This window comes from Tenrec ecaudatus, chromosome 7, assembly GCF_050624435.1.
Source record: "Tenrec ecaudatus isolate mTenEca1 chromosome 7, mTenEca1.hap1, whole genome shotgun sequence".
Taxonomy (NCBI): Eukaryota; Metazoa; Chordata; class Mammalia; order Afrosoricida; family Tenrecidae; genus Tenrec; species Tenrec ecaudatus.
This window is the reverse complement of record NC_134536.1, coordinates 17,881,985-18,026,163: the sequence shown is the minus strand read 5'-3', so window position 1 is coordinate 18,026,163 and position 144,179 is coordinate 17,881,985. Positions and strand designations below refer to the sequence as shown.

The following is a 144,179-nucleotide window of genomic DNA, read 5'->3' as shown; positions in this document are numbered from 1 at the left end:
GCCTGCCGCTGGGACCCGGCTTCACATGCGGCCAGGAAGGGCACTGGGCTAAGCACTGCCCACATTCCCGGCCACCCACTAAGTCTTGCCCATCCTGCGGTCAGCAAGGCCACTGGAGAAGTGACTGCCCTTTGGTGCCTGCTGTGGAGGGTCAGTCCCTCCAAACCTTGAACTGCCATGAACGCTGCTTGAGCTGGCCGCCGCCGATGAATGATGTAGAAGCTCCACACTCAGCTCCCCCAGTGACCACCCCCCTACCAAGCCCAGAGTGATGATCCAGGCAGCAGGCAGGCCAGTTTCCTTTTTGGTGAATGAGCAGGAATTGCCTTTTTAGCCCTCGCCTTCTTCACGGGCCCAACCTCTCCTTCCCTGGTCATGGTTATGGGAATAGACGGCAAACCCTCAAAGCCCCTAATAATTTCCCCTTTGCTCTTGAACATAGGGGGCTCCCCTCTTTCCCACTCCTTTTTAGTAATGCCTTCAAACTCCCCATGGGTGGTCGCAGCAGCCTTTAGTGAGGCAGCAAAGGCAACTCCCGGCAGACCTTTAATCTTTGGTGACACTTAGTTAATACAATTTTCATATTCAGTGAAAATATGTGAAGGACATCAAGCTGATAGTTCCCCAGGAACACAGGGAAGCAACAAAGCAGACAAGGTCACTAATCCAGACCTGTCACCCCTGCTAGCCCTCTAGACCAGGCGTCCTCAAACTACGGCCCCTGGGTCACATGCAGCCCGCTGGGTGTTTTTGCTCCATTTGTTTTTTTACTTCAAAATAAGATATGTGCAGTGTGCATAGGAATTTGTTCATAGTTAAAAAAAAAAAAACTATAGTCCAGTCCTCCAATGGGCCTGAGGAACAGTGAACTGGCCCCCTGTTTAAAAAGTTTGAGGATCCCTGCTCTAGACTCTCCCCAATTACCTGATCCATCAAGTCCACATTCCCTGCATATAGGGCCCGTGCTCTTCTCCAGCTCCTACAGCCTGTGCTTTGTGTCTCAAATCACACAAGTGTCATTCGCACCATGTAAGAGGCACTTACATAGCCTGTACAGGCCTCAGGCCTCTAGAAAAGTTAAAAAGATGAATAGAATTATAAAAGGTCATCTGTCTAAATTAACTCTAAAAGTATCCCAGTCATAAAGAGACCTGCTTCCATTAGCCCTAACTTGAATCCACACCACTCCTCGCTCTTCCTCTTTTCCTAAGCCCCTTCAAGTTGATGGATGGCAGGCCTAATTTAACCAACCAGACCTTACCAGTCACACTGCCACCACTGGCAAACTACCTACCCTGTATCTCTCTCTTAAAATTTTTTCTCTGAGAACACACAGACAGATATCTACCTGCCCCTGATCCTGCGCAACCTTACCTACCTGTAATCAACCATAAGACTGGGTCCTCCTGAAAACTCTCCATCCTCAACCTCTGCAACCCAAGTAAAACACACACACACACACACACACACACACACACAGTCATACTGACGACTCCCAGAGCAATCAACGTCCTCGAAGACCCCAATTGGCATCATCTGACTCGGGTAAAATTAACTCCTAAACCACACCATGACTATTACTCCATTCAGATGGTGGGCCCTTCCACCTTATCCTTTACTCAAAGTTCTTCTACTTAACTTCTTTAAAAAAAAATCATTTTATCAGGGACTCATACACCTCCCATCACAATCCACACACACATCAATTGTGTAAAGAACTTTGCACATTCGTTGCCCTCATCATTCTCAAAATATTTGCTTTCCACCCAAGCCCCTGGCATCAGATCCTCATTTTTTCCTTTACTTAACTTCTTACTATTCTGTTACACCCAATCCATCCCTAGTCTCAGACATGTACATGTAGCAATTCACAGTCCAGGAAACAATCCCTGAACAAATCCTGCTAACAGAATAAAAGCCAATCCAAAGCCATCACCACAGCTAGTCTGTTACTTGACAAATCAGGATAAAAGTAGCTTTTCTCCACATAAAGTTAACAAACAGAATACAACTGTCAATCACCACCTCACTCTCACACTCCTGTATTCACTACAACAGCTCACTCTTACACTCACATTCTCACACTCCTGTATTCACTACAACAACAGCTCACCCTCACACTCACACTCCTGTATTCACTACAACAACAGCTCATCCTCACACTCACATTCTCACACTCCTGTATTCACTACAACAACAGCTCACCCTCACACTCACACTCCTGTATTCACTACAACAACAGCTCACCCTCACACTCACACTCCTGTATTCACTACAACAGCTCATCCTCACACTCACATTCTCACACTCCTGTATTCACTACAACAACAGCTCACCCTCACACTCACACTCCTGTATTCACTACAACAACAGCTCACCCTCACACTCACACTCCTGTATTCACTACAACAACAGCTCATCCTCACACTCACATTCTCACATTCCTGTATTCACTACAACAGCTCACTCTTACACTCACATTCTCACACTCCTGTATTCACTACAACAACAGCTCACCCTCACACTCACACTCCTGTATTCACTACAACAACAGCTCACTCTTGCACTCACATTCTCACACTCCTGTATTCACTACAACAACAGCTTACCCTCACACTCACATTCTCACACTCCTGTATTCACTACAACAACAGCTCACCCTCACACTCACATTCTCACACTCCTGTATTCACTACAACAACAGCTCACCCTCATACTCACATTCTCACACTCCTGTATTCACTACAACAGCTCACCCTCACACTCACATTCTCACACTCCTGTATTCACTACAACAGCTCACTCTTACACTCACATTCTCACCCTCCTGTATTCACTACAACAGCTCACCCTCACACTCACATTCTCACACTCCTGTATTCACTACAACAGCTCACTCTTACACTCACATTCTCACACTCCTGTATTCACTACAACAACAGCTCATCCTCACACTCATATTCTCACACTCCTGTATTCACTATTCATACAACATTCATTTACATTCCGTTCACATGCCTGCACACACACACACATGCCCATGTACCCACTCACACTGATTGGTACAAACTCGCTCCCCTATGTTCATGCGTCCACATACCCGTGTCTGCACACTCACCCATTAGGGCACAGCATGCTCCAAACAGAACTTTAACAGACAACTCCAGATGGTCATACACTCCACCTCAAAGTCTCACTTCCTCGCAGCAACAACTTACATCCCTGGCACAGGTAACCCTTCAAAATGGTTGTGCATTAGATCTGTTAACAGCTGACAAAAGGTACATACACTGTATCAATACATTGAAACTAGTTAAATAAAATGTTAACGCGCTCTGCAACATGGCTGAGGAAATCAGAAAACCTCAGTGGGGCACCGCCAGCCCTGCCTCGTAGTTTCAAAGTCATGACCTGGATCATGCCCCTCATAGGACCGCTGATAATAATCTGTCTACTATTACTTCTGGCTTTGCGTGTGTTTAAATTTTTGCAGGAATGAATAAAAGACGTCTCCAGTCTGATCTTCAATCAGCTTCTTCTCCACTCATACAGTCTCCTGCTGACTGGCCCGGGCCTGAACCTTCCAACTCTTAATCACCTCCTTCTTTGCCCTATCTCAGCAGGAAGTAATTAAGACAGAAAATGTCGCCCATTACCACTATTAAGAAGTTTGGAATGTTTGGGCTGGGTCTGGACTAGGCAGCCCCATCTCCTCTCTGGCTCCTCAGGAGGATAGAATTTCAAGGCCCCCATTTCCAGCCTCTCAGGAGGATAAATGACCTATTGAAGTCTGCATCTTCTGCCCCAACATTCCAAAGAGCTTATCTCTCCAGACCAAGGCTGTGCAGCCTCTGTCCCAGCACTCCAGGGAGCAAGTTGGCAAACAGCAAAGGCACTTTCCACAGATCGCATCCTGACTCAAGGTCCTGCAGCTGCAAGCAAAAAGTGTCCCTTCCTGTCGTCAATGTATGCCTCCCTAGCTGGAGCCCTAGATATCTCCCACCACCTGACCGACAAGCTGCAATTTCCCTGACCCAACTTGTTGGGTCTCAGAACTGCCCAGGAGCTCAAGATGCTCCTGTCCCTCTCTGCTCTCCCTTCCCTCCCGGGAGCTCTTTCCCTACCCTTAACCTCACATTCTTTGTTTCAATCCTATTTCTGTTCTGTGTCTCAGTGTTGACCTCTCAGAATGAAATGAATATATATTTTTTATAATTTGCAGTCATTAAAGTTAGGAATGTGTGTAAAGGTGTTGGGGGGAAGTTCAGCCCCCCACAACTAATCTTGGTTTGATAGGTGCAATGGTATGGTTAAGAAATATAAAGATTATAGTAAAGTCCTAGAGAGCATGAGAGATTGAAATAATGGAGTCAGACACACTTCATGGTAGCATGCTCACTTCATCCCTGCTTGGCGGTCCACGTGGAGATAGGGGGAGGGGAAGGAAGACAAGGGGAAAGGGAACAGGGGAGCCAGGAGTGGGGTGAGGAAGGGGAAGCCGACCAGAGGCCAAAAGGGCTCTTTATTGCTAACCCAGGACTATATACCTTTGGGGGAGTGCAAGCCCACTAATTACAGGTTGAGACCCACGTCACAGGAAGGGGCTGCACTATAGGTTATACAGCAACGAGAGGGGGGAAATCTAGGGATATACACACAATCTGAAGAGGAGGGATTGGGGGTCTACATGTGAAAAGAAGGGGGTATCCTAGATTCAGGATGGTAGCCTAATTTTGGATGTCACTGAGCAGGTTTGACCTGTTTTCTGGATCTTCATAGAAACCATTGTCAGTAGGGTGTAATCCCCAGCCATAGGGACCAGCCTAATGATCATAAGCTTTTAGGGAGAAGTAACCCCTTGTTCTTAACAGCAGGGAGTGGCCCTACCTGTGGAGGGCCCAGACAGGCAACTGACTGCCTTCAAGGAGGTAAGGTGACATAAAGGAATTTCAATATTGGGAAACACCCATTGCATTTTTTCTTCTATTGTATCTTACTCTTACATGCCTATGAGTAAAATCTGCCTTATTGTAAACTTAGTGATGATGGAAGAAGATGGTAGTCACATTTCTCAATAAAACTGTATTTAAGTCATTGGGATAAGCCTGCACTAATTTCTTGCAGATGTTTTCCCCCCAAATCACAATTTCTCGGGTGCTTTCGTTCCTTCTCCATCAGTTATATCCACATTGCTTAAGCATTAGAAAAGACTTCATGTAGCTTTGCTATTAAAAATAGTTTACTTTTAACAGTGTCACGGATGTATAACTCACAACACACACACACATTTTTTTCATTAGTCCAGCCACATTCACAAGAGTTGTGCAAACATCTCCAGTATCAACTCCAGGACATTTTCCCTTCCTTGTACTTGTGTTGGCCCTCCATTCCTGACTCCCCCCACCCCCTGCCCCCTGCCACGCACCTTTGAAATGATAAATCCAGTAGTTGTCTCTACAGGCTTACCAATCCTGGGTTTTATACACAGAATAACAAGCAGCCCAACAATAAGGACAGGATGAAACAGAGAAAAACCCTAATCCCAAACAAAGTAGAATATATGAAAAACTGGGACAATGACACATGAGATCAACAAGGAAGTGAAATGATTAGGGGTCACATTTTGACCTAATTATAGCTATTGTACTCTGCTTCAGGATGTGCTCTGGCCGAAAACAAGGTCTTTCCCATTCCTGCTCCGTAGGCCTGAGGTACTTGACCCCAGGCTTAATCCTCACGGGAGATTTTGGATTTGGGGCTTTACTGTCATCCAGAGCCTTCTGCAAACTGGGTATTCAGAATTTAGGCTCTCATACTGTTTTCTCCTCTTAGTTTGGCTTTCAGCATTCACAATTTCTGTGTTACATCAGCTGGTGTGCTTCTTCTGTGTGGACTCAGTTGATGCCCCACTTAGATGACAAGCCTTTAAGATCTCAGACATGATTCTTTCTGGGAGTTGGGTACCATCTGCAGGTCAATAATGCAGAAAGGTGAACAGGATTCAGGGAGATCACAGGCCGGTGGGTGCAGGCCACATGGATCCAAAGTCAGTGGAAACATGGCCGGGCACTGACAGCTCCCATGTTGGCTCCAAGGGCCAGTTGTTCACATGGGGCTGCTCCTAGTGGCAGACACCAAGACCCAGCAAGCAGGCAGGTAAAGGGGCCAAAGGAGAAACCATGTCTGCTTGATCTCTCTCTTATACAAAAGGCCACACCTCCAAGGAGGCATCAACTGGCTACCTCCCGATTGACACGTTGGGTTCCATCCCTACCTCCACACAGGTGCCATCACGCTGACATAAAATCTAACTGTCACATATGGGATGGGTAGAAAACCAGTTAGTCACTCTCTGCTTATTCCTTACATCATCCAGAGCTTGCCTTAAGAAGGTTGAGGTGCCCAGAGAAAGGAGTTCCCTTTCTTGCCATAACCACTGCCCCATCTACACAAGGAAAAGGAAGTCTTCCTGTGAAGTGACACGGGTGAACTCTGAGTCAGCCCCGGACTCTTAGGATGTTGGAGGTGGGAGATTTGTAAGTAGACAGACGGCAGACAGTGTCTATCCTACAAGAGCTCACAGCCCAGTTGAACAAAATGGACAGAGATCCCACTCTATCAGGAAAGTGACAATGACAATGAGCTTCAGAAAAGTGTTGCTGCAGGAGACACGTGGTTCTGACAGAGGCAAGGGAGCCCTGTGAGTCTGCAGCTTCCAGGGCCGGTGCCTGGCGAGTGTCTGCCAGGGTCGGACCCAAGGCAGCTTGACAAGGTAGACCCCAGTGAAGTTGAGGAGTGGAAGGAGGTGAATCGCCGAATTGCAAAGTGATCAGACTCAACACTAACGCTTTCCAGAGATTCTTTGCCCTGGAAAATGTACACCCTGTGTGAGCTGCACACAACTGAAACCAAGAGAGACTCACAGCAAACATGAGCAAGAAACAAGAAACCCGTGGGACCCTAATTAACAGGCAAAGCTGCATTTAGAAGACCCACCATTCTTTAACCAAGCCAAACACCCCCCACTCCCCATCGGGGGATTCCAAAAAGAACAAATGAAGTGAACTCAGTGAGACAACAGACACCATTCCTTCTCAAATCAAGGCAAAGGAAACATGTAAAATTTTAAATATTGACTTTGACAACGTTCTTCAAGGTTTTGAAGATGGAAGAAAATTGGGGAAATAATATGCACAAAATCATTAAGATGACAAAAATGAACAGAGTCCATATTTCATATGAGTATAGTGGGCAGAGTGTCATTGTAGTAACATAGGTCTTTGAAACAAATGCCCGGGGATCATGTCCTATGGAACATGTTAAAGATGTCATAATATTCCACTGTTTTTTTGGGGGGGACCCAACAGAATAACATAACCTACCTTACATTTTTTAAAACTTGGCATTTATGAGCCTTGACTGAGAAACATCTACAGAAACTTCCCTGAGTAGGAATATTGTTAATACCAAAAGCAACTTGAACCATACGTTTCAAGATGGAAATCAGAATAATGGGAGTGATATTTGAAGTGGGTCTTGGACATGAGATGTCCATATGTAGGGTGTTCTGAACATCATGGGGACTCAAAGTAAAGACTTGGAAGGGAATTTATGGTCCAAGGGATCCACCCACATGTCTGGTTGTGGATTGGACTGTTCTACATACTGTTAGGACTACAATACTCACAACGCAAACCAAACCCACCGCCACGGCACCCATTTTGACTTGTAGAGACCGTAACCAGGGTGGCATAAGGGGCTATGCTTTGGGCTGCCAACAGCAAGGTCAGCAGTGCTCTAGGAGAAAAGACGAGGCTTTCTGATCCCATGAAGTTTGACAGATTCAGAAAATCAAAAGGGTAGCTCTCCATCTCATAGAGTCGCTATGAGAAGGAACAGTAGGTAGGTTTTGTTTGTTTTGAGACCATAGGATTCCTAATGGCATAGTGGATTCAATGCTGTGCTGCTAACTGAAAGGTCATTAATTTGAACTCACCAGTTATTCTGTAGAAGGAAGAAGAAGGTTTCTGCTTCCATCCAGATTTATAAGTAGAACCCCGGTACTCGACCACATCAGTACTAGACGTAATCGGATTCCGACTGGAAATGTTGAAAAATTTTGCATTGGAGCTCAAACAAAACATCTGGATCTGACCCGGCCTACCTGATTTTCGTAAACAAAAGCAGTTCGTGTTTTGGTCACTCCGTGTTAGTTAGCGTTGTTTAAATCTTTTGCAGCTGTGTTCCAAGCGTTTTGCTATATTTTTCTTAGTTATTGTGGCTTTTTGTACTTTTTTAGACAAACAAACATGAGTCCTAAGAAAGGGTTTTTATTGAAAAGAATTATCATGGTAAGGAACTGGTTAACCGTGTTATCAATATTGTTGATAATAATTTAGTAAACCCTATTAGAAACTGTTAAGGAACATTAACAGCAGACCACATTATATATGTATTTATTTATATAGAGATTTAGAGAAAGCCAGCCAGGTCCTAGTGAAAAAAGGCAAAGAAGGGAAAAATCTCCTGAAAAGCAGCTACCAATTGATTTTATGAAAGGAGATTCCCTTTCCAAACAATGACTCTCTCTCCATACCTCCTCTCCACACCTGTGTCCACAGATCCAGATCCTCATCCATCTTAAGGTATGGGCCATACTGTAGTTTTAAAAACTTTTTAAATGTTGGTTTCTCATTTAAATTATATTATTGAACTCTGAACTTATTTACTTTGAAATTTCCATGTAATGTTTTGTATAAAAAGGCAAGGCTAGGGTAAAAAATTGGTGGTCAAAATGGATTAATCCATTTCCAGTTATATCTTATGGAGAAAAATTGAGTTGGAACTCGACTGCATCGCATCTTGACGCTCCTTCTAGAACGGATTAGCGTTGAGGTCTGAGGTTCTACGTACAACCTGGGAACCCAAAGAGGCCTAGTGCACCCTGTAGATCCCTATGAGTCAGAATCCACTCCATGACAACATAGCTTCTTTTTTTCTGCTAAATTTGGAGTTGGAAAGTGTACATCTTAATGGAAATAGAAAGACAATACAGCTTTCACAATAGATTTCACATGGCTGCAATTCTTGGCACTCATCCAAGCTTCGCTGATGGGCCCAATAATGTCCTTTAAAGCAAAGGAGCTGGTGGCTGTAGGCATTTTCAGTCTCTCTTGTGCTCACTGTATGGTTTCCAAGTGTCTTGTTTGCTGATTTGAACTACTTTTAAGAAGTTGCGATTTTTTAATTTCAGTGGCCATGGAACTGGTGTGTTAAGCAGAATATATTATGAATATCTTTTAAATGTTGTGTTAAGCTATAGCAATGGCTTATCCAACATTTTTGTTTGGTTTTCACTGTGGTTCAGATAATTTACATGGTCGAGTATGGTGACACAGAAATCTCCTGATATTCTTTTTTACAAAACTTACTGTTCTGGTGGTTAATGTCTGCAATGTGTTAATTTTTGAATATGAGGAATAACCTACCATAACCAATCAAATATGAGCACTCTGTGGTAGACAGTTGCGGTGCTGGAAGCAGCGCTGTTAGGTAGGCTAAACTATCTTCCATTTCACGACACATTGAGAGTCACATTTCAAAGTGTGCTTCAGTCGACATTCTTACAAACGCGCAAGAGCACTGCTTTTCTATGCAGTGTTTAGTGCTGATATATTTGACAATATTTTAAATGGCATGAGCATGTAAGGGTATTTCATTGTTCTGCTAATGTGTATAATCTTCATGGTTACTGAAATTTTGAGTCTTTCAGATGCTGTCGGTCATCTTTTAGGCCATCTTTTCATAGGTCTCTTGACCCTTTGAGGAGTCCTGGTGGCATAGTGGCTCTACATTAGGCTGCTAACTGCAAAGGCTGCAGTTCGAAACCACTAGCCACTCAGAGGAAGAAAGATGGGGTTCTTACTCCAGTAAAGAGTTACAGTCTTGGAAACTCACAGAGACAATTCAGGATTGTCATGAGTCAACATCGACTTGAGGCCAATGCGTTTGGTTTCTTGTAATAATGTTCTGTAGGTTTTTTTTGAACAGCTCTTTAGTTTTGCTAGTTAGATTTATTCCTATATATTTCATCTTTCATGTGGCTATTGTGAATGATATTTTTTTTCTTGATGTCTTTTTTGGAGTTTTCTTCACTAGTAGAAAGGAATCTGATTGAGTTTCCTTCATGTTAGGCTGGTTGACTAAAGACAAAAATCCAGTGACACTCATTATGTGTAAGAGAAAGCTTTATATTGACAAGTAATTATATATCAAGAAAACAGCTCATCCCAGTTCAACTCAACTCCACAAGTCCAACACTAACCCATAAGGCCCTCTTCCAAAAAATAAAAAGAAAAAAGAGACCCTCTTCAGACTCATGCAGCCACAGCAATGATGAAGAGTGCAGGAAGATGACAGGCCGGTGGGTGCAAAGTGGTATGGACCCAATGGCAGTGGCAACATCTCCAGGGCCATGGCAGCAATCAGGGTCTGGCAGCAGGAAGGTGAAGGCACAGAGAGGGGGAGGTTCTCAGGGCCTTCTCTATGAGAAGAGCATGCCCACAAGGAGGCACCTGGGGCTGTGACCTTGTTGACAGGCTGAATACTTCCCCTACACTTTTATCTATCTTCAAGTTGGCATGAAATTATGTAACTACCACAATCTTGTATTCTGTTGCTTTATTAAATCCTTCTATGGTTTTTTTTTTTTTACAGTTTGTGGCGAGCATGGGGTTTCCTCTATGTAAAATCATATGGTCTGAAAATAATGAGTCAGAGGGAATGGGTTTGAGAGCTGGAATGGAGCCTCTGATAGGGGGGAGGGAACCCCGCATACTGTTGGTGACTGGGTAAAGGGACAGAGAGTCAAAGAAGCTCTCACTGTTTTGCTCTGCTCAGGATTCTCTGGAGAAAATGAGTTTGTAAAAAAAGGAGGAAGCAAACATATAGAGATGTGAGAGAAAAAAAATCCTAGAACACTCAGATTCTAGGTCTCATGACTCCTTCTCCTGAGCAAGGATTCTTACCTGTTCAATGATCTCCAGGACTCCCAGAGGAGCCAGTATTGTTAGCTATTTAAGCAGCCATCTTCCATTGTGCCTATTGTTTTTCTTTTCTTATTAAAATGTAGTTTTCTACAGATTTTTGAAATTAGCCCTTTATCTGAGATATTATTGCTAAATACATTATCCAAATCTTTGGGTTCTCATTTTCCTCTTTTGATGAACACAAAGACTATATTTCTAGAAGTTTCCAGTCATCTATTTTGTCTTCTATAGTATATTTTTCATTATGCTTGCTAGTGTATTTATGTATTACAATATTAGGGCCTTTAGGTTTGTCCCTATTTTTCATTGATGATCTTTGTGGTTCTAGGGTTTATATTTAGGTTTTTATTCTATCTTGAGTTCCTTTTTGTATGTGGTGTGGTGTATGGCTTCTGTTTCATTGTTTTTCAAGTGGAGATCCGTTTTTTCCGGCACCATTTATTTAAAAGGCTATGTCTTCCTCCACTTAATGCATTTTAGTCCTTTATAAAAAATCAGATATTTGTAGGCGCTTATGTTAGACAGGGTTCTCTAGAGAAACAAAACCAGGACACTAATAATGTTTATATGTTTATGTAGATATATAACATAAGAAATAAACAGTTAATTAATCTGTAAAGCAGTACAAATGACTCAGCAAAACTCACTTCCATGAGACAGTTAATACACTGGCAGTCCTTCAAGTCTTAAGTGCCGCTGGGTAGTCCTCTGTAGAACAATTCAGGAAATCCGGCCACAGGCAGCAAACAGCAAGGCAGGTCACCAACAGTCAGCCAGATGACAGGGGCAGACAGTCCCCAGCTCAAGTGATGTATATTCCAATAGTGTGGGGAAGCAAGTCTTGAAGGAACCTCAAACTACTGTGACACAGTCCATGGGTTAGGTGTCCCAAAGGTAGTGTAGTTTGAAAATTGAGGCAGAGAGCAAGCAAGGCAGCTGCACACTGGCCCGATCATGAAAGAGCAAGAGATGAGAAAGATGAGGCTCACAGAGCCATTTATCTCTCCGCCCTTCAATTAATCCCACATGTGTTCATTGTCCATGTTGGCAAAATGAACCTATCTATCACAGTACTTGATTGTTTTTTCTGGGTGCTCTGTCCTAATCTATTGGTCTATGTAGCTATTGTAGCAATACCAAGCTGTTTTATTTGTGGTGGCATGATAATAAGTTTTGTAACTGAGGAATAAAGGCATCCTCCTTTTGTTTGGGTTTGTTTTCTTTTTTTAATAGCACTTCTTTATCCTGAAAAATTTCCCTGTACAAATAAAGTTTGTTTGAAGAATTGTGCTAGGACTTGGATCAGAATTGCATTGAATTTATAGAGTGCTTTCAATAAGATTGAAAATATCACTATATGAACTCTTCCTATTCATGAGCATGGGGGCATTCTTCCATTTGTGTGTGTCTCTCTTTTTATAAAAATATTTAGTAGTTTTTGTTGTATACATCTTTCGTTTCTTTGGTTAAATTTATTCCTATGGATTTCATCATTTTGGTAGTTTATTGTAAATGCTATTTTTCCTTGATTATTTATGTTTGAAATGAACTTGTTTGTCACTAAGGACACAAAGTTCATTTCAGTTTTACTTTCTCTCTCTCTCTCTTTTTTTTTTTTTACCACTCAAACAACTATTTAGGTTTGAGGGATATGGATTCTGGAGGGATTTGTTTGTTTTAAAGAAGCACATTGTATATATTTACATGGCCCATCTCAAGAAACAAATAAACAGCAATATCCTTTACACTCTCCATATATGTGGTTTTCCTTATTTCTTCAATCCTTCCTCCCTCCTTCCTCAATATCCTATCCCTACTCTCTCCCTGTGACTGCCCCTGCTCCCTGGCCTCCTTTTAGTCATTAAAATCTTGTCTTTTGGTGTATAAAAGACATTTATTTTTCTCCCCCCATAATAATGGTGTAATGAAATATTTATCATTATGCTGAGCATAATGTTCTCTAGTTTTGTCTATATTTGCAGTGTTTACAAGAGTTGGCATTTTTAATTGATACGTAACATTCCATTATATAACTGTCTCCATTTGTTTATCCATTCCTCTATCATAGGAGTTTTTGTTTGTTTCCATGTTTTTTTCTATTCAGAAATTGCTTCAATAAACATAGGTTTGCATATGTCTATTTGTGCGCTAGTCTTTATTTCTTTTGGGTATATGTCCAGTAGAGAGATTGCTGGCTAATAAGATACGTGTATTTGTTTAAGGGACTGCCGTGCTGATTTCCATAGCGGTTGTAGAATCCTACAGTTCCAGCAGCCGTGCAAAAGCATTCAAATCTCTGTATCCTCTCCAGCATTGAATATTTTCTCTTTTATTGAATTTTGCTAAAAGTGTTGATGTCAGTTGGTATGTGGTATTTCATTGTGTTAATTTGTATTTCTCTTATTGCTTATGAACTCAAACATTTCTCCATATGATTGTTGACCACTTAGATGTTGTCTTTCTTTTAGTTAAATTTTTGTTTTCGGTTTGGATGTTGTCTACTCGTGTCTTGTACTCATTTTTTAATTGGGTTATTTATATTTTCCTGTTAAGATTCTGGAATTTTCTATAGATTTTGGAGAGTAACCCTTTATCTGATGTATTATTACTGAATATATTTTCCCAATCTGGGTTCTCTGTTGACTTAAAAAAAATCATTTTATTTGGAGCTCATACAACACTTATCACAATTCATACATACATCGATTGTGTAAAGTACATTTTCACATTTGCTGTTCTCAACACTCTCAAAACATTTGCTTTTCACTTAAGCCCTTGGCATCAGCTCCTCATCTTTTCCTCTAGCTCTCTGCTCCCCCTCCCTCATGAACCCTTGATTGTGTGGATTATTTTCATGTGTTTGGTAGTGTCTTTATGCCTTGTATTAGAGTCCTTAATATTGTTCTTATTTTTCTTTAATGCTTCATTGCTACCCGCCCCCCCCCCCGCCACTATCATGACCCCAATTCTACCTTACAAATCCAGCTAGATCAGAGCATGTACACAGGTACATACATGTAAGAGCTGGAAACACAGGGAATTCAGGGAAGACAAACCCCTCAGGACCAATAATGAGAGTAAAGATACCAGGAGGGTAAGAGTAAGGCAGGGATACAAAGAGGGAACCGATCACAATGATCTAAATATAACCCTCTCCCAGGGTAATGGACAACAGAAAAGTGGATGAAAGGAAACATCTGGTCAGTGTAGGACATGAAAAAATAAAAATTTATAAAATATCAAGGGTACATGAGGGAGGGAGGGAAAAATGAGGAGCTGATACTAAGGGCTCAAGCAGAAAGAAAATGTTTTGAAAATGATGATGACAACAAATGTACAAACATGCTTGACCCAATGGATGGATGTGATAAGAGATGTATGAGCCCCCAATAAGATGATTAAAAAGAAAAAAAAGATCTGGATCAGGAAAAAAAGTTCTTATTTTTTCATTGATGGTGTTTATATTTGTGTGGTTTATATTTAGGTCTTTGATCCATCTTGAGTTTATTTTTGTACACAGTGTGATGTGTGGGTCCTGTCTCACTCTTTTGCAGATGAAGATCCAGTTTTTTCCAAGCATCATTTGTTGAAATGGCGCTCTCTCTCCCTCTTAATGTGTTTTAGACCTTTACCAAAGATTAGGTTTCTATAGGTCCTTGGCTGTATTTCTGGATTTTCCATTCTAATCCATCATATCTATTGTGTACCAGTACCAGGCTGTTTTGATTTCTAGGGCTATATATAGTAGTCCAGGAGTGAACGGCCCCTAGTTTGTGTTTATTTTATTTTTTAAACGTTTTATTAGGGACTCATACAACTCTTATTACAATCCATATCTACATAAATTGTGTAAACCACATCTGTACATTTATTGCCCTCATCATTTTCAAAGCATTTGCTCTCCACTTAAGTCCTTGGCATCAGGCCCTCTTTTTTTCCCCCTCCCTCCCCGCTCCCCTTCCCTCATGATCCCTTGATAATTTATAAATTATTATTTTGTCATATCTTGCCCTGTCTGACGTCTCCTTTCACCCCCTTTTCTGTTGTCCTATCCCTCTACCCTCCCAGTATCGCCGTTCATACCCCTGGTCCTGAAGGGATCATCCGCCCTGGATTCCCTGTGCCTCCAGCTCCTATCTGTAACAGTGTACATCCTCTGGTCTAGCCAGACTTGCAAGGTAGAATTCAGATCATGATGGGGGAGGGGCGGGGGGTGGGGGGAGGCAATTAAGAACTGGAGGAAAGCTGTATTCTTCATTGGTGTTACATCACACCCTGACTGACTCATCTCCTCCCCTAGACCCCTCTGCAAGGGGTTCTCCAGTGGCTGATATATGGGCTTTGAGTCTCCACTCTGCACTTCCCCTTTCATTCACTATGTTAAGATTTTTTTCTTCTGATGATGCCTTATACTTGTCCTTTTGACACCTCGTGATCGCACAAGCTGGTGTTGTTCTTCCATGTGGGCTTTGTTGCTTCTGAGCTAGATGACTGCTTGTTTACCTTCAAGCCTTTAAAACCCCAGATGCTATACCTTTTGATAGTTGGGCACCATCAGCTTTCTTTGACACATTTGCTTATGCACCTGTTTGTCCTCAGCGATTGTATCATGGAGGTGTGCACCCAATGATATGATTTTTTATTCTTTGATGCCTGATAACTGATCCCTTCGGAACCTCGTGATCACACAGGCTGGTATTTTCTTCCATGTGGGCTTTGTTGCTTCTGAGCTAGATGGTCACTTGTTTATCCTCAAGCCTTTAAGACCCCTGATACTATCTCTTTTAATAGCCGGGCACCATCAGCTTTCTTCACCACATTTGTTTATTCACCCGCTTTGTTTTCAGCGGTTGTGTCGGGAAGGTGAGCATCATAGAATGCCAGTTTAATAGAAGAAATAATTCTTGCATTGAGAGAGTACTTGAGTGGAGGCCTAATGTCCTTCCGTCACCTTAATACTAAACCTATAAATATAGGCACATAGAGCTATTTCCCCATCCTCATATATAAGTATATTTGCATATGTACCTGTCTTTGTCCAGACCTCTGTAAATGTCCTTTCCCTCCCAGCTCTTTCCTCTACTTCCCTTGACTTTCCTCCTGTCCCACTATCATGCTCTGTCCCCACCTGGGTTTCAGCAATACCTCTTCATTACATTACCCTTGATCATGCCCTACCAGGCCTCCCACACCCACCTCACCACCACTTTGGATCACTTGTTGTTCTCTTGTCCCTGGGTTTGTTAACACCTCTTCCTTACTCCCCACCTTCCCCTCTCCCATTCCACCCCCACTCGGAACTGTCGGGCCTGTTGTTTTTTCTTCTGATTGTTCATCCAGCCTATCTTATTTAGACAGACCTGTGGAGATAATAACATGCACAAAAACAAGACAGAGCAAAAACAAGAAAAAATATACAACAAAACAACAACAACAAACCACTGACAAAGAATAAAACAAAACACAACAAGAAAGAAAAGCTTGTAGTTAGTTTAAGGACCGTTTGTTGGCCTTTAGGAGTGTTTTCTAGTCCAGTCTGTTGGGGCACCATGCTCTTGCCCCAAAGTCCACCTTCAGCATTCCCTGGGGACTTTACCGCTCCATTCCCTTGCTGTCCCGCTGCACTCCCCCAGTGCTTTGCCTCGGTGTGGTGGGATCAGGTTGGGCACATTTCCCACACTGTGTCTCCGGTGCTGTCCCCCGCAGGGTCATGGGTCAGTGAGGGACGTCATGTCTCATAGTGGGACTGGCCATGTCGTCTTTTCTGTGGACTGGCTGCTCTAATTGGGGTCATCGTCCTCAAGGCTTGGTGGGCCAGGATGTGCTCCACTCTCTCCTCCTCCCCCTTCATCTGCTCCTGTCTGCTCCGTTCAGATATGTCCCTCTCCCGGAGCTGCAGATTCATGCCGTCCTGACCTCTTCACTGGTTCCCTACTCCACGCGGGAATGTTGCATTCACACCTTGGGACACTGGGTTGAAGTCTGGTCCCTCTTTCCCTGTGGAGATATAGACAATACCCTCTCCTTGGGTGGGTTAGCGCCCCATGCCCCTGCTACCCATTTCTTCCTTATTTTCATCCTTTTTATTTTTCCCCCTTTCCCCACCTCCTCCCCAGTTGTCTACAATGTGCATCCCTGGATCAGATCTGGTCCCTGCCATACTACACTGTCCTCACCCCAAGAATGTTCGCATACAGTAGCTATTTCCCTGTGCCCCTTTTGCATTAAAAAAATCATTTTATTAGGGGCTCATACAACTCTTTTTACAATCCGTACGTGCATCATTTGTGTCCAGCACATTCGTACATATGTTGCGATCATCATTCCTAAAACATCTGCTTTCTACTTGAACCCTTGGCATCAGCTCCTCATCTTCCCCTCCCTCCCCACTTCCCCCTGAACCCTTGATAATTTATAAATAATTATTATTTTATCGTATCTTACACCATCCGATGTCTTCCTCACCCAGTTCTCCGCTCTCCGTCCTCCAGGTAGGAGGTTACATTAGACCTTGTCATCTCCCTCACCCTCCCTCCACCTTCCCAATATGGCCACTCTCACCACTGTTCCCAAGGAGCTCATCTGTCCTGGATTCCCAGCATTTCCAGTTCCCATCCATGCCAGTGTACATCTCCTGGTCCAGCCAGTTATGTAAGATAGAATTGGGATCATGATAGTGGGGGGGAGGAAGCATTCAAGAACTAGAGGAAAATTGTATGCCTCATTGTTGCTACACTACACTCTGATTGGTTTGTCACCTCCCCACAGTCCTTCTGCAAGGGGATGTCCAATTTCCCCCAGATGGGCCCTGGGTTCCCACTCTGCACTCCTTCTCATTCACAATGCAATGATTTTTTTTTTTTTGGTCTTTGATGCCTGAAACCTGATTCCTTCGACGCCTTGTCATCTCACAGGCTGATATGCATTTTCCATGTGGGCTTTGTTGTTTTTCAGTTAGATGGCCCCTTGTTTATCTTCCAGCCTATGGGACCCCAGATTCTCTATATTTTGGCAACCGACCACCACCAGCTTTCTTCACTGCACTTGCCCTTGCACTTGCTTTGTCTTCAGTGTTTGCGTCTGGGTAGGCTGGTGTGCTTCTTCCTTGTGGGTTTTGTTGTTTCTTAGCTAGATGGCCGCCGGATTGTCTTCAAGCCTTTAAGACCCCTGATGCTATATCATTTGACATCTGGGCACCATCAGCTTTGTTTGCAACTTTTGCTTATGCACCCACTTTGTCCTCAGTGAACTAATCAGGACAGGCCGGTGTGCTTCTTCCATGTGGGCTTTGTCTCTCAGCTAGATGGCTGCTTGTTTATCTTCAGGTGCTATATATTTTGGTAGCTGGGCACTATCAGCTTTCTTCACCACATTTGCTGTGCACCCATTGTCTTCAGTGACTTCAGGTGCTATATCTTTTGGTAGCCTGGCACCATCAGCTTTCTTCACCACATTTGCCTGTGCACCCATTTTCATCAGTGATCATGCGAGGCAGGTGAACATCTCAGACTGCTGAATTGTTAGAACAAAGTGTTTTTGTGTTGAGGGAGTACTTAAGCAGGGTCCCACTGTCTATCTGTTTCCTTAATACTAAACTTGTAAATATATGTACATAGATCTATCCCCCCCTCGTTATATATAAATATATTTATATCTTTATATGTCTGTATGTAAATCTCTATGACTACCCTTTACCTCCTAGTTCTTTCCTCTGTTTCTTTGTACTTTCCTCTTGTCCCACTATCATGTTCTGCCTTCATTTGAGTTTTAGGGATTCCTCTCTGTTACATTGCCCTCGATCCAGCTCTGCCAGACCTACCACACCCTCCTTGAGACTGATTTTGGATCACTTGTTATTCCCTTGCCTTGGGCCTGTTAACACCCTCTTCCTTTCCCCCGTCACCCTCACCCCGATATCTTCTAGTTGTTCTCTCTTCTGGCTTGTTTATTCCACCAATCCCTTCCAGGTAGACTTGCTATGTACTATCACAAGATTGAGTACCACGAAGCAACAACAGAAAGTAAAACAATAGCTACGACGACAACAACACACACACATACACGCATAAACGTATGAGTAGTTCAGGGTCTGTTTGTTTTCCTTCACGGGTGCTTTCCAGTCAAGTCTGATGGGGTGCCATGCCCTGGCACCGCCTCTATCCCGTGGACTTCATTGCTCTGCTTCCCCCGCTGCTCTGCTGCATGCCCCCAGAGGCTGGCTTTGGCGTGGTGATCTTGTGGCGGGCACAATTCCCACTGTGTCTCTAGTGTTGCCCCCAATGGTGCTCTGGGTCAATGAGGAATGGCTGTGCTCCAAGGTGGGACCGGCCCTATGGTCATCTCTCTACATTGCTTTTCTGAGCAGGAACATTTTCCTCAGGGCTTGGTGAGCCAGGATGTGCTTCACTCTTTTCTTTTTTTCCCCTTATGCCTCCTTGTTGGCTCCTGTGTGCTCTGACCAGACCAGTCCTCTTCCCCTCTCCCTGAGCTGTAGTGTCAGTGCTGTCCTCTGAAGTGAATTCTTCTTGGGGGGAGGGTGGTGCTGTCCACTTAGTTGGTAATGGGGTGGCCCCTCACACCTCTCTATTGGTTCCGTGCTTCATGTCAGTGTGTTGCATTCTTGTCTTGTTCTGGGTTGAAGTCTTGTCTCTCTTTCCCTGTGGAAACACAATCAACACCCTCCCCCTGTGTGGGTTAGTGCCCTGTTCCCTCTGTTCCCTCGGCTACCCATACCTTATCCCATCTCCCTTTTAATGGGCTACCCTATGTATCCCATATGTATCCTTGAGTTTAGTCTGACCCCTGCCATATTACCTGGGCCTCACCCTAGGGACATATGTATGCATCTTCTTCCCTATGCCCCTTTTAAATTTTTTTTTTGAGCTTACCTCAGTGGACTCATGTAGTACTTGTCCTTCTGTGCTTGGCTTACTTCACTTAGCATAATTTCCTCCAGTTCTTCCCATGTGACGATGTGCTTCATGTGTTCATCATTGCTTTTTAGGGATGAGTAATACTCCATTGCATGTATGTACCAGAGTTTTTTAATCCATTCATTTGTTGATGGGGATTTGGGTTGTTTCCAACTCCTTGTAATTGTGAACTGTGCTGTGATGAACATCTGGCCGTGGTTTGTTTTTTGTCTCTTCTGGGTATATGTCCAGTAGGGGGATTGTTGGATCATAAGGTAGCTCAATTTCCAACTGTTTTAGATATCGCCAAATCGATTTCCATAATGGTTGTACTTACCTACAGGTCCACCAGCAGTGGACAAGAGTTCCTATCTCTCCGCATCCCCTCCAACACTTGTTACTTTCTGATTTCTTGAATTCGGCTTTCTTTGAGGATGTTATGTGGTATCTCATAGTTGTTTTAATTTGCATTTCTCTTATGGCTAAATATCTGGAAATTTTCTCATATATTTATTGGCTATTTGGATTTCTGCCGTTGAGAAAGTCCTGCCCATGTCCTTTGCCCACCTCCTGAGTGGACAATTGGTTTTTTTCCTGTTGTCGTTTAGCAGTGTATTGTAGATTTTAGTAATAAGGCCTTTGTCTGATGTGTCATTGCTAAAGATGCTTTCCCATTCTGTAGTCTCTCTTATTACTCTTGGTGAATTCTTTCGATGTACATAAGTGGTTTATTTTTAGTATGTCCCATTGGTCAATTTGTGCCTCCTCCGTGTTGGTGTCCTTCCTGATTTCTGATAGCCTATGTAATCCCTATGCCAAGGTTCTCAGGTTTGTCCCAATTCCCTCATTGATGGCTCTAATAATTCAGGGGTTTCCCTCAAGGTCTGTGATCCACCTTGAATTTATTCTTGTGCATGGAGTGAGGTAAAGGTCTTGCTTAATTTTTCTGCAGCTGTGCATCTGTTTTTTTTTTTTTTTTCCCAGCACTGTAACTTGAAGAGGGCATCCGCTTCCCATTTGATACTTTTGGGCCTCTTATCAAAGATCAGTTGTCTGTATGCTGATGATTTTATTTCTGGGTTTTCAATCCTTTCCCATTGGTCTGAATATCTATTGTTATACCAGTACCACACTGTTTTGACCACTGTGGCCGTGTAGTAGGTGCTAAAGTCGGGTAAAGCAAGTCCTCTGACTTGGTCCTTCTTCTTGAGGAGTTCTCTGCTAATTCTCGTTTTTTTTTCTCTCTCTGCATATGAAGTTGGTAATCTGTTTTTCCAACTCTTTGAAGAAAGTTGCTGGAATTTGGCTCGGGATAGCATTGAACTTATATAGTGCCTTGGGTAGAATTGACATCTTTACCATATTAAGTCTGCCGATCCACGAGCATGGGATTTCCTTCCATTTGTTGAGGTCATCATTGGTTTCTTTTAATAGTGTTTTGTAGTTTTCCTCATACAGATCTTTTGTCTTTGAGTCAGGTATATCCCTAGATATTTCAATTTGTGTTTGGCTATTGTGAAGGGTACCCCCTCTTTGATCCCCTCTTCTGTGTCCTTGTCTGATGTGTATAGTAGTGCAATAGACTTCTGTTTGTTGATCTTGTAACCTGCTACTCTGCCATATTCCTCTCTTGTTTCCAGTACTGCTCTTGTGGAACTTTTAGGATTTTCCATATATAAAATCATATCATCTGTGAATAGCAATAGTTTCACTTCTTCCTTCCCCAGACAAATACCTTTGATGCCCTTTCTTTGCCTTATGTTGTTAGCTAGAACTTCCAGTACGATGTTAAATAGGAGTGGGGACAGGGGACATCCTTGTCTAGTCCCCCTTTTTCAGAATAATTGATCTCGTCTTTTCTCCATTGACTACAACCTTGGCTGTTGGTTTTTCATATATAGCTTGTATTGTCTTGAGGAACTTTCCTTCCATTCCTATCTTCTTGAGTGTCTTAAACAGGAATTGGTGTTGGATGTTGTCGAATGCTTTTCTGCATATATCTATATTATCATGTTCTTATAGTTTTTCATGTCAATGTGACGAATAATTCTAATGTTCTTTCATATGTTGAACCATCCCTGCATCCCTGGTATGAATCCCACTTGGTCATGGTGAATTATTTGTTTTATCTATTTTTGTATTCTCTTGGTTAGTATTTTGTTAAGGATTTTTGCATCGATATTCATTAGGGAAATTGGTCTGTAGTTCTCAATTCTTGTGGGATCCTTTCCCGGTTTAGGTATTAGAGTTATACTAGCTTCATAGAAGTAATTTGGAAGTTTGCCACCTTTTTCTATGTTCTGGAAGAGTTTGTGTAGGATTGGTGTCAGTACTTCCCTGAATGCTTAATAGAATTCACCAGTGAATCCATCTGGTCCTGGTGCCTTCTTGGTTTGTAATTCTTTGATAGCCTTGTCTATTTCTTCTAATGATATGGGTCTGTTGAGGTTCTTGATGGCCATTGGGGATAATCTAGGGAGGGATTGTTTTTCCAAGAATTCATCCATGTCTTCCAAGTTTTTGAATTCATTGGAGTACAGTCTTTCCTAGTACGGTGTAATTATCCTTTTGATTTCGGTCTGGTCCGTTGTAATATTCCCTCCTTCATCCCTCATCCTTGCTATTAAGATGTGTTCCTTCCTTTTTTTGTTCAAATTCGCGATAGGTTTGTCGATTCAGTTTATTTGTTCGAAGAACCAACTTTTAGCAGCATTGATTTTTTTCCCCATAGTTTTCTTATTTTTTCTTTGCTGAATCGCAGATCTAATTTTTATTATTTCTTTTCTTTTTCTGTTAGTTGGATTTCCTTGCTGACTCTGCTCTAGTTGCTGTAAATTTTGTGCCAGTGTATCAGTCATAAGCCTCTCCTCCTTTGTGTGTGCATGTAATGCTGCCAGACTTCCTCTGATGACTGCCTTTGCTGTGTCCCTTAAGTTTTGATATGTCGTGTTTTCATTCTCGTTGGTTTTTAGAAATTTCCAAATTTCATCTCTGATCTGAGCCAGTACGCTGTCCTTTTGCAATAGAGAGTTATTCATTCTCCAATGGTTTGCCCTTGATTTCTTTATGTTTCTTTTGTTTATTTCCAATCTTATGGCACAGTGGTCAGAGAGCGAGGTCTGTATGATATCAATGTGCTTGAATTTATGTAGATTCGACTTAGGCCCTAGCATATGGTCTATTTTCATAAATGTACCATGTGGACTTGAATAGAATGAGAATTCTTTTTTGTTTGGGTGGAGAGCTCTGTAGATATCTCTCAAGTCAATTTGTCTAATTGTAGTGTTTAGATCGTTAGTCTCCTTGTTGAGTTTCTTTCCAAGTGATCTTTCTCAGAGAGCGGTGTCTTGAAGTCACCTACTATAATTGTTGAGGCTGTGATTTCTTTTTTCATCCTTTGCAGTGTTTGACATATTCTGTCGAATGCTTGTTTGGCGAGTAAATGTTTAGAATGCTTATTGGTTCTTTACGCAATGCTCCCTTGAGCATTATATAGTGTCAATTCTTAACCTTTTTTATGGTTTGCATTTTGAGGTCAATTTTATTTGAGACTAGGATTGCAACCCCTACTTTTTAAAATTAGAGTTTTCCTGATATTGTCTCCATCCCTTGATTCTCATCTTGTTTTTATCTGTAATGTTGAGATGTGTCTCCTGTAGGCAGCAGATCGAGGACTTGTGTTTTCCAAGCCAGTCTATTAGCCTCTGTCTCTTAAGGCTGGAGTTCAAACCATTAATATTCAAGGTTATTACATCTATCTGTGGACCCTGTGATATCATTTTATCTCTCTTGTGTTGGGTGTTTTCCTATCTCCCTTTCTTTTCTGTGGGTCGTGCATATGTGTGTTTGTGGTTCATTCTTGCCTTCTTTCCATCATTGAGTCAGAACTATCTTGGGGACTCTTTTCCCATTGATGGTCTCTGGGTGGAGTTGTTCTGTGTGGCGGTCTCTTATATGTGCTTGGTGAGTGTTGTTCTTCTGCCCATACTGGGTCAGTGAGGACCTTTTGTAGTGCTGAGTTCCTTTTAGCATATTCTTTAAGGCTTTCCTTGTCTGGGAAGACTCTCACTTCTCCCTCAATTTTGATAGATAATTTGACTGGATAGAGTATTCTTGGGTTTGCATTATTTTCCTGCAATTTTTGGAATATGCTACTCCACTGTCTCTTCTTCATAGTGTCTGACAGGTCTGAGCATATTCTTATCTGCTTACCTTTATATGTGGTTGCCCGTTTTCCCCTAACTGCTCTCATAATTTTCTCCTTTTCCTCAAAGTTGGATAGTTTAACAACTATGTGTCTTGGTGACTTCTTATGGGAATTCCGTCTAGCTGGCATTCTTTGGCCTCGTGGATAGTTGCCTGGTTTCAGTCATTAAGTTAGGGAAGTTTTCCTCCAAGCATTCCATCACTATTTTGGATGCTGGTTTCTTTGATGTACATTTCTCCGGCAGGCCAATAATTCTAATGTTGTTCCTTCTCATAGCTTCAGACATAGGTCTGAGGTTTTCTTCAGCTTCTCTGATGGACTTGTTAGACTTTTTTCATGTTTATTAATTTCTTCATGTGAATCCTCTAGGTCACTGGTGCGGTTCTCTGCCTCCTCCATTCTCTGAGCGATGTCAGTGAGTTTGCTATTAGTTTTTGTTATCTCGCCCTTTAACTCCTGTATTTCCCTTTGGTGCAGGGCCTTTATTTCCTCTATCATTTCATCCTTTTTCTGTAATGCTTCCTTCATGTCCTTCGTGTATGTATGGATCCAAGCAGCATTCTGAAGATTTCTTTCTGTGGGAGGTCAACCTCTGCCTTTTCTATGACTGCTGTTAGGTCCAGGTGTTCCTCTGGCATTGGATTTTGTTGATCTTTTCTTGTTGAATTTGTGGAAGCAGCTTGCTGTTTTTTGGTTGATTTGTTGGAAATTGGTGCCATTTTCCTGGGTGTCTCAGAGCCCTGGGCTCTTTCTTTGGGAAGTTGGTGTTGGTTTCACCTGGTTACCTTTTAGACCACTGTCTCATGGGGTTGTGTTTCACCTTTGTCCTGCTGGGGATTCCCTCTCATCTTGGCCTATGGTTTGTGCTGCAGTCACCTTTAGGTCCCCTTAGGGACTGATTGCAGCTGTGCACACTGCGGTCTGATAGAAAGTATTGTCCCCAGTGCAGGGGAGCATATTTAGGGGATGGTTTGGGGGTTTGGTGCTCTATTTCTGGCTAGGGGCACTTCCCTCAGGTAGGCAGGTGGGAGGGGGGCCACAACTGGTGTGCAGACACACTGCTTGGAGCCCAAAGGGTGGGACAGTCAGCAGAGAGAAGGGAGGGTGCAGTGAGCAAGCCCCAGTGGCTTGGGTTCCTCTGCTACAGCTGTAAATACCTCTGCCAGACTCGGGTCCTCTGCCCAGCAGGCCTGAAGCCGTGTGACAGGATGGGAATCTGCGTGTGTGTGTCTCCCTGCGCAAGTGTGTGCGCGTGTGTGAGGCGAGGGGTGGGGGTGGAGGAGGCCCAGGGAGGAGACTGGTGGCAGATCTGCAAGGAGCACAGGGACGGGGAGTGCACCTCTGGGCTGAGACCGCTGAATGCTGCAGCTCTGATTGGCGGTTTGCGCGGAGCACAGAGGATGGACCGCAGCCTCTCCTTCCACCTGGCTGTGGCAACTGGCACGTGACTCCCAGGAGAATGGGGGAGGGTCTGGCCCGCTGGACTGTGAGGGGTTCCAGGTGGGTCCCGGAAATGCAGGGGGTGGGGGTTATGCTGACTGGAACACACACACGGAACCCAGACACCCTGAGGCGAGGTGGGGTTACTGACTGGTGGTTTTGCGCAGAGCGCTGAGGTGGTCACAGCCTCTGCAGTGCACCTGGCTGCCCTGTGGTGCCGGTCCAACAGAGCGGGGTCCCCGAGAGCCATACCAGTGACCACGGGTGTCCGCACAGAACCCTGGCGATCAGGTGGGGGTCTGCCTCTGGGTCTGAGAGATGCTCTGAGTGGTCTTGGGAATCGAACAGGCAGATGTTATACCCCTACTCCCCCCACAACTCTCCCCATTCACTGATCTCCTCGTAGCTCTGGGCGTGAGCTACCGATCAGGCGACCATCTTCTTGGAGTCTCTCTGCATTTTTTAAATGCTTACCTCAGTGGGCTCATGTTGTACTTGTCCTTTTGTGCCTGATTTACTTAGCTTAGCATGATTTCCTCCAGTTCTTCCCATGCCGCTATGTGCCTCATACGTTCATCACTGCTTTTTAGTGATGCGTAGTACTCCATTGTATGTATATACCACAGTTTTTTAATCCAATCGTCAGTTGATGGAAATTTGGGTTGCTTCCAGCTCCTTGCAATTGTGAACTTTACCCCAATGAACATTGCAGCACAGATGTCTGGCCTTGGTTTGTTTCTTGCCTCTTCTGGGTATATGCCCAGTAGGGGGATAGCTGGGTCATATGGTAAGTCGATTTCCATCTGTTTTAGATATCGCCAGATCAATTTCCATAGTGGTCATACATACTTAGAAGTCCACCAGCAGTGGATGAGAGTTCCTGTCTCCCCACAGTCCCTCCAATACTTGTTGCTTTCTGATTTTTTGAATTGAACTACCTTTGAGGGTGTTAGGTGGTATCTCATTGTTGTTTTAATTTGCATTTCTCTTATGGCTAAAGATCAGGAACATTTTCTCATATGTTTGTTGGCCATTCAGATTTCTGCCCCTGTGAAACTTCTGTTCAAGTCCTTTGCCCACCTCTCAAGTGGGCAATTAGTCTTTTTCTTTTTGGAACCTAGCAGAGTATTGTAGATTTTAGTAATAAGGCCTTTGTCTGATGTGTCATTGCTATAGATGTTTTCCCAGTCCAGGGACTTAATATATAAAATTATATCATCTGCGATATGATATGATTTGCTATGGGTCTGTTGAGATTCTTGATGTCCACCGAGGATAGTCTAGGGAGGTATTGTTTTTCCAATAATTTGTCCATGTCTTCCAAATTGTGGAATTCATTGGCGTACAATCCATCATAGTACTGTGTAACTATCCTTTTGATTTCATTAGGGTCTGTTGTAATGACCCCTCTTTCATTCCTTATTCTTGCTATTGAAATTTGTTCCCTCCTTTCTTTGGTTAGATTTGCCAGTGGTCTATCAATCCTGTTTATCTTTTCAAAGAACCAACTTTTAGCAGTATTAATTTTTCCCATAGTTTTCTTATTTTCCCTATCCTGAATCTCCGCCCTGATTTTTCTAATTTCTTTTAATTTGCTATTAGTAAGATTTTCCTGCTGACTCTGCTCTAGTCGTTGTAAATTTTGTGCCAGCACATCACTCACGAGTCTCTCTTCCTTTCTCAGGTGTGCATGTATTGCTATGAACCTTCCTGTCATGACTGCCTTTGTTGTGTCCCATAGGTTTTGGTACATCATGTGCTCATTTTTGTTGGTTTCTAGAAATTTCCCAATTTCATCTCTGATCTGCACCAGTATGCACTCCTTTTGCAGTACAGAGTTATTCATCCTCCAATTGTTTGCTCTTGTTTTCTTTGTCTTCCTTTTGTTGATTTCCAGCTTTATGGCACAGTGGTCAGAGGGAGAGGTCTGTATTTCAATGTGCTTAAATTTATGTAGACTTGCCTTATGCCCCAGCGTGTTGTCTATCTTTGAATATGTGCCATGTAGACTTGCAAAGAATGAATTTCTTTTGTATTTGGATGAAAAGCTCTGTAAATATCTATCAGGTCAAATTATTTAATTGTGGTGTTTAGCTCTCTAGCCTCCTTGTTAAGTTTCTTTCCCTGTGATCCATGTGTGATTTCTTTTTTAATCTTTTGTAGTGTTTTGTTGATGTTTTCAGCAGTTCTCTCATTCGGGGAATATATGTTTACAATGCTTAGTGGCTCTTCGCCTACCATTCCCTGGAGCATTATATAGTGTCCCTCCTTATCTCTTTTTTATGATTTGCACTTTGAGATCAATTTTATCTGAAATTAGGATTGCAACCCCTGCTTTTTTTTGTATTGCTGTTTGCTTGATAGGACCTTCTCCAGTCTTTGATTCTCAGCCTATTTTTGTCTGTAGCCTTGATATGTGTTTCCTGTAGGCAGCATATTGATGGGTTGTGTTTTCTAAGCCAGTCTGCTAGTCTCAGTCTTTCAATGCCTGAGTTCAGGCCATTGATATTCAGGGTTATTATCTCCATGTGCGGACTCTGTGATGCCATTTTATACTTTTTGTGTTGGGAGTTTTCCTACTTTAGGACTGGGTTTCTTCTAACATATTCTTTGAGTTTATCCTTGTCTTGGAAGACTCTTCTTTATCTATCTTGATAGATAATTTGGCTGGGTAGAGTATTCTTGGGTTTACGTTGTTTTCCTCCAATTTTTGGAATAAGTTATTTCACTCTCTTCTCTTCTTCATAGTTTCTGCTGATAGGTCTGAGTATATTCTTATTTGGGAACCTTTATATGTGATTGCTTGTTTTTCCCTAGCTACTCTCATGATTTTCTCCTTTTCCTCAAAGTTGGATAGTTTAACTATTATGTGCCTTGGAGACTTCTTATAGGGATTCAGTCTAGTTGGTGTTCTTTCAGCCTCCTGAATGGTTGCCTGGTTTTCACTCATTAAGCTGGGGAAGTTTTCCTCCAAGAATTCTCTCACTGTTGTTGGAGATGACTTCTTTCTTGTGTCTACCTCCGGTAAGCCAATAATTCTAATGTTGTTCTACTTCATAGCATCAGACATAGCTCTTAAATTTTCTTCAGCTTCTCTGGTGATCTTATTAGATTTTTGTTCACGTTTGTTAAAGTCTGCTTGGTTGTACTCCAAGTCCTTGATGCGGTTCTCTGATTCCTCCAGTTGATTCTCAAGGTCTGTGTTTCTGCTACTGGTTTTTGTTATCTCTTCCCTAAGCTCCTGTATTTCCCTTTATCTCCTCTATCATCTCATCCTTTTTCTATATTGTTTCCCTCATATCCTGTATGACTCCAAGCAACATTCTGAAAATTTATTTCTGTGGAAACTCAATGTCTGCTTCTTCTATGTATGTTGTTATGTTCAGGCCATCCTCTGCCATTACCTTTTTTCCCTCCTGTTTTTTCGTTGAGGTTGTTGGGGCTGATGGGTGCTTGAGTTGCGTTGTTTTAGAGGAGCCATGTGCCATTTTCCAGGTTGTCGAAGAGCACTGCCCCTCTCTGGGAGACTTATAGGGATGCTTTTTAGAACTGCCCACAGCTAATTTTACTATGGGATTGACTTATCACTTTATCCTCCTGCGGCTATCAGGGGAGGGCCTATCAGGGGAGGGCCGCAGAAGGCTGGTGGTTTGCCTGCTTTGGTGTTGCGGAGGTTGGGCAGAGGTTCCTGCAACAGCTTGGAATGTCGATGAGTGTTGCCTGAGCTGCCTTCTACTCCCAGGTACACAGGCAGGAATTCCCCGGTGAGAATTTGGGCTAGCTACACAGGATGGAGCTCACTTAGCTGGGTGTGGTACAGGTATAAATGACCTAGGCCAAAGCAGTGTTCTGGAGGTCAGCAGTAGAGTATGAGAGAACTGGAAAGAGACAAAGAGGAGGGAAAAAAAATAAGACTAGTTAGACTGTGCATGAATATAGGGAAGAGATGGAAACAAAAACAACTGTGTAGCTGAGTCCCACTGCCTATCAGTGGAGCTGCAAGGGTTTAGTCCCTGCACCGATGCAGCGTGGCAAGCCTCAGGTGAACAGAGAGAAAGCAGCTGAGCAGCCCTCAAAGACCGTGGTGGGGGGGGGGAACAGAGAGCAAAGATGTAAACAAAAGCAACAATGTAGTTGAACCCCATCCCATCCCTTGGAGCTGCAAGGGCTTGGGTATAGTTCCCACCCAGACGTGTTGGTGGCAAGCTGTTCGCTGTGCAGTGAAAAAGCCCCAGAGCAGCCTTCCAGGGCTGTGGGGGAACAGAGAGCAGAAATGTAAACAGAAGCAACAATGTAGCTGAACCTCATCCCTGTTGGTGGAGCTGCAAGGGTCCTGTCCCTGCCCTTGGGCAGGCGGGGGCAAACTGTGTTGAGACCAAGCCCCCTACAGGCTGGAAATGGCCCCGGCACTGGTAGATACAGTGACGGGACTAAGGTCAAGCCCCAGGTGGCTTCCACTGAGGTAAGTCCAAAGCCCCCAGCCCCTCAAAACCCCATGGGTCTGTGCCTACTTATCTTTATGATACTCCTCCTGCATTCCAGCAGTGTTGAATTTCTAAGCAACTCTCCTGGGCTGGATTCTGCGGAGTCCCACTGGTATGTGTCACTCCGTTGCCATCTTCCCGGAAGTCTCTATGTTTATATTTTTAATAGTGTTTTCTTTATCTTGGTCTCTTTCTTCTCCATATCAAATTGGTGATGTATTACGGTGTTTATTTTATTTTTTTCTCCCTTATTGATATGCGCAGTTTTGATATGTTGTAGTTTCATTCTCATTTTTTTTTCACGGAATCTTTTGATTCTTTATTTCTTCAATTTCCCAGTGAAGTGTTGTTCAATTTCCATGTATTTGATTTTTTTGAAGTTGATTGGTCTATGGTGATTTATAATTTTATAGCATTGTGATAAAAGATGGTTCATATTACTTCAATGCTTTTGAATTTATTTATGCTTGCTCTGTGACCCAAAGAATGATGTGTTCTAGAACAGGTATTATGAGCAGTGGAGAAGAAAATTAAGTGAAATTTTATTGGATGGGATGTTTATATATATTTTTCTTCTATATACATATGAGATTAAGTTGATGATAGTTTTATTTGGATGCCTTTTATATACTTTTGATGTCTTATAGCTCTGGGTAAGACTTTCAAAACTAAATTAAATAATAGTGGTGATAAAGGGCAACCCTGTCTAGTTCCTACTCTGAGGGGGAAAGTGTTCAATTTCTGTCCATTAATTGAGCTGCTAACCATTGGTTTTACATATATGACCTTTATTATGTATTATTTCCTTTTATTTCTATTTTATTAAGTGATTTTGATCAAGGATAGATGTTGAATTTTATTAAATGACTTTTCTGCATCTATTGATATAATAGAAACATTTTGCATACCTGGTATGAATCCCATTTGATTGTGATGTGTGTGTGTGTGTGTGTGTGTGTGTATAGTTGAATTCTATTGACTAGAACGTTGTTGAAAATGTTGACATCTGTATTCATAAGGGATAGAGGTGTATAATTTTCAATTCTGGCAATATCTTTGCCTGGCTAGGTATTAGGGTTATACTTGAGCCATAAAATTAGTTTAGTCCTATATTATCCTATTCTTTTATCTGAGGTAGTTAATGCAGTATTGGTGTTAACTCTTCTCCTAATGTTTGGTAGAATTCCCTGGTAAAGCTATCTGGCGCCAGACTTTTTGATGTTGGGAATTTTTAAATGATCAGATCTATTTGTTCTTGTGCTATAAGCTTATTGAAAAATTTTTATATCAGTCTATGTTCATTTAGTTAGGTAATGTTTTTCTAGAAACTTACCTATTTCTTCTAGGTTTTCAAGTTTCTTGGGATACAATTTTTTATAACATATAATGGTTGATTTTCTTATTTAAAAAATACAGATTTACTTATTTCTGCTGTAATATTTACTAATTCGTTTCTTCTGGTGTCTGAGGGTTTATTTTACTAGTCTTGTTCTAATTATTGTATGTGATGTATTTGGTGCTTGTTTAAAATCTTTCTTCCTTTTTGATGTATGTATTGCTATAAATTATCCTCTGCATACTGCTTTCCCAGATATTTTGCTTTGTTGTATTTTTCCCTCATTTGTTTCAAGAATTTAAAAATTGTGCTTTTTATATCAAGTATCCACTTGTTTTTAATTCAAGTGTTTAATTTCCATGTACCTGATTTTTAAAAATTGTTCTATGGTTGGTTTCTAATTTTATGGTTCTGTAATCTGAAAAAATTGTATTATCTCAACATTTTGAAATGTATTAATGCTTGCTTTCACGCCTAACATATGATCCGTGCTGTAGTAGGTTCCATGTGTATTAGGAAAAAAATCGATATTGTGCTGCTGTTGGGTGAACTGGTCTACATGTCTAAGAGACCAAAGTGAGTAATTGTGTTGTTAATTCTACAATATGTTTGTTGAATTTCTTTCTATTTAATTTGCATTTGATTTGTTTCTAATTGATTTGTTGTGTTAAAGTCTCCTAGTAGTATTGTTATGGTCTATTTGGTTTTCAAGTTCCACAGAAATTTATTAATTTAATTTTGGGGCTCATTTTGTGGGTGCATAGATGTTTATTATGGTTATGTCTTCTTGTTCAATTCGAGCTTACAACATGATATAATGGCCTTCTTTGTCTGACAATGGCTTTGATGTGTATGTTGTCATAAGTTATTACTGATATTCATAATTTCTATTGATTATCATTAGTTTGATTTCTCTCCTTCCCATCTTTTGATTATTAGTCTCTTTTTGTCTTTACATCTGAGATGTGTTTCTTGTAAACAACACAATAGCTCATGTTTCCTTATCCAATCTTTTAGTTTCTGTCTCTTAATTGGCAAATTTAATCAACTTACATTCAATGTTGTTACTAATATGTATAGTTTTATTGCTGTTATTATTTTTATGGTGTTGTTGGTTTCATTAATCACCATAGTTTACTATGTTGCTTTCCTTTTGTCTATTAATTTTCTTGTTAGTTTTTTTCTTTGCTTTTATCCTACTGTAAAGGTTTTTCTCTTTTTTATTTTTTGGAAGTTAAAAATTTTTATTTGATCTTTGTTTCTTTTTTATTGATTTCTTTCTAAGTGTAAGACAATTTGCTATTTTAAACTTGATATTGTCTTCATTTGACTATTTATCATCTACTCTGTTGCCTTTATTTTACTGTCGTTGTTGTCTTCATTGTGGAATGTTATCTGTGGTTCCTAATTTTGATTTGTATGGTTTTGCTTAACTTTGTGTATTAATATCTTGTATGATCAGTCTTGATTATTGTCTGTTTTTTATTCTTTGTCCAAAGAACTCCTTTTGGTGTTTTCTATAAGGCTGGTCTTGTTTTTACAAAGTTCTTTAGTTTTTCCTTGTCTGAAAATGATTTTATTTTCCCCTTGTATTTGAGGATAATTTTGTAGATATAGGATGCTTGGTTGGCAGTTTTTTTTCTTTAAATATTTTGAAAATCTCAAACCATTGCCTTTGTATATGTATGGGTTTGCAAGGCAAATCTAAGCCTATTCTTATTGGTTTGCCTTTGTAGATGATTTGTGTGTGTGTGTGTGTGTGTGTGTGTGTGTGTGTGTTACTCTCAGGATTCATTCCTTTTCTTTAATTTTAGAACATTTGACTATTGAGGCTATTTTCTTTTGGGAACAATCTGTTTGAGGTTCTCTGTACTCTTAGATACTGATTTTCTCTTCTGTTATAAAACAGGAAAACTATCTTTTATTACTTCTTCAACTATTTTCTCTGTAGTTAAATTTTCTTCTTTCTGGTCTGGGATGTCCATCACACATAAATTGTTTCCTTTTATAGGCTCCCATAGAATTTTTAGGTTTTCTTCAGATATTTTGGTCTGCCCCTACTCCCCTCACCCCCAGATTTTTTTTTTAGTTTGATCTTATATTTTGGCATCAAGATATTTATCTTTGAGATCGCTGATTTGTATTTTCATTGCCTCAATCCTTCTGATTTTTTCTTTGGAAATGTTATCCAATATTTGTGTTTTGAACTTCTGTTTATAGTTCTTGAATTGTTCCTTCTCTCTCGATTCTGCCCACAGTACCTATCATTCTAAAAAACCTGGCTTTGCATCATAAGTAGGATAGAACAGATCAGGGGCACAAAGAAGACCCATAGATCTGGTGTGATGGCTGTGACATTGGCTCCTGCTCTTTCTGGGTTCATGGGTGGGGTGAGGCTGAAATGAAATCAGAAAAGTGAAAGTGCTTTTCTAGATCTCCAAATCTCAGGGACTCCTTCCTCATCTCTTGATAATCTAGCTAATCTAGCATCACATTCTCTACTATGTGGCAGTTGATATGAGAGCTCATGGTTGGGCATGGAATGGATCTATCTTCAAGTTACTCATAAATTAAATGTGAGAAGAAAAGCTAATGTCAAGTCATTCTTGCTGTAGTAGAAGGGGAAGTGATAAAAAAGGATAATAAGAAAGTCTTTAAAGGATAGTGATTGAGGGAGATAAGGGAAAAAAGTGATCCTATAAGAGGGAATAAGGAGAAAATTTCTGAAAACACGATGACACCTACGTTGTCTTGGGCGTCAGAATTTCAACATGAATGAACCATGGGTGTGTGTAGTGGGGTGAAGTCTGCAGGAAAGAAGAGAAAAAGGAGAATGGGTCATAAATACCTAAGCCCATTTTTCTCTAGAGAAGAAATCACTGTACAATGTATCTCTTCCCAAATTCTCTCTCTGTCTCTCTCTCAGCATTTTTAGTGCCCTCTCCTTTTAGTTACCTGTTGGTGTGTGCATTTTCTCCCAGTGCCCTGAAAACTACTTAAGCCATCTTTTGCAGTGTCCCTGTGAGGTTCTCCTGAAGAACCTGGTCACATCCCTATTATTCTCCCAGTATTCCTTCATCAGTCTGGCTCCAGGATGAACTTCTGTCCATTTCATAAGATTTGAGTCTAAGAGGAGGAACATCTGTCTGCTAAAGCTGAACTGCCAAGATGCTCTGGTGTACCTGCTTACTTCATGCTGGCAACACATCTGGGGCTGCGGGAAGAGAGGAGCTGCCCCCATGGAGAGAGATCATCCTCTTCCAGACCAATTTTCTGTGTCTACATGGAAGCTTCTATCTTCTCTGGTCTCCTCTTACCTCTGGCCTAACCCGTCCTTCAAGCCTGGCCCTTGCTGAGAGGTTTCTTGGGTGGGATCCATTTACAGTTTTTAAATTCATAACACCACAGCACCCAATTTCTCTACCTTTCCCTTTCTCCTGCCCTTCCCAGTTGGGGAACCATCTCCAAGGACAAGGTCTTCATGAACTAACCCTCTGTTGTGTACTTCTCCAGTTTAATGTCAGGCAGTAGCTGTCTCAGTTCATCCCCGATGTTGCTCAGTGTGTGAGTCTGTTCCTCCCATTCCTTTGTGGTATTAATCTGCATCCCTATGGGACCCATGGCTATGACTTTGTTGCTTCCACATTCATAATGAAGAAAAGTCCTTCCATCTACCTGGCCTTGAACCTCACACCATGACTGTCCATGTGGGGTCTTAATCATGATGGTGAAGTTGTAGGACAGAGAGTGAGCCACTGTGAGATAAAATCTCAGATGAGAGTTGGCACGGAGAGAAGAGGACCATTGGAAATTCTCTATCTAGTTTCTGTGTGACTAAAGGACCTTCCACAAAGCTGGGCTGGCAGAGAAAGGAGGATCCCCTTCCTACCACTGCTCCAGTACCATCAACCCCTGCCTTATTTCTTGGCCTAGTTTTTCCCATGTCTCTATGAGCAAAGTTCTTAAGTTCTATGAGCAAAGACACAGGATGATAGGACCTGGACCGTTACTGTGTTGTGATGGGACATTTCTGACCAAATCTCCTGCACTACTTCTTCTGAGGGTTGGAGAGTTGTTTGGGGGAGGGGGTGTGTGTCCATAGGGTGTCGCAGAGCAGGTTCCCTAAACTTCTTGAGAAGCCCATTTCTCCCTCCTCTCCAATTGCCCTTCCTGCTCTACATTATACTTTTCCTTCATTGTTTCCTGTTCCCCCCAATAATTTAATTGGGGGTTTGTATAGCTCTTATCACAATCCATCTACCCATCCATTGTGTCAAGCACATTTGTATATTTGTTGCCATCATCATTTTCAAAATATTTTCTTTCTACTTGAGCTCTTGGTATTAGCTCCTCATTTGACCTGTTTTACCAGTCCTTTTGCTTAACCCAGGATGCTAGAAACAGCCCTCCTCAGAAAGTGAGGTGGTGGGTTCTTTGAATGCTGGAGATATGAGGAGCCCCCATCTTCTTCAGAACTCATCATGCAGAATATTCAGGAACAGAGGGACAGCTGCATCAGGAGGGCAGGAAGGAATGCAGTTCTGGGATCCAATGCCATTTGGTCTACTGCAAAGAGTGAACTCCAGTTCAACTTCAATGGTGCAATCTTGAGGCCTCCTTCTCTGCCTTCTGTAGCCTGAAGCCTGCAAAGTCTTGGCCTTTAAAAAGTTGAGCCCCAGCTTGATGCCTTGACCCACCTTGTGCAGCAGCTGACACCAGCCCACCGATGGAAGATTGACTTCTCTGCATTGCAGCCCAAACCCCTTAAATTCCTTTCAGAGATGATATTCAAGCCTTGGATGCACTGCCTAGATTCACTACAAGAGGTGAGACCACAACCACAGAACTTTCATTGAATTTCTAAGTAACCACTTTCTTGCCTCCTTTGCCTACATCCTTGACATCTCAGGAGCCCTGGTGTGTTCGTGGTTATGCACTGGGTTGCTAATCTAAAGGTCAGCAGTTTGAAACCAACAGCCTACTCCAAAGGAGAAAGATGAGACTTTCTGTTCCCATGAAGAGCTACAGTCTTGGAAACCCACAGGGGCAGTTTTATCTCATCCTACAGGATCACTATAAGTCTAAATCAACTTGATGGCAGGGAGTTTTGATTTGATTTGGAATTTTTAGGGAGTCCTCTTGCCATAATCAATTATGTATCATTGGGGTCCTAACCTTAAGGTGAGTAGTTCAAACCGATGAGCTATTTGGAAGGGGAAGAATAGGGCTTCTAGGGGGGAGGGGGGGGCGGAGATAAGGCATTCTGCTTCCATAAATGTAAAATGACAATTCTGCTCTAGTATTCCACTTGTGGTATTTGTGTTAAAGCATCATGAAACAGGACTGTTAAAAAAAGAACCAAAAAAACTTGTACATGACTAAGCATCCAGAATTTCACTCAGACACTTGGTCTTGTTTCTGAAAGCATGATAACAAGAATACACCCATTCAATGCTTATCTGGAAGAGATTATATCTTCATCTGGAGTCTGGTGTGAGTCCAGTGGTAAGAAGATTGCATCAGGGGTAATTGGCACTTCCCAGGCACTCACAGTGATAATCCTCCTCCTCCTCACCAGCAAACCTTCTGCCTCCTATCCTGTTCATGTGTCACCTACCCTGCTAACCCAGCTTCATGCGCAGGGACTACCAAGTCCTTTCTGAATTTCTCCTCTCAGAGGTTAAGCCTGATTCCTGTCCCCAAGCCCTGTGCATGGCGTATTTTTGGTAGCAAACATCATATTGACCTGGTGGCTTGGAAGCTGTGATACACAATAACCACATCCTTACAAAGTCTGAGGTCAGCATGCAATCAGGGTTTGCAGATGGGGATGTCTGGGAGTAGTCTAGCAGGAACTGGATGGAGGTGGGGCTCCTTCCTGGACTCAGGTTGTGCTTCACATGTGCTCCCTGAGCCTTTTGGTTATTTTTTGGTCACATAATTATTGAACAAAAACCATATTTATTATTTGAAAATTTTAAAGATGAGGATTTTTTAAAATGAAAAGAGATGCAGTTTGTTTTCAAAGACCACATGGCGTACATAGAACATACTCCAGAATAGATCATATGCTAGGTCACAAAGCAAGCATCAATACATTTTAAAATGTCATGATATTATAAACCATCTTTTCAGATCACAATACTATGCAATTTGAAATCAATCATAGGATGATCAACCAAAAACCCAAAACAAAAAAAACACCACATTACATAGAAATTAAACAACACTACTTAAAAACCACTGAGTAATTAGAGAAATAAAGTGCCCAATTAAAAAATTCCTTGAAACAAGTGAGAATGGAAATACAACATACTAACATTTCTGGGGCACAGCAAAAGTATTACTCAAGGGCAATGTGTAGGAGTAAGTGCACACATTAAATATGAAGGAAGAATTTTATTAACTATATTAAAACATCACCTACAACTTTTAGAACAAGATTAGAAAAACAAATCCTTGGACACCAGAAGAAAATAAATAATAAAGGACAAAGCAGAAAGAAATGAATCAGAAAATTAAATAGAAAAAAATCAACAAGACAAGAAGTTTGGTCTTTGGCAAGATTTTTTAAATTGACATTCCACTGGCACATCTAATGAAAGTAAAGAAGGGGGACAAACATGCATTACATCTAAGAAATTAAACTGGCGCTACCACAACGAACCAATAAAAAATTACACAATATTATGAGTAATTGATCCCCCAACAGAATTGAAAACCTAGAAAAAAAGTATAAATTTCTAGAAATACATTACCTAACTAAATTAATACAGTCTGATGTAGAAAATCCCAATAAATCTATAACACAAAAGAACTAGATTTGGTCATTAAAAAACTCCTAACATCAAAATGTTGAGGACCTGATGGTTTTGCCAGGGAATTTTACCAAGTGCTAAGAGAAGAGTTAACATCAAACGTTCATAAACTATTTCAGAATATAGAAAAGGATAATATACTACCAAACTCATTTTATGAATAAAATTTTACCTTGCTATTAAGCCAGATAAATACATAACTGGATTAAAAAATTATAGATCAATATCCTTTATGAATATAGATACCAATAATTTAATCAGTTCTAGCCAATAGAATTCGAGAAAACATAAAATGTATATAAAAATCATGATCAAGGGGGATTCATAGTAGGTGTGCAAAAATGGTTCAATATTTGTAATCAATCCATATAATACAACATGTAAATAAAATAAAGAAAAGATCCATATGGTTATATTAATTGATGTAAAAAAGACATTTGATAAAATTCAACATCATAAAATCACATAATAAAGTAGGAATACAGTGGAACTCCTCAGCAAAATAAAGGCCATATAAGCAAAACCATATATGTGATTAGCATCTCATTTAGTGGAAAGAAATGGAAGACATTACCCTCTGAATGAGAACCAGACAGGGCTGCCCTTTATCACCATTGTCATTTAATATCATCCTAGAGGTTTCAGCCAGAGCTATCATAGGTGCCATTGGATAGTTTCAATTTACAGCAACTCTGTGTACCATGGACTGAAACACCGCCCAGTTCTGCACCATCCCCACAATTGTTCTTATGTTTGAGTCCATTGTTGCAGCCACTGTATCAATCTATCTTGCTGAGGGTCTTTCCATTTTTTGCTGCTTCTCCAATTCACCTCCACTTACAGCTTGTAAGAAAAAAAAAAATAAAGGCATCCAAATTGGCAGAGAAGACAAAATTTTTTATTTATTTTCAAATGACACAATCCTGTGTGGAAAACCCAAAAGAGTCACTAAAAATATTCTGGAACTAATTGAAAATTTTGGCAGAGTAGCAGGCTATAATATTAACAGACAAAAATAATTCTGTTCTGTGTATTAAAGAAGAAGACTCAGAAAAGAAAATTAAAAGAATAATACCATTTACAATATGTTTCCAAAAGATAAAGTACTTAGTAATAAATCTAAGCAGAGAAATAAAAGACTTATGCAAAAAACTATAAAATATTTCTACAAGAAACGAAAAGAGAATTATAAAAATGGAAGAATGTCCCATGCTCATCAATTGGAAGACTTAATTCAGGGAAAATGTCCATTTCACCATAAGCACTCGAAAAATTCAATACAATTCTGATCCAAGTTCCAGCACAATTCTTCAAAGAAATGGAAAAATGAATCCCCGACATTATATGTAAAGGAAAGAAATTGTGGACAAAGAAAACACTATCAAAAACCAAAAACAAAGTAGGAGACTTTTCACTTCCCAATTTTAAAATTTCAAAAGACACATTAAAAAACTTATTATACAGCCACAGTAATCAAAAGAATTTGGTATTGCTACAACATTAGATATATAGACCAATGGATTAGTACAGAAATAGAACCTAGTATTTACAGACACCTGATTTTTAATAAAGGGCTAAAACACATTAAGTGAGGGAAGAGATAACCTTTTCAATATATAGTGCTAGAAAAAATTAGATTTCCATCTGCAAAAGAGCTAAAGAATGAAACAGGACCCATACCTCACACCTGCACAAAAATGAATGTAAGATGGATGAAAGCCTTAAATATCGAGGAGTTTCTGGTGATGATGTGCGATCTCCTATATGAACATATCACGGTGGGAATGCCAGATTTTTGGATAAGGTAGCTGTGTTGAGGGACTAGGACATGACACTAAGTCTCCTAACATCCCAGGCTCTTCTGTTGACTATCTCACAGAGAGTGCAGCTGTGCTTATCACACACGTGGTCCCTGTTGAGAGCACCCACCCACACGTTGCTTCCTTTGCTGGTGCAGCAAAAACTCACCGCTTTCCCCCCCCTTCTTTTACCACCCCTCCTACCCTACACATTGGTGACTCACCAAGGTGGGGAAGTGGCCAAGGCTATACATACCTCAGGAGCATCACATGTATGCCCACGTGTGAACACCTGGAGACCTCAGAAGCCTGCAGAGGGAAGAGAGTTCCCATTGGTGATAATCCCTAGCCAAGACCCAGCTCCCTCTTGCAGATAAATAGATCCAGCCAGTTTAGGAGCCTCATCACCAGGGAAACAGAGAGTGTTTGGAATCTGTCACAAGTAGGCTCTAGCAGGTCAGTGGAAGTGTTTCTATTTTGTTTTGAGAAAGGAACTCCTCACCCCACCAGTAGAAATGTAACCTGATATTTCTGGGTTCCCCAGTAGCTTTCCCACCACAGGCCAGGTAGCCTCTAAAACTGGTGTCCAGACTCTAGCTTGAAAATCCTCTGGATGGAAGCCCCTTCTCCCTGGGGCATCTGCTCTAAATGGATCCCATTTATACCTTGGATTCCTGCATAAGGACCAGATAGTTCAGAGAAGTACAGGAACCCATTGTTATAAGCACAATAACAGAATGAGGGCACTCTTCCAACATAATGCATAGGGTCAATAAGGACCTTTGTAGATACATTACACCTGTCACTTACCCCAATCACAATAACATCTGGGGCACTTGTTCCCTCCACCTCAGCAACACACAACTTCCTTTAACTTACCAAGTAAAATTGCATCTTCCACAACCCTCTTCTCCAACTCATTAAACATTACTATACCTAAGAGAAAGCTTCCTATGATTAATAACACCATTTAAAACTTGCTACAGAGCACTTAAACCCTAATTACCCCTCTCACCCAACTAACATGCTCTCCTCATCTACGCATAGTATGTTTTTCCAACAATGATCTGATCCTCCCATAACCTAAAGAGTCAGCCCCCTACCCTACATATCCCAGAAGATAATGCTTCATCATCAGCTCACCCAACATGCCAAGCAAGCAACAGGCAACACCTACAACTGCTGTAAAAATAATCGAGAGAGAGAGAGAGAGAGAGAGAGAGAGAGAGAGAGAGAGAGAGAGAGAAATTGATTATTGAAGATGACCCAAACACGATGGTTTACACAGAAGAAGCAGCCCTTGAACTGCCTGTGAAAGAATGCATGAGAGTATTGCTCAGTGCCATTCTGGACATCAGGGGATCAATCCTGAAAACAAATGAAAAAATAGAGATATGAGAATCCTGACACCGAATGGAAGTCCAGGAGTTAAAGAATAACAGAGCAGAAATAGATAAAAAGATGAGTGATATTGATAATCCAGTGGCAGAGATGGAGAACCATACCAGTGATCCTGAAGATAACCAGGTAGAATTCAGCAAACAAGAGAAACAGCCAAGCAAAAAAAGCAAAATAATCTGAAGAAAGCCTGAGGAGGATATGAGACTCCATGCAACAACATTCCAGAGCAGGAAGAAGGAAATAAGCCTACAGTGTAACCAGTAAGGGAATTCTTGGGAGAAAGTTTCCCCAATATCACAAAGAAGGAGACAATAACCACTTGGGAATCAGGGAGAACACTAATTATATTAACCTCCCTCCAAAACACACTGAGACATGTAATAGTCAAACTATCCAATTTGATGGAAAAAGGAGAGACTCATGAGAGCTGCTAGAGAGAAAAAAGCAGTCACATACAAAGGTAAACAGATAAGAATAAGCGCAGATCTCTCCTCAGAGACCATGCAGGAAAGAAGAAATCAGAGCAATGTGTTCCAAAAGTTGATCAACAACAATTGCAATCCAAGAATCCTTTATCCAGCAAAGCTCTTTATCAAATTTGAAGGAGGTAATAACATTTTCCCTGATAAGGTAACATTTAGAGAATTCATTAAAACAAAACCAGCATTACAAAAAATACTTTTCAGTTCTTTATGGGCAGAAAAACAACAACCGCAGTTTATGAACACGAGAACCCTAAAGGGTGTAACACCACCCAGAAACTAACACTTTGACAACAGTACCCAAAATATTACAGATCCAATGGAGATACAAAGACAAGAATAAACTCCTCACACACACACACACACACACACACACACACACCATACTATAAAGGAGAAGAAAGGAAAATCTAAACACAAATAGTATGAGATGGCAGCAATGAATCTACATTTTGATTTAATTACACTGAATGTTAATGGTTTGAACTCATATATTAAAAGACAAAGGAAAAAATGACAAAGGGTAGCAGGTTGGATTAGACACCAAAAATCCAGCAATCTTCTGCCTTCAAGAGACATACCTCAAACTCACAGACAAAATAGACTAAGAATCAAAGAATGCTGAAAAGTTCACCAAACAAGTGGCAATGAAAACAGGGGTGACAATGCTAATCTTGAACAAAAGAGACCTCAAGGTACATGTCATAATGAGAGATAAGAATGGATCTTACTGGTGGGACAGGAGGAAAGTCAAGGGAAATAGAGGAAAGAGCTAGGAGGCAAAGGGCATTTATAGAGGTCTAGACAAAGACATGTACATATGCAAATATATATATGAGGATGGGGAAATAGATCTATGTGCGTATATTTATAGGTTTGGTATTAAGGTGGCAGAAGGACCTTGGGCCTCTACTCAAGCCTTCCCTCAATGCATGAATACTTTCTTCTATTAAATTGGCATTCTATGATGCTCACTCTCCCGACACAACCGCTGAAGCCAAAACAGGTGAACAAGCAAATGTGGTGAAGAAAGCTGATGGTGCCCGGCTATCAAAAGAGATAGCGTCTGGGGTCTTAAAGGCTTGAAGGTGAACAAGCGGCCATCTAGCTGAGAAGCAACAAAGCCCACATGGAAGAACACACCAACCTGTGTGATCACGTGGTTCCGAAGGGATTAGTTATCAGGCATCAAAGAACAAAAATCATACAATTGGATGCACACCTCCATGATATGATCGCTGAAGACAAACGGGTGCATAAGCAAATGTAGCGAAGGAAGCTAATGGTGCCTGGATATCAAAAGAGATAGTATCGGGGGGTCTTAAAGGCTTGAAGGTAAACAAGCAGCCATCTAGCTCAGAAGCAACAAAGCCCACATGGAAGAAGCACACCAGCCTGCATAATTACGAGGTGTCGAAGGGACCAGGTATAAGGCATCATCAGAACAAAAAAATCTTACCATAATGAATGAAGGGGGAAGTGCAGAGTGGAGACCCAAAGCCCATTTGTCGGCCACTGGAGGTCCCCTCACAGAGGGGTCTAGGGGAGGAGATGAGTCAGTCAGGGTGCGATGTAGCACCGATGAAGAATACAGCTTTCCTCCAGATTCTAAATGCTTCCTCCCCACCAACAATCATGATCTGAATTCTACCTTGCAAATCTGGATAGAGCAGAGGATGTACACTGATGCAGATAGGAGCTGGAGACACAGGGAATCCAGGGCGGATGATACCTTCAGGACCAGAGGTGTGAGTGGTGATACTGGGAGGGTAGAGGGAGAGTGGGTTGGAAAGAGGGAATCGATTTACAAGGATCTACATGTGACCTCCTCCCTGGGGGACAGACAACAGAGAAGGGGGTGAAGGGAGACATCGGACAGGGCAAGATATGACAAAATAATAATTGATAAATTATCAAGGGCTCATGAGGGAGGGGGGAGCGGGGAGGGAGGGGAAAAAAAGAGGACCTGATGCAAAGTGGAGAGCAAATGCTTTGAAAATGATGAGGCCAAAGAATGTGCAGATATGTTTTACACAATTTATGTATGTATCTGTATGGATTGAGATAAGAGTTGTATGAGTCCCTAATAAAATGTTTAAAAAAAAAGAATGGATCTTACATCATGCTCAATAGATCAGTAGACCAAAAATCCACAAATATAAAAAACATATATGCAGCCAACAAAAGATCTTTGGAATTCATCAGCCAAATTCTCAAAGAGATGAAAAGAGAAATCACTGGATCAACAATTATGTAGGCGATTTTAACATACTACTCTTAAAGAAAGCTAGATTAAGAGGTAAGAAGCTTGATAAAGAAACTGAAGACCGGAAGAACATAATCAAACAACTCAACCTAATACACGTTTTCTTCTCCAATACACATAACATACTCATACTCAAAAACAGACCACATGCTGGGACACAAGGCACGCTTGAGAAAGTTCAAACACATAGAGGTCATTCGGTCCATCTTCTCTGACCACAGCACCATAAAGTTGGAAATATACAATAGAAAATACAAATAACAACAAAAAAAAAACACCCAGAGGCAATAATGCACTTCTTAAAAACCAATGGGTATTAACCCAAATTAGAAAAGACATTAAGAGGATCCTAGGAATGAATGAGAACACAATACAACATACCCAAACCTATGGGACTTAGCATGGGTAGTTATCAGAGGTCACTTTATTGCAATAAATGCACACATGAAAAAGAGGAGAGGATTATGTTTAGCACCTTAACTCAGCACCTTCAGCAGCTATAACAGAGATAATAACATAATCCTTCTAACAGCAAAGGAAAAGAAATAAAAGTTAGAGTGGGGATAAATGAACTAGAAAGCAGAAGAACAATGGCAAAAGCAACAGAACAAAAAGCTGGTTCTTTGAAAGGATCAACAAAATCGACAAGTTGCTATCAAACTTAACAAATGGAAAAAGGGATCAGCCATCAATATCTAGAAGTAGGGAGGAAACAGGGGAAGTCACAACAGTCCCCAATGAAATAAGAAGATTAATTATGCTGTACTATGAGAGATTTCATCCAACAAATTCAATAATTTGGAGGACATGCACAAATAACTCCCCAAATGAGCACACACGGACATTAAGAACTAGGACTGACCCATAGCAAAAGAAGAGATAGACAATATCATTAAGAAACTCCTAACCTCAAAAAACAAAATAAAAAAAAACACAAAAAAACCCAACCTGGTCCAGATGGCTTCACATGAAAATTCTACCAAGCATTGAGAAGAGCTGACACCAATCCTACACAAACTCTTCCAGAACATAGAAAGGGAACGCAAACTCATTTCATGAAACCAGCAAAACTCTGATACCAAAACCAGGCAGAGCCCACAAGGATAGAGAATTAAAGACCAATATATCTCATGAACATAGATGTGAACATCTTCTATAAAATCCTAGCCAATAGAATCCAACAACAAATTATTATATACAAAACAATATATTAATAATATAACAATGAATTGTTAAATATAATAATGTTATATAATAAATTATTATAATAATGTATAAAAATACATCATGACCAAGTATGATTCATGCCAGGGATTCAGGGATGCTGCAACCTTCAAAAAAATTAATGTAATCCATCAAGTCAACAAGAAAAAGGACAAGAACCATATGATTATATCAATTGGTGCAGAAAAAGCATTAGATAACATCCAACAGCCATTCCTAATAAAGATTCTCAAGAAGACAGCATTAGAAAGGAAAATCCTCAATACAATAAAAGTCATATATGAGAAACCAAGAGCTAATATTACACTCAATGGAGAAAAGCTGAAAACATTTCTGCTGAACAAGGGAACTCGACAAGGGTGCCCCTTATCCCCATTTCTATTCAATATGGTGATGGAAGTCCTAGTCAATGCCATAAGACAATGGCAAGATATCAAGGGTATATGTTTGGGTAAAGAAGAATGGAAACTTTCGCTATTTGCACATGATATGATCTTATGTATTGAGAATCCTCAGGGGTCCACAATAGGCTTACTGGAAACGATAGAGGAGTTTAGTGGAGTAGCAGGATACAAGATTAACAAGTAGAAATCAATTTGATTCCTATATATCAGTAATACAGAAAAAGATATCAAGGAATCAGTACCATTCACAATAGCCACACAAAAGTTTAAGTCCCTAGGAATAAACCTAACACCAAGACTTGACCAAAACCCCAAAAGACTTTTATGAAGAAAACTACAGAACAGTACTATAAGAGACTAAAAGGGATCTACTCAAATAGAAGAATATTTCATGTTTGTGAATTGGAAGACTCAATACAGTGAAAATGTCAATACTGCCTAAGGCAATCTACAAAGTCAATGCAATTCTGATACAAATTCCAGCATCATTCTTCAAAGAAATGGAAAAACTGATCACCAACTTCATATGGAAAGGGAAGAAACTTGGCTAGGCAAAGAACTACCAAGAAGAAAAACAAAGTAGGTGGTCTTGCACTACCTGACCTCAAAAATGCAATATAGCCACAGGTGTCAAAACAGCTGGTACTGGTAAAATGACAGGTACCCGTATAAATGGATCAGGGCAGAAAACCCCAAAAGAAAAACAGCCACATACAGACAATTGATTTAAAAAAAGGCCCCCAAACCATTAAATAGGAGACAGATGCCCTCTTCAATAAATGATGTTGGACAAGCTGGGTATCCATGTACGGAAAAAATGAAACAAGACCCATATCTCATTCTATGCACAAAACCAAACTCAAGATGGATTAAAAACAGATCAGCGGTTCTCAATCTATGGGTTGTGACCTCTTTGGGGGGTCAAATGACCCTTTCACAGGGTCACCTGATTCATAACAGTAGCAAAATTACAGTGATGAAGTAGCAATGAAAATAGTTTTATGGTTGGGGGGGGTCACCACAACATGAGGAACTGCATTAAAGGGTCGTGGCATTAGGAAGGTTGAGAACCACTGACTTAGATTTAAAGCCCCAAACTATTAGGATCATCAGTGAGAAAAAAGGACAAAGCTAGGAGCCCTAGTGCAGACAATAAATGGGCTAGCAGAATTAGCAAAGGAAACACACTTTTGAGGAAGATAAAATAGATGAATGAGACCTATTAAAACTAAATGGCTTGTTTACATTGAAAGATTTCATTAAAAGAGTACAGAGAGTCCACAGATTGGGAAAAGATATTTTGTAACGACATAGCAACAGACTAGTTACTAAGAGCTACATAATGTTACAAGTTTACGAGAAGAAAACTAATAACACTCTGAGAAGTTAGGCAAACAACACGAACAATGAGTCACAAATGATGACACTCAAATGGCTAATAAACACTTGAAGAAATGTTCCAGATCATGAGCCATGTAGGAAACGCTAGTCAAAACAATTAGATACCACTCAATGCCCGTTACTGTAGCCCAACCAATTAAAATAAAACAACTGAACAACAAATATTGGAGAGGCATGGCAGTATAGGAACTCTATCCACTGCTGGTGGGATTGTAAATATGTATAGCTACAATGAAAGGCAATATGGTGATATCTAAAATAGATGAAAATTAAACTACCATATGACCCAGCAATACCATTACTGGGCATCTACCCCAAAGAAATAAGAAACAGACCACAAACAGACATTTGATCTCCTATGTTCATCGCAGTACAGTTCACAATAGCAAGAAGCTGGAAACATCCTAAATTCTCATCAATAGAAGAGTGGATAAAGAAAACTCTCATACATACACATAATGGAATACTACACATCCCTAAAAAACAGCGATGAAACCATGCAGCACCTCAACTCATGGGATGTGGAAGACATTATGCAGAGGGAAGTTAGTCAAGCACAAAAGGACAAATACTTTATGAGTCCACTGAAGTAGGAACAAGCAGCAGGACCAGTAGGGCATCCAGTCTTCTGGTAAAGAGCCCAACCAGTGCCAAGGAACTACAATCACCCACTCTAGGTAAGTACAATGAAGGTCACTTGGCCGGAGGACACCTCAGGACAGCTGGGATCAAATGGTGGGGCATGGGGGGGGGGTATGCTATCCACTGAGTTGTAGCCATTTGAACCTTGAATGAAGTCCCCTGGAGAGGGAGGCAGCACTGTCAGATGATGAGGCTTACTGATGGGAGGGGTGGCACAGGAAAGAGGAGGGGGAATGGTTAAGTTTGGGTGAACATAGATGCATGTCTGATAGGGGAGGGAAGGAGGGCTGACCTCCAGCTGTGGGGAGGAGAGGCTGAGAGGGCTCTTGGGATCATTAGGTAGGTAGGGTCTTTAGTGATGTGAAGCTAGAAGGCAGAACTGACCTAGGGTGTCAGGGGGTATCCTGGGAACCCAGGCCAGGTGGCGGCAGTACACCAGAACACTGAATACTGATATTTGGGGTATATGTCATGCTCCAGAAGCTTCATCAGTGTACTGTTGATTGGCAAACAAAGTCTTGGTACATCAATGCCCAGTATGCTGTATTAAGATGCATAATATCTCGGCAACCTGGTGACAGCCATTCTGTTGTGTCTGTTTATGCTCATTTATATTAGAGTGTATCTCAGAGGTGCGTCGTCATTGGGGGCTCACCCTCTTGAAGCCGTGTGACTTTATTGATTATTTTTCAGAAAATGAAGCCCAGGAATGTTGAGCCTACAGGGAAAGAAAACACAAGGGTTTGGGGGAAGGGAGTTATAGAATGGTGGGGAAGGTAAGAGGAAGATGATGTCAAGAAGCCCAGTAAGGAAAAGTATGTTTTGCAAGAAATTGTACAATTTTGCAAAAGTATGAGTTTGTAAGAAATTGTACAATTTTGTTTGACATGATTGAACTATGGAATGATATGACATGTATTTGCTCCCAAATTAATTAAAATAAATAAAATGACAGAAAATTCTTAACTTTTTTATTATTGTTGAGGTTTTTCCCTTCTTACACATTATTAGTATTTTTGTCTGTATACTATTATGGTTTTACCTTTAGCACCTTAGTGTGATTTTGTTTCTGTTGGGTCTCCCAGCTGTGAAGCACAGGAGGAGTGAATGCATAATGACAATAATGGATACAAGGGGATATAGAGAATGCAGGGATGGCGGAGGGGTGAAGATAGGGAAGGGGGAGGGAGCACTAGAATGGATTGTGATTGCACAAATCATCCTAAAGGGGATTTAGCCCAGGGGGAGGGGGAATGCTCTAAAATTGATGTGGGGATGATTCCCTGGGTTATAATTGAATGATTGAACTATTGAATTATATGATATATAAATTACTTACTAACAACACTGTTGAAAGAAACAAAAAGGAAGACCAAAGGGATAAACCTGCCTTGAACAATTAAAACTCTGTCATTTGATCTCTCCTCTGATGGATGCAGGAGCTGATTTTTTTAAATAGCATTTTCTGTATTTTGTTTTGTTTTGATTGTTAATATTAGAGTTTATCTCAGATGTGTTAGGTCATTGGGGGTTATCCTCTTGAAGATGCGTTATATTGTTTTCTGTTTTTCAGTATATGAAACGCAGGACAGATGAAACGATAGGCACAGCAAGTAGAATAAGAGTTTTGGAGGGGTGGGGGAGTCCTGCTGGAGGGGGTGGGGTGGTAAAAGGGAGATGACGTCAAGGAGTTCATGTAGAAAGAGGATGTTTGGGACCTGACTACGGGAGCACCTGTATACTACTGCTGGATGTGATTGGACTGTGGAATGATAGGATATATGTATCCCAATTAAAAATAAATAAATAAATTTATAAGAATAACAAAAATACTTAAATATAAAGCTTAGAACCATAATGATCATCAATGAAACAATAGGGACAAATTTAAGGGTCCTAATACAAGGCATAAATGCACCATCCAACATAATGAAAAAAATATCCACATACCAGAAAACAAAACGGAGGGGTGGGACCTTCTAAAAAGATGACATTTATGTACATCAAAGCACTGCATCACAAAAGTACAAAAGAACCCACAGATTAGGGAAAAATATTTGGCAATGATATATTAGATAAGTGCTAACTTAAAAAATCTATAGTAAATGATAATATTTTAACATGAAGAACACAAACAACCCAATAAAAAATAGACACAACATATGAGTAGAGCACTTACGTGTTCTGGTCATGGACCCCGTGGAGGAAACACTGTTGAGGCATCCCAGCAGACATCACGTCCACATCCAAGTCTCCTAAAGAGCCTGGAGAGCTGCGACACTCTTTGTTGGAGGGCTGAGCTTGGAAACAACAGTTGAGAGTCTGCGGAGCCGTTCTGAGCAATGGGGGACAGACTGTGGTCCAAGGGCTCCAGAGGCTTTGGGTTTGTCACTTACTCTCCTTGGCGGGCGTGGATGCAGCCACGAAGGCAAGGCCACACAAGGCAGATGGGAGAGTCGTGGAGCCAAGAAGGGCTGTCTCACGAGAAGGCCCTCAAAGACCAGCTTTGAGGTACCCATCTCACTGTGGTTAAGGTCTTTGTCCGTGGCATCAAAGAAGACAGCGAAGAGTACCATCTATGAGATGATTTTCAGCAAGAGGGGACAATTGAAGTAATTGAAATCTTGACTGATTGAGGCAGTGATAAGAGGGGCTGACTTTTGATGACCATGAAATGGCCACAAGTATGAAAAAGGAAAGCCCTGTCAAAGTAAGAGCTAGCAAGTGCCTCTTCCAGCCAAAGAGGTCAAATTGGTTCTGGAAACATCGGTGGTGGCTGAGGAGGTGGTTTGGTGGGAACACAATTTTGGTCAGGGTGGAGACTTCGGTGGGCATGGTGGCGTTGGTGGCAGCTGTGGCAGTGGTAGATATGGCTACAGTGGGAATGGTTATAATGGATTTGTAATGATGGTGGTTTTGGAGACAGCAGCCACGGTGACTGGAGGAAGCAGAGGTGATGGAAGTGGTGGACAGGCCTATGCAAACCAGCACAGTGCCTACGGTGCGGTGGGAGCGGCAGCAATAAGAAAGCAGTGGCGTGGAAGCAACATTGGAAGTGGCAGAAGCTCCACTGATTTTGCCAACTACAACAATCAATCTTCCAATTTTGTACTAATAGAGGGAGGAAACTTTGGAGACCAAAGCTCTGGCTTTTACAGTGGTGGAGGTCAATACTTTTCCAAATTGTGAAACCAACGTAGCTATGGGGGTTCAAGCAGGAGCAGGAGCTGTGGCAGCGGTAGAAGATTTTAATGATTACCAGGAAACAAATCTTAGCAGGAGAGCCAGAGATCACACTAGGGAAGCTACAGTTTACACGAGGCTTGTGAACTCAGCCAAGCACTGTGGTGGCAGGGCCTAGCTACCACAAAGAAGACTTGTTTCAGATAATGCTCATGAATATGGGCAAAAGAACTTGATGATTCTCTTTGTGACTGATTGTGCAACAGGTTATTTCAGTCTCTGTTCTGTGGAAAATGTAAAGCAATCCAACAAAGGGTTTTGATGTAGCTTGTTTATGCACCCATTCCTGCGGTTTGCTAAATGTAATAGTCTGATCATGATGCTTCATTAGTCTTTTTGTAAGAAAAGAAAACTTACTAAAGAGGACATCCAGTAATCATATGAAGAAACGCTCATGTTTATTAGTCATAGGAGAAACACAGATTAAAAGAGCGATGAGATATATTTTCACATGACCCCTGGAAAAATTAGAAAAACATAACCCCAGAAAATAATAAAGGCTGGAAAGAATGTGCAGAGATTGGAACGCTCCGAGATGGTAAGTGTGGTTGTATGTAAACAGCATGGTGCTTCCTTAAACAACTGCAAATACAAATAACGTATGCCCTGGCACCCTCTCTACTTGATATATGTCCTAAAGAAATCAAGACTAAAACATGAACAGATATATGCACACCCATGCATGTGTATCACCGTAATTTCTGTGGAGGAGTACATGAACACATGCTGGTACCTACATGCAAGGGAACATTCTGCTTCCTTCAGGAACCATGACGAGTCTGTCAACCTCCTCAGGACATGGACAAGACTGGAGGAGATTCGGTCAGTCAGACTCACACAGAGAAATATTTCATAATCCCATTATTCTAGAGAAAAAGAAATAGTTTTCACATCAGAGGAAATGACTGTGAAGACTATGGGGAGGCCAGAGCTGAGGTGGTGGGGGCCAGGGAAGAGGGAAGGGAGAGGAGAGTAAGAAGGGTGGGTGGGTGGGAAAGGAAAACAGAGGAAGGAGGAGGAGGAGGAGGAAAAGGAGGAGGAGGAGATGAAGTCACCTCTACTGAGGATGGAGGGAGGGTGGGTGGTGGGGATGGGAGATGTTTCCTGGGACGCAGTCACTGTTTTGATGCGATGGGCCGAGCAACGACATCTAGTATGACTTTCTATTCGACAAATACAAAAGGAAAAATGAATACAATAAAAATAAAAGAAAAGAGTCACAGCCTTCAAACCCCTTCCGATTTCTTACCCATTGGACCTACACACTGGTCTGAGTGGTTATCAAAGGAGGAAAATAGAAACGGACTTAAATTCCTTTGTGACACACAAGCCAGTTTCACACGAACAAAAACAAACACACCCTGAAATCAAAACCCACAGGCATTAAATGGGGAGACAGACAATTGTATTTCCACGTAGCCTAGGTGAAACACCCTAAGCCGTGCTTAGGTGTTAGGAGGGGATGAGGTATTTAGTCCGAAGAGGGTGCACAGTACTTAAGGTTAGTTTTGTCACTGTGAATAAGCAGTAGCCTTGACCCATGGGAAAGGGAGATGGGGGTGCAAGAACAGGAAATAAGGAGGCTGGCTGGTTTGGACCAGCTGGTAGGCCAGGGTGGTCAGACAACAGGGTATTGGGTCTCAAGGGGTAAAGGGACAGGGAGGATGTTGGGACATCCCTATGTCGGTCCCGATTCCCTGGCAGAAAAGCCCGCAGGCAGAACCACTTCTCGGTTCTACTTGTGAGCAAGCCCATCCACACATCGCCATCCTGTCCGCATCACCAGAGTGGAGGGCTCCGCTAACCTCAGAGGGGCTGCCTGCTTCTTTCTCTGAGTCAGAGCCAGAGCTGCCTGCTCCTGCCCCCGTGGAGGGAGGACAGGGCTCTGAGGAAAGCCCCTCCTGAAGGCCTGGGCTGCTCTGTGCCTAGGAGGGCCTGGGGCTGCCCCTGCTGCTGAGGAAGAGGGAGGAGCTGCCCTAGGCTGGGGACCATCTTCTGGCTACAAGACAAACAAAGTGTATCCCTGTGTGTGGGGCAGGATCTGGGGTCTGGAGGGGCTGGGAGGTTTAAAAAGGTGGGTTTTTTTGTTGTTTTTATTTTTCCCAGTTTCTCTCTTGTATGTCTTGAGATGTTTTCCTTCTCTGAGAGGAGATCTCAGGTGAGGGTTGGGGTGGGGGGAGGAGGATCCAGGAGAAACCCTGTCCCTGGTCCCTGTGACATCAAGAGCACCCACTACAGGGCTGGGCTTCAGAAGGACAAAGGCTGATACAACTTGGACACTTACTCTGTGGGGAGGGGGCCTTCCTGACTCAGTCTTCTGCCCTACTTCCTCTGGCGGAGAGGGGAGTTGGATTCAAGGTGTGTGTGTGTGTGTGTGTGTGTGTTAGGATTCCCCATGAAGGAGCCCGTGTTTTCTTTCTACACCCATTGTTTTTCTCCTGTCTGATGTTTTCTTGTTCCTGCCCCTACCCAGAGTGGAGGAGGGCGGATGGAGTACGGGAATGCGGAGGAGGTCCCTGTTCCCCGTGACTCACTAGCCAGCTGCAGCAGGAGCAGAAGGAGACCAGCCAGAGCCAGCGGCATGGGGGCCTCCACACAGAGACGAGTCCCAGCTGAACGTCAGTGAAGGAATTCCAGAGATCCCCTGAGGACGCTGATGTGGCTTGCAGTCCACTGAAGCTGGAGGAGCTCATCACCCGAGCCCAGACTGGCTCCCCACTGCCATGTGCACTGCCACCACAACCACCCCTGGCAGGTGCCTCCAACCCAGGCCTCTCTTCCAGACTTCTTCCCCAGGCATCTCACTCAGTGTCTTTGGCTCAATTGCCACCCAGAGTGGGTGTTACTTGGGCAAAGCCCACTGAGTCAAGACTGAAAATTTAGCCCCGTCTTTTTCTGTTTTTCAGTTTTCTGGGTACAGAATCCACATATCATCCAATTCAATAGTTCCATCATATCAAGAAGACTTGTCCAATCATTACCACAATCAATTTGAGAACATTCTTTTCCCCCAGTGTTGGGTTAAATCACTTTAAAAATGAGTCATGTAACAACAATCATTTCTAGTGCTTCCTCCCTACTTCCGCATGCATTGTTTGCTCCCCAAGTCCCCTCACCCTCCCAGCTCCCACCCCACCCCTGCATCCCATATAAACCCTGTATCAGTTGTTATCTCTATGAATCAGGTCCTTCTATGCTTCACAAATTGGGAAACCCAGCAGAAACAATAAAAATCAACAACAAAAATAAAGTGGTAAGGATAACATAATAACAGTACAGAGACAAATATAATAGTACAAAGAGAAAAATACAAATAATGAGTAAGAAAGAAAAGAGCACCATCAATATTTAAAAACCAGGGAAGAAAATCGGCCATGCCCCCTCCCCCAGGGAAGAAATTTTTGTCATGGAACAAGCAAGAAATACTTGAACCTAGAAAAAATTCAGGTTGGGTCAAGGGGGAGGTCAAGATTACAATGATCTCTATCTGATAGTAAAGCTGTTCGAGACCCTTGCCTCTGGCTCATGGGGATCTTCCAGTGGCCCAATTTGACTAGATACTCTGCAGATGGGTTTTGGGATCCCATTGTGCATCATAGCCTTCTACAAATTAGGTGTTCACAAGTTAAGCTCTGGTATTTTTCCCTTCATCATATTTGAATTTTGTTATTGTCATCTTTGGACCATACCTGGTGTGCTTCTTTCATGTATACATAGTTGCCTTCTCAGTTAGGAGGCTGCTTGTTTGAATACAAACCTTAAGACCCCAAGACACTATTCTGATTGATAACTGGGCACCATCAGCTTTCTTCACCATACTTTGCTGTAGCGCCCTTATCTTCAATGATCAATACATGAAGGTGAGTGTTAGTCCGGGTAGACTAGAGAACAAATACAGGGAGACTCATATATGTAAAGGAAAGAGTTTTGTATCAAAGAGAAATTGTATATTAAGAAAACATTCCAGCTTAGTCCAGATCAAGTCCATAAGTCCAATATTAGCCCATATGTCTGTTATTAGTCTATAAATTCCTCTTCAGAGTCATGCAATGATGCAGAATGCAGGATGATTATAGGCCAGTGAGTGGAAATTCTTGTGGATCCAGTGGCAGTGGAAGCATTTTCAGGGCTCTGGCTGCCATCAGCACGGCTCAATGTGGTTTATCAACAGGAATGTGACACAGAGAGAGAGTATGTCCTGGCTCCCGGGAGGAAGACAGAAGTTCCCAGAATCCTGAGGAGAAGGCCATGCCTATACAGAAGCATAATTGACTATGACCCGATTGACAGGCTCGACTCCATCTGCTTGTCCATGGGTTATGCATGACTCAGGTTTACGTTGGCAGTCATCGTACTATGTTATTATGACAGAATAATCCCCCATAGGACCAACTGCCCGTAGAACCAGCAACAAACCAACCAGCAAACAAACGAAAACAAGCAAATCAAAATCAAACACACCAAAGGCAGGCAAACAAAACCCCATAGAAACAAAAAAAGGGAAACATTGTCAATCATCTCCCTGGGACACAAGGCAATTGCACTAATACACCTATTAACACCAGCAATGATATTCTTGCTTCCATGTTGTTCTCTGAATCTAGCTTGAATTCCTGCAAGACCCTTGGGTAGGTATTGCTCTAACCATCATGGGGTGATCTTCGGCATAATTTGACTTGCGTGTTATAGTAACGATGTTATTGCATGATTTCTGCATTCTGCTGGATCTCTTCCAGTCAGATGTCTTGGCATGGACTAGCAAGTCCTTCAGTGCTGCCCTTCCTGTTTGTGGAAGATCTCAAGTAATATGTCATTACTGGTACTTGTATCCTTTTGTGGGGGGGGAGGGGCGGTAATGCTTCATGGAAGTATGGATTTCATGTATCTTTAATATTTTCTCCATAGAATTCTTCGATATTCTTCAGCCCTGTCAGTTTGAGAAATATCAAGCATGTTCTTTGGTTCCTAACTCCAGTCTGCACACTTCATTGTAATACGTTGCTGTATCTTCTCCGTTCACCTTTTGAAATCTTCTGTTCAGCTTTTCCTTCATCATTTCTTCCCTTTGCTTTATCTAATCAATATTCAAGAGCAAGTTTCAAAGCCTCTGCTGACATCCATTTTTTAATTTCCTTCATGTTAAAAGCAATGTAGAATTCTATCGTCTGCTTAATTTTTTTCTGTAAATTAGGCCGTGTGTGTGTGTTGCATTTCAGATGACCATCTTTGCATCCAATAGAATAAACCAGTAAATCACTGCTTTCCATCCCACCCCCATGGACCACTGTCCTGTATTTCTCTCATGTCAGCACCTGTCAGCAGTCGCACCCATTGCCCTATCCCCCTTCTCTGCCCTCTTTATGGTGGCAACTTCGAGAGTCTCTTGTTACCTTTGGTATGGTTTTTGTTTGTTTGTTTGTTTCCCACATATTATTTGTCCTTTTGAAAGTTAGGTTTCTTTAATTCTATCTTTCTTTTTATTACTTAAAACATTGTGAATTAGGTGGGGGTTGCCACCACGTGTCTGTCAGTTGGTCATACTGGGGTGCCTTGTGTGTTGCTGCGATGCTGGGAGCTATGTCATTCGTATTTCACACGCCAGCAGGGTCACTCAAGGTGCGCACGCTTCAGGAGAGCTTGCAGACTAAGAACAGACATAGAGGAAGGAATTGGTTGTCCACTTCTCAGGAATTAGCCATTGAAAACGGTATGGTTATCAACACAGCATTGTGGAGATACGGCAAGCGTCATGGACAGTGGTGGAACGTGGCCAGAGATGGTGCCAGAAGATGAGCCCTGCAGGTGGAACGGCACTCAAAAGATCCCTGAGGAAGAGCTGCCATCTCAAAGCAGAGTTGACCAGATGATGTGGATGGAGTAAAGCTGTTGGAACCTTCTTTTGCCAATAAGGCACGACTCAACATGAGAAGAAACAGCTGAAAACATCTATCACCAATTGGAACTTGGAAGGAATGAAGTATGAATGTAGGAAAATTGGAAGCCATCAAAAATAAGATGGATCTCATAAAGATCTAAGTCCTAGGCAGAAGTGAGCTGCAAGGGACTGGTGCTGGCCACTTTGTATCACCATGGTTTATGGTGCCTGGATGACAAATTCAAGAGGAATGATGTCTCATACATTATCAAAAAGGACATTTCAAGATCTATCTTTAAATACAATGCTGTCCATGACAGGATAATATCTATACGCGTACAAGGAGATCCAGTTAATACTACTATTATTCGAGTTTGTGTACCAACCACCAAAGCTAGTATATTATTCTTTTTCCTTCACCAAAGTTAACACCTGCCTATGATCTGGCTTATTGCTTTCCCTTACCACCCCAGAAACCATCAAAGTCTGGTTCTGTTGCAACTGTTGGTAGGCGCCATCGAGATGGTCCCAACCCATGGTGACCCTGGGCACAATAGAGGGAGACACTGCCTGGTCCTGAGCCATCCTCACAATTGTTCCCATGCTTGAGCTCCTTGCAGCAGCCGCTGTGCCAGTCTGTCTAGTTGAGGGCATTCCTCTTTGTCTCTGCCTCTCCAATTTACAAAGCATTGGGTCTTTTCCAGGGACTGGTCTCTTCTGACAACATGCCAAAATTATGTGAGAAGTCTCACCATCCTTCCCTCTAAGAAGCACTCTGGTACATGGGAGCAAACTAAGAGGGAGAGGGAGGGAAGGAGGGAGGGAGAGAGAGAGAACCTCATCATGGCCAACCAAGCCCCAGGGACGACACCCCTGCTAGAAGCAGCCAGTGCATGGAGAGTATCATAGGAGACATGACTTTCCCTCACTGATCCATAGTGCTCAGGGGGACAACACAGAAAGTGTTCCTGGTCTGCCCATGCACAGCAGGATGGAAGGTGAAGGGAGTAAAAATGGGCAGCAAGGGGAGCAACATAACCAGGTCCCCAAGGGATCCTGAGAGTAGACTTCCGACTTGGAGGACAGGGCTTGGCACCTCATCAGACTTGATCAGAAAACATACATAAAGGTCAGCACACAGACCTGGAACTATAAAAAACAAACAAACCCCAAGACAAAACCAGGAAGCACTCTGGCTGTCCTTCTTCCAAGACAAATTTGTTTGTCCCTTTGGCAGTCCGTGTACTCTCAATATTCGTCAACACCACATTCAAACTCACGGATTCCTCTTCAATCTTTTTTCTTCAATGTTCAATTTTCACATGCATATGAGGCAATTAAAAATACCATGGCTTGGGGCAGGGAATGTATGGATGTGCTTTATACAATTGATGTATGTATATGTATGGATTGTGGTAAGAGTTGTTTGAGTCCCTAATAAAATGTAAAAGAAGAAAAGAGAAAAAAATGATTAGGGCAAAGACTGTACAGATGTGCTTTATACAATTGATGTATGTATATGTATGAACTGTGAAAAGAATTGTATCAGCCCCAATAAATTGTTAAAATAAAAAAAATTAAAAAAATATATACAAGAGCAAAAATAAATAAATAAATAAATAAATAATCTATCCCTCCCCTCCCCCCCCAAAAATACCATGGCTTGGGTCAGGCACAGCTTAGTCCTCAAAGTAACATCCTTGCTTTTCAATACTCTGCAGAGGGCTTGTGCAGTCAGCAGATTTCCCCAATGCAATGTCTCTTTGCATCTCCCTTGACTTCTGCTTCCATGGACATTGATTATAGATCCAAGCAAGACAAAATCCTTGACACCTGATCTTTTCTCCATTTAACATGATGTAACCTATTGGTCCAGTTGTGAGGATTTTTTTCCCATTACATTGAGTTGTAATCCACATTAAACACTGCAATCCTTGATTTTCATTAGCAAGTACTTCAAGTCTTTCTCACTTTCAGCAAGCAAGATTGTGTCACCTGCATATTGCAGGTTTTGGTTTTTTTTAACGTTTTATTAGGGGCTCATACAACTCTTATCACAGTCCATACATACATCTATTGTATAAAGCATACCTGTACATTCTTTGCCCTAATCACCCCCAAAACACTTGCTCTCCACTTAAGCCCTTTGCATCAAGTCCCCCTTTATCCCCTTCCTCCCGCTCCCCCCTCCCCCACAAGTCTTTGATAATTTATAAATTATTATTTTGTCGTCTCTTGCCCTGTCCAGCGTCTCCCCCCACCGCCCTTTCTGTGTCCGTCCTCCAAGGAGGAGGTCACATGTAGATCCTTGTAATTGGTTCTCTCTTTCCAACCCACCCTCCCTCTACCCTCCCAGTATCGTCACTCACACCCCTGGTCCTGAAGGTATCATCCACCCTGGATTCCCTGTGCCTCCAGCTCCTATCTGCACCAGTGTACATCCTATGCTCTATCCAGACTTGCAAGGTAGAATTCAGATCATGGTAGTTGAGTGGGGAGGAAGCATTTAGGAACTGGAGGAAAGTTGTATTCTTCATCGGTGCTACATCGCACCCTGACAGACTCATCTCCTCCCCTAGACTCCTCTGTGAGGGGATCTCCAGTGACCGATGAATGGGCTTTGGATCTCCACTCTGTACTTCTCCCTTCATTCACTATGGTAAGATTTTTTTCTTGATGATGCCTTATACCTGGTCCCTTCGACACCTTGTGATCGCACAGGCTGGTGTGCTTCTTCCATGCGGGCTTTGTTGCTTCTGAGCTAGGTGGCCGCTTGTTCACCTTCAAGCCTTTAAGACCCCAGATGCTATCTCTTTTGACAGCTGGGCACCATCAGCTTTCTTCACCACATTTGCTTGTTCACCCACTTTGGCTTCAGCGGTTGTGTTGGGAGAGTGAGCATCATAGAATGTCAATTTAATAGAAGAAAGTATTCATGCATTGAGGGAGTGCTTGAGTAGAGGCCCAAGGTCCTTCCGCCACCTTAATACTAAACCTATAAATATAGGCACATAGATTTATTTCCCCATCCATATATATATATATTTGCATATGTACATGTCTTTGTCTAGACCTCTATAAATGCCCTTTGTCTCCTAGCTCTTTCCTCTATTTCCCTTGACTTTCCTCCTGCCCCACTATTATGCTCCATCCCCACTTGGGTTACAGCTATACCTCTTCGTTATGTTACCTTCCCCTTGATCGTTCCCTACCAGGACTGCCACTCCCACCTTACCACCAATTTGGATCCCATGTAGTTCCCTTATCCCTGGGTTTGTTAACGCCACTTCCTTACCCCCCACCTCCCCCTATCCTAAGTCCCCCCGGAACTGTTGGTCCTGTTGTTTGTCCTACAGATATTTCATTCAGCCTATCTTATTTAGACAGACCTGTGGAGATAATATCATGCACAGAAACAAGACAGAGGAAAACAAAGCAACAGTATACAACAAAACAACAACAACAAACCACTGATAAAGAACAAAACAAAACACATCAAGAAAGAAAAGCTTGTAGTTAGTTTAAGGATTGTTTGTTGGCCTTTAGGAGTGTTTTCCAGTCCAGTCTGTTGGGGCACCACGCCCTGGCCCCAAAGTCCACTTTCAGCATTCCCTAGGGACTTGCCACTCTATTCCCTTGCTGTTCCGCTGCACTTCCCCAGTGCTTTGCCTAGGTGTGGTGGGATCAGGTCAGGCTCAATTCCCACACTGTCTCCGGCGCTGCCCCCTGTAGTGCCATGAGTCAGTGAGGGGCATCATGTCTCATAGTGGGGCCAACCATGTTGTCCTCTCTGTGGACTGGCTGCTCTAATCAGGAACATCATCCTCATGCCCTGGTGGGCCAGACTGTGCTCTACTTTCTCCTCCTCCCCCTTTATCTGCTCCCGTGAGCTCCAATCAGATATGTCCCTCTCGTATTGCAGGTTTTTATTTATTTATTTTTGTATTGCAGGTTTTTAATAAGCCTTCCTCCAATCCTGATGTCACATTCTTCTTCGTGTAATCAGCTTCTCTGATGATTTTCAGCATACAGATTGAATAAGTATGGTCAGAGGATACAACCCTGTCGCACACCTTTCCTGATTATAAGCCATGCAGTATGCCCTTGTTCTGTTTGCTCAACTGCCTCTTGATCCGTGTATAAGTTCTGCGTGAGCACAACTAAGTCTTCTGGAATTCCCACTCGTTTCAAGGTTATCTACAGTTAGTTATAATCCACATAGTTTGTAATGATGCCTCGACGTAATCAATAAAACTCAAGTAAACATCTTTGTGGCATCTTCTGCTTTCAGCCAAGATCCATCTGACATCAGTAATTATATCCCTTGTTCCACATCCTCTTCTGAATTTGGCCTGAACCGCTGGCAGTTCCTAGTCAACGTACTGTATGGTTGTTGGATGATCTTCAGAAAAATTTACTTGCAAGTGATACCAATGATATTTTTCTGTAGTCTTAGCATTTTGATAGGTCACCTTTCTTTGGAATGGGCACAAATATGACTGTCTTCCAGTTGGCCAAGTAGCAGTTTTCCAAATTTCATAGTATAGATAACTGAATGCTTCCAGGGTTTAATCAGCTTGTTGAGACATTTCAGTTCGTGGCCCTTCAATTTCTGGAGCCTTGTTTTTGTATAATGTTTTCAACACAGCTTGGACTTCTTTCAGTATCATTGGTTCTTGCTTATATGCTACCTCCTGAAATAGTGGAATGTTGGTTATAGTTCTTTTTGATACAGTGGCTGTATATTCTGGTCATCTTCTTTCGATGCTTCCTGTGTTATGCAATATTTTGCCCAGAGGATCTTTCAGTATTGCATTCAAGCCTTGAATCTGTATATTTTAATTCTTTCAGTTTCAGATGTGCTGAGCATGCTCTTTCCTTTTGATTTTCAAGTTCTAGGTCTTTGCACATTTCATTACAATAGGTGACTGTCTTTTCAAGCTACTTGTTGCAATTGTCTGTTCAGCTCTTTGACTTCATCCTATCTTCTATTTGCCTGAGTTACTCTACAATTCAGAGCAAGTTTTAGAGTCTCTTCTCACATCCACTTTGATCCTTTCTTTCCTGTTTTTTGAATGCATTTTTGCTTTCTTCATGAATGATGTTTGCATGTTCTCCCACAGTTCATGCGGTCTTGTGTCACTAGTGTTCAATGTATCAAATGTGTTGAGATGTTCTTGAAATGTAGGTGGTATACACTCACTGTTCTATTTGGACTCTCATGGACTTGTATTTTTTCTTTAGCTTCAGCCTGAGTTTATATATGAACAATTGATAGTCTGTTCCACAATCAGCCCCTGACCTGGTTGTAACTGCTGACATTGAGCTTCTCCAGTGTCTCTTCCCACAGATGTTGGCAATTTGATTTCTGTATATTATATCTGGAGAAGTCCATGTGTGTAGTTGTTGTTTGTGTTGTGCCAAAATGGTGTTTGCTATGAACACGTCTTGCAAAATTCTATCGTTTGATCTCCAGCTTCATTTCTATCACCAATACCTTCTTTTTCAACTACTGTTCCTTCCTCTTTATTCCCAACTTTTACATTTCAGTTACCAATAATTATCAAAGTATCGTGATCACATATTTCAATTTCAGACTGAAGACTTTGGTGGAATTCTTCAGTTTTTTATCACTAACTTTCACAGTTGGTGTATAAATTTGAATAATAGTCATATTGATTGGGTTTCCTTGAAGACAGATAGCTATAATCCTCTCATGTACAGCACTGTCCTTCAAGATAGATCGAATATACTTAGGACATGTCAGGAGAGACCAGTCCTGGAGAAGGATATCCTGCTTGGTAAAGCAGAGGGGCAGCAAAAAAGAGAAAGGCCCTTGATAAGAGGGATTGACATGTGGCTGCAACAATGGGCTCAAACATCGAGCACTTGTGAGGATGCAGCAGGACCAGGCTGTATTCACTTCTGTTGTACATCAGTCACTGTGAGTTGGAATCGACTTGATGGCACCTAACAACAGCAGCATGCTTATATGGAATCTTGGTCTATAATGTTCTATTCTTGTGATGTCTTTGCCTGATATTTGTATCAGGATTATGCTTCATAAAATCAATGGGAGTCTTCCTCCCTTTTCTATAGTCTGGAATAGTTTGAGTAGAATTGGTGCCAGCCAAACTCTGAATGTTTGATAGAATTCCCTGGGAAAGCCATCTGGCCCAGATCTTTTTGTGTGGAGAATTTTGAATAATGAGATTGATTTCATCTGTGTTTTAAAAGAAAATTTTTATTGGGTTCAGTGAAAAGTTTACACATTAACTTAGATTTTCATTGAACAATTTCTATACAACTTGTTCAATGACACTGGTTTTGACTTCTTTATTTGTTATAGATCTGTACAGTTTTTTGTTTTTACATTCATCTGTGTTAGCTTAGGTAGATAGTGTATTTCTAGACATCTGTTCATTTCTTCTTGGTTCCAAATTTGTTGGAGTATAGTTCTTTAGTATTCTGTTATTTTTTTAAATTTCAGGTAGTTCATTTATTAATGGTGATATTAGCATCATTTCTTTCTTTACTTTTGTTAGAATTGCTAGTGGTTTGTCAATTTTGTTAATCCTTTCAAAGAACCAACTTCTGACCTTTCTGTTATTTTTCCATTTTCTTATTTATTTATTCCTGCTCTAATCTTTATTAATTCTTTTCTTCTGGTGGCTGAAGGTTTATTACATTGCTCTTGTTTTAGTTGTCGATGATGTTGGGTTTAAGTGTTGATTTTTGTTCTTTCTTCTTACATGATGTGTGCATTCGCTGCCATAAATTTCCCTCTGAATATTGCTTTGAATGTGTCCTAATGTTCTTGGTAAGTTGTATTTTCATTCTCATTTGTTTCAAGGACTTTAAAAATTTCGTCCCTTATTTCTTCAATTACCCATTAGCTTTTAAGCAGGGTGTTCAACTTCCATATATTTGATATTTTCTTTTGATATCCTTTTTATACAATTTGGAAATGACTTATAATCTCTCGTTGTTTTAAAATTTATCAATGCTTCTTTGTGTTCTAATGGTCTGTTAATCATTTTATAAGGGGGATCTTAAAGCTCTTTTAACAATCCATACATTCACTGTGTCAAGCACATTTGTATTTGGGTTGCCATCATCCTTTTCAAAACATTTTCTTTCTACTTGAGCTCTTGACTCCTCTTCCCCACCTCCCACCCTTACGAACCCTTGATAAATTATAGATTATTATTATTTTCATATCTTACACAATCCACTGTCTCCCTTCACCCATGTTTCTGTTGTTTGTCACCATGGGGGTGTGTGCTATATGTTGATCATTACAATCAGTTCCACTCTTCTTCCCCCCCACACGCCGCCTACCCTCATGATATTGCTACTCCCATTATTGTTCCTGAGGGGTTTATCTGTGCTGGATTCCCTGTGTTTCGAGCTCTTACCTGTACCAGTGTACATGCTCTGGTCTAGTCAGATTTTTAAGGTAGAACTGGGGTCATGGTAGTGGGGGTAGGAAGCACTGAAGAACTAGAGCAATGTTGTATGTTTCATCGGTGCTATACTGCACCCTGGCTGACTCGCCCCTTCCTTGTAATCCTTCTGTGAGGGATGTCCAATTGTCTACAGATGGGCTTTGGGTCTCCATTCCAACCCTCTTCTTTGCATTGATATGATTACTTGTTTTGGGGGTTCTGATGCTTGATACCTGTTTCTGTCAACACCTTGTGATCACACAGGCTGGTGTGTTTCTTCTTTGTGGACTTTGTTGCTTTTCAGCTAGATGGCCATTAGTTTATCTTCAATCCTTTGAGACTCCAGATGCTATAACTTGTAATAGCCAGGAGCCATCAGCTTTCGTCATCATTTTAGCTTATGCACCCATTTTGCTTTCAGTGATTGTGCTGGGAAGGAGAGCATCACAGAATGCCTAGTTATAAGAACAAAGTGTTCTTGTGTCAAGAGAGTAGTTGAGTAGTGGCCCAAAGTCTGTCTGATACCCTAATAGTTAACATATAAATATATGTACATAGATTTAGATTGCTAGAGTTATATATAAGTATATTTACATATGTCTGTGCCTGTATTTATACCTCTATACATGTATTTGCCTCCTAGTTCTTTCCTCTATTTCCTTTTACTTTCCTCTTGTCCCACTATCATGTTTGACCTTCTTTCAGCTCTCAGTTATTTCTTTCAGCTACATTGAACTTGATCAAACCTCACTGTAATGTTTGTTTTTGAAAATATTCCATGTATCATGGCAAAGTATGTATATTATGCTGTTGTATATAAACTTCATTCTTCTGATTTTTTTTGGTAGTTCCAATGCCTTATATTCTTCAAAAAGATCTTTTGACTCTACGTATTGGTCCATGTTCATCACTCACTCTTGTTTCTTTGTATGGGTTATAATTGCTGTCCCTGAGACATCATGTGCTGCCCACCCCCACCACACACATTTATATATATTTGTGGATCAACTGGTTCTAGAGTGGGTAGTGGTCATTGTCTACTAGACGAAGCTATTAGTGGTGCAGGGGTATTGGGATGTGTGCAGTTAGTAGTCTCCAAGGGGTGGAGTAATAAAGGAATATTTTAATTTAATTTTTTAAAAAAAGACTTCCGGCAAGATGATTATGGAGTAACACATACCAGAGGGACTCTGCAGAATCCAGCCCAGGTGAGTTGCTTAGAGGGAAATTCAACACTGCTGGAATGCAGGAGGAGTACCATAAAGATAAGTAGGCACATACCCACGGAGTTTTGAGGGGCTGGGGGCTTTTGGCTTACCTCAGTGGAGGCCGCTGGGGCTTGACTTTGGCCCCACTACTGTCTCTGCCTGATCCGGGACCATTTGGAGCCTGTAGGGTGGCTTGGTCTCAACACAGCCACAGCTTGCCGCTGCTGTGCTGCCTCCGAGGAGGGACTAAAGCCTTGCAGCTCTACTGGTGGGGATCTGACTCAGCTACATTGTTGCTTTGCTTCCATCACTTCACTATATCCCAGCCCCCCAGCCCCACCCCAGGCTCAGTGGGCTTGCTTTATAACCTTTTTTCTCCTCTTTGTCTTTCTTGGTCTCTCACACTCTACTGCTAACCTCCAGACCACTCCCCTTAGCCTAGGGCATTTAGGCCTGTGCCACACCCAGCTAGGTGAGCTCCACCCTGTGTAGGTAGCCTGAGGGTGGGAAAAGCCCTGCTGAGCCCCACCAGGGGATACTCTGCTCAACTTCTTACTGGGGAATTCCTGCCTGTGTGCCTGGGGGCATAAGGCAGCTCGACCAACACTCCTCAATGCTCCAAACTGCTACAGGAACCTCTGCCCAACCTCCGCAACACCAAAGCAGGCAACCCTTCTGGGTCACTCCCCTGAAAGGGAAGACACAGGAGGATAAAGTGATAGGTTAATTCCATAGTGAAATAAGCAATAGGCAGTTCGAAGAAGCACTCCTACAAGTCTCCCAGAGAGAGCCAGTTCTCTTTGACTCCCTGGAAAATGGCACATGGCTCCTCTAAAACAATGCAACTCAAACAGCCATCAGACCCAACGACCTCAACAACAACAACAACAAAGCCGGGAGAAACAAAAGGCAATGGCAGAACATGTCCTGAACATAATGACATGCATAGAAGCAGCAGACATTGAGCTGCCACAGAAAGAAATTTTCAGAATGCTACTTGGACTCATACAGGATATGAGGGAAACAATACAGAAAAAAAAATGAAATGATAGAAGAGGTAAAGGCCACAAATCAAAGAGAAATACAGGAGCTTAGGAAGAAGATAACAAAAACCAGTAGCAGACTCATGGACCTTGAGAAGCGACTAGATGAATCAGAGAGCCACATCAGTGACTTAGAGGACAGCCAAGCAGACTTTAACAGACGTGAACAAAACTCTAATAAGATCATCAGAGAAGCCGAAGAAAACCTAAGAGATATGTCTTATGCTATGAAGCGGAACATTAGAATTATTGGCTTACCAGAGGAAGACACAACAAAGAAGTCATCTGCAACAATAGTGAGATAATTCTTGGAGGAAAGTTTCCCCAGCTTAATGAATGAAAACCAGGCAACCATTCAGGAGGCTGAAAGAACACCAGCTAAACTAAATCCCAAGAAGTTACCAAGTCATATAATAGTTAAATTATTCAACTTTTAGGAAAAGGAGAAAATCATGAGAGCAGTTAGGGAAAAACAAGCAGTCACACATAAAGTTTCCCAAATAAGAATATGCTCATACCTATTAGCAGAAACTACGAAGAAGGGATGAGAGTGGAGTAACATATTCCAAAAATTGAAGGAAAACAATGAAAACCCAAGAATACTCTACCCAGCCAAATTATCTATCAAGATAGATGGAGAAGTAAGAGTCTTCCCAGACAAGGAAAAATTCAAAGAATACGTTAGAAGAAACCCAGCCCTACAAAAGATCCTTGCCGACCCAGTATGGGCAGAAGAACAACACTCACCAACCATAAATAAGAGACCGTCACATAAGAACAACTTCACCCAGAGGACAAAAAAGAGAAAACAGACCTCAAGATAGCATTGACTTAAATACAGAAAGACTTGAAAGGCTGCTGAGGTAAGCTTTTTTTTTTTTTTTTTTAAGGCAAAAAGCACATAGGGAAAAAGCTATGGTATACAAACATTGCTGGGGTGAGGAGCAGGTAATATGGCAGGGACCAGCCAAAATACAGGGATACACTTGGTAGACATCTAAAAAGGAGGTGGAGAAAGTAAAAATAATAATAAAAAAGAAAGGTTAGCGGGGGCACAGGACACTAACCAGGGTGGAGGGAAGGTGGGTTGGAAAGGGGGAATCGATTACAAGGATCTACACGTGACCTCCTCCCTGGGGGACATATAACAGAAAAAGGGGTGAAGGGAGATGTGGGGCAGAGCAAGACATGACAAAAAATAACTTATAAATTATCAAGGGTTCATGAGGGATGGGAGAGTGGGGAGGGAGGGGAAAAATGAGGACCTGGTGTCAGGGGCTTGAGTGGAGATAAAATGTTTTGAGAATGATGAGGGCAACGAATGTACAAATGTGCTTTACATAATTGATGTATGGATTTTGATAGGAGTTGTATGAACCCCTAATAAAATGATTTAAAACAAAATAAAGAGAAAGAGAAAAAAACCTATAAGAGCCTCCTCAATAAAGAATCATGCCAACAAACAAAGCAGAGCAAGACAATACAAAAAAAGAATTCAGAAAAAAAGAGAGAGGAAAAAAAGAAAGAAAAATCAAATAAATAAGTTGAAACGTAAAAAAGAAGACTCAGGCCAGAGTCTGGTCTTTCACTGTAAAACTGTTTACTATGAATTAGTTAATATGCCTGTTCAGACATTTACAGAAAACTTTACTTGGATAAATCCAGTCCTTTTGATCTCAAGCAGTTGATTCCTCTAAGACAGCAAGGAACTCTGTCCCAGACTTGAAATGTGACTAAGAGTCATATTTCTCGGGTCCCAATCTCTATCTGATGAATAATCCTGGGGCCTTGAGCTGTTGTATCTTTTGGATCATCATGCTCTGCTGCAGGCTATAGATCTGTTTTGGGATTTGACCCTTGTCATGATTAACAGATGGTGAGAGCAGGTGACAGAGACGCTGCCGTGCCAGTAGGGAGGGTGGTTAGCGTAGACATCAGATTCCAGGTTTTCTAGGTAGCATCTTCAACTTTAAGAAAAGAAACACTTGTTTCTCCCTCACAAAATATTGGGCCAGGTCTGTGGCACTTTGCTTCACCTATCTTTCCCACCTCAGACCTGGTTCCTCCAGGGGCCATGCACTTCCTTTCTGTCCCTCCTCAGTCTTTTCCTCCACTCTATGTCAGGTCTACAGGACCAGAGTCACACCTTGTCCAATCCACAGAATGAGGCCTGGATTCTGCTCCCTCAATCCTGGGCGAGGTTGCTGGCAAACATTCATTCTTAGGTTTTCCTTACACTGGTGGTAGCACACACAGCATTGAATATGGATGTTCCTGTCCTTATGCCCTTGAACTGGATCTGCATTGGTCTCACCTATATACTGAGTCCCCTTTGTCCAGGCAGGTGGGTACACAACTGGCTCAACGATCTGGAATCTGTCATGAGGCTGTCCACTGAAACCTGCCCTTTGAATCTGGTGTCACCTCATTCTCAATTGTTAGTATTCTGCAACACTTGGTGTACCCCAAGCCAACTTTCTTGGGAATGTAGCCATGAACCCAAGATGTTTGGTTTGGTTTTGCAAAACTCTTTTCATCTTCATTCTGAGGGGGTAAGACCAACCTTCCTCAGGTCAGCCTGGTGGCTGAAACCCCTTTCTCTTGACTTCATCATTTGGAGCTAAGAGGATGCTCCTGTCCCAATGCGAGTATCATCCATGTCTTGTCCTCCTGCTGTTCCACACCACCCACCCTGTGGATCCCTTCCAGAAGAAAACTCTGGTGTGCCAGACCAGGCTTTGCCAAACTCCTCTCATGATCAGAACTTTACATCTTGTGTGGGCTTTGACAGTGAGCACTTACTAATTTGAAGGAGTTCATGACCCCGTCATTCCTATGATATGATAGGAGGTGGTATTCATCACGTCTTAATTATAGGATGAGAAGGGTCAGTGGCTGGCACAGGGGTAGGGCTGGATCCTCCACTCTAAGTCCCCACACCAGGCAACCCATCCATGCTTTTCTCTCAATCCTGCCTACAGTACCTGCCACTCTCAAGGACTTGGGCTGAACCACGAGGTTCATTAGGAAGATCCAGTGGCTTGGTGTGATGGCTGTGATCTTGAATTCTGCTGTGCCTGGGACCCTGGTGCTGATGCTGAGAAGAAACCAGAAGGGGAAAAACGCTTGTCCAGATCTTGAACCTGAGAGACACCTTCCTCATCTCTCGATAACGCAGAGACTCCAACAAGGGCTGGCTGGTGCTCAACTGGCTGGTGCTCAACTCTCAGCCCTTTCAAGTCCAAGTTCCAGTTTCACTCTGGAGCAGAGTCAGGAACAGCAAGCAGATTGTTTTTCTAACTTTGCTGTTCGCATGGTGGAGAGTTTGAGTTTGGAGCCATTCGACAACTGAAGGCCTGACTTCCTTTTCCTTCTGTGAGCATATAGTCTCTGGTGAGGGTTAGGTGGGAAGAAGAGGACCATTAGACACCCTGTACCCACTCCCTGTGACCCCAAGAGCACTCACCACAGGGCTGGGCTGCCCAAGGGTTCCTTCCTGTCACTGTCCTGCACTACCCACCCCTTCCCTCTTCCTCAGGTCCGTCTTCCCTGAGCCTCCCGGAGGTTCTGTGAGCCAGGGCACCACAGGATGATGCGATGTGGACACTCACCGGGCTGTGATGGGACATTCCGCACCCAGTCTCTGGCCTTCCACCCTCTGGAGGGGAGGGGAGCTGGATTCGGGGTCTGTGTACTGAGGAAGGTGGATAGGCTTACCTAACCTTCTGAGGAAGACTGAGTCCTGTCCCCTGAATGGCTTTTCACCTTTGAACCTGGTCTTCCTGCTCCTGCTTCTAGACCAGGAGCTCAGAGACAGTCCTGGGGGGAAATGTCAGGGAGGAGACTGGGGATGCCCTCACTGCACAAGACTCATGGCTAGAGCTGCCCAGGACCAGCCTGGCAGGTGCAGCAGGAGCTGGGGGCCCCAGCAGGGACTTGGTGACCGGAGTCAGCACCATGTGCAATCCCAGCCCAGCTTCAGTGAAGGCAACCTGGTGGTTTCTTCCAAAGGCTGGTGTCCTCTGTCCAGGGCCTAAGCCTTGGGCTTTAATAAGCCTGCCTGACTCCCCTGCTGTTCCTCTCACTGCTGCCTCAGGAGGCCCTGGCAGGGATTTCTGTTAGTGGCCTCTGCTCACGGTGGGACAACTTGTCCCAAAGCTCCACACTGGGAACTTTTTGGTTAAGGGCTTCCCCCTCGCCCCCCAACCCGCATCAAGGATGAAAACTCAGCACTGCCCTTTTCTAAAAGCGCTGCAGGACTCCTAGTGAGTAACTGATATCAGAACATTCCCACCGTCCAGTACCTTTAAGTATAATACCACACAGGACAGTGCTTTTGTGGTGTTCCCCACTGCCAGCCAAGATCCACCCCACATCAGCAAAGACACTCCTGCTTCCAGAGCCTCCTCAGAATCCAGCTTGAGCTCCTGCAAGTTCCCTGTGCACTATTGCTGCAATCATTTTTGGATTTACTTCCTCATTCTTTAATTCGCATGACTATGAAGGCTATTGTTCGATGACATCCACATTCCGCTGGATCTATGGGTCTCTTCTAGTCAGTTGGCCAGGGAGCTGCTTTCCACACTTCGTGGTTTGGATTGGAGACCCCATTTGTGGAAACCTCTCAATTGGCATGCTCTCCCTTCCTGCATCCGTGTGTTTTTGCCAACATATTCAGAGCAAGAATGGACTTATTTCATGATCACATGCTACCAAGTGAGATGTTGAATGACAGCCCATTCTTTTTAGTACAGTGGATCTGCGTGTTGTTCCCCGCCCATCTTTCTGAAGCTTCTTGTGCCTGTAATATTTTCCCAGGCGATTGTTGTTAGGTGCTGGTGAGTAATTTCCCACTCAGAGCAGCCCTCTGTACAGCGGAACAAAACGTCGCGCGGGCCTGCACCTGCCTCAAGGTAGTTGTTAGGTTGGAGCCCATTGTGGCAGCCACTGTGTCACTTGATCTCCTGGATGGCTTTCCTTTTTCAAAAATTTTCTCATCCTCCACTTTACCAAGCATGAAATCTTTCCCCGGAGGCTGGTCTCTTTGGATAACTGATTTGATTTCTGCGTGTTCTATCTGGAGAAGCCCATGCATATTGGTACTCTTCTATCACAGACAATCTTGTACTTCAAGACAGATATCCTTTTGGCAATGGATGCAATTCCATTCTTAGTCCATTTGTCATTAGCAGTGGAGCCAATCACATGATTAAAAAAATCATTTTATTGGGGTCTCGTACAGTTCTTATCACAATCCATAATCCATTGTGTCAAGCACATGTGTTGCCATTATCATTTTCAAAACTTTTTCTTTCTTTTTAAAAAATATTTCAAAATCATTTTATTAGGGGCTCATACAACTCTTATCACAATCCATATGTACATCAATTGTGTAAAGCACATTTGTATATTCATTGCCCTCATTATTCTCAAAACATTTGCTCTCCACCTAAGCCCTGATTTTTTTTATCCCAAATGGTCAATACCATCCATTTCAGCTCACGAATGCCTAGGATATTGATCTTGATAGGTTTGATTTTCTTTGTGATGATGTTTGTTTCTCTCAGATTCACACTTCCTGCCTGCCCAGTTCCAATCATTCATGGATGTTCGCCGCTGCAAATGAAGCTCTTCCAAGCCTCAGGGCATCCACGCATGATGGCCAATGCCACCACGAGAGGGCCGCTCTTTCTCACCCCGAGGGGCTCACCTTTCAGCCCTCTCTCTGAGAGGTTCCGCTGCCATTCTCGGGTTTTCAGTATCTGCAAGCTTCCACTGCTGTTCCTGATGTGTTGTGGCTCCTTCTGAAGTGGACCAGTCTGCTCCTTCTTCTTAGTCTGGAAGTTCTGCTAACAACGTTTCACTTTGGGTGAAACCAGTGACATAGACTTCCAGCATCACAGCGACATGCAAGCCACCAGAGTATCACAAGCTGACAGACAAGTGGTGGATACAAACAGACAAACCCTAACTACTCATCATAAGGAAAAAATGAAAATGCACGAGCTACGCCATCCTCCCACAGTTAGTGCAGTTGGCACTCTGGAGCAAGTGGGACCATGGTGCAGTCACCCAAGGGAGCAAATCCACACATCCGTACTGGCCCAGAATGGGGTGGAGATGAACATAGGTGTGCTAGGTCTGCGATGGTTCCCAGCCAGCCAGCCATCGTGCTGATCCTCCCAGCTCACTGCTTGGGACAATTGCAAGGGCCCTGTTCCCAGAGTGGGATACGTGGAGTGCTGTATCCTCTGAAGACTCTATTTCAGCAAACCCTTGGATTCCATTATGACCTTAGGTTAATGGTGTCCCTCAACCAGTTGATATGTTTTTATAGTTGTCTTATCCTTGTTCCATTGAAGAATTAATACATGTTATCTCTAAAAACAAAACAAAACCCCCAAAGACCAAAAAAAAAAACCCAAAAACAAACAAACCAGAAAACAATCACTGCTGAAAGTGGCTTGTGCTAGAGTAAAATTTTAAAAGTCCCCTTTCCAGAAGGCCCAGCATATTTGTTTGCATTTGACCTTACAGGTCAATGAAATGTTTTTTTTTTCATTAGATAAACCTTATTGCATTAAACCTCACAGACAGGTCTAAAGGAATCAGCTAGCCCGTAGCTGGATGCCTCTTAGGTCTTACTGAACTGTTCCTTTTTCAGAAATATTGGTATCATCCCCAAATTTTTAGAGATCCTTGCTTTTAACTGCCATAGATTGCTGAATTAAGGCAACAGAATTTGATACAAGATCAATGTTGTTTCCTTCAAGAATTAACTTATCTGTCTGAGCTTCTGGAATAGAACAAACAATACCTGTCCTCATGCTAACCCTCCAGACTTATTTGTCACCCAGAAGCCACTGATTTCAAGAGACACAGTCTCTGGAAAACCACATTAATAGGGAAATGGGTAGTCACTCGGTGTCTCTGGAAAACCACAGCCTCTGGAAAACCACATTAATAGGGACATGGGCAGACACCCAGTGTCAGAAACCAACAGTTGGAAACCACCAGCTACTCCTGGAGAAGAAAGGTGAATCTGTTTCTTTTCTTTCTAAGATGAGTCTCTTTCATCCTGAAAACAGTTCCAGTCTTGGGAACTCACAGGGATAATTCTACTCTGTCCTGTAAGGTTGATTTGTATCAGCATCCGCTCAATGACAGGGAGTTTGGGGTTTTGGGTGTCTTCTCAAAACATTCCATTGGGTTCGGGTGTCTCTCCTTTGTGTTTTGTGGATCATGACTGGTTTCTGTTTACATGGCATGTTGCTGTGATCGTTGGGCTTGGGAGGCTGCTGGGTTCTGTGGGAAGCAGTTGACTTATGCCAAGTGGTGCTGGAAAGGAGTCATCGAAACCATAGCACAGTGGTTTTCATGGGTGCAGCGCAGTGGTTTCTGTGGGTTTCTCATGGCAGAGAAGGGAGAATGAAGAGAAAGGGGGAAGAAAGGAGAAAGGGAAGGGAGAGCGGAGCGAGGTGGGGGATAATAGTTTTCAGGAAAGACAGAGAAAGAAGATGGGACTGAAGTGACAGGCTGCGAAGGTGGGTGCACACTCGTGACAAGAAATGTCCCAGGCCAGCACAGTCACTGTCCCGGTTGTGCCACCCTGTGCCCCTTCCCACAGAACCTCAGTGAGGCAGGGGGTGGCAGGACTAACAGGGAAGTAAGGGGGCGGAGGTCCAGGGGCCGTGACAGGAAGGAGCCCACTCTCTCTCTGGCAGCTCAGCCCTGTGGTGGGTGCTCTTGATGTTACAGGGTCAGGGTGTCTCCTGGATCCTCCTCCCCCCACCCCAACCCTCACCTGAGATCTCTTCTCAGAGAAGGAAAACATCTCAAGACATACAAGAGAGAAACTGAAAAAAAAAAACCAAAAACACTTTTTAAACCTCCCAGCCCCTCCAGACCCCAGAACCTACCTGTTCCCCCCCACCCCCCACAGGCACATACTTTGTCTTGTAGCCAGAAGATGGTCCCCAGCCTAGGGCAGCTCCTCCCTCTTCCTCAGCAGCAGGGGCAGCCCCAGGCCCTCCTAGGCACAGAGCAGCCCAGGCCTTCAGGAGGGGCTTTCCTCAGAGCCCTGTCCTCCCTCCACGGGGGCAGGAGCAGGCAGCTCTGGCTCTGACTCAGAGAAAGAAGCAGGCAGCCCCTCTGAGGTTAGCGGAGCCCTCCACTCTGGTGATGCGGACAGGATGGTGATGTGTGGATGGGCTTGCTCACAAGTAGAACCGAGAAGTGGTTCTGCCTGCGGGCTTTTCTGCCAGGGAATCGGGACCGACATAGGGATGTCCCAACATCCTCCCTGTCCCTTTACCCCTTGAGACCCAATACCCTGTTGTCTGACCACCCTGGCCTGCCACCTGACTATCTTATTTCCGGTCCTTGCACAACCATCTAACTGGCTTTCCCTTCTCTCTGGCCAACAGGCCGTTTCTTGCTCATCCTAGCTCACAAAAGTAACCTCCTACAAAGTATTATGGGGCTCTGGTGTGCAGTGGGTCAAGCGCTGGGCTCCTGAGTTCAGCAGTTTGAAACCACCAACTGCTCTGAGGGAGAAAGATGAGGCTTTCCACTCCCATTATGATGTGGGTTTCAGACCCCGCCCCCCCAGGGCCAGTTCTACTCCCCTGTAGGGTTGCTATGAATCAGAATCCACTGGATAGCAGTGACGTTTTCATTTGTAAACTACATAATTCATCTACTCCTAATACCAGAGACCCAGTCTCACAGGGCATCATTTTGTGAAAGCTAATGGTACAATTGCCAGTTTTCCTAGTTGTTTTCCCAGGATCGCTTGAAAATACATTGTACCATTTTTAAAGAAAAGACATCACTGTCAACATTTTTTTTGAAAATGATGATAACTTGATTGTTCAACAATTGTGTGATTACTAGAATTATTTTCGGGGACAGGGACAGGGAGCCCATGTGAAACTCAGCTCGAGCCCTTGGAGCTCCTCCAATCAGTGTCTCACTAGCCACGCCCCCACTTCTCTCCCTCCCCCCCAGTCACCTCTACCAGCAAACCTTGGTTGCACGCTGACCTCAGTCATTGTGAGGCTGTGGGCATTGTAGACAGCAGCTTCCAAGCTACCAGGTGCAGGTGATGTTTGTTACAAAGGGACTGTCATGCATTGGGCTGGGGATAGGAGCCTGCCTTAACCTCTGGGAGGAGACAACAGGAAAAGACCTAGCAACCCCAAATCATGTGGCTGGGCTACCTGGGCAAGTGACTGGTGAGCACAGGAGTGGAGTAAGCTAGGTTTTGAAACCAGGTCAGGTGGATGCTGTTGAGGAAGACTGGCTCTCTGGACACCCAGGTTGTATTGCTCACGCCATACAAACTTGGCCTTTTGACTCATGCCAGACTCCAGAAGAGAGTGGGCGCTGATCCTGACAAACTTGGAATGGGTGTGCTCCATACGTCATAGTTTCAGAAACAGGACCCAGTATCTGAGTGAGATTCACATGTAAGAGGCTTCCTATTGTTCCTCTTCTCTCCAGTGTTTACTTTTGACATATCTGGCAATATGTGTAAGTGCGATAGGTGTGTAAGGATGTCTCATTGTTCTTTTAATCTATATTAGTTTTACAGTTGATGAGATTTTGTTTTTTCAATGGTTTAGGGTCATCTATATGATGCCTAGAGCCTTTTAGATCTTTTGGAGAATTAGACTTAAAAATTTTTTATAGGACTTCTCTGTGTATTTTAGATATAGATCCTTTGTCATGTAGGGAAAAAACTTTAAAAAATAGATATTTTTTGACTAGAGTTAGGTATTGATAGGTATTTGATAAAATGTAGATTTTTATTTAAGTATCATTACAGGCAATAAGTTATACAGAGTCAATGGTAAACATACTTTGAGCTTTTTAAGAGGAGTTCTTTCCTTAGCACATAGAAACAATCTCTAAACTTCAGAGGTTGCATATAGTATTGTAACTGGTGATGCAATTCCTAAGGACATGGTCATGATTCAGAGAAGCGCTTGATTTTCCACAACCAAACAGGCAGGGTCTGTGTTTGTCCAGGTTGACTAGAGAAACAAATCCAGAGACACTCGTATTTATGTAAGAGAGAGTTTTATATCAAAGATTAATTGTGTATTTAAAAAAAAATCCCAGCCCAGTCCAGATCAAGTTGTTAAATTTGATATTAGCCCGTATATCCCATACCAATCTATAAATTCCTCTTTAGACTTACGCAACACATACAATGACGCCAAGTGCAGGAAGATCGCAGGCCAGTGGGTGGAAATTCTTGTGGATCCAGTTGTGGTGGAAGCATCTCAGCGCTGGTCTGGGACTCCATGTGGCTTCTCCAGCTCCAGGGCTCTGGCTGCCATCAGCGTGGCTCCACATGGCTTGTTAACAGGAATGTGAAGCAGAGAGAGAGTGTGTCCTGTCTCCAGGGAGTAAGACAGGAGTTCCCAAAATCCTCAGGAGAAGGCCATGCCCAAACAGAGGTCTCCTTGTCTGTGACCTCATTGAAAGGCTAGACTCCACTGCTTCACTCAAGTTGATAGTATATTATGTAACTACCACAGGGTCCTCTCTGTTGTCAGTAGAAAGGTCAGTGTAGAGTTCCACCAGTTATCAGCAGAGAAAAAGGCACAGCCTGATCTGGAAAAGAGGAAGAAAGGATGATCACCCAATGAAATCGTACATCTTCATTTGAAGATCATAATTGGGGGAAACAACTGCAAACATAGTCCCTGTCTCTCTGCCTCTCTCAGTCCTCAGGTCCCAGCTAGTATACAGACCCCAGATCACAATTCCCAGCCAATGCTGTAGTCCCCACTTCCCTGTCCTCTGTCCCCAGTAAATATTGATTAAGTGAATATTGCCTTCCCTGAATGTTTCTTTTCCAGTAATAGTGAAAGTGCTATCAGTTCATGACCACCATCAGAGGCTACAACTATTGGGCTGAAAGGTGGTTTGGGTGGATGTGCTCAGGGAAGAAAGGATACAGTCTTCTTGGCCTCTGACTCTCCACAGCAGTGACTCCCAACCTTCCTAATGCTGCGACCCTTTCATACAGCAACTCATGTATGGTGACCCCCAATCATAAAATCAGTCTCATCGCTACTACATAACTGCAATTTTGTTACTGTTATGAATTGGGTGACCCCTGTGAAAGCGTCGTTCAACCCCCAAAGGGATCGTGACCCACAGGTTGAGAAACACTGTTCTAGAATAATGTCCTCACCGTGGCACAGATAGTTTCTGCTTGGCTTGTTACCAAAAGGTTGGTGGTTTGAACCCCACTCTTGGCACAAAGTAAGTAAAGGCCTGCAAGATTCCAGCCTATAAAATTCTGTGGACTAGTTAAGAGTCTACAATACTTGGGGTCATCACGAGTCAGAATCACTTTTTGGGTAACTTTTACTGTAAATTATGTGAGGGTTTACATTTAGATCAACTTTGTATTCAATAGTCTAAACTACTAATCAATGCCGCCCCCTCCCCACCCCCAATAGTTTCCCCTTCCCCTGCTTCTTGGGTTCTCTTCTCCCTCCTACACATCTTACATTTCACCTTTGGTAACACCTGTCAGCTGTCTAGCCTGGTGCACTGCTCTCCTCTCCTAGGCATCTCCAAAGTCTGCTCCCTTTGGTTTAAAAGGCTTCATCTTGATTTTGAATATGTCTTTTTCTTTCTGACTGTGGTCCCATAGGTTATTTGTCCTTTTGTGGTTGATTGATTTCAATGCAACAATATTTGCAGCAGTGCATTGATAGGGAGCTGCCAGAGGACAGGTCAGATTCAGAAGAGGATGTGGAACAAGGGATATCATTGCTGATGTCAGCTGGACCTTGACTGAAAGCAGAGACTATCAGAAAAATGTTTACTTGTGTTTTATGGACTTTGCCCAGGCATTCGACTGTGTGGATCTTAACCAACTATGCATAACCTTGAGAAGAATGGGAATCCCAGAATATTATATTTTCCTCATGGATCAAAAGGCAGTTGTGCAAACAGAACAAGGGCATGCTGCATGACTTATAGCCAGGAAAGGTGTACATCAGGGTTGTTTTCCTCTTACTATACTTAATAAAACTATATGCTGCGCAATAATTGGAGAAGTTGGCTTACATGAAAAATAATGTGGCATCAGGATTGGAGGAAGGTTTATAAACAACCTGAGATATGCAGATGGCACTACTTTGCTTGCTGAAAATGAGGAGGAATTGATGCACTTGTAGGTGATGATCCAGCATTGATCTTCTTTCCATATGGATTACAACTCAATGTAAAAAAGACAAAAATCCTTACAACTGGACCAATGATAAAGGGACAAAATATTGAAGTTGTTCAAAATTTTGTCTTGCTTGTATTCACAATTAGTGCTCAGGAAAACAGTGGTCAAGAGGTCAAAAGGTGCATTGCATGGGTAAATCTGATGTGCAAGAACATCTTTAGAATATTGAAAAGTAAGGATCATACTTTGAGGACTAAGGTGTGCCTAACCCAAGCCATGGCATTGCTCATTGCCTTATGTACATGTGAAAGTTGGACATAGAATGAGGAATATTAAAGAAGAATCAATACATTTAAATTAGGTGTTGGCTAAGCATATTGAAAGTACCATGGGCTACTGTGTTAGTCTGGGCACATTAGAGAAACAAATCCACAGAAACTCATGTATAAGAGAGAGTTTTATATAAAGGGTAAGAGCACATCAAGAAAACATCCCAACCCAGTGCTGCCCAAGCCCCCCAACCCACAAGTCCAACATTGGTCCATATGTCTGACACCAATCCACAAAGTCCTTCTTCATCTCACAAAACACACGCAATGATGCCAACTGCAGGAGGAAAGCTGAATCAATGAGCGTGAAAGCATTTCAGCGCTGACAGGGGTCTCCACACGGCTTCTCCCGCACCTAAGGCTGTACCGGGGTAAGGCCATGTGGCTTCTCCTCAGAGATGTCTTGCAGTAAGTGAGCCTTGCAAGCTGAAGCAGGGAACTGGCTAAGGAAGCTGCATGCTGGTCTGAAAATCAGAAAGCAAGAGACCCGAGAACTAGAAAGGCAAGGCTTACCGAGCCATTTATCCCTGCGCCCTTCAATTAACTCCACATGTGTTTATCGGCCAGGTTGGCACAATAAACTTTAACTATCTCAGCTGCCAAAAGAACAACCAGATATGTTTTAGTGGAAACACAGCCAGAATACCCCTTCGAGGCTAGGGTGGTGAGACTTTCTGTGATGTACTTTGGATGTGTTGTCAGGAGAAGTCAGTCCCTGGAGAAAGACATCATGTTTGGTGGTGGAGCAATGGAGAAGAGGAAGGCTCTCGTCGAAATGGATGGACCCAGAGGCTGCGTCAAGTAACAATTGTGAGGATGGTACAGGACCGGGCAGTGTTTCGTCCTGTTGTACATAGGGTCGTTATGAGTCGGAACCAACTTGAAGGCACCTAACAACAACAATAACAAAAAAAACCATTTTTGAAATCTTAGCATTAATATTCTAGATTTTTTATGCTGCTTTTGTATGGCTTCCAATATTTCTTTCTTTCAATTTGTTTGTAATGTGTTCCTGAAATTTTCTAAAGTTCTGTCTAGACTTTCCTTGATGGCACCTAACAATACTAATTTCACTCAGTATGATGTTCTCTAAGTCAATCCATGTCACGAGGTGCTAATGTTGTCGCCGTTTTTTTTAAGCAATGCATAGTATTCCATGATCATGTACCAGAGTTTCTGTATCCATTCTTCTACTGATGGGCATTTAGACTGTTTCCATCTTCTTGCTATTGTGAACAGTGCTGAGAGGAACACGGGTGTGCATATGTCTGTGCTTTGATTCTTACTTCTTTGGAACATGTACCCATTATCAAAGAGAACTTGCAGAGTGGGAAACTGTTTTGAGAAGAACATGTGAAGCAAGGGGTTAATCTCTAGAATCTACAGAAAACTGCCACACCTCAATAAGAAAAAGATGCATCTCAGAAATTTAAAAGTGGGCAAAGGACACAGACAGACAGTTCAGCAATGATGGCATCATCCAAATGGCCAACAAACTTATGAAGACGTGCCCATGGTCACTAGCCATTTGAGAGATACACATCAAGGCAATGGCATTGACAGCCACGTTGAGAGAGAGAGAGAGAGAGAGAGAGAGAGAGAGAGAGAGAGAGAGAGAGAGAGAGAGAGAGAGAACAATAGATTGTGGAAAGACTGTGGAGAGATTGGAATATTCACTGCTCATGAGACTAAATATGTACAGTCATTATGAAAGGTGTTTTGGTGCCACCTCACACAACTGGGAATAGGAATCCCACAAGGGCCAGCACCCTTCTTTTTGTCTGGGTCCTCAGTCTCCCCCCTTTGTTGGGGGAAGTCTTCTTGTTTCCTGCCTGACCACCTTTCTCTGCTTTCCACATTCCCAGGCCACCATTCCACTCCATGACCCCAGCAAGATAACCCACTTGATCTGGTAGATGTCAAATGGTGGATCCAAAAATGATGAACCCTACCTAATTCACAATTTAAAAAAATCATTTAAGAAGAAAAGAAAAATGGAATCAAGTGACACTTTCCTTCTTAGGGGACATTGGAGATTCATTCACCGAAGCAGAGCTGGGATTGCACTCTGCATTGCAGGTCCCATGGCGCTGGCTCCAGGCCCCACGTCCCTTCCTGGCCTCTTGTTCCTGATGCATCTGCACAGCTGGTTCTGGGTGACTCTGGCCGGTGAGTCCCGGGTGGAAGGGGATCCTCTGGCTAGTCCTCCCAGTCCCTTCCGTAGTGTGCCCATGGGGGGTTGCTCCCCTGCTGGGTTTGCAGCAGGGGTGGGAGAAGAGCTGATAAAGCTGCATTGCAAGGCCAGGGGCGTGGCAGTAGGAGGGGAGGGAAAAGCAGGCTCCCTGGGAAGGTTCGGAGATCCTAGGCCCCCACACATGCACTGACCTGGAAGCCGACTCCCCTTCCTTCCTCTCCAGCAGAAGTGGGCAGGAGACCTGTTGAGGAATGTGCCATCAAGCACAGTAAGGGTCCAGTTCTAGCACCCCGTGTCCTTGCTCACAGAACCTCAGTGAAGATCCAAGAAGACGGAGCTAAGGATGTGGGCAGGGGTGGGTGGTGCGAGGACAGTGGCAGGAAGGGGTCCCCCTGTCTGTGGCAGCCCAGCCCTGTGGTGGGTGCTCCTGGTGTGACAGGGACTGGGTGCAGGGTATCTATCTAGTGGGCCCTCTTTTCTCCACCCAACCCTCATCTGAAATTTTCATCTCATGGAAGGAAAAGATCTCCATCAATACAATAAAGAAGCTGGAAAACATTTATTTCCCCACTTACAAAAAACAAAACAAAAACTCCTTACATTGGAGTAGGAGAAAATTTATAGAGCGGTTCACTAGTTTTTTGTTTAAGAGTTCATACAGTTTGTTTCAACTCATTTGCTGCAATGCCCGCAATGTACCATCGCGTCTCTCACCTGGGCCGCCTGCTGCCTCTTCCTATTGCTCCTTCTTTCTTAACCCGTTGAACTTTCTCATTGGGCAAATTCTCCCTTTTCATCTTAAATGGTTGATTATTTTACCACAGGACGGAGTTCAGTTCCAGAGCTCAGCGGTGACTGAGGGTCATAGATTCCAGTTTCTCTTGGACCAGCAAGCCTGGTCTCTTTCGATTCTGAGTTTTATTCCTCTTTTGCTCCCACTCAATCCAGGACTTTTCAGAGCAGATGGAGGGGTAGCCACTTACCATCTAGTTCTGTTCTCAGGGTTGTACAGGTGGATGTTTGCATGGCCCCTTAGTCCATTTGACTAATTGCTTCCATGTTTTTTTGGGTTTTAATCACTCTTCTTTCCTCTGGACAGGAAGAGACCAAAGACTGCACCTTAGGTGAAGGATTGCAAGCTTATTTTCTTGGCATGTATGCAAATCTTGAAAAAAAGAAAGCATTTATTACAGTCTTAAATAGGACAAGGGTACGATAAAGACAAGAGCTTTTTATTCAAATGGGGGAGACCATTGGCACAAGGTCATAGTGGTGCCCAAGGATTTGCTGATACACAGAACTTTAGAAAGGATGAGGGTGGGGCGATGCAAATAAAGGACATGGGAGTCACCCATGAATGGTAGGCGGGAGATCAAAACAGCGGTTACTGGTGCCAGTACCAATGTGGGAATGGCATTGTGATTGGGAAACATACCTTGTAAACAAAATAATTTACAAGATTGATCCTGGGACCTCCTCCCTAAGGCACTTAGGCCATGACTCAAGTCTATGTGCATCCTATCAAGGATACACCCATGCAGACCCTCTAGGAAAACTGCCCATCCTCAGGCTTATCAAGTGAGTAGAGGCAATGCTCTTTCCATTGCAATCTCTCTGAAGAGAAGATTATCCACATCCCTTGTGGATGTTTAGAGGGCATTCAATGGGGGCTTTATTCACTGTGGGGACTCAGCAGATGGATTTTGGGTTATCACTGTCATCCATAGCCTTCCGCAAACAGGGTGCTGAGCAGTAGTACATACTTCTGTAAGCAGTAGTACATACTTCTTCACTGGTCCTAGATTTTATCATCTACAATCTTTGTATCACACAGGCTGGTGTGCTTCTTCTGTGTGGACTTACTTGACTCCTTACTTAGATGGCTGCTTGTATTAAGACAAATTTTAAGACCCCAGATGTAATTCTTTCTGATAGCTGGGCATCATTTGTTTTTTTCGGTTCACTTTGCTATAGCACCCTTATCTTTAGTGACCTTCATGAGGCTAAGTATGCAGCAGGGTCACATCATAAGAACGCATTGTTCTTTGATTAGGGCTTACAATTAAGTCTGATCTTAAAACATATTCATGTATGTAAGGTTTAGATACATGCCTTTTCCACGTTAGTGGCAGTGTTATTAGCTTTAAGGGCCTTTAGTAATTCTAATAAGAGTGTCATTAATCTAACCAATGACAGAGAATTTAAAATATTATTGCGATAAGGAGAATATTCATAAAGAGGGAAACTTTCTAGACGAAAATACAAGGAATGTTTACTTAAACATATTAAAAAATTAAGTGACTGAATTCTGTTTAAGAAATCAAGGAGGGTTAGACACAGGGCACAAATTTTAATAACACTCACGCACTATGGCAGAACTAAGCCTGTAAGACTAAGACATGCCACAAAAAAAAGAAAATATGAAATGGCAAATATATAGTGGTCTCAATTTGTCTATTATTGGGCAGCCTCAAAATGAGGACATTTAAGTCAAACTACAGTGATTCCCAAATCTTCAGCTTTGGGCAAAAGTCACCTCCTCCTTCTCGCATTAGGGTATCTCTGCTTGAAGTCCTAAAGAGGATATGAGTTCCTTTAATTCACAACAGGTGCGGTTAAGGTAAAGACCAGTTCCCTCAGTGGGTTTTCTGAATCGGATCCTCCTGAAGTGGCTTATGGAGAATGCCGAACACCTTGAGAAGACAGACTCTAAACTCCAGGTGGTGTATAGTTATGAGGCCCAGTCATCAAGGGCTGAAAAGAACCTGGGTCACATGTATGATTAGCAATGTAATACACGGTGGGTTCTCCCCTTGGGGGGTCCATACAAACAATGCCAAGCATCTTCCCTAAGGACAAGCTGCTCCCTGACCCCCCTGGCCCCCACTCACCCAACAACCGAAGTGAAATGATCTTCACTGAGACAGACCCATTCCCCCTTCTCTTTGATCATGAATCTCCAACAAAATGCACCGACCACCTATGTAGGCGTGTGCACTAAATTACGGTTGCTATAGACATTGCCATGTGTCGTGGACTATTTGCTCCTCTCCACTTTCCTCCTCAATGAGAAACCATCCCAGCTGAGGTGACGCCTCCCCTGGAGAACTGGTTCTGATGATGTACAAATAAGGGACTGATAAGTGGGCTCCAAATGCTAGACTGGCATGTCACCCCTCTGCCTGGATTGTCAGGTTATTTGACTGCATGACCTCAGAGTCATTGCCTGGATTGTCTTGGTGTTTTTCCTTACAGCAGTGGCACATACAATATTTGCCTTTTTATGATCGACTAGCTTCACTCAGTATAATGCTTTCCAGGTTGGATCATGTTGTGAAGTACCTAGGTTTCATCATCATGTTTAGTGAGGAATACCATAGTCCATTGTATGGATATCGCAACGTTTTTTATTCACTCTTCTGCTGATGGGCTTTGGGGCTTTTTTTAAACTTCTCACTACCGTGAACAGTGCTGCAATGAACATGGGAGTATGTTCATCTGTCGGCATTATGTCTCTTACTTCTTTAGGCATATACTTAGCAGAAGTGTCACTCGATCATACAGGATTCCCATTCCCAGTTGTTTTAGGTAGAGCCACATTGCTTTCTAGAAAGCTTGCACATGTTTACAGGTCCACCACCAAGAGTCCACAAGAGAGCTCTATCTCTCTACACTCTCTCCAGGGTGTGTTGTTTTCTTTTTTAAATTGGGCTGTGATTGTTGGTGTAAGGTGGTATCTCATTGTTGTTTTGATTTCTATCTCCCGGAAAGCTAGTGATCATGAGCACTTTTGCATGTGTTTGTTAGCCATTTGAATGTCTTTTTGGGCGAACTGTTTGTTCATGTGATTTGCCCATTTTACAATTGGGCCGTTTTTTTTTTCTTGTTGATGTATTGCAGTGTCCTGTAGATTTTAGAGATTGGTCCCTTGACCCTTGTGCCATTGTTAAAGACTCTTTCTCAGTCTTTTGATTGGCTTCCTCTTTACTCTTTTTGATGAAGTCTCTTAATATGCGCAGGGGGTCTTATTTTCAGTAGATCTCAATCATCTATTTCATCCCCTCTTGTGTGTGCTTCCTTCATTATAAGTGGCAGTGTTGTACACGAGCCGACAAGAACAACTGAGACGTGAGATTGGAAGAATTAAAAGCGTTCATTAACAAAAGAAGAAGAACCTGCGCAGGGACCAGCAGCCTGAAAGGAAAAGAGAGCTTGGCTGGCCGGTCCCTTCTGCTTACAGACCTAGGCTTTTATATGGTTTCATCAAACAGTTGAGCTGTGCAGCTGAGCAAGCAAGCTGGTATAGAAGCAGACTTGGCGATTGCACAATTTCCTGGTACAGCATAGTCTTTTGCTGGTTCTAAGAACAAGAGGCTATTTTCTTTTTTGAGAATGCTATAAGGCCTGTGGTTTCACTTTAGGATTGGTACAGAATGATTGCTTAATATAAAATGGCTTTACTTAGGCTCACTATTACATTTCCCCCTGTTTTTGTAAAAGCAAGAGTAGCAGGCCAGATAGGCTGGATACTAAGGTGGTGAGCCAGGGTGACCAGTTGAACATTTGTTGAAACCATCCTTCTTGACCTTTTCTACTTTCTTCCCGTTCATTAAGTCTTTTTCTGACTAGGGTTAGACTATCTTTAATTATTCCTGAATGATTGGCATAAAAGCAACAAGTTTTTCTTAGGGCCATACTTTACTTTTCAGTAAAGTTTTGGGTTACAATGTTTTACCTTACAAGTACTAGGTGTCCCCCCCCCTCCAAATGGAGAATATGCATTTTTATGGGTTGGCTTCCAGCACCCTGCTAGTTTAGGTGGTGATTGACAACTTTTTTGCTGTCAGCAGGACAAGCGTATATATTTGTTGCTTGAAACTTCCCCCCCACCGAATTGTCCAAACAGGGGATTGGCTTGTGGGGGTTGCCTTGACCTTAGTGCCAGACATCAAGATTAGTCCAATTAAGACAGCTTGTGCAGCTTGATTTTTAGTGGGTCGTCTGATTTCTGCACAATCCATTTCTTGGGCCGGTGTTCTTCCAAGGCCTCTTTATTTGGTTGCAGTGGATCCATGGCAGCTTCCCAGCAACCTTGACTGCCGTAGGGGTGAGGAGAATTACCTGGTAAGGTCCAGTCCACCTTGGCTGCAAGGCAGGCGCCTTGTGTCATTTGACCCAGACCCAATTGCCTGCAGTTATGTTACAGAGAGGTCCAGGCATTCCAGCCAGGGCTGGCCTATTGGCCAGATTGGGTCCAGCTCCTCCTGGAAGGTTGTTGGTGTTGTGGATTTCTTGGACTGCCTGTAAAAAGTTTAGCGTTAGTAAGACAGGTTAACTGGTTTATACCTATGGTTGGTAAGAGAGAAGGTGGCCGGCCATATAGAATTTCAAATGGTGTTAGGTTTTTGAATTTAGTTAAAACTTCTTTTGGGGGTCTATTTATTCTTTCTACCTGCCCTGAGCTTTGAGGCTGGTAGGCACAGTGAAGATTTTAATTAATGCATAACACTTTGCTGATAGTTTTAGAAATTTTAGTTACAAAGGCCGGGCCGTTATCAGAGCTAATTTGTAAGGGAATGCAAACCTGGGGAGGATCTCAGTTAAAAGCAGCTTGCATATCATGGTGGCCGTCTCTGCCTTGGTTGGGAATGCTTCTGTCCATCCTGAAAAGGTGTCAACAAAGACTAACAGACATTAATAGCCATACAGTCCTGGTTTTACCTCAGTGTAATCCACTTCCCAGTATTGGCCCGGGGAGTGACCTCACTCTCGATGCTGAGGTGGTCGGTGAACCTGGTGGGGGCATTTACTTGGGCAACAGCTGCTTGAGTCCACTTTTGGAGGTTTGGAATTTTGTACCTTGTAGACAGATATTGGTACAGCTTGGTGCGGGAGATAGACCAGCTATCCCGCACCAAGATGCATCTGAAATGAGGCGAGCAAATGAAAGGAAAAGAAAGACATATACAAAGTATGGGATTGGGGGACAACAGTCGGATGGACCGAAGTACCCAGTAGAGTCAAAGCTTGGTTTTGATACTCCTCTTACAAAGTAAATATTAAAGCACTAATTGAAAAAACATTCTGCTATGTAAACATTACTTAACTAGGAACATTGTCTAAACATGCAGGGTTCCAGAGAATCTTAAAGAGGTCATAAATAACTGATTTATCTTACAATGCTTTTAGCTGCAAGATAAAGAGAGGCACAGGAGACTAATTAGTCACCCACCAATAAACACTTTGACCAGCTGACCACCTCCTACAGCTTGGTTTTCCCCAAATGAGTGGTTTTATGAAGATGGTCCACTAATTTTTTTTCCCAACTGCTTCTGGAACTGTCTGCGGTGGTCGGGTAGGATTAGCCATCCGTCTGAGTCTTTGACACATGCCAGCTGGGCTGCCTTTTCCGCCAGCCATTGGGCTAACTCAAGTTCAGATTCAGACTAGACAGGGCGATCAGGCAATTTAAGTTGGAATAGAGTAGGCGGCTGCTTATCTTTGACTAGGGTCACTGTCATCCCCAGGTTTTCAGCACCACGGCTGCTTTCTTGTAGGATTAGCCATCCGTCTGGGTCTTTGACGCATGCCAGCTGGGCTGCCTTTTCCGCCAGCCATTGGGCTAACTCAAGTTCAGATTCAGACTAGACAGGGCGAACAGGCAATTTAAATTGGAATAGAGTAGGCGGCTGCTTATCTTTGATTAGGGCAGCTGTCACTCCCAGGTTTTGAGCACCCACGCTGCTTCCTTGGCCGCGTAGTCAGCCAGGTTGTTTTCTTTAATTGCTTTTGAGTTTTCTTGGGTTTCCATGCAGTTATGGATGACTCCTTGGCCAGCTTGTCGGGCCGCAGGGTTGCAGGGTTGCGAGTGGCTGTTTTGGAAAACTGGACACTGGGTGGGTTTAGCAACAGTACCTGGTATTGGAGCACACAGGCATTTGTTATCCAGCGGTCAGGTGAGTTTCTTAGCAGGCATTGCACCGAGTGTCCTCCGTGATGGTATTGTCCTGGCCCAGCGTGAGCTTTGACGCTTCCTTTACCAACACTGCAGCAGCTGCTATGGCCCGCATGCATCCTGGCCAACCGGTGGCTACTGGGTCCAGCTTTTTAATAGGTAGGCCACGGGTCTTCTCCAGGGTCCCAGGTAATGCATACAGACCCCCTTGGTGGCCCCCTTATCTTCTGCTACAAGCAGTTTAAATGGTTTTTGTAGATCCAGAAGAGCTAAGGCTGGGGCTGACAGAAGGACCCTTAAAAAAAATTTTTTTTTTAAGGCAGCCTCTTGCTCAGGAGTTTTCAGGACTTCCTGCCCCTCTCCTTTATTGCTTTCATACAGTAGCTTGGCAATTTCTACAAAACCAGTACCCACCACGCCTAGGAATTCATATACCTTGTGCTTTGTCTCTGGAAAAGGTGTCTGCAAGACCTTACAGATCCTGCTGGTAGATAGCTTTCTTTGCCCACCTGGAGCTGGTAACCCACATATGTGGCTGCTGTGACACAGAGTTGGGCTTCTTTCTTTCTTTTTTTAAAAAAAACCCATCTTATTAGGGGCTCATACAACTTTCATTATAATCCATACATAAATCAGTTGTGTAAAGCACATCTGTACAGTCTTTGCCCTCATCATTTTCAAAGCATTTGCTCTCCACTTAAGCCCTTTGCATCAGGCCCTCTTATTCCCCCCTTCCCTTTCCACTCTCCCCTCCCTCATGAGCCCTTGATAATTTATAAATTATTATTTTTTCATATCTTGCTCTATCCGACGTCTCCCTTCACCCCCTTCTCTGTTGTCCATCCCTCAGGGAGGAGGCCACATGTAGATCCTTATAATCAGTTCCCTCTTTCCAACCCACTTTCCCTCTACCCTCCTAGTATCGCCCCTCACACCCCTGGTCCTGAAGGGATCATCTGCCCTGGATTCCCTGTGTTTCCAGTTCCTATCTGCACCAGTGTACATCCTCTGCTCTATCCAGACTTGCAAGGTAGAATTCGGATCATGATAGTTGTGCGGGGGAGAGGGGGGGGAGGGGAGGAAGCATTTAGGAACTGGAGGAAAGCTGTATTCTTCATCGGTGCTACCTTGCATCCTGACTGACTCCTCTCCTCCCCGGGCCTTTTTCTTTCTTTCACCAGGGCTTTTGGTCTTTTTCTTCCTGCAGGGCAGTCACCATGATTTTTGCCATCTGCCTTGTGGAGGTTACAGGTAGATCCTCCCTGTTATTGTAAACTTTCTGGGCTATTTTCTTTAACTCACTAAGATTTTTACCTTCAACCCCCTCAAGCTTTTTGCAGATATTTGGGGCTGATTGTGCTACAAGCGCAATATTTATGGCCTGCCGATTTTCAGGGGCCTCAGGGTCGATTGGGGTGTACAGCCTGTAAGCGTCCATTAGGAGTTCAAGGAAAGTGGCTGGTGTCTCACCCGTAGCTCTCTGCACTGTCTCGCTTACCTTAGACAGATTAGTGGGCTTCCTAGCAGCCCCCCGAGGCCCTGCAACGGATATTGGCAGTGCCTGGTCAGGGCTTCCCTGCCCTGTGAATCACTGGGGTCCCAATGCAGCAGGCTGAGGTGGAAACAAGGCTTCTCACAGATGGGGGCCAGTTATTGGCTGGCTGTCAGCCCCAAGCAGGACCCTATGGGCTTCCTGCTGGGCTCTTTCCCGCTCCGCTGCAGTGAATAAGACCTGTAAGAGTTACTGACAAACATCCCAGGTAGGTTGATGGGTGTGGAAGACAGTTTCCAGTAAACAGATTAAACCCTGGGGCTTATCGGAAAAAAGATGGTTTTGTTGCTTTCAATTGTAAAGATCACTAGTAGAGAAAGGAACATAAACCATAAAGGGGATTGCCTGACCTTCTCCTGGGGTGGAACAGTTTATCTTAATGGGAAAATGCCAACTGGAGCCTCGCCCGGCTTATTTTGCTCACTCTTGGTGTTTACATTTATTGTTCCCCGCCCCGGGTATGGGGAGGGCTGAAAGGCGCAGACATTACAGGAGAGGGTGCCAGACCCATCCTGGCCGTTGTGTACGGAGGGGCCAGGGGTCCAGCTGCCTCAAGGGGGGCTTGCGGCAGCGGCTGACTTTCAAGTTCTTCTTCAGCACTCTGGAGGACTGGATAAAGTTTCTGAGGCTTCCTGTTTTTAGCTTGGGTTTCCTTCTCCATTGCCACCAGGGCCTGCTTAGGGGGAAGAAACTTTCGAATATATGGAGGAGGGTTAGAGGTTATATCAATCCACACATCAATGTACGGGATTTGGTCAGGGTGACCTGGTTTTCCATAGACAAATCTTCGAACTTGATATAGGAGGGACAGGGAAAAGGTGCCCTCTGCAGGCCAGTCGGGTACTCCCGCAAATCAATCCATCTCACAAAAGGACCTGCGGCAGAATTCCTTAGTTTTGAACCCATAATTTGACATAGACCTTTTAGAAAAATCAGAAAAATTATTCAAGAGGCACTGGAGCGGAGTTGACTGCTGCTGTCTCATGATCTTTACTCCTGCCACTGGAAATGAAATAATTACAGATAACGAGCAGGAGCAAGAGCAAGCCACACAGGGACGAAAACACCGATAAACAAGGAACAATAATCTTAGCCTTACAAGACAAGTAACAAAATAATACCAGCAGGGCATTAACTTACAGGAACAGGAGAACTCAGGGACGTCTCCCTGGTCCTCTGGGAGTGTCCGAATGTTGCATCCAATCGAACCTACTCTCCCAATTCAGGATGTGCACACCAATTTCTATAGCGCTCAGGACCGGGGCCAGCAACTGGGGCGGAGGAATGTCTCTCCGAGGCCTTTCCCTAGTTGCGGCACTGGCTCAGGGGACCACCTGTTCCTGGGGTCTCGCTTGTCCCGCTGATGCACAACCTGGTCACCAAGGATCTTGGTGGAACCTCCAAAATGTTGTACATGAGCCGGACAAGAACAACTGAGATGTGAGATTGGAAAAATTAAAAGAGTTTATTAACAAAAGAAGAAGAACTGCTCAGGGACCAGCAGCCTGAAAGGAAGAGAGAGCTTGGCTGGCCGGTCCCTTCTGCTTACAGACCTAGGCTTTTATATGGTTTCATCAAACAGCTGAGCTGTGCAGCTGAGCAAGCAAGCTGGTACAGAAGCAGACTTTGCGGTTAAGCAGCGCAGCTGAGCTAGCTGGTACAGAAACAGATTTTGCGATTGCACAATTTCCTGGTACAGGATAGTCTTTTGCTGGTTCTAAGAACAAGAGGCTATTTTTATTTTTTTTTGAGAATGCTGTAAGGCCTGTGGTTTCACTTTAGGATTGGTACAGAATGATTGCTTAATATAAAACGGCTTTACTTAGGCTCACTATTACAGCAGTATGTGTATGCCCAGCAGCAGGGCCCTTCCGTCTCATCCCTATTTTCCTCATTGATAATCTTTATGGCTCTGGGATTTACATTTAGGTCTTTGATCCAACTCGAGTTCTATTTTGAATGGAAAAAGTTAAAGATGATGTGTTAGGCCAGGTCGACAAATCCAGTGACACTCATATATGTGTAAGAAAGAGTTTTATATCGAGAAGTAATTGAATATCAAGAAAACATCCCAACTCAAGCCTGTAAGCCCGATACTAGTCTATGAGACCCTCTTTAGACTCATGCAGCCACATGCAATGGTGCAGAATGCCGAAGATCACAGGCCGGTGGGTGCAACGTCATGTGGACCAAATGGAGGTGGCTCTGGCAGCAGTCAGAGTCAGAGTCAGCCAGCAGGAAGGTGAAGGTAGAGAGAGAAAGATGTCAGGTCTCTCATGAGAAAGTCATACCCACAAGAAGGCACCATTTGCCTGTGACCTGACCAACAGATTAAAAACAACCCTTCCAAATATCTTCAGGTTAACTACCATCACGTAAAATCTTCAGGTTAACTACCATCATGTTTAAATGCTTGCACAGTCTGTGGTTACTGGCTTGGGTCCCCTCCCTGATGCCTTCCAAAAGCAGCTGCTCGGTTTCTGGCTTAGAAGCAGGGACTGGGAAAGAGATGCCAAAGTGGAAAATCATTGTGTCGGTAGTTGTGCAATTAAAAACAATCTCACTGCTATGAGTTGACATTGCCATAGCAACCCTTAAGACAGGATGGAACTGCGCACGTGGGTTTCTGAGACGATAGCACTTAAGGATGTGGAAAGTCTCATCTTTTCCAGAGGAACGGCTGCTGTGGTTTTAAACCATTGATCTTGCAGATCAAAGCCCTCTACCCCCAGAGCTAGAAACAGGACTCCTCCAAAAGGTGGTGGAACATTTCCAGTCCTATCCCGACCCCAACACCCTCCCCAGAAGAGGAAAAGGGCCAGGAGACTTGGACGGGAATGTCCATCACAGCACAGTGGGGCCCCAGGTTGTATCAGCCAGAGCCATTTCTCACAGAACCTCAGGGAAGACATTGCTAAGGCAGAAGCAGGGGTGGGTGGTCCAGATGCCGGGGTAAGAAGGGGCCTCCCTTTCTCTTCCAGGCCAGCCCTGGGGAAGGTCTCTTGGTGTTCCCAGGACTGGGTAGAGGGTGTCTAATGGGTCCTTTTCTTCCACCCCAATGCTAACCTGAGATTTCTCTCACAGCCCCTCACTCTTTGTGCTACAACTTCACTGTCGTATTTAAGCCACCACCTGGACTCCGATGTTGTGAGGTTCAAGGCCAGGTGGATGGGAAGACTTTCCTTCATTATGACTGTGGAAGTAATGAAGTCACAGCCTTGGGTCCCCTGGGGACGAAGGTAAATGTCACAAAGACGTGGGAGGAGCAGCTGCAAACCCTGGGAGACATCGGGGATCAGCTCAAACAACCACCACCTGGCCCTAAAGTGGAGAATCGCACAGTCAAGGGTAAGCGTGAGGGGACTCTGAGCTTGGAGAGGATCCACTGGGGGAGGGCTGGAGAAGAGCAGCGGTGGGAGAACTGGGTGCTGTTTTGCATTTAGTTTTGAAACATTATAATTTGATACCCTGTCATCTCCCACCCCTAAAGAAGTCCTTGCGCAAGGGCCTCTTGGAGGACAGGCCAAGGCAGGAGGTGAGAGGGGACCAGAGGAGGTGGCTGCTGAGTAGGAATTGCTCAGGACTAGAGGGTGATCTCTGTCTATGGGGGCAGTTCCTCTCACCCTGCAGGCCAAGATGTGTTGTCAGCATGAAGCAGGCAGGTACATCAGAGCATTCTGGCAGATCAGCTCTGGCAGACAGACGTCCCTCCTCTTTGACTCAGAATCCGTGAAGTGGGCAGAGGTTCTCCCTGGAGCCAAAGTGATGAAAGGAGAGAGGGAGGACAAGAATGTGACCGAATTCTTACAGAGGGTCTCAGAAGAAGACTGCAATCTATGGCTGATGGAGTTTTGGAAACACTGGGAGAAAATGCTGGAGAAAACGGGTAACTGAAGGGGAGAGGAAGCGGTATTTGTCCTTATGTATTTGTGAGTGTGGGAGGGGGGGACAGGGAGAGAGTTGGAGAAAGATATCCACTCTACAGTAAGTTCTAGGGAGAATAAGGGATATTAGTATTTCTACCACATCCCTTTTTCCATCTTCTTTGCTGACATCTCCTCCGTATTGCACTGACTTGTGGTACATTCAACTTGGTTACTTGTGTGCTAAATAATTGGGTATGCTGATGTTTCCACAACGTTCCTTCTTGTTCCCTCTTCCAGGATCCATTTTCTTTTCTCTCTCCCTGGATCACTTTCCTGTAGAGCCTTCCCTACCTTCCTCCTCAGTCACAGCAAGACTGACCTGTTGACTTGTAAGCTTTTGTTTCCCACACGGGGTAGCTGAGCTCCTTGGACACAGGGCCATCTCATATCCAACCAAGACCCCTCCTAGCGGCTGCCACACCGTGGAGGGTTAGCGGAATGTGTGCCTTGCGGCATGGTCTGTGTCAGCAGGAGTTGAAGACCGGGCCTCCTCAGGTTCGGAGTCTGGATAATGGCGTTCACCCTTCTGGTTCCTTTGCAGCCCCACCACCCAAGGCTACAGCTCAACCCAAGGCTACACCAAGTCCCTGGATCATCTTTGTGACCCTCACATGCTCACCTCTGCTTATCCTGCAAGGCCACAGTCTTTAGAACGACAGGTACTAAATGACAGGTGGGCAGAATTGAGGGGGACGCATGGGGTGAGTCACCCGGTGTGAAGACTGTGGAGGTGGGGATCCAGAATCTTACCTCTGCCCCAGTCACAGAATCTTCTCCCAGTGTCTGTGAGACATGATGCTTGAGATCTACCATTTCATAGGATAACTAGGTGCATCAATGCTTCTCCCACTTCCACCTCCATATAAATACCATCACTTGGTCAGATTCACCTCCGTCCTCAACGTGAACTCTCTGCTTATAGCATACTCAAGTGGTCTTGTGCAGGAGATTGGTCCAGTGCAATGGGTCTTTTAATCTCTTGGCTGCGGTTTCCATGAGCATTGATTGTGGATCTAAGCAAGATGAAATCCTTGACAACTTCAATCTTTTCTCCATTTATCATGATGTGACCTATTGGTTTAGTTTTCTTTACATTGAGTTGTAATCCACACTGAAGGCTGCAATCTTTGATCAGCAAGTGCTTCAAGTCCTCCTCACTTTCAGCAAGCAAGGCTGTGTCATCTGCATTTCATAGATTGTTAATCAGCCGTCCTTCAGTCATGATGCTGCATTCTTCTTCATGTGATTCTGTTTCTCTGATCATTTGCTCACTGTATCTTTCTTAAGCATATCTTAAATGGGCTGTCAGTCTTGGAAAATTCTATCATGTGCTCTCTTGCATTGTTTCTATCACCAATGCTATCTTTTCCAGCTCAGATCCTTCTTCGTTTCTCATTTTAGAATTCCAATAGCCAGGAATTATCAATACATCTTGAGTGTATGTTTAATCAATTTTAGACTGCAGGAGTTGGTAGAAAGTTCAATTTCTTCATCCTTAGCCTTAGTGGTAGATGCATACATTTGAATGATCTGAATTGATCTTTCTTTTAGGGATATTATCCTATCATTGACATCATTGTCCTTAAGGGTAGATTTTTAAGCATCCCTTTTGATGGTGAATGCGATGACATTTCTCTTTCCTATGTCCTTCCTGGTTTAGTAGACCACATGAATGTTCAATTTAAAATGGCTAATACCAGTCCGTTTCAGCTCACTAATTGTATGGAACTTCAAGAAACCTGTTTCATTTTTAGCTACTTTCAATTTATCTTGATCTTTTTGAACAGTTGCATAGCATTTTCTACAATAAACAGTCAATCTTTTGAAAAACCACATTTCAACCACACACCTTTGAAAACTTCCTCAGTTCAAAGTGTCTGATTGAGCCCTAAAGCCACAAGGCCTTCGCTGTACATGATATATTAACTTTCTCCTGTACATCTCATCTAGGTACAGGTTATCAACATTCCTGACCTGGGAGAATGGAAGAAACAGCCACTGTGTAAGTTCTCGCACTCCAATGGTGATTGCAACTAGAAGTTTAAGACCATAGTTTGAAGAGACCTTCTCCAACACAGCCCCTGGATTTCTGCTGCCTCCAGGTCCCATGTCAAAGGCAGGCCACAGCTCCCAGACCACAATTCCCATCCTCTGCCACAGCACCACTCCCTTGTCTTCAGTGCCCAGTAACTGTTTATTGAGTGAATGTTGCATTCCTTAAGTGTCATCCGCTCCTTATTTATGGTTCATTAACTCTTATCTTTGGCTCCCTCTTAAGGTAACAAATTGGAATGGCCTACTGTTCAGTTCCTTAAAAAGATGATGCAATACTTGAGGGAAACTCCAAGTTTAGGTAATTTGCACTGTTCAGATATTGTCAGAGGAAGCCAGCCTCTACAGCCGAGGGGTCAGTAGGCACGATTATACGGTTATAATCTATACAGATCGTAGTAAAGTCATAGAGGATAAGAAAGATAGGAGAGAGAGTAAAACACAGGAGTCAGACACATTTCATGGTAGCACGCTCACCTCAGCCCCTCTTGGTGGTTCACATGGAGGTGGGAGAAAAGAGAGGTGTCTTTAATATTTTGGGATATTTATAGATAGCTGTAAGACATGAATATTCAGGAGTTACATACTTCACAAGGTGGGTGGTAACTACAGTAAGGTGACATGGAGGAGGAGAGAACAAAAGGATCATGTCTGCTTCTATAGGGAGATGAAATCAACCATGTGCTCACCTTAAGGCAGCGTAGTTGTCAGGGGAGAATCTGTGGGAATGATATTTAAAGCAGGATAATGTAGTTGGACTTTATCTCTAACCTACTAAAGTGGTGACTTTCCTACCATGGACTACTCGCTTTCTAGATTCCCTCTTTTATACGTCAGGGAACATAGTGTAGTCATAGTTCCCTCAGTGTTAGCTTCCCACAGAATATATGTTTGGATCAACGGACACCATGAGAAGTGTAACTTGACCTAAATATTTAGTACAAAACAAACTACTTTAAATAAAGCCAGCCTCTGTCTCAGGAGAGCGAGCACTACCTTAAATACATTCATCATTTCATGGGAGCGCAGTGAAGGGCAGTATTTGCCATGTATATGTTCTGTATCTCAAAAAGTAGAGCTGATAGGGGAAAGCTGGTGCCACTTTGGGAATCAGCAGGTCAGATCTACCCAGACACAAGTCTAACATTTGAAGCACCAAAACGTGCATTGGCCAGTGTTAAGTTTTATTCCTTGTGTCCATGGACAACGTGGAGACTTTGTTTGGGGACTGTGCATCCCATGTTCCTTTTATCCCCGCTAGAGAAAACATGTTACTCTTTCAACATACGAAAAGTTTTCTAGCCCCAGACCGCAATGTCCTTTCTTCTGTTTCTTAAAAGCATCGACTGCAGGTACTTCCCCTCTGGTGGCTGCTGCTGTGGGATGCCATTGGTTGGTTCCCACCCATAGTGGCCCCATCTATGCACCACAGATCGAAACACGGTCTGGTTCTGCACCATCCTCACAATTGCTCCGGTCTCAGGCCATTGTTGTGGGCACTGTGTGAATCCATCCCCTGAGGGCCTTTCTGTGTTTCACTGCCCCCCACTCTACCAAGCCTGCTGTCCTTCTCCAGGGACTGGTCTCTCCTGACAGCATGTCCAAAGTCTGTGAGGCGAAGTCTTGCCATCCTTGCCTTTAAGGAGCTCTTTGGCTGTACTTTCAAGATAGATTTACCATATATACTCGTGTATAAGCCAAGTTTTTCAGCACAAAAAATGTGCTGAAAAAACTGGGGTTAGGCTTATACACGGGTCAGTTGTACCCCAGCGAGGTGTAACATCTTGTGGGTGATTTCTATTCCTCCACTGTTCATTCAAAGCCCCACTGACACTGCAGGGCTTTGAATGTTTGTTTACTCAGCTTATACTCGGGTCGGCTTATATTCGAGTATATACGGTATTTCTCCTCTTAGCAGTCCACGGTACTTTCAATATTCTTTTCTAGTACCGTAATTCAGACGCCCGTTTTTTTCCCCTGTTGGTCTTACTCAAGATCCCATGTATGCAGGTGTGGGAAGATGTATGCGTTTACAACATGTGGAGCATTTAGCATGGAGGGGGAGACCCTGAGGGAAGGGAAGGATGCAGAGAAGTTCACGGTTGGTGAGGTGGCTCTGTGGTTCCTTTCTCTGACTGATGCCTGCCTGCGTGCCCAACTTGGCTGCTCCTCTTGCTGGGTCCTCAGACTCCCCAGATGGTGTTTCATTGCCCCACCTCCTTTCTGTGCTCCCACCCCTCTCTCCACTCCTCCTTGGTTTCTCTTCTCTGCTGACTGGCTCTGTTCCCATAACCAGGCAGTGGACTCATGAGGACAGCTAGAAAGCTGGGGCAGCTGACCCCAAGGTCCTCAGCTGCTGCCTGGAGCCCATGACACTGATAGGACAGTCCGGCTTCCTCTGCACGACAGGCTGGGCCGAACCTTCTAGAGCTCTGCTGGCCTGCCAACCTCAGAGTAGGTTGAGGGAACTGGGCGGAGGACCTGTGATCTCTTCTTCAGAAGAACCCCCAGCCTGTTGCGGCATTCAATGGAAGGTGACATCTCAGGAAAAGCTTGGCCAGATGCCCCCCAGCACCCCTGCCCTGGAGCCCCTGGGGAGGTGATCCTGTGGACCCCCCAGTTCAATGAAGCTATTTTGAATCTCATGGTGTGGTCAATATGTGATTTGTGGATTTTAGAAATGATGTGCCTTCTTTATTGATATGTATTAACTGTAGGAAGTAGATAGCAATTTCGCTGGACACAGAACTGGTATGTCAGACAGAAGGGATAATTAAGGAACATGGATGCACACATGTCTGTTTGCATGATAAATCTTCCCTCATTTAGGATATAGACCCAGCAGAGAGGGATGGTTGGATCTTATGGAATTCGAGTTCCCATGAAGTAGCCCCCTCTTGCGTTCCACAGAAGTGGTCCATAGTTGAAATGCCACCAGAAAGCAGTGTATGAGAGGTCCAGCCTGTGCACATTTGCTCCAGATATTTAATTTCTTTCCCTCCCTCCCTCCATCCCTTTATTAGTTTCACTGTCATTGTTAGCGTAAGGTGATATCTCATCGGTGCTTTGATGTGCACCTCCCAGATGGCTAGTGATTGTGAACAACTCTCCACATGGTCGTGGGCCACCGGGAGGAAGAGATAAAGACCCTACATGCCCATTTGGTGGGATAAAGATAAGATGTTGGTACCTATGCACAGTGGAGTACCATGCCTAGCTAAAAATCAATGATGAAACGGGAAGCACCTCATGGAAGGAGCAACATGGAGAATATTGTACTGAGTCAAATGAGTCAATCACAAAAGGAGACTATTGTATGAGACCCCTGTTATACGGAAGAAACTAAGACAAAACGTCCATATCAAAGCACACAGGCTTTGGAGGCTACCAAGGGGTAGAGGGAGAACATGCAAGGGAAGATGAAACGATAGGGTAAGGATTCACAGGTATTAACTTGGGCGAAGGGGGAGATTATAATCCACAAGAAGAGACATCAAAGGAGAGGGGTGAGGATAAGATATTGGGGAGTTTAATAAGCAGTTTAAACTGTTTTCATCAGAATCACTGGTTTTCTTTCCTCTGTCGTGTGGAGGGAGAAAGGAATGATGATGATTCTGCGACAGGATGTGAAACAAAAATTTTCAAGTCATTAAATTTTTTTTAGAAAAGAGCGATGTCTATTCAAGTATAATTATCATGTAATAAATTACTAAAGAAAGCAATGAATTTGATCTTCCTAAGAGCAGGAGATGGAAATCAAAACAACTTTATTTTAGATATAGGCATATCCTTGACATCTTTGTCCTTAAGGATAGATGTTGAAGTGTCCCTTTTGATGATGGATGCGATGATGTTTTTTTCTGCTATGCCCTTCCTGGCTTAGTAAACCATATGAAGGTCCAATTTAGAATGGTTAATACCAGTCCATTTCAGCTCACTAATTATATGGAACTTCAAGAATTCGATTTCATTTTTAGCTACTTTCAATTTGTCTTGATATTTCTGAACAATTGCATAGCATTCCTATAATACACATTCAACCCTTTGAAAACACACATTTCAACCACACACCTTTTAAAACTTCATCAATCAAAGTGTCTGATTCAGACCTAAAGGCCCAAGACAAGTTCTAGGATTTCCTGTCCCTGTTTCCATCAAAGACAGAGACCAGGTTGATTCAAGAAACTCTTAAGCTTATTTCCGCAAGTGAGAAACAGAAGGAAACAGTGGGGTTTGCTATCTCCACACTGCTTCATGGATTCAGTGAAAATAAAGCAAGTTGTACACCTTAAACTAGGTGACAAAAAAAGGGGTTTTCAGTAGCCCCAGGAGACAATCAACAGAGGACTACAAACAATGTGAACAAGCTTCACAGGAAAACAATCTCCATTTCCCCAGGAGAATATCAGACCATCAATCCATATCTACGTTTCTCCAGGGACTCTCTGCCAGACTTTCACCCCCTGAGGTCTTGGGCTGCATTGCTTACTTGCTAGCCTCTCCCCTGAATTAGAAAATCTTTACTGATTATGTTTAAGAGGAATTTTTATTGAAAGGAGGAGACTATTACATTTTAGGGTTTTTAATAAATGAAATCTTAAACTATGCTACATTTCTAGAATTCTGATTAACAGCTGGCTAACTCTTTTATCCCCTCTGTCACTGGACATAGAAACAATCTCTCAGATTCTCAGACTGTACACAATATTGTAAATGGCACTATAATTTGCGGGGATATCATGCTAGGCTGGGTGGTCTAGAAAAACATCCAGTGACACTCATTTATGTATCAGAAAGAGTTTTATATCAAGAAGTAATCATACTCTCACTGCTGACCCTGAGGAGTTTCTCTATCCTGGATTCCCTGTGTTGTGGGCTCTTCTCTGTAGCAGTGTGCATGTTCTGGTTCTGATTTGTAAGGTTGAATGGAGGTCATGATAGTGGGGGGAAGGAAGCATTAAGGAATTAGAAGAAAGTTGTGTGTTTCATTGGTGCTATACTGAACCCTGACTTGGTCATCTCTTCCTTGTGACTATTCTGTGAAGGGATGTCCAATTGTCTACAGATAGACCTTGGGTCTACACTCCACACGCCTCCCTCCCCAATTCACATTGGGTATGATTTTGTTTTGGGTCTTAGATGCCGGATACCCTCAGGGTCAACAATGAGAGCAGAGATACCAGGAGGTTGGAGGGAAGGAGGGGAAGAAAATGGGAATTGATCACAAGGATTGACATATAGCCCCCTCCAAGGGGGCCAAACAACAGAAAAGTGGGTGAAGGGCGACAGAGGACAATGAGGAGCTGATATCAAGGGCTCAAGTAGAAAGAAGATGCTTTGAAAAGGAGGATGGCAGCATGTGTAGAAATGTGCTAGACACAACGGATGATTGTGTGGATTGTGATAAGAGATGTAAGAGGCCTGAATAAAAGCATTTAATTAAAAAACAAACAAACAAACAAAACCAAATCCACTATAAAAGAAGAAATGATATATGAAGAAGGCATCCCATCGAACTATTGAATTGCATGCTGTGTGAATGATATGCCAATAAAATTGTTAGGGAAAAAAAGGCATCCCAGCCTAGGCGGACTCAAGTCCATAAGTCTGATACAAGTCCATAAGTCCCCCTTCAGGCTCACAGCCACAGGAAGATCACAGGCAGGTGGGTGCAGAGTTACTTAAATCTAAGGTCAGTGGAAATGTGGAGGGGCACCGACAGCTTTCAGGTTCAGTGGCAGAGTTGCAGCAAGCAGGAAGATCCCCACAAGCCCCAGCAAGCCCAATTCCCTAGGGCAGAGAGAAACTGAGGCCCCCAGTTTCCCGAAAGTATAAGAAGACCACCTCCTGGCAGGCACCATCAAGCTGCGACCTGATTGACAGTCTGGACTCTCCCCCTACACTTTTATTAAAATTCAAGTTGACACAAAATCGTCTAACTACCACAGGAGTGGTCATGATTCAAGCAACTACCTGATTTTCTACAAAACAAGGGTGGCCGAGACATCATCCCTGTCAAGTGGCCTTGAAAAGAGAAGTGGCCCTATTCATCCTGTCTCTGGTTCGAGGGGAGGAAGGCAAGCAGCTGCGGCAGGAGTCGGATTCTGGGATCTCCCACTCTTCAGTCCTCACAAGCAATCCACTCCATGCTTCCCTCTCAGCTCTGCCCACAGTACCTGCCACGTTCAAGGACACAGCCTTGGATGATAAGTAGGATGGGTAGGTGAGGGTCAGGAAGAGGCTCCAGGGGCTTGCTGTGATGGTTGGGGGCCTTAGAGTTTTCAGTGACTGGGTCTGTGTTAGTCTGGGTACTTTAGAGAAACAAATCCACAGAAACTCATGTATAAGAGAGAGTTTTATATAAAGGCTAAGTGCACATCAAGAAAACGTCCCAATTCAGTGCTGCCCAAGCCCACCATTAACCCATGTTAGGGTCTCGACCAGCGAGACCCTCACACGGTGACCCGGAGGGGCAACGAACCTGGATGGGAAAAAGAAACAGAGACATGGGGCAAGACAAGTGCTGATCAAGCCCGTTTATTTTGCCAAAACTCTGGGTATATATTCACAATAGAGAAGGAAGTGGGAGGCACATATTCCAATGAAGCACACTGTGTAACAACCGCACACTGTACAACAACCAATCAGCCACATGTTCCCAATAAGGTACAAAGGGTACGCAACAGTACTCAAAGACATCGTGGTGACGTACGGGTGAACTCATCACTATGTTCAGTGAGCCTTGCCAGCTGAAGCAGGGAACTGGCTAAGGCAGCTGCACCCTGGCCCGACCATCACAAAGCAAGAGACCCGAGAACTAGAAAGGTGAGGTGCACGGAGCCACTTATCCCTTCGCCCTTCAATTAACCCCACATGTGTTCATCAGCCAGGTTGGCACAATCAACTAACTGTATCAGGGTCCATGGGTGGTGATATGATAAAAGGACCAGAAGAGGGAAAGCCCTGTCCTGACCCCAAACCTGAAGAGAGACCTCCTTCTGCTCCCCCCAACACAGAATATCCTACAGTGCACACATTGGCAAATCTTCTCCTGTGTGGCAGCGGCTACGAGAGGTCCTGTTTGTGTCTATGGGATAGACCTGTCTTTGGGGAGTTTATATAATCAGGGTGAAAAGCAAAAACTTATAAGTCCACAAGGAAGGACAAATGAGCCAAGATGCAGTATATAGAGCATCTATGAAACACACAGTATTCCTCTGGTTCTTTAATGCTTCACCACTACCCCCAACTATCATGACCCCAACTTATAAATCTGGTTTGACTAGAGCATGTACACTGGTACAGATAAGAGGTCTCGACACGTGGAATCCAGGACAGATAAACCCCTCAGGAATAGCAATGGGAGTAGTGATACCAGGAGGTAGGGGGAAGCTGGGGGAAGAAGGAGAGAGGGGAAACCAAAGCAACGATCAACATTTAACTGCCCACCACCCCCAACTCCGAGGGGGATGAACAACAGAAACATGGGTCAAGGGAGACAGCGGACAGTATAAGATATGAAGATAATAATAATTTATAGTTTATCAAGGGTTCACAAGGTTGGGAGGGTGGTGGAGGAAGGGGAAAAAGAGTAACTGATACCAAGGGCTCAAGTAGAAAGAAAATGTTTTGAAAATGATAATGGCTATATAGGTACAAATATGCTTGTTGCAGGTGATGTATGGATTGTTATAAGAGCTGTTAGAGACCCCCAAATAATGATTTCCAAATGCGCCCCCCAACAAAACTTACAAGTCAACAAATCACCTTTCCCGTGGCTGAACAGGAGGTGATGCATGCGAACAGTAATAGACAATCACACATTTTTTTGAAGTCTTCATCCTATGAACTTAGAGCAGTGGTTCTCAACCTTCCTAATGCCATGACCTTTTAATACAGTTCCTCATGTTGTGGTGACCCTCAAACATACAATTATTTTTGTTGATACTTCCTAACTGTAATTTTGCTACTGTTAAGAATCGTGTGACCCCTGTGAAAGGGTCATCCAACCCCCAAAGGGTTGCAACCCACAGGTTGAGAACTGGTGATGTAGAGACAGTAGTAGAGCTGGTAACATCACTCAAGGGCCAGGGTCATAAAGAAGAACTTGACTTTCCCCAACAAAGAGAAGATGAAATGTGTTCTTTGTGGGGATTTCTAGTTCTAGCCATTAGAAGGTCAGGTGTAGGCGAGCCATCGGTCAGCACCAGGAGAGAGAGGCACCACACAGTGACAAGCAGAAGAGGAGTATCACCATGGGTAGCGGGCCTGGCATCGGCCTCTGCAGGGCCGTCGAGAACGGCTGGATGGCTCTAGGGCTTGACCATTCAGGTGGTCAGGAGAGGAAGATAGGCGATGGAAGAATGAGCAGACAAGAAGGAGAGGAAGTAGAGTTTTCCCTGCTAAGGGCCACGCAATACCTTGTGTTTCCTCCTCACTCTGCACCAGACTTTCACTTCCTTTTCTGCCACAACAGAGGGAGGCTAGGAGGCCCTGCTAACAGGGGTGGGGTTGGGGGTGGGGTGGGGAAAACTTTGACTGAGGGTGAAGGGGGGTTGATGAGGAAAGAGGTTGTCAAGGCTGTTCAGGAGTTGCTATATGAGGCGACTGTGAAGTGTGTGTTGGAGAAAGGTCAGTCCTGTAAGAATTCACACACACACACACACACAGTAAGATGCCATCCTTTCCCCCTTCAAATACTGTTGGCTCCAGTATTTTCTCCCAGTGGAGTCTCCCTGGGTGGTAGTCTTTCAGAATAGCTTCAGTTCTTCATTCTTTTCCCACTTTTTTTTTATCCATCTGGCTCCAGGATAACCCAAGGTCCAAGTCCTAGACATCGAATCGAAGGTGAGAATTCTCTCCCTTTCAGTAGAATTCCCAGGATGCTCCTGTGCATGCTGACCCTCACACCATGGAGTGAACATGATGGTGAAGTGGTAGCAAAGAGGGCGAGCATCTGTTGTGAGAGCAAATCTCAGGTCAGCATTGGAGGTGGGACAGGAGGATCCTTTAGGTACCTTCTACCCACAGGGCTGGGCTGACGGAGCAATGAGGGCCCCTTCTTATCACGTCTCCTACCTGCGTTTCCCTTAAGACTTTGATGAACCACACATGGCAAACGCTGATGCAGCCCTGAACTACAGGGCCACTGTTTGTCCTTCCGACGCTCAGCCCCCAGGGGATCCACGTGGAACTGGACACCACAGTCTATGAAAAGTCACAGTGACAGGACATCTAGCTTGGCCTTCACGCTCTGGGCCTTGGCGGCACCAGACAGAAAACAATATGTCTGCACCTTCTAGTCACTGCTTCTAGAGAGTTTCTGCTCGTGCTCATTGGCAGGTAGGGAAGGTGGAGCCCATGAGGAAGGGGAGTAGGGAGAAGTGAGAATTACAGAGATCATGTGTTCCAAGTTTTCCAGAGAGCAGTCAGCTTGGGCCCAACAGTCAGTGTTCATGTAGGGAAGGGATGAGGTTCAGGATTAGAGTCTCAGGTTCTCAGAAACCCTCTTCCCTGGGAAGATGTGCCCCCCCACCCCGCCCAAACCAAGACCTTCTACAAGTGAGGGAGGCTTGTGAAGGGGGCGCAGGACCCAGCAGTGCCTCATTCTGTTGTGCACAGGGTTTCTGTGGGTCAGAACTGGGTTGATGGCACCTCACAACACCATTCTTCTCCCTCCAAGTGGAGCTCCGAAATCGCCCAGATGAACTGGACACAGAAAAGGAAGGAATGAATGGCTTTATTTTAACAAGGCCAAAGCCAAGAAAATGCAGTCTCATCAGTGTTGATGACTTTGGGGAAGTCCCTCAGGATTTGTTCCCAGCAGGGGACTGGGCAGTCACACCGACAGCCCTCACAAGGAACGCAGACATGGTGGACTTGGGCACAGGCTTCCTGTGGGTGTTGTGGACGGAGTGCAGCGGGGAAGGACACAGAACTGCAAGTCAGGAGCCCGGGAGCACATCCTGTAAGGTCGAAACCGGTGTCTTAACCTCACAGAGTCCTGACCTGAGCAGGTCCATGGAAAACAAACTTTCAAAATAATGTTTTTTGAGAGGCTTAACTGAGATGAAGGCTGGCTGGCTCAAGCAACAGGGTTACATGTGCCGATAAACTGCACCGGGCTGTGTCTGGAGAAGCCACGGAATGACTTATGCCTCAAGGGACAGCCAATTTTCCCTGATCTTTAGGAGCAGTTATACAGCGTTTCCTGCCATACACACGAAACCCTTTGAAAACCCATATTTCAATCACACAGATTTTTAACCTTCCTCAGTCACAGTGTCTGATTCAGACCTAAAGCCCTGAGACAAGGTCTGGGATTTCCCGTCCCTGTTTCCGTCAAACACAGAGACCAGGTTGATTCAAGAAACTCTTACGGAAGGAAACAATGGGGTTTGCTATCTCCACACTGCTTCATGGATTCAGTGAAAATAAAGCAAGTTGAACACCTTAAACTAGGTGACAAAAAAAGGGGTTTTCAGTAGCCCCAGGAGACAATCAACAGAGGACTACAAACAATGTGAACAAGCTTCACAGGAAAACAATCTCCATTTCCCCAGGAGAATATCAGACCATCAATCCATATCTACGTTTCTCCAGGGACTCTCTGCCAGACCTTCACCCCTGAGGTCTTGGGCTGTATTGCTCACTTGCTAGCCTCTCCCCTGAATTAGAAAATCTTTACTGATTATGTTTAAGAGGAATTTTTATTGAAAGGAGGAGACTATTACATTTTAGGGTTTTTAATAAATGAAATCTTAAACTATGCTACATTTCTAGAATTCTGATTAACAGCTGGCTAACTCTTTTATCCCCTCTGTCACTGGACATAGAAACAATCTCTGAGATTCTCAGACTGTACACAATATTGTAAATGGCAATATAATTTGCGGGGATATCATGCTAGGCTGGTTGGTCTAGAGAAACAAATCCAGTGACACTCATTTATGTATCAGAAAGAGTTTTATATCAAGAAGTAATCATACTCTCACTGCTGACCCTGAGGAGTTTCTCTATCCTGGATTCCCTGTGTTGTGGGCTCTTCTCTGTAGCAGTGTGCATGTTCTGGTTCTGATTTGTAAGGTTGAATGGAGGTCATGATAGTGGGGGGAAGGAAGCATTAAGGAATGAGAAGAAAGTTGTGTGTTTCATTGGTGCTATACTGAACCCTGAGTTGGTCAACTCTTCCTTGTGGCTATTCTGTGAAGGGATGTCCAATTGTCTACAGATAGACCTTGGGTCTACACTCCACACGCCTCCCTCCCCAATTCACTTTGGGTATGATTTTGTTCTGGGTCTTAGATGCCGGATACCCTCAGGGTCAACAATGAGAGCTGAGATAAAGTGAAAATTGATTACAAGGATCAACATATAGCCCCCTCCAAGGGGGCTGAACAACAGAAAAGTGGGTGAAGGGTGACAGAGCATGATGTAAGATGTGAAAATGATAATCTGTAGCTTATCAAGGGTTCATGAGAGGGAAGGGAGGGGGAAAATGAGGAGCTGATATCAAGGGCTCAAGTAGAAAGAAGATGCTTTGAAAAGGAGGATGGCAGCATGTGTAGAAATGTGCTGACACAACAGATGACTCTGTGGATTGCGTTAAGAGATGTAGGGGCCCCCAATAAAAGCATTTAATTAAAAACAAACAAGCAAAAACCAAAAACAAATTGATTACAAAAAAGAAGTAATTATATATGAAGAAGGCATCCCATTGAACTATTCAATTGCATGCTTATCTGAATGATATGCCAATAAAATTGTTAGGGGAGTAAAAAGGCATCCCAGCCTAGGCCGACTCAAGTTCATAAGTCTGAACGGATACATCTGCCAATTAACTGCACCAGGCTGTGTCAGGAGAAGCCACAGACTGACTCATGCTTCAGGGACAGCCATGGCGGGGTCGGGTCAGCACACAATTGTAAGAGGAGCAGCCCCCATGTCCTCAGCTGACTCTCTGACGTCTCAGACAGAACACTCCTGTACCAGAGCCAGCGTCTCCAAGGGCAAGAGCTGGGAGCCAAATGGGACCTGCCGGCTGGTGCACTCAGGGACCTTGACCCCAGATCCCCGGGTCGGGGGCAAGCAGAAGTGCTTCTTCAATCCTATGACAGGAGAGATGCTCCTTCTTAGAAGGAAGAGGTCTTGCAAGACAATCTATACTCCTCTCAGGCTATTGTCCTTAGGCCAGTAAGTAGCATCCTCTCCGGAGCACTGGGCCTGCCCTGGGTGCTGGAAGCTTTGTAGAAGCGGCCACCATGCCTGGGGGTGAAGGTGTGGGTGGGCGGTGGACAGAGAGCGTGTGGGAGCTCTTCTGAGAGTGATTGGTTATGGTGGCACTGGTGGAACCATGTGACAAATCACACCAAACCAAGCTCCCTCCTGTGGTGTCAACGCTGACTTGTAGCGACCTCTTGTGGGTTTCCGAGACTGTAACTGTTTACGGGAGTAAAAAGCCCAGGCTTTCTCCCAAGGTGCTGCTGCTGGCGGTTTCAAACTGTTGGCCAAGCGGATCGCAGTCCAATGTATAACCGCTATTACCACCTTTCTTAGGACAAGAAAGGTTCATGGTTGTGTAAATATTCTCCCAAGGCACAGGAGGTCACGTGTTGACAGGGACCCCAGAAAGGCCGCTCCTGTGCTGCTGGTGATGGCTCTTGGACACACAGGTCCTTACGGCCTGGACCAGAGAACACAGAAGCTGGAGGGAGGAACTCAAAGCTTCAAACCTACACCATCCGGAGTGGGTAAAGTATGAAACCCATCTCGATGCCTCCCCACTAAGTTCCACGAGGAGGCCTGGGCACCCTGTCCTGCAAGGTCTAAGCCCACGGGGCTGAGAAGGGCACCAGCTTGGTCAAGCTCCCAGAAGGCCTGGGTGGCAGGTGGCAGCTAGCTTTCCAGCACTGGCTCCCTCAATTGCCATGGTGATGAGAACCCCAACATTAGAGGTGTTAGGTGGACACAAAGAAGGCCCAGTGGTCCTCATGCAGACAGTGGTGCAAATGCCAGCTGGGGGCCTGACCTCCTGAGACCCTTCAAAGAGCCCAAACCAAACTTGTTGCCTTTGAGTTGATGCTGAATAGCAACCCTATAGAGCAGGATCAAACTGCCTTGGTGGGATTCCGAGACTGTAACTCCTTACGGAAGTAGAAAGCCTCATTTATCTCCCACGCGAATTGCCTGGGGAGGAAAGCGCCCCTGGAAGCCCCCCTGGAATGGCTTGAGTTAGAACCAACACAGCAGACGGGGATCATTTCCAGGATCCATTCAGTTCTCCGATGGAAAACTTGATCTTAAAGGCGAAGCAGCTTTCACTGAGGAAGGAACTTGCACAAGGTCACTGTTTCTTAATCCTGCCCCCACACTACCTATGACTGTACTCTCTGCGCCCCGGAACACAGAAGGGGCTTGACGTTTGTGTTGGACTAAGGGCCTGAGGGTTCACCAGGGCCCCTCTGCTATTGAAAGGGGGTCAGGCGACCATGGCAGACCTGCTTCTGCTCTTGCTCAAAGGAGCCACAGCCCCGCCTCCCTGCGTCGGCTCCCTGAGTGTGGACCTGGATGGGCAGTGGGTCACCTGAGGACAATCCTCACAGTTTGCAGGACTTCCCTTTTCCAGACGGACTTTGGGAAGAAAGTTTTGTCTGGGAAATGGCGGAGTTTAGCAACATTTCAAAGCCTTCCAGGGTGCCCAAGTGTAGTTTCCCACATCTTTTCATTCCCCGTGAACGCTGGCTCTTCACGTTAGTCTCCTAAGCTGTGCAGGCTGTGGGTCTCTGCTGCGGAAGCAGCTTGGCCGTGGCAGCTGGAAAAGGGTGTGAGCATCAAGACCAGCAGCCCAGGCCACTATGGGTGTGAGGCAACCTGTCTGCCCCTGTCAGACAGAGACCCAGCCTACAGCCACAGGGTGATTCAGACTTACAGGGACACTCTAGGGCAGAGCAGGATGCCACATTCCTGGGTTTCTGAGACAGTAAATCATTCTTGAAGCTAAACCTCCATCTTTCTCCCTTGGAGTGGGTTCGAACTGCTGATACTGTGATTAGCAGACCAACAAATATCCACTACGCCATAGGGACCTACAATCTTCCAGGTGTCTGTGAAGGGAAAAACTATGTGGGAAGACCTGGTGCTGTAGCGCTGACACATTAGGCCAACCAGCCTCTCTGAGGGAGAGAGATGGGGCTTTCTATTCCTTTTGGAAACTCGCTGGGGCAGTTCTACCCCGTGGTATAGGGTCGCGATGAGTCAGCACCGACTTGATGGCAGTGAGTTTGGTTTTGGGGTACCAACCAAGGAGCCACAATGCAGACCCACAGTGGTCATCAGTGAGGCTGTGCTGTTTTCACAGAGGAAAGCTTACCATCTGAAACAGGCCCCCCGGGCATCTGGCCTTGGGGTACTGAAGGGCCAGTTGGTGGAGAGGTGGGTGGGATGGGAGGTGGCACAATGCAAGAGTGAGGGGAGGAAGTGGAGGTTTCTGGGGGTAGCAAAGGCCTGGGCAGAGGGTGGGGCGATTGGCTGAGAAAGCGGGGTGTACACGGCTACAGGCAAGAGCATGTAGGCAGCCAGAAAGGGTTTGTGTGGCAAGGATTCCCGGGGTGGAAAGGTTGGGGGCCTTCTTCTGGGGCTGCCCAGGGAGTCCCGGCTGCTCCACTTCACATTTTCTAGGAGAGGGCGGGGGAGGGAGGCGTCAGCAAAGGGAGCCTACCGTGTAGGGTGGGCAAGGCTGGAGAGGGTGTAGGGTTGGGGTGGGGAGAGAAGGTTGGGGTAAGAGGGAGGAGTGGGGAGCAGGGGGTGGTGTATGTGGGTGGGGTTGGGGAGCAGGGGAGGTGGAAGCGGAGGTGGTGTGGAAGGTCAGGTGAGTTTGGGGAAGAATTGGTGTGTGGTGGGGTGAGAGGGAAAGCGAGGTGGGGGTAGTCGGATAGAGGGCCGGAGGGGTGGAAGAAGAGGTCAGTTTGGACAGTAAGGGTAAGTGGAGAGGGAAGACAGAAGGAGAAGTTGGTTAGGGATAAAAGGTGAGTTTAGCAATCTCAAACCTTTTCCTGTCGGGCCCCTCCCATTGCCCTGATTCTGATTGCCAGAAGCACCACAGGCACCCAGCGGCCCTGGAGGGACTAGGGGTTGTGATGGAGGAGACCTGTCTTGGGGTCAGGGGACTCAGTGTGCTTCCTGATTGGCAGGGCCCAGGCGCAGGCCAGCGGCATCAGCAACAACAGCAGGACAGCAGGGATGAACTGGGTGCCCGGAGGCAGCGCCACGGGAACCTACCACTGCTGCCTCTGAGCAGCAATGGCCACGGTGGCCGGGGCAGCTCCATCAGGCCCGGAGAGGCTCCCGCTGTGGAAAAGTTCCTCCGGGCTGCAGCCGAGGGGCCATCCTGGTAGCTTACTGTCGGAGTCACACTTTCCAAAGTGCCCTCTTCGCCCTTCCTGTCCCCACCCCCTCTTTCTGGCAGCCTTCCTCAGCTCCACTTCCCCTCTCAGATGTGAGTGCTTACAGGGGTGGGGGGTGGGTGGGGGTCCCTGACTCCTCTAGCGTTAAATCCAAGCGATGGCCAAGGACAGCAGTCAACTTCCTCTCAATGATCGGCTGTCCACAAGGAGTCCACACACTTCTGGAACCAGAACCGCCCCCAGGGGGAAAGGGTGAAGCCCCGAGGCAGCGGTGTCCACTACAAAGTGGTCCAGAGGTCAAGGTGGCTTCGGATGGCTTCCCCTTCTAGAGGAGTCCTGGGGGCCCAGCGGTGATGTGCCAGGACAACGACCACACTGGTGTCCAAGGCAAGGCTGCCTATTCCCGTCAGGAGTGACAGTCTCGGAAGCCTACAGCGGCAGTACTGCCCCTTCCTGTCTCTGTGAGGCCGACACCACCCAGTGGCAGAGAGTTCTTGAGTTGAGTGAGTCAAAGTTTAGGAACCCTGGGGAGTAGTGATTCTGAGTTGGACTGTGATTTGCATGGTCGGCAGTTCAAAATCACCAGCCACTCTGAGGGAGGAAGACTGCTTTCTACTCCAGTAAATAGTTACCGTCTCAGAAACCCACCTGGGGTCACCGTGAGTCAGCACTGACTCGATGGTAGCCAGGTTGGTTTTGGTTTGGTTAGGTACCGGGCTGCTCTCTGCAAAGTCTGTGGTTCAAACCCACCAGCTGCTTTGTGGGAGAAGGGTGAGGCTGCCTGTTCCCATGAAGACTGACAGAGTCTGAAACGATCTTAGTGTTGCTCCACTCCCACCCCACCCCCAAACCCACTGTATGCAGGATTATTCCAATCCCTTAGAGCAGCACTTCTCAACCTGTGGGCTGTGACCCCTTTGGGGGTCGAACGACCCTTTCACAGGGGTTGCCCGAGTCATCACAGTAGCAAAATGACAGTGATGAAGTAGCAATGAAAATAATTTTAGGGTTGGGGGTCACCACCACATGAGGAACTGTATGAAAGGGTCACGGCATTAGGAAGGTTGAGAACCACTGCATCAGTGCTATCTGCAGGGGGAGCTGGGCACTCTCTAGGACCCAGATGCTAGGTCTTCTTGTTTCAGGGTCCTGGGGGCTCACCTGGCCCATTCATCCCTTGTACTACTTGTTTCCACACATCACTGATTCTCTTCACTCTTAGGAACCTACGGTTTCATCTCAAATGGCCACAAGCTTTCAAGACCCGTCATACTCCTCATCAGAGTTAGGATGTAGCACATCGCTTTTGTGGATGATAGGCCAATGACGCTGATGCCCCCTCTATTATAGTCATGGATGGATCTGCAGCCCATGTAAGCACATATGTAGAAATAGATTTGATCAAGCATAAATATATTTGTGTTGTCCTGTTCATCTTCCTACTCCTGTTCAGTTTGCAGGTCTATGTATCTCTTCATATATGATTGTTATGACTACTTACTGCAGGATTGGGGTATCTAATAGTTAGGCCTTGTGTCAACTTGCCTGGGCCAGAATTCTCAGTTTGGTAGCCGAAGCCTCTCCCATGAGATGATCACACAACCAGTTCCCTGATAGGAGCTGCTGCGAGTAGCCAAGCAGTTTGGGAAATATTAGAGTGCAGTGTTAGCCCCGTCGTCAATCAGGTCATAAGCCTGGTGCAGTTGGAAGGAAGTTTCCTTAGGGGATGGTTTACTGGATCTGATAGCTGTCTCCTTCAGACTTGAGTTAACAACTCACTACATTGCCTGTCAACCTTGGATTCATTGGACTTTGCAGCCACGCGTCTGACCTTGGATCCCTCCGTCTTTGTCCTGACCAGTTTTCTTGCTTCTGGGTGCATCTTGCCTCCTGGTTCATCAGTTCCAGCAGCCACACGAGTCAGTAAAAACCTCCAGCTTCACACTGGATGCATGGACTTGAGCAGAGCTGGGCTAACCCACTTCTAGAGAGGCACGAGCCACTTTCTTTATACACGTGTATTTCTCTCATGAATATACAAGGGTCACTGCCTTCGCCTCTCTAGCGATTCTAGCCTAACACAGCACCTCAAGTTCTTCTTCTCGTCCCAGTGTGTCCCTTTGCTCTGATCATCTTGTGTTGACCTCCTCCTGTGGTCTAATGATGTCCCCGTTCCCCAGGTTTAGTATATTTCTGCCCTTGTAGTTAGCAATGATCTTGGACCGCATGCTGGGGAGATTGCCTCACCTCATCCAAAGAGATCAGCTTCTATTCTCAGCAGACTCTTGTCCTCAGCAGGCTTCCATGCCCTCCTGGCCCCAGGGGTATCTACCTTGCGTTATTCACTTTCCGTATGCTCTTGTTCTTAGTTTAACTGTCCCTGTCCTCACCCAAAAGAATTTGCCTGGGCAGCAAAGGCAACCTGGCGTCATTGACAAACACAGACCTTCCCTCCACCCACATTTCCCACAGGAATGTGAAGCTCCTCCATCTCAAGCATTCTTCCACTGTCCTTCCCCATACAGTCATGCTGTGTCCAATAACAGACCGCCTTCAGTCTTAGCGGCTCCCAACAGTAGTCATTGACACGGATGCTAACTTAGCTCAGCATTCCATCATTGTGCTGCCAGGTAGACCTTGGCTCTCATTTAAATGAACCAAATACAGACAAGCGTGCTCCTTAGAAGTCAGGCTGTTGGGACTTCACACACTTTTTGGTTTTTGTTTCAACCCATTGTGATTTATTCTCTCTGATAGCTTGCTAGCGTTCAATGACATACCCTCACACAGCTACGAGGCAGCACAGGGTCATAGAGAGACTTAGTCGGCAGTCTGTACTGAAGGCCAAAGTCTCTTGCTTCAGGGGAATAAGAACTAAAAGAAACAAAAAGAACAGTTTCCTAGGCCCCAAGTTCCAGTGGGGAATAATGCAAAAACAGGACAATTTATAGATTATGCCCTTGTGGTGGGCATTAGATGAGATAACTCAATGTTCCCGACCAAAAGGATGACAGAGACTGAACGAAACGGGTCTTTTTACACTCGTAAACGGCTGCTGCCTTGGAAGCTCACAGGGACGGTCAGTCCTGTCAGGGTCATGTGAGCCTGCATCGACGTGACGGCAGTGAGTAGGGTCCAGCTTAAGCAGCCCAAGGACAAAGGAAAGACGAAGCCAATCGTTCACTTTCTACCAACCCACCAATCTCATCCTATGTATCTGGTCGTGCTGATCCTCGAGTTGGTCCAGTAGAGTTGTCATTTCCTTGAGCTGCCACTGGGGTGAGCCTTCTCGTGGTACCTGGTGAGTTTAGTCATTTTTCTGAAATCACTGGCAACTGGAGAGCCCACCTTTCCCGAGCAGAGTCTCTGGTCTGGTTCTGATGCCAGTCTTGTTCTTCAGCGACCTCCAGTGACGATGTGGCTGTACATTTGATGTCCTTTTCTTTTTCTTCTTTTTAAAAACTTTACAAAACATTCCATCCAACATCCGTATCTATTACCGTTTTAAAACCTTCAAATATAAGTGCACATGGATAATAGAATCACAGCCAAACATGACGCCACTTTCAAATGTTCTTCAACCGCTGACCAGGATGACCCATACTAAGTCCGCTGTTCTCGAGTGGACTTTTGGACAAACATGGTCTCTCTGGTCGTGTTGATCCGCCGACAAGCCCTGCGCCTGCCACAGAGGAGGAGCACGACCCGTGGTTCCGTGTGGCACCTGCACCCAGGTCTATGAGCACGGCTGTCTTTGTGATTCTGGGTTGTTTACATGTATGCATGTTTCGTTTGCTTGTTTTTAAATCACTTTATTGGGGGCTCATACAACTCCTATCACAATCCATCCATCCATCCATTGTGTCAAGCACACTTGTACATTTGTTGGCATCATTTCAAAACATTTTCTTTCAACGTGAGCCATGGTATCAGCTCCTCATTTATCCCCTCCCTCCCTACCTCATGAACTCTTGATAATTTATAAGTTATTATTATTTTTTCATGTCTTACACTGACTGGTGTCTCCCTTCACCCACTTTTCTGTCGTCCATTCCCCTGGGAGGAGGTAATAGGTAGATCATTGTGATCAGTTCCTCTTTTCTCCCTCCACCTTCTCCTCCCCTCCTGGTATGGCTACTCTCATTATGGGTCCTGAGGGGTTTTTCTGTCCTGGATTCCCTGTGCTTCCAGCTCTGATCTGTACCCGGGTACATGCTGTGGCCTCGCCCTCAATGAACTCAATTTGAATGCCATGCGCCCTCATCTCCCAGTCCAGGAAAGGACCCCATGGATGGGAAAGAATGGCGTGTGGAAAAGAGGAAGACCCTCAGTGTCATGGCCACAGCGGCTGCAGCCATGGGCTCTGAGATAGCAATGGTTGTGAGGATGACTGGGGACCAGGCAAGTGTCTCATTCTGTTGTCCATCGGGCCGGTAGGCAATAGGGCAGGTATTTGGGTCAAAGACCCAGAGCCCAGATGAGGAACACGGTGCAGGCTCCAGATCTGCAAGAGGCAGGTGTGCCTTGCCAGCAGGTTCAGGTGTACTTTGCCAGCAGGTTCAGGTGTGCTTTGCCAGCAGGTTCAGGTGTACCTTGCCAGCAGATTCAGGTGTACTTTGCCAGTGGGCTCTGCCTATGTTGAAACTCCCTTTCTTTGTGGGGCTGGCAGGGGTGATGCAGAGAGAACATCTGGAGTTGGGAGAAAAACTTCCCTGGGATTGGACTCCTGCCTGGCCAGCATGACTGCTTGGAGTTCCACCCTGGGGGTCCATCAGAATGAAGCTCTTGTTCGCGTGCTGTGACCAAGTCTGTCAAGGTGGGGACAAGTTGTTTGCTCCTTAGGCAAACAGCACAGGACCACCACCTTCCACAGTTCATAGCCCGTGGGAGAAGGCTGACGGCTCAGCCATGGGAGCTTCAGAAGCCATGGCTGGCCTGCCTTTCCGCCTGAGATAAATGGACACTTGCCCCCTGGTCCCTGAGTAAAGCCGCAGAAGGCAGCAGTCTGCAAACTTATCCGTTACTTCATGGTCCCGGGCTCATCCTCCCTTCCAACTGTGAACCACTTGGTTGAGGAGTTGATGCTTCTTAGCGGACTCTCAGAGCATTGTGAGCTGTCTCTGCTGTAAAGCTGTCACGTTTTGCAGGCTGCGTGCAGGGAATGCCCCTCATCAATTCCGGGGCCCTGGAGCGTCTATACTGCAGGGCTCCCCACTCCCTAACATTGGCTATCCTTTTTGTATTTAAGTTTTCTCATTGCTGATCATACCCCTCTCAAACCCATTAGTAATGTCAGACAAAATCTGGTGTCTACACACCCGATCTTACACAATCTGATCTGGATTCTCTGGCCAGGCTGTTGGTCTGGAACAATCCCACCCATCGGTTGCTCACTCATTGGGTGTGCAATCTCTTCTGTGGCTGCCATCATCTAAATGCCAAGATGCCGTGGGCTGTGGGGGGGCTCCTGAAGGGGACAGGTTGGAGACATCTCGGGGTGAGGGAGTCAAGGGGAGGGGCCTTTTCGAGTTTGTGTATTTGGGGGTAGGGGGAGAGGGGAGGTCAGAGTTCATGACCTCTCTCTTGGTTCCATGGTGTGCCCTCCTCTTAAGTTGCTCTTTCATGTGTATATCTCATGCCTTTGTTCTTTTTTCTTTTTGTTTGTTTTTCTGTTAGGGATCCAGCAGATTTTCCTTTCTACCCGAGTGCTACCCCACCCCCAGCAGGTGGCAGCATCCCACTTCCAATGAAAGAATTTGTGGCCTCCTTAGAGTTGATCTATAGAGCACAGAATCCAATTTTAATCCTAACAGATGATTTCCAGGTTATTGAAACAACTGGGTTTGAAAATCTACTGGCAAAGAGGAATGATGCATCATTGAGTGTGTGTTTTTTCCCCCAAGTGCCCCTTGACAGTGGTGACAGTCAAGAGAGAGCTTGGCAGTTACCTTCATTTACTCGATGCACTGGAGGGAGGATAAGCCAACGCACCTGATTTTACCACAAGAAACTGGGGACTTTTTCAGAATAAAAAATGTGCTGGGAAAACTCGGCTTATACTCGAGGACATGGGTGATCCATTAATAGGCAGGTGTTATCATTGACAGGTATGAAGGTACTGCTGTCATTTTACTGTGTGTGTGTGGGGGGGTGTGTGTGTGAATGTGCAGGGCTGCTGTTTTCACATAATGTTCTGTACAGAGATAATTTTGATTGTGGGCATTCTTGTCATTTTCCTTATTGATGATGTTTTAATGTTTACCACATCGTCATGATTGTTTTATTTTCTATGAGGTTTCTTGATTTTCCTTGAGACTGACCTGCATTTTTTAAATTAAAATATCATTTTATTGGGAGCTCTTACAGCTCTTATAACAATCCATGCATTGATTATATCAAGCATATTTGTACATATGCTGGCATAATTATTTTCTAGACATTTATTTTCTATTGAGCCCTTGGTATCTGCTCCCTATTTCCCTCCCCACCCACCTTCGTGACACCTTGATAAATGATAAATAATTATTAGTTTCATATTTTACACTGACTTCTGTCTCTCCTCCCCCACAGTTTCTGTTGTTTGTCCCTCTGGGTGGGGTGGTGGTGGTGGTTTTGTGTTGATCATTGGGATGGGTTCCCCCTTCCTCTCCTACTTTCTCCCTGCCCTCCTGGTATTGCTACTCCCATTTCTGTTCCTGGATTCTGTGTGACCTGAATTTTAATGAATTTCATTCCAAGTTTAAAACAGTCTCTTCTGTTTTGCAATCTACTTGACTTCCTCCCCATCAGAAAGTTCTATAACGACATTAATCCTCTCTTTACATTGCAATTGTCTTTATTACAAATTGTTATTTTTATTATAATTAGTTTCAACGATCTTTATTACAAATTGTTATCAATGGAAAGGAAACTCCAGTTTCAATGATGAGCTGCTTAGAGCAGATCTCATCCAGGAAGTGATTATATCATAGCAAGTTTCATCATGAGCAGTAATTATGTAAGTGCCAAGCCACTGAGAATCATGGTCCCTCCGGTCGACATACAACGTCAGCCATCACAGAAGGGCTTGGAAAGAATTGATCTTCATGGAAGGTGCCTTTGACTATTGATCCATCCCATGGTGCTCAGGGCAGGGGTCATATCTGTCATACTTTAGATATGTCTCTGTGTGATGTTGCTTTGGTTTACTATTTTCTTGGAGGGAATCCCTTTCAAGAATATCCATTTAGATGTCGGACAGTGTAAGATATGGCAAAATAATAATAATTTATAAATTATCAAGGGTTCATGAGGGAGGGGGAACAGGGAGGGAGCTGATACCAAGGGCTCAAGTAGAAATCAAATGTTTTGAGAATGATGATGGCAACAGATGTACGAACATGCTTGACACAATGGATTGATGGATGGATTGTGATAAGAGTTGTACGAGCCCCCAATAAATTGATTAAAAAAAAGATACAGAAATAAAAGAATCTCCACTCTACTCCTCCTTCTGTGACACACCTCACTCCATGGGCCACAAAGCCAATGCAAACCATCCTGACAATGTACATTCAGGCATTACCGAAATCATCACAGGGCAAGCATTGAAACACGCATCTCACTTTGAGATGAAGTCAGGCCAAATTTCATCTAGCTCCCATAATTTCTAACATCGAAGGATTGAAGAGAGTGGCATTTTGTATCCAGCCAGCCCCCACCCCCCAAAACACAAACACCAATTTTGCTCAGAGCCATTACCCCACTAATCTAAACTACCGTATATACTCGAATATAAGCCAACCCAAGTATAAGCTGAGGTACCTAATTATTACCTGGGAAACCAGAAAAACTGATTGACTCGAGTATAAGCCTAGGGTGGAAAATGCAGAAGCTATTGGTGAGTTTCAATAATCAAAACAAATGAAAATAAAATTACTAAAAATTGAGACATCAGTGGGGTAATGTATTTAAATATTTACTTTAACTAAAATATATAAATAAAAGGACGACAAGTCATTTAACATTAGTAAACCAGGACAGTAAGTGGAAATAGGTTCAACAAAAAACAATAAGTTATCAACAATGATACCTTAAGAGTACTATTCCCTGAGCTCAATCAGCAACCAAGCTAAAATGTAGAGTTAAAATCCTTCAAAACTGGATTCCTCATCATCATTGTATCCCAATGCAGAGCTTCAGCTGGTGTGAGGTCATCATAGACGCGGTCCTCACTGAGATCGCCATCATCACCATCACTGCTGTCATTTTCATACAAAGCGCAGTCTTCACTGCCATCCATAGCATTACTAATACTACATTTCTGGAAGGCACGTCACACCACGTCTTCTGGAATGTCTTCCCATGCATCTCGAACCCACTTTGCTATTAACTCTATGTCAGGCTTCATGAGATTTCCTCCTTTTGGTTAGTCAGGCTTGACCAGATTACATTCATTCATGCCACAGACTTCGCACACGGTCTTTAAAAGGCTTATTCAAAGATACATCCAGAGACTGCAGTACAGATGTAAGCCTATCTGGAATAACGGCTAAAGTAACTTTACTAGATTTTGCCAATTTTTTTATGTCATCCGATAGGTGGGCTCTGAACAAATCCCAAACAAGTAACAATGGCTTTTTCTTTAAGGCTGCTCCTGGTCCTCGGTTCCAAATTTCTTCCAACCATTTTTTTTGTTCCATCTTCATCCATCCAGTCTTTAATGTGCATGCACAGTAATTCTTGGTGGGAAATTGATCTTTTTAGGCAAAGTCTTTCTTTTAAAAATAATGACAGGACACGGCTTAGTTCCATTAGCCAAACATGATAGAACAACTGTACAGTGTTTTTTTCATTTCCTGTGGTTTTGAGAAAAATGTTTTTTTTCTCCTAAACTTGCCACAGTTCCGTTGCTTGGAAGATCAAAAGTCATGGCAGTTTCATCCGTATTACCAATATTTGCCGGGTCATAATTATAACTCCTTCTTTGTTTTATAATAAATGACTGGAATGACATAATATTTTCTTCAAGGTCTTGTGGCAATTTCTGGGAAATCTTTGTTCTTTGTCTCAAACATAGTAGGCCAAACCTATTCATGAAGTGGGTACACCATCCTACTGATGCAGCAAATTTTTCAATGCCTGGTGCTTTATATTCGTCATCCTTAGTCATTTGTAGAGCATGTATGCGAATCCCATGTGTGATCTACAAATGCTCTAACCATTTAGACGACACTCCATAACCCATTTATGCAATTCACTCTCTTAATTATTACTATGTCTTGTTCCACATATCTCTTCCACTTCTAATGTGACCCCTCTCATAGTACCTGGTTGAGCTAGCTGGGTACCTTCTAGTTTTTCTGGTCTCAGGGTTATAGAAATTGATGTGGTCCATTGACCCACTGAACAAATTGTTTCCCTAAGTCTTTATTTAAAAAAAAATCACTTTTCTTTCCTTTGTACAGGAGAAACCAATCATCGTACCCTGGATGGTTGTTCATGCTTGGAAGACCCATGTTTTTGCTCACCAGTGTGTTATGTAGAATCATACCTTTGTGAACTATGTTAAACCAATTGACTTTGGTGTCCCCTGAGACTGGCCCAGGCTCATTCCTTCAAGGTATTTGGCTCTGCCTAATAAATTTTCATATCTTTGCCTGGTGTATATGCTGCCGCATTCGTGGCTATATTTGTAGCAAAGGTAAGTAAATATCCAAGTACAAAGATCTTCTGTCAAACTCTCTCTCTCTCTCTCTCTCTCTGTCTCCCACCCACACCCATCCAACTGGTGTGGCTATACAGGCATCTACTCATAGATCATCTTTATTGCGAGATTGTGTATATAGCAGTATTGAGGTGGTTGTAGTATTTACAATCCTACAAGCTTATGAGGGTTCCAGTCTCTTCATACTCTTGCCAATATTTTAAAAAATCTTTGCTGCTAATGATGGGATGAGATGCTAGATCATTGTTCTTTAGATGGGCACTTCCACTGGCTAATGATCACGAGAATTATCTTATGCATTTGTTGGACACCTGAATCTTTTCTTTGGTGAAGTGTCTGTCCATGTTTTTGTTCATTTTAATATTGGATTATTGGTCCCTTTCTTGTTGACGTGCCATTCTTTTGCTTTTAATCTTTCTGGGCCTTAACATTTTCTTTGTGTCTTTTGAAAACCATGTATATTGTTGGATTAAAACCATGAAATGAGATTTTTTTGTTTTTAATTTGTGAGTTGCATGTATTCCCTTGATGGCTGTTATTTCATTGTTAGGACCTATTTCTGCTTTCCTACCTTCCTGCTGTGTTCTCTTTTTGTGACTACTGGTATGGAGACAGCCTCTCATATCTTTGACTTCATAAAGGGAAAGAGCATGGAACTTAAGATCATCCCAAGGCCATTTCCTATGACCCCCAAATTCCAACTGACTGTTATGGGGTCAACTCTGAAGCATGGCCACCCTGTAGGTTAGGGTAGCACCGACTCTCCCAGTTTCCAAGACCCTAACTCTTTGTGGGAGTAGAAAGGCCTGTCTTCCTCCCGATTCCTATTAGGAGGAGGTTCAATATGCCTCACCCTCCAACTTTACTTATCAAATCTGACAACATTCATCCCTCCCACGGCATTCTCTACTTCTCTGCTGGGTTTGACGGTGCTTTTCAATGGCATCACAGAATTCAGGATATTCGCCCACATGGGGTGTATAAAAGAAGTTAACAGGTTACAAATCAGGGTCAGAAATGTTCCGTATTTAGTTCTTTGGTCAGGACAGCGACTTCTCAACTATGCCCAAAGGCGTTTATCTCTCTGGTCCTAAGCCTCTCAGGTACATGGACCCTTGGCCTCTGCTGGACATGGGAGCTGTTAGAAAGTTCTTTTGGCGATCCCGATAAATGCCCAAAGGCACTCCACTCTGCGAGTAAGGCTCAGCCCAACGCACTCAGTTCTAGCTGGATCAGCACCCCGAGCTCCCCGAGCAAAAGCCCAGGAGGAACTTCACTCTGCACACAAGCAGCTCCTACTCCAAGGCACTCAACTTTCTTACTCTGTGGGCCGTGAAGTCCACCATTCTCTCTTAGCTCTCGGCAATGCGTCCTCCGCTGTTGTCACTTCTCTGGTGTCTCCATGTCACAGCTCTCTCTGTCTTTAGATGTAGGAAGGTCTTGGGGTCCAAAGAATGAGCTCCACTCTTGGCTCTTCTGTCTGGATGGTAGTGAGATCCTCAACAAGATGGACTGACACAGTGACCGCAGCAGTGGGTTCAACCAACCGTTGTGAGAATGGCACAGGACTGGGCAGTGTATCATTCTGGTGCACATAGGACTGACTCGCTGGCACCTAACAACAACAACAACAACAACCAACAGGCAGCCCCTCCACTTCCCTTTCACAGATGCCTCATTTTAAAAATATATGATTAATGGGAGTTAATACATATATCATTCCATAGCTCAGTCACAGCCGATGGCTCATTTTAAACCTAGCTGGATGGCAACATTGGCCACTTCCCATGTTCAAGTTCCATCCACCCTATTTGCATGGTCGCACCACTCTTGAGTGCATATACCTTATTGACATTAGCCAGTAGCCAAGCCGTTTTCTTGACCACAAACTCCTAACATTTGCATAGTCTGAGCCAGTTATTTGGTAGGAGCTGCAAAATGATGGCTACAATAGTCATCCAAAGTAGTTCCCAGCAATATTGGCTTTGATTGATTTTCTCTTTCATTCTTGCTGCCTATTGACTATACTGATTCTTTCCCCCTGATGGCTTAGAAGCTATAGCTTACATGTGGGATATTTTAAAAGTTCATGAAAAAACAGAATGAAAAGATAATGGAATGAACTTTTAAAAACTCCCACATGTTTTTTTCCTTCCTGATGATCATCCTTAATCTATGATCTACAAAAATCTTTGTTTAATATAGCATTTTTATTTTCTCAATAAAAATTATGTCCATTATTTCATCGGCCTCCTGAATGTCACCCTATCCCAATTTCCTTAAAGTGTTAAAAACTTTATTTCTGGGTTAGTTATAGATTTTCTTTCCTTCAATCTTGTCCCCCTTTTGGAAAGTATTCGATGACCCCCCCCCCCCATTTATTTCTCCTGTCCCACGCTCTGGGTTGTGAATCTCTTGCTATTGGAGTGCCTCCCCGACCCAAATATTTTTCATCCTGGGTCTATGTAGGGCAAATCTTCAGGTGTATGTTCAGAAAACATTTTTTTGTGTGTAACTGGTTTTTTTTTAATTGTGGCTAATATATACAAGAAGACATTCTCTAATACAACAACTTCTACTTGTATAAATCAGTGCCTTTGATTATACTCTTCATGTTGTTCAACCCTTACTGATATCCTCTTCCACATGGTTCCACCGCCACCAGCATAAACTCAATGCCCCTCTAGCAAAAACTCTTCCTCCTTCACCCATGGTAACCATTGGTCAAGTTTGGTTTCTTTGTTTATAGTAGTTTTCTTGGTATATTATTCACCTAGCATACACTTCCATCGTTAAACAACCTTTTAAAAGAGTAGTATATACATCATCGCAATCAGTTCTAATGCTGCCTCCTGCCAAAAAAAGAATTTCTTTTTAACACATTATGATAGGCAGATGTTCAAAGATGTGTCCTGAGATGTTTATCTTTTGCTTCTCTGAACACTTATCTAGGCTCTGCTGTGAAGGGGCTTTACAAACATAAGCAACGCTACTACTGGCTGATGGCTTTCTCTCTGGTGATCAGAATGTGCCGGAGAGTTCACACTGCTAAGTTCTCTGCCTCCACCTGCGAGCTGCGCTACCTGTGGGCCAGGCCAGCCTGTGGATCATGTCGCTAGAGCTTGAGGCTCCTTTGAGATCTGCTTCGCCATGCTGCTGGTATGGTGCATACATCACTGGAGCTGGTGGATCTTGTCTCCTTTCATTGGTTGCTTGCATTAAATATCCCATCCAGGCCTGCTTCACTAAGCTCCCGAGCTACTGACTGCTAGTGACCGACCCTACTGATTACTGCTTGCCTTGCCCCAAGTAGGACTCTGCTGTCTGCTCCCTTGACCTTGACCTGGCAACCCAAGCGAGTCGAAGGACTTCCAGTATATTAACTGTCCCACAGAAGTGAGTTGAAGTGAATCCTCTGTACTGCTGTGTGGACTAATTAACTATTCTATTCCTGCTTGCTGTATAAACCTATCTTCTTATATGTATATATAAAACCATAAGTGCCCTGGTTTCACTTCTCTGGAGAACCCTGCTGCCCAATACACCATGAAAAGCAGAGAGCTTTCTCCAGCTGGAGGCAAGGAGCAGCAGCAGAAGTCAGAGAAGGATCTGATGCGCCAGGAGCCGCAAGAGCAGGCTGAGTGAGACTTCTAGAAGGTCAGCAGGGTCCCCAATGGGCCTCAGTCCTACAGCCGCAGCAATTGGGTTTCTCTCTGTATACCGTCATATTGGGCTTTCAGGGAACGCCCACAAGGCAAACTAGGCTTCCATCTCACAACAGCTACATGGTGGTTTAGTGTCCTTTGCATTCTCCTTCGGTGAAGCAGCATTCCCTTTCATTGTGTCCCTGTGGTTTCCACTGGAAAGGAACATGGTTTGAGTCTCGCGGAGGCCCGCGCTGCCATTCTGACGTGGTGCATATTGAACAGTGCAGATGGGTCACAGAGATGGAAACACCATCTTCTCAAGCGTGTCGACCTAGGTGGAAGATAGATTGACAAACGATACCTTCAGATTCTGATATGTTTGTACACGAAAGGTTTCTATGATTTAGCAGCAGACCTTTTAGAGTTATCCTGATAGTATCAAGCAAACAAGAATGAGGAGCAGATGCCTGTTATTACTTTGGCCACGAACTGTCTTCCCAAAATGAGACTCACTACCACAGGTCGATGTTAACCCAGCAGAACTGCCTCTGTGCATTTCTGAAAGTGTAGCTCTTACTGGAATAGAAAGTTCTCCCAGGAGAGGCAGGTGGTTTCAAACTGCAGACCTGGAGGATTGAAGCCCAATGTATAATCACTATGCTGCCAGGGATCCTCATGAATCCCTGGTGGGATCATCACGTTGATGCTGACTCATAATGACCCTATAGGATGAGGGAGAATCGCCCCTGTGAATTTCAGAGACAGTAACTCTGCAGGTGTAGAAAGCCCTGTCTTTATCTTGCTGAGTGGCTAGTGGCTTCCAACAGCTAAGCTTTTGGATCTCAGAGTGTCATCTTACTAACAGGACATTTCCACAGAGACCCACATTCCTAAGCAATGCTATTTTCAGGTAGGAGGGGAAATACAACCCTGGATTTTTCAATGAGCACATTTTCCACCTAGAGACAAAACGAATGCTGGAATTCAATTGCGTTCCTTTTCATTCACCATGATTTACCTAGTCCGTAAATCTTGTAAAGCTAGTCCACACAATCCTAGATGTACCATAATTATGAGAGACCGGTTAATAAAATATCCAATCCTTTTTAGTCATTACTTGGTGTCACAGTCAGGTAAGCACTGGACTGCTAACCACAAGGTCGGTGGTTCAAAACCACCAGCTGTTCCTTGGGAGAAAGATGGGGCTGTCTGCTCGTGTAAAGATTTACAGCCTCTGGACTCCCTATAGGGTGGCTGTGAGTTGGAATTGACTCTATAGTGTGCCGGGAACACTTTGATTAATTCTAGGCTTTAAAAATATGTAGTCACAGGTTAGAGCAAACAAATGAATCAAATACTAAGTACTTTTATGACTCCAACAGAAGCGTAATAAAGCACATTGTTTTTCATAATGTCCCTTCCTGGTGTGAATTATAGCAGGTCTGCTTTGGAGAAGAAATCATTGATTTAAAATTGAGCATGCAAAATGGCCACCTAAGAGCACTGTCACCAAGTCAGGATGGCCCCTTTAAGAGTGCAAGTGAGCGCATTCCCAGAGCCACCTCCGGGGATGGCTAGACACTGGCCTCCGAGGAGAGCATTTTTCTGCCTAGGAACTGCATAATCGACTGTTCAGCTCGAGCGCGCAGACACCACGTGACCTAGCAACAGCCGAGCCAGAAAACCAGGAAACGGTTCTGCTGGAAAGAAAATCATTTCCAATCTTCTTTTGGAGAGCACTTCTGCTGCGAGCCCTCTTCTCCTCCGCAAAGTAGCGCCCAAGCCCGCAGAGCCACGGTGCCGGACCTCTGCAACCGTGGTCGACATTTGGAAGCAGAGCAAATGCACGTTCCTCTTTTGACCGCAGATGCACAGGGACGTGATGCGTTTCACAGGCAGCACGTGCCATCTATTTCAGATGACCTCTGGGCAAGTCCTCACACAATAAGTTTTCTGTTTTACATTTTCCCCCCTAACTTATTTGTGTATGGTAAGACATTCTCTCTCTCTCCCCCCCGCCCCAGATATTGGAGGTTTAAGGGGAAGGGCTCCTGGCTGATGGGTGGCAGCATCCATTTTCATGCATGCCAAAGGATTCTCCCCCACCCCCCCCCACCCCCCCGCTACACACACACCCCTGTCATTACACCTCACATCTGCTTGATTTCTGCCTATGGGGGCATTCTTGCTCGGGGGACAGAGGACGGAACCTGAGACCCAACTGCAGGGATTATGTGTTGAGAGTCCTGTGTCTACCATAAAAAATTAAATTCTAGAACCCACTGTGGTGGCCGGGTCACACTTTCTCAGAAGACTCAGGTGGAGTTTCTTTGGATTTTTCATGTTTCTGCTGGTCCCAGGCACTGCTTGGCTTGTGACCACAGAACCCCAGTCTCTGCCTCTTCTGTGTCTCCTCTCCTCATCAGGATACCAGTCGGGTTGGATGCCCGCTCCAGGGCAACGTCATGGTAGCTAATGACATCTGTAAAGATGCTCCTTCTAAAGAGGCACTGGTGAAGTTGAAGGCACATTGACTCATAGTAGCCCCTTGTGCTGACGTCAGAGGGGAATGTGGGGAACTAGACTCAGACTTTTCCGGGAACACCTGAGCATGGTGACCCTTGGCACCAGCCAGGGACTCCCGGGTCACAAGGGACCCTGGAAGATGTTTCACTGTGAACTCTGTGCAATATGGGAAGTACACTAGGGAGAAGATAGACCAGGTGACATTTCCTGATGTTCTGCGGATTCTTCTCTCTCTCTCTCTCTCTCTCTCTCTCTCTCTCTCTCTCTCTCTCTCTCTCTCTCTCTCTCCATGCTATTCGGAGGGACTGATTCCTAGAGGATTGCTTGGTACACTAGAGGATCAGCGAAAAAGAATGAGAGATCCTTAACAAGGTGGACTGATACAGTGACTGCAACCGTGGGCTCAAATATACGTATTTACGCATCTATGTATTGACAAATATACATAGTTACTACTGCGAGGCTGGTGCAGAACAGGCAAAATTTTGTTGTGTTATAATATGGAGTTTGTACGACGCAGAGTGGATTTGATGACACCTCAAAACAACAACAACAAAATCAGTATAATAATCACTCCAACATCAAAACCTTTTGATCTGATGCTGCTAAGACCCAAATCATCACAACTGGATGGACAGGTAGCATCATGATAAATGCAGGAAAGACTGAGACCCTGCATGAGACCATTCAAAGTGTTGAAAAGCAAGGAGGTTGTTTGGAGGACTAAGATGTGCCTGACCCAAGCCATGGAACATTTCAGTAGCCTTGGATGCAGGTCAAAGTTGAACACTGAATACAAAGAGAGAAGAATGGATGCATTTGAACTCTGGTGTTGGCTAAGGATATTGTAAGTACCCCGGACTGCCAAAAGAACAAACATCTATCTCAGAAGAACATAGGTAAGATTTCAACTTAGCGATGTTGGACATGTCAGGAGACACCATGCTTGGTATAGACTGGGTGGGATTCTGTGCTTCTGTGTGGAGGTCGCTCTGTGTTGCAACCTACTCAATAACACCTAACCACCACCACCACCTCCACCACCTCCACCACCACCTCCACCACCACCACCACCATCACCTCCACCATCTTCACCACCACCACCACCTCCACCACCACCACCTCCACCACCACCTCCACCACCTCCACCTCTACCACCTCCACCACCACCTCCACCTCCACCACCAGCTCCACCTCCACTTCCACCACCTCCACCACCTCCACTTCCACCACCTCCACCACCACCTCCACCACCACCTCCACCACCACCTCCACCACCACCTCCACCACCTCTACCACCACCTCCACCACCACCTCCACCACCACTATAGCATCTTCTTCCAACACTGGGAGCGGGGGGTGGCGGGGGGGTGGGGAGTGGGCGGGGAGACTGCGGTAAGAGAGTGCCTGCAGTAGAAGGGGTGTGGTACCTGGCTTGTGACAGGAGCTTAGGATGTTTTATGTCGTTGTTGCAAGGCAGCCAAAGACCTGGTGCTACACTCAACCCATCTCCTTGGCGAGTCACGTCACTCCCTTGGATCTTGATTTCTGGGTTGCTAAGTTGGAGGAGTGGTTTGAAATGAGTGGTCACACTGTCAGGGGAACAGTCTGAGGCCGTTGGTTGACAAGTGTGCCGTCGAGTTGAGCCGGACTCACAGTGACCCGATACCAGGTCCCTGAGGCTGCAAATCTTTACAGGAGCAGAAAGCCTCATTTTTCTCCCCAGGAGCCTCTAGTGCAGAGGTTTTCAACCTGTGGGTAGCAGCCACCCCTTTGGGGGTTGAACGACTCTTTCACAGGGGTCGCCCGGTTCAAAAAAGTAGCAAAATGACAGTTACAAAATAGCAACAAAAATAATTTTATGGTTGGGGGTCACCACAATATGAGGAACTATATTGAGGTGTCGTTGCATTAGGAAGGTTGAGAACCACTGCTCTAGTGGGTTTGAACAGCTGCCTTTATGATTAATGGACTAATGCTTAGGCCACAGGGCCACTAGGGCTCTGTATGTGAAGCACAGGAAGATGTTGTTTACCCAGCAATTTACCGTCCACAGGTGGGAGAGTCTGGCTCCCAAGGATTTGGATCCCTCAATCAGTGATTTAAAAAACCCGCAAAACATCCTACCAAGAGCCCTTGCGGTGTCATAGTTACGTAATGAGTAACAGTCGCAGGAAGCCCACAGAAGCAGTTCTACTGTGTTGTACAGGGTGAGTTTGGCTCTTTGTTTTTTTGTATCAATAACCAACTGACTGCCCTTGACTCGGTTCTGTCTCCTAATGACACTGGAGGACAGACTGGAGCTGCTCCCCAGGGCTCTTTTGGGGAGCAGCCGGCCTCCTCACCCCCGTGCCCCCTGCCCTCCCAGATCTCCAGAGGTCCTTAAAGGGATACGGGTGAGGAATCTACCCTTGGGAAGCACTTGCAACGCAGGCCTGTGGTTGCAAAAATTGACACCAACAGCAGAGGGCACTCAGGTAAAGGCGGTCTTCATTGCTGCTCCGGCTCTTCAGTGGACTCCCACCTGTGGGGATCCCCGTGCTGGGATTCTCCATACAACTGAACCAGGCATGTCAGGGTCGTCTTCACGATTGTGAAGGTCGCTGGCTTGGGTAGGGGTCAGTCTTCGTTAGGGGGCTGAGGGAAAGTGTGTGAGCCCTCATCTTCAGCGAAGACCAAATGACACCTGGCTTCCCATGTCCAGCTGTCCTGACGTGCGTGCTGTTATACTCTGACATTAGTATATTCAACAAACAGCCGCAGCGGCACCCGATTCTCTTGCTGTGGATTCCTTGGCTCCTGGAGGTGCCTTTGGGCGCTCGTGTTTGGTGAAGGAGAGGAAGAAAGCTGGAGTAGTCACAGTGGCGGCCTTACAGGCCTCAGGAGACTTCGGTGGGATGCCGCCTGGGACTGACGACGACGACGAGCCTTGCCAGCAGCACACTGGTGGTGACATCACCCCCTGGCCAAACCTGGGCGCCAAGAAGTGCCTGTGAGCGCTGTCGTGTGCATCAGAGGCAACTAGAGGGACCAGTTCGTGGAAATGATAGGAATCAATTGAGCTATTTTCAGAGAAGATGCTCCCTGAAAATCAGAGAAACACAAGCGCCTTCATATCAATTGAGCTTCGTTACCGTTCCATGACTTTAATGTTATCTTCCAATCAATGTGATTGGAATTGTGGGAGAATTCCAATTATGGGAGAAGGTTCACATTTGGGTTATATACTTCTCTTTCTTTTTTTTTTAACCAGTTAACAATTTCAAGAGCGCAGATAAAGATCTTTAGGCAAACGACCCTCTATAAAACCAGGAGCTGCCCTGCAGTTCACTCCCAATGAAAATCTAGGCAAATGAAGTCTGTCCTAGGTAACAAGAAGTTTCCATCACCTTCTGGGGTGCAAATGTGACTTGGGCTTGATATGCCCTCCTCTTTCATTTCAACTCTGGCTATCCCCCCGCCACCCCACCCCCCCCACCAGCCGCGGTCAAATAGGAAGTTCAGAGAAGGTGGTCTGGTGGTCCCATGAAGAGTATCTGACAGTGTGTGACTCCAGTCCCTGGGCTGCCACCAGCCAGCTGTGTGACTTGAGCAAGGCACCTAATGGCTCGGCCCCTCAGCAACCCAGACGCGGTGTCCAAAAGCAAGAAGGACCTCCAGGCGCCCACCCCGCTTGCTCTGCGTGGTTGCCGGACAGACCAAAGCAGACAGCAGACATGAAGGTGAGCTTCCACGGGCTGCATTCCTGGCATCTGGCACACGCGGCTGTTGGCTTCGGGGTGGAGGTGGCTGAAAGAGAGCACTTTCAATCTCAAGCCGCTTCATCGGCCCTCCTCCACCACACAGCTGTGCTTTCTTCCCGGGCTCTTTGGTTGTCAATGGCCGACCTCAAGGGGACGGGACTTGAGAGCATCTCCATGCAGCACAGGACAGGATCAAGATCATTCATGGGGTTTCCACTGGCCGGTACATTAGAAGTGGCTGAGTCAGGCGTCTGCTCCTAGCTCGTCTTCATCTGGAAGCTCTGCTGAAACCTGCTCAGCATCACAGTAATACACAGGCTGCGCTGGTGGAGGAGGGTGGCTGTGCAGGGCTTCTACTGCTGAACCAGTTCTGGCTCAGGTAGGCTAAAAGTGCACTCAGGTCACGGGGTGGGGTGGGTAAGAGCAGGCGTGATCTGGGTCAATCCAGCGTGGAGGCTTCTGACCCTGGTCTCATCTCTCAGGAACACAGCTTGAGTCTCTGCCTTCCCCCCCTTTGTGGAGGGAGAACTGGAGGCTTAGAGGAGTGAAGGGCTTGGCTCACCTGTCCTCTCTGCAATGCCTCACCACCCCTCCTGCTTCCTAACCACCACCCAGCTCACCACCTCCCATAGCTCTCCAGGTTAGAGACCCCCTCCATTGTGCGTTTCTGTGATGTGTGCATGGCTTCCTCTCCTCCCTGGCCCAGCGTCGCTGTCTGTCTCCACAATAGAAAGAGGGCATGGTGAGGGCAGCAAGGGTGCCCATGTGTCTCTGAGTCCATGCCACCCCACAGAGTCTGGCAGACAGAATGTCACCAAATCCAGGAATGCATGCGTGGAAGGCTGAACAACTCAAGGACATGGAGAAGAGGGAAGACCCCAGATGAGAAATTAATTCTGGTTGATGATCCTCCAGTACTTCTTACCAAGTCTCCCTCTTGATGGCCAGAGAAGCCTTGACCCCTTCCAGCTGGTGGAGGTTCAAATCATACTGAGGCAATATTCAGAAAGGGGAACTTGTTTTGACCCTGCTGGCTCCAGCCCAATCGACCTTTTTGAAGTCGTAGCTGAGCCTCATGCCGGGACGCTTGATGGACCTGTGCCTTGTGAAGAACACAAACAAGAGAGGTGAGTTCGAAGCCAGCTCCTCTGCAGGCAATTGTTCTCAGTACCTGCATCGTTAATTGGTTGTCTTAATGAATGGTAAACCCCTTCCACATGGGACTTGTTTCTCCTATTTAAAATTTCTATAAATCATTTTATTGGGGGCTCGTACAGCTCTTATCACCATCCATCCATCCATCCATCCATCCATCCATCCATCCATCCATCCATCCATCCATTGTGTCAAGCGCATTTGTACATCTGTTGTCATCATTCTCAAAACATTTGCTTTCTACTTGAGCCCTTGGTATCAGCTCATCATTTCCCCACTCCCCAAGGCTCCCTCCCTCATGAACCCTTGATAATTTAGAATTTTTTCCCCCATGTCTTACACGGACTGATGTCTCCCTTCACCCATTTTTCTGTTGCCCGTCCCCCTGGGAGGGGGTTATTTGTAGGTCATTATGATGGGTTCCCCCTTTTACCTCTATCTTCCCCTTCCCCTCCTGGTGCAGTTACACCCTTTATTGGTCCTGAGGGGTTTAGCTATCCTGGATACCGGTGTATTCCTCTTATCTGTACCAGTAATCATGCTCTGGTCTAGCTGGATTTGTAAGGTAGAATTGAAGTCATGATAGTGGGGCAGGGGCATTGGAGGGTGGGTGAGGTAGCAATAAAGAACTAGAGGAAAGTTATATGTTTCATCGTTGCCATACTGCACCTTGGCTGGCTCATCTCTTCCTTGTGACTCTTCTCTAAGGGGATGTCCAATAGTCTACAGATGGTCTCTGGGTCTCCACTCCGCCCTCCCCCTCATCCACGTTGATATGATTTTTTGTTTTCAGTCTTTGTTACCCAACCCCATCGACACCTTGTGATCACACAGGCTGGTGTGTTTTGTTTTTTCTTCCACGTGGGCTTTGTTACTTCTCAACTAGACGGCCACTTATTTATCTTCAAGCCCTTAAGACCCCCAGATGCTATATCTTTTGATTGCTGGGCACCATTAGCTTTCTTCACCTCATTTACTTATGCACCCATTTTGTCTTCAGCGATCGTGTCAGGGAGGTGAGCATCACAGAATGACAGGGCTTGTTTTTCAAAGTGAAGTAGGGCAGGAAGGGGGCACCTTACCCTCCAAAGCTGTGGCAGAGTGAACAGCACAGCCAGGCCCGAGACCCTGGTGTCCGCTATGGCCAGGGGAGGGCACCTTCTGGGACAAGAGAGTCATTTAACGTTTCTCAATGGTGGAACTGTCTAACCTTACACTTGGCTCATTCTCCATGAAGCTGTTGCTTTCACCCCTGGATCGTGGCTGTCCCTGTGCCAGGACAAAAGGTTGATGACCCCACAGACAAGGAGCTGGCTCATGGGTCCACCTTGTCTGTTCCACACCCACACAGAACTGTTTCTCTGTGTCCTCAGAGAGCTCAGCTGGCATCTCTTTTATTCAACTGGAATACTCCGTGCTGATGGTTATCCTGCCCGTGGGACTGTTGTGGACTCCTCGAGGCCGAGCTGGCCCACTGGTTTCACACTTATTAGACACTGGCCACGCGCCAGGCTCTGTGGCCAGTATGCTGCTGACAGCGGCTCAGCTTTTGACTCGGCAGGTAAGTGAGGGAAGCCAGCAGGCCGCTTGTCCCAAATCTCCGCGAGACCAGCAAGCAAGGGTGGGGGTGGGGTAACAGCATTAGGACATCGCTTTCTCAGAGAAGTCTGTTCTGAGTCCCAATAGTGGCTAGAGCCCCTGTTAGCCGTCTCTACCTGCCCTTGAACGAGGGGCTTGCAAACCTGGTTGACGTCTTGCTGGTTCTTTCTCAATATGAGTCACAGAGAGGCATGAAAATAGTAAGTTAATTTCAGTTATGGTCATTAGCATAACTACCCTAATCATCTCAAGGGGGAGGAAAGCGAGGCTTCCTACCCCCGTGGAGAGTTACAGTCTCGGAAACACAGGGGCAGTTCCACCTTGTCCCACAGAGTCGCTCTGAGTCAGCATTGAGATGATGATGAATGGCCTCGAGCTCCCGAGTCTTCTTCCGCTTGTCCTTGCTGCCTAGGCGATGAGTTGCCGGTTTGAGTCCAGAGCTGCCCTGGTGCCTTTCATGCTTCTTCAAGCGACAACTTCTATTTTCACAGGTTCCAATCAAAACTGAGATTTGCCAGACCTGCCACAGCCTCTCTCCCTCGGCGTTTCACCACAATAAAACCCAAACCCAACCCCAAAACAAGTTCATTGGAAAGTTCCATCATCCCGCGAGTCCATTTCTCCAGGGACTTTTGGAAGTCCCCTCATCCGGCCAGGAGCTCCAGGTCAGGGACCTGATATACTCTGCACAGCGCACTGTCCCAGCAGAGACCAGCACTGGGTGCTGGTACTGGGTCCACGTTCACTGAGTGGGTGAAGAGACGTGGAGGTGGTGGCCTATGAACTGGGCTGTGACAGACCAGAGGGGTTGGCTGGTGAAGCAGCAGATGGGTGGCTTTGTCATGTGCGTGGTTGGATGTCTGTCCCTCCTAGTTGGCACAGAGAAGGTCCCTGATGTTGACACGTGGTTTCGATGGCGCAGTGGAACTGAGACCCCTTTCCATCTGCCCCCCCCCCTTAGTGAGATGCATTGACACAGTGGCAGCTACAGCAGACTGGAACATAGCAATTGTCAAGATGGCCCAGCCCTGGGCAGCATGCTGTTGGTTGTATGTGGGGTCACTATGAGTGGCCTCGATGGGACCGGACACCGCCACTGGAGTATTCCATGGTGCACCACAGTGGCAAGGACACACGGTCCAGCACCCTGGCAGAAGACTTGTGGCCCAAGTGTGCCTAGGGGATGTCTTCTTGGGGACTGTGGTTCTGAAGGCATGACGCAGGGTGCAGGAGGAGACAAAGTCACCTGCAGCCTGGAGGTGAGGGGCAGTGAGCAAGTGTGTTCCCCTGGGCAATCCTGGCTGGGCCTCTCCTGTCCTGCTCCCTGAGGTTTACAAGCCTGCCCTGCCAGCCCTCCCACTGAGCCCGACAAACTCCCTTCAATAGACTGTTTCTGATAAAGATGGGTCCTGCTGTTTGTAACTAAACACCCAGCAGATGCAGCCAGAGAGGCAGAACCAGGATTCCAAATGAAGTCTCTCAGAGACCTTTAAGCCTGTGCCACCCAGCAAGGCTGGAATCTGTGCCCCAGCAAATCCTGTCCTGGGTAAGCCTTTATAGAAAATTGATTTTGCAAGTAGAAGAGTGATCAAACAATAGCAAACATTTTTGAAATGGCTTGGCAAGGTTCGAAGGGAACTGGCAAGTCGTTATCTGGCTGGCATTTCCACAAGAGAAGAGCAAACCTGATAGTGACTGAGCGGCTCTGAGTGCGTGAGGCAATGGGGGGTGCAACGCATGAGCTGGTTAAGAACACAGACTTTTATACTTGGTGTGCATGTATTGAAGGGGCTTTTTCTGTCCTTGGGTGCCTTCTTTGTCTTCCTTGAACCCCAGTTTCCTCACCCATAGAACTGTTAGGTGCCATCGAGTCAGTTCTAACTCCTAGTCGCCCCCCATGTACAACAGTACACCACACAATGGTGGCTATGATCAGCCCATTGTTGCAGCCACTGTGCCAATCCATCTCCTTGACGGCCTTCCTCTTTCTCACTGACCCTCTGCTTCACCGAGCATGATGGCCTTCTCCAGGGACTGGTCCCTCCAGATAACTTGTCCCAAATATGTGAGATGAAGTCTCTGATACCCTTGCTCTAAGGTGCTTTGGGGCTGTACTTCTGTGTTAGTTCAGGTAGACTAGAGAACAAATTCATAGACACTCATATGTGTATAAGAAAGAGCTTTATATACAAGAGCAGTTAAATATTGAGAAAACATCCCAGCCCAGTCCAGATAAAGTCCCTTAGTCTGATATTAGCCTTATGTCAGATACCAATCTATAAATTCCTCTTCAGACTCATGAAATACATGCAATGGTGCTGAATGCAGGAAGATCGCAGGCCAGTAGGTGGAAAGTCTTGTGGATCCAGTGGCGTTGTAAGCATCTCAGTCTGGCAGGGGTCTCCACATGGCTTCTCCAGTTCAGGGCACTAGTGTAGCTCCATGTGTCTTGTCAGCTACAATGTTTCCCAGGGCGTAAGCCTGCATCCTTCCTCCAGTGAGCTATTTATCTCCTTAGCGCCTCCAATTGAGGTCATCAAGCTGTGACCTGATTGACAGGTTAAACCCCACCCCTTCACTCTTAATCCTCTCAAATTGACAACAGATTATGCAACTACTACAACTTCCTTCAAGAAAAACTGATTTGTTCTCTGGCAGGCCATGGGTTTTTCCATGTTCTTCACCAACATCTTAATTCAAACGTATTAATTCTTCTCCTACTTTCCTTATTCTGCATGCATGACAGGAGACCCATAGCTTGGGCCGGGTGCCCTTTAGTCCTCAAAGTGGCATCTTTGCTCTTTAACCCTTCAAAGGGGTCTTATGCAGCAGACTTTCGTGGCACTATGCAAAACCAGTACAGGTAAACCAAACCCCATCGTCATGAACAGGACTCATCTCCACAGAAGCAGATTGCCACTTCTTCTTAATCATCTTACTGGGGGGGGGGGCTCATACAACTCTTATCACAATCCGTACACACATCCATTGTGTCAAGCACATTTGTACATCTTTTTCCATCATCATTTTCAAAACATTTTCTTCCTACTTGAGCCCTTGGTATCAGCTCCTCATTTCCTTCCCTCCCTCCCTCATGAACCCTTGATAATTTATAAATTAGTATTTTTTTCATGTCTTACACTGACCCGTGTCCCCCTTCACCCCTGGGAGGGGGCTATATGTAGATCCTTGTGATCAGTTCCCACCTTTCCCTTCCCCTCCTGGAATGGATACCGTCGTTATTGGTCCTGAGGGGTCTATCTGACCTGGATTTAGCTGTCCCTGTGTCTGGCTCTGATCTGCACCAGTCAGACTGCCACTTCTACCGCCTGTGGAGTTTGAACCACTGACCTTTCAGGTAGCAGCCAAACACTGAACCACTGGGCCACAGGGCTCCCAACCGCGTGGCCTACTGTAGTTCTCCAGCAGCGCAGGTGGTGGCCTTCGCCCATGGTCGAGTCAACTCAGGCTTCACACTTGTGGGCACATCCTCTCCCCACCGTCTCGAGCTGGGATGTGGGTGTGGGAAGCACAGCAAGGGAGCTAAAGGGACACAGTGTACCCTGGAAGCTAAAGTGCTGTCTGTTCACCTGCTTTCAGGTCCATTATTGAATCAACAGTTGCCACAGAACCCAAGACGTGTAGATGAAGAAGAGCAAGACACAGTCTTATGAGTAGCATCAGCCACATCACCCTGACTCCCTGACCTGCCACCTGGGTCCCCCCTTCCCAGAAGGGCCCTGTGCTGATGGCTTCTGGTGATGTAACCAGAACCCCATTTAGAACACAAGTCAAGCAACACACGGCCATGGGCACCCAAGCCTACCACCAGATCTGCTGTTCTCAAGCCAGTCCCTACTCCTGGTTGGACCCTCGAGGGCAGGGGTCTGCAAACTGCAGCTCAAGAGCCGAGTCCAGCTCTTTCAGTGCACACACGTGGCTCTGAAGTTGATTGAAACGATAGCATTCAGAGAATGGTGATTTCGCTGGCTAGGAAAAATACGTTCACGGCTCTCAAATACATTTTAAATTGTTGTGAGGAACAGGATAGGTTCTTCCGTTTCAAAAGCGTCCCTGCTCCTGGCCTTAGCTAAGTGGATTCCCGGTGGTGCAGTTGGGTGAATGGTGGAGTGATAACTCAAGGTTGGCGGTTCAAGCCCCCGAGGGAAAGGTGAAGTGACCTGTTCTTGGAAAGATTCATGAGCTTCAGAAACCCTATGCAGGGACACTTCCATGGTCCAGTGGCTCCAAGTTCGAGCTTTCCACTACTCCATCAGTCAAGTTTGAAAAAAATCTGCTTGGTGTTCATAGCTTTGCTCGGAGAGGCTAAGAGTGAGTCACACGTCGTGTCTGGCCGCTGACACAAATAGGCGACGCTTCAGTCTAAGCACCTCTCTCACTCTGACAACACACAGAGCTGTGTCCGTGCGTTACAACATTTGTCACTGTGCCTTTGTGTGTGTGTGCTTTCTTTGTGTGAACGATCACAACTGTATTTAATGGAATGTGCTGTATTGTGTGTTGATACTTAATGTACTGGATTTATTGTGTTTCAATGTTTTAGGGGGTATTTCTGCAACCCAGGGCTATGAAGTTTGTGTGAAAGTCCTGGAAAAATCAATTGATGAGTGTAACTTGGGGGTCACAGACCAATTATTCTTTTTAAAAATTATTTCTTATGGGAAAAATAGGTTCCATTCTTCAAACTGGGTTTTGGAAGGAGTTGAGTTCCACAACTGAGCTACCGCTGCATTGGGTGGCCAGGCATGGGAATCACCTCGGTGGTGGTAGACCTGGCCCGTCGGGGTTCTTTACAGAAGCCGATGGCCACAGCTCTCTCCCGTGGAGCGGCTGGTGAGTTGGTGGGTCCGAACTGTCGGCCTTTTGGTTAGCTGCTGAGCACATTTAACCGTCAACTGGATGCGGCTCGTGCATGTCCACGTGCTTGGCTGCTGAGAGGTCGCTGGCTTGAGTCCACCCAGAGAGCCTTGCAGGAGGAGAGACCCAGTGATCGGTTTCGGACTCAGCCGCCCACAGTCACTCCGTGCGGGGAGCCCAGTGCCGCTCTGCCCGCGTGGCAGTGCCACACGTGGGCGCTCGCTCAAGGGCTGGGACCAGCAGCCAGGGCTGCGCCCTTTCCCTGCATTGAGGCTCCCTAGGTGGTTAGCTGAACTAGCTCCCAGGACTCTCACAGTGCTGCGGAAAGCTGTGAGTGCTTTCCAGTCGTTTGTTTGATAGAGGTGGAAACGGGTTTAGAAAGGATCTCCCCAGGACTGCACTGTCCAAGACGCTGGAGTAGAGGTGTAGATGCCAATCATCAGACTCCAATTTCGTCTTTGTCCATTCATCTCTTCTTCCACCCTCCTCCTGTCCTTCCTTCTTTCCCTCTTCCCATCCATTCCATCCCCATCCCTTCTTTCATCCATCCATCCATCCATCTCCCCATCCTCTATCAATATCTTCCCCCTTTCTCCTTTCCTCTACCTATCCTTCTCTTTCTCCCTCCCTTCCTACATCCCATCATGCATCCCTTCCTCAATCTGTCCATTGATCCATGCATGCATCCATCCATCCTTCCATATCCCCATCCATATGCCAACCCTCCCTCCCACCCTCCCTCCCTCTTTCCATCTTTCCATCCATCCCTCCACCTCTCCATCCATCCTTCCATCTCCCCATCCATATGCCAACCATCCATCCCTTCTTCCATATCTCCATCCATCCATCCATCCATCCATCCATCCATCCATCCATCCATCCATCCATCTCCCACATGTGGGTCTCCTGTTCTGGGCACCAAAGACTTCAGTGGTGGCTGCACCCCACCTCCTCCCTGAGGAATTCCTCCTGAGCATGACCAGCCTTACCTTTTTGCTGCCCGCCGGAGGCAGCGCTGTGCTTTCTTTCTTTTTTTCATTTCTGGCCCTAATTAATGATCCATTCATGTCCCGAGGCCAGAGAATGAATAGCTATATTCAGGTTTCCAATTTATGGTAATTTTCTTTGGAAGCCAACCAGTTTCTGGTGCTCCATTTCAGTCTGCCCACGCTTTTCAGCGCTCCGTGGAGGGGCCCGGGTGCGAAATGGAAACCTTCTCACAAAGCTCCAGAGAGGGCCGCCTCAGGGGTCCCGGCCCCCTGCAGACTGGAGACAGGAAGGGGAGGTGCCCTGAGGCCTGCAAATCCCACGCGAGAGTGCTAGTTAGTGGGCTTTGGGGGAGCGTTTGATTGTGGTTCGGGTGAAACATTCAATCATAGATACACATTTTATTCCTGAAAGGGGTGGCAATCTCCTCAGTATCACAGCACTCCTCCCACGTCATCCCCGGCTCCCCATGTCCCTTTGTCCTTCTCTGCTGCCCCTTTCTCCTCTCTAAGTTTTTTGGGAAAATGCTGCCCTCTGGGGTCTCCAAAGCCTAACTATTGCACCCCCAGGGCTCCTTTGCTAACCTTAGAGGCCTGTCTATCGCTGAGTGGAAATCGAGGCCCTGAAGGAGGTTTCAGTGTCAGGTCAGAAGGGTGTCTGAGGGCCATGGTCCCAGGGTTCTACCTATCTCTACAGACTAGTAAGCTCCCCTGCCCTGCCCTTATCTCTCCTAGAACCTCCTATTGTGATTCTGGCCAGAGGAGTTGGTAGTAGTAGCTCCCCCCCCACCCCACACACACAGGGGCTCTCCTGGTGGAGCTGTGCTCCCGGGGTCCCAGACTAGTGCTTTCGGCATGTTTGTTTTTATAAGACATAATGTACACTGATAGGGAAGTCTCTACAGCATCTGAGACTTGATGGCATCTGAGGGCAAGGTGGGCTCTTCATTCCAACTCAAGTCTGGTTGAAAGCAGGTCTGTCAAAGCCGGCTGTGTTAGTCCTAGTTGACTAGAGAAACAAATATAGAGAGATACTCATGTGTGTAATAGATAACTTTATATCAAAGAGCAATTGTACATTAAGAAAACATCCTAGCCCAGTCCAGATCAAGTACATAAGTCCAATATTACCCCATATGTCAATACTAGTCCATAAGTTCCTCTTTAGACTCATGCAGTCATGCAATGACGCTGAATGCAGGAAAATCACAGGCCAGTGTGTGGAAAGTCTTGTGGATGCTGTGGCAGTGGAAGCATCTCAGCACTGGCATGGGTCTGTATATGGCTCCTCTAGCTCCCAGGGCTCTGGCTCCATCGGGGTCTCCATGTGGCTTGTCAGCAGGAAGACCAGTAGAGAGAGTGTCTGGCATCGAGTTAGCTATTTATCTCCTTTGAGCCTCTTAATGAGATCTTCAAGCTGGGACCTGATTGACAGGCTAGACTCCACCCCTTCGCAAGTTGACAGGAGATTATGTAATCGCCACACAGGCTTTCATTAAGGACTGGGTTTTTTTAAGTGGGCATCAATTAGCACCTGGAGGAACTCCTTAGAGAACCACCTAACGTCTGCTTCCGTATTCCAGGACTTCCCGGTGTACTCTGAGAAGCCCAGCTCTGGAGAGTCCACACTGGAAAAGCAGGGGCCTGCATGTTAGAGACGTTGGCCAACTTGATTTTTTTCTTTCTCCCAAGAGGTACTGGGGAGGGAGATCAGTGGTAGAATCCTCGCCTTCGTGTGGGCACCCGGGCTTGGTTCCCAGGCAACACACCTTTGCCCAGCAGCCAGTTTTCTCTCTGCCAATGGAGGCTGGGTACTGCCCTGCTCAGCTGAACTTCGAGACCTAGACAGACAAGGGGGAAAGACCAATTGATCCACTTTGGAAAAACCCAGCCATTAAAAATCCTCTGCAGGACGACAGTCTGATCCACAACTATCCACAGGGTGGTACAACCTGACAGCCACTCGCAACAAGGACAACAATTTAGTTCAAGGACAAAACTCCCCCCCCTACCCCCCACCCCCCTCCACTGCCGCCCTCTAGAAGGTGGGAACTTGCTGGGTGCCTCACAAACATGAGGAAAGGATAATCTGGACAATCCCAATAACACGGCAGCCAGCTCATGTTTACCCCTGACGAGGAGCTGCAAGGTCAACAGTTGGAAACCGATGGGACCATCTGCGCCTGCAAAGACCCGCGATCTCAGGAGCCGCAGGGGCAGGCCTGCTCAGTCCTGGAGGGTCACTACGAGTCTGGATCACCTCCACAGCAGTGACTAGGGCTTTTGTTTGGTTGTCTCTTTGAGGAGCAGCAAGGAAGGGCGAAACACTTTGCATGGCTCCTATCGGGTAAGCCTCTTCACCCGAGGCACGAGGCAGGGACCGCGTCAGGCCCAGGTATGGGTTGGAATTGTTAAGCTGGATAAAAGACTTGGTAGTACTGTAGAATTCACGCCAAGGCTTTTGGACCCCAAGGCCCATCTGCTGTGAATTGGTACAGCCGCGGGGGCAGGGATCTGGTTTGGGTTTGTATTCTCTCCCACCAAGGGCTGCCTGCTGGACCTACACTGGTGGCTTGCATGTTCCTGTGGTGTTGGAAGCTAAGCCACTGGCTTCAAGCTCCTAAAACCAAGCAGGTCATGCAGGGCAGATGGGTTTCAGCAGGCTTCCAGACTAAGATCAGGAACAAGGCCTGGCTATCTCCTTCTGAAAATCAGTCAGTGACAAGCCCCTGGATCACAACAGAATCCTGTCCCACAGAGCTCGGGTGCAGTAAGCCCTCTCGTTTGGAGGACAGCCATGAGAACACCCACCTGTCTGCTCACAGGAGAAGACTGATGTTCCTGGGTTGGGGCTCCTCTTTCCACCTGGCAGGAAGTCCCAGCCACACACACTGCCATCAAGTCTATTCCAACTTGTAGCGACCTAGCGGTCAGCCAGAGCTTCCCCCGTGCATTTCCAAGACAATAACTCTCTTTATGGGAGTAGAAAGCCTCTTCTTTCTCCCAGGGAGCAGCTGGTGGTTTTAAACTGCTGGCTTTGCAGTTAGCATCGCATCTCCCAACCCACTACACAACGGAGGCTGAGCCTTTAGCCCTCATTAAGTGATGAAACAGATTTCACTCTCAGGGTGGGGGCCTTGCCCCCCTTTTCCAGATTGCTTTCCAGGCAAAATCAGCTTCCTGGGTACTCGCCAGGTCCCTCCATCCCCCACACCTCCCGCCAGAGTGAACTCAGGGCTTTGTGAGGCTGCGTTCCCTCAGGTGTTTCTGTTGGGATATTCCCAGCCGCGTTGACGCATGTTATGACCAGTGAGTCTCAAAGCAGACGCTTCCTGGGGCTGGAAAGGAAAGACTATTCAAATAAATGAAAGAGAACGTCAGTGGGGCCAGCGGCTACGGAGAGGGAGAGTGGGTGGGCCCCAAGGTGTCAGTTCAATTCCGTTCCTGGGTTTTAGGCTGATGGGTGCAGAGAGAGACTTGTCACCGTGTAAATCACTCTAGAGACAAGGGGATGCTACTGCTCCCGATAAGTAACTGCTTGTCACTTCTGGGCCATCGTTTCTAGCTACTCATCAAAGACCCTCACCCAACCACTTGGAATTCACTTCTTTTTTCCTTGTCTTCTAAGTAGAAATGGACCCAGAGTTGCCCCTGGATCGAAGGGAGGGCCCACAACTTGATTGCTCAGGAAGAGGGACTGGTCTGGCAGAAACAGACTCATGGGCATCTGTGGACCGGTAGAGGGCGAGAGGGAATGTGGATATCAGGTTCAAGGAAATGTCAGGGAGGCTGTAGTCCGAGCCATTGGAGTGCTTGGGGCTTGGTTATCCAGAGCCCATCGCCCCACTGTGAAAACTTCCTGAAAGAAAGGGCTCTGTGTGCTGGCTTGGTGGGAGGCGGAGGCGGAGGCGGAGGAGGAGGAGGAGGAGGAGGAGGAGGGAGGATTGAGGAAGAGGGGGAGAAGGAGGAGGAGGGGGAGTGAGAGGAGGGAGGAAGAGGGAGAGGAGAGAGGAGGAGGAGGAGCAGGGAAAAGGAGGAAAGGAGGAGGAGGGAGAAAGAGGAGAAGGAGGAAGAGGAGGAACAAGGAGGAGGGATAGAAGGAGGAGGAGGAGGAAGAGGAGAAAGGAGGAGGAGGAGGAACAAGGAGGAACTGGGATGTTGGGCTGGGTCTTGGGAGTCTGGACACTGAAGCCTGAGGGACAGCGAGGGAGGTGGCTCTTCCATCAGGAAAGGGCACAGGCTGAGGGGAGCGTTTGGAGAGCTGTTTGGGGCCTCAGGAAGCCAGTGACACAGAGGAGTGCCAACGCCCTCTCAGAGCTGGTGACCACGTGATCTTGTCCTTGAATCCACCTGCATCCTTACTGGAGGTCAGAGCTGCCTGCCCCACCCTTGAGAAAGTGATATCTCCTCCTGGTCTCGGGTCTTCTGATCCCTTGAGAGACTTTTTGTCTGTTCCATTCTGGGTGAAGACTACCTGTTTTACCTGGAGGGAAAAATGGGGAAGAGGAGAAAACAAATTTCCAGGAATAGGTGGAGAGTCTAGTGGCACTTTGGTGAGTCAGCGAGCTCAACTTAGGAGGCAGGCCACAGCAAACCAGGAGGGAACCCAGCCAGGAAAGGGGAAGACAGAAGTGGAAGGAAAGAGAG

General features: G+C 44.8%; 1 protein-coding gene across 1 annotated transcript; it reads left to right on the top strand.

The window, feature by feature from the left end:
- The first annotated feature begins 81,296 nt into the window (after window positions 1-81,296).
- Window positions 81,297-130,167, top strand: LOC142453155 (UL16-binding protein 1-like). Its single transcript, XM_075554220.1, has 4 exons — window positions 81,297-81,381; window positions 92,998-93,261; window positions 93,527-93,799; window positions 129,977-130,167. Exons 1-4 carry the CDS (start codon window positions 81,297-81,299, stop codon window positions 130,165-130,167), a joined length of 813 nt encoding a protein of 270 aa, XP_075410335.1.
- The last annotated feature ends 14,012 nt before the right edge of the window (window positions 130,168-144,179 follow it).

Coding starts and splice junctions, on each gene's coding strand:
- LOC142453155 (XM_075554220.1), top strand. CDS start 81,297: ATGGCGCTGGCTCCAGGCCCCACGTCCCTTCCTGGCCTCTTGTTCCTG. Junction 93,262..93,526: donor GGAGAATCGCACAGTCAAGG/GTAAGCGTGAGG, acceptor CTATGGGGGCAG/TTCCTCTCACCCTGCAGGCC. Junction 93,800..129,976: donor GAAAATGCTGGAGAAAACGG/GTAACTGAAGGG, acceptor TGGCTCCTGGAG/GTGCCTTTGGGCGCTCGTGT.